General features: G+C 41.1%; 3 protein-coding genes across 7 annotated transcripts; 1 reads left to right on the plus strand and 2 right to left on the minus strand.

Annotated features, from left to right (window-relative positions):
* Nucleotides 1-24,983: 24,983 nt before the first annotated feature.
* On the plus strand, nt 24,984-67,098 carry LOC121329314 (E3 ubiquitin-protein ligase TRIM62-like). 2 transcript variants are annotated; one of them, XM_041274864.1, is made up of 6 exons: nt 24,984-25,007; nt 27,143-27,532; nt 56,197-56,292; nt 61,027-61,283; nt 63,579-63,694; nt 66,410-67,098. In XM_041274864.1, exons 1-6 carry the CDS (start codon nt 24,984-24,986, stop codon nt 66,958-66,960), a joined length of 1,434 nt encoding a protein of 477 aa, XP_041130798.1. In that variant the 3' UTR covers nt 66,961-67,098. The 2 variants fall into 2 exon arrangements, with proteins under 2 accessions (XP_041130798.1, XP_041130797.1); XM_041274863.1 differs by lacking the exon at nt 24,984-25,007 and having other exon boundaries at nt 26,294-27,532.
* A 10,255-nt stretch (nt 67,099-77,353) lies between these two features.
* LOC121328468 (small vasohibin-binding protein-like) lies at nt 77,354-82,338 on the minus strand. 2 transcript variants are annotated; one of them, XM_041273149.1, is made up of 4 exons: nt 82,237-82,338; nt 81,652-81,778; nt 78,830-78,952; nt 77,354-78,054 (listed from the first exon to the last, which is right to left on the minus strand). In XM_041273149.1, exons 2-3 carry the CDS (start codon nt 81,769-81,771, stop codon nt 78,866-78,868), a joined length of 207 nt encoding a protein of 68 aa, XP_041129083.1. In that variant the 5' UTR covers nt 81,772-81,778; nt 82,237-82,338; the 3' UTR covers nt 77,354-78,054; nt 78,830-78,865. The 2 variants fall into 2 exon arrangements, with proteins under 2 accessions (XP_041129083.1, XP_041129084.1); XM_041273150.1 differs by having other exon boundaries at nt 81,652-81,793; nt 82,237-82,322.
* Nucleotides 82,339-106,387: 24,049 nt separating this feature from the next.
* On the minus strand, nt 106,388-130,355 carry LOC121328232 (protein Wnt-4-like). Of its 3 annotated transcripts, none has more exons than XM_041272788.1 (6): nt 129,717-130,355; nt 122,664-122,751; nt 112,628-112,863; nt 111,123-111,254; nt 110,134-110,276; nt 106,388-109,320 (listed from the first exon to the last, which is right to left on the minus strand). In XM_041272788.1, the coding sequence occupies exons 1-6, from the start codon at nt 129,730-129,732 to the stop codon at nt 108,853-108,855; spliced, it is 1,083 nt and encodes a 360-aa protein (XP_041128722.1). In that variant the 5' UTR covers nt 129,733-130,355; the 3' UTR covers nt 106,388-108,852. The 3 variants fall into 3 exon arrangements, with proteins under 3 accessions (XP_041128722.1, XP_041128721.1, XP_041128723.1); XM_041272787.1 differs by having other exon boundaries at nt 111,123-111,269; XM_041272789.1 differs by lacking the exon at nt 122,664-122,751 and having other exon boundaries at nt 111,123-111,269.
* Between the last annotated feature and the right edge of the window lie 13,824 nt (nt 130,356-144,179).

The raw sequence follows: 144,179 nt of genomic DNA on the forward strand, positions 1-144,179 counted from the left end.
CAGCGTGGTCCCTTATCCCTGGAGAAGAACCCCCTCCCCCCCCTCCGAACCAGTAGAGGAAATGAAACCCCTGGGAATCCGTGACTAGCCCTTCCTCCAGGTGGCTAGCTAAAGGTCTTATTGTGGTCACAGAGAGTGTTATACAGTATTGTTCATGACAGCATCCAGTCTATTCTTGAAGGATCTGCTAGTCTCTGCAGCAGCAACAGGCAGCCTGTTCCAGTGGTTCAGCACCCTTTCTGTGAAGAAGCTCCTTCTCCCCTCGGTTCTGAATATGCCCTTCTTCAGCTTACCCGTGACCCCTGATTCTGTGAAAAATAATTACCAGCAGTTACTTTGTTAAACCCCTTGACAGTTTGAAATATCTCTGTTAAGTCACCTCTAGCTCTCCTTCTTTCTAGGCTATACAGATTCAGCTCTTTCATACCCTTCAATCCTGGAATTAATCATGTTGCTCTCCTCTGAACTCTCGCCAGTGCCTTGATGTCTTTTTTATCATACGGGGACCAGAACTGGTCACAGTATTCTAGGTGTGGTTGTTCCAGTGCATTGTATAATTTTAATATAACTCCTTTGGATTTGAATTCAACTGTCCTGGCTATATAACCTAACATTCTATTTGCTTTTTTTATAGCTTCTCTGCACTGTCTAGTTGGCTTAAGAGATTCATCCACTAGTAGCCCCAAGTGCTTGTCATACATAGCCTTCTCTATTTTGTTACTATCCACGTTGTACTTGCCTCTAATGTTTTTGTTCCCTATGTGCAAGACTTTACATTTATTCACATTGAATTTCATCTGCCATGTGTCAGCCCAAGCTTGAATCATGTCTAAATCTCTTTGTATTATTGAAATTGTTGATTGGGAGTTGGCTACTCCTCCCAGTTTTGTGTCTTCTGCAAATTTGCATAGTTTACTGGTTATGTCCTGCTCCAAGTCATTTATATAAATGAAGAATAGCAATGGTCCCAATACTGATCCCTGTGGTACCCCACTTGTTACGTTTGTTTGATGCCTGGCCTCTAATTATAACTCTCTGCTTCCTATCTTGTAACCAGTTCTGAATCCATTCTGCAACTTTACCGTTTATTCCTACTGATTTAATCTTTAGATATAGTCTTTCAGGCGGTACTTTGTCAAATGCTTCTTGTAAATCTAAGTAGATGATGTCATACACAGTATCCTTGTCCACTCTGGTAGTCACACCCTGAAAGAAATCTAGTAAATTAGTTAAACAAGATCTACCCTTGCTAAAGCCATGTTGGCTGTCTCCTATAATGTTGTTACTATATAAATATTCGTCAATTTTGGTCCTTATTATAGTTTCCATGATTTTACATGTACTTCTCAGGGTCACATTTGTCTCGCTTTTTAAATATAGGAACAACATTGCCAATTTTTCTGTCCAGTAGGATGGCTCCATTATTTATAGATTTGTTGAATATATAACATATTGGTTTAGAAATCTGTTCTCTAGTTTCCCTGAGGGCTCCAGGACAGATTCCACCAGGGCCTGAGGATTTGTTTATTTTAAGAGCTGCTAGCTCTCTTAGTGCTTAATTATCTTCTATAACAAACTCTGGTAATGATGTTTGTGTACATTATGTTAACTTTGGTATATTGCATAAATCTTCCTTTGTAAATACCTGTATGAAATATTGATTAAGCACATCTGCGATTGTGGTTGTCTTTTGTCACTAAATTACCACTGGTTTCGTGTAGACTACTGCCTTCCTCTTTTAGTTTCCTTTTAGCATTAACATATTGAAAAAACCCTTTTGGATTAAGTTTATTATCAACCGCTCTTTAATTCCCTTTTCACCCTCCTAGTCTGTTTGTTTAGGTCTCTACAGGCCTTTTTGTACTCTATTTGTGAGGCTGCTTCCTTTGATTTATGGAAGCGTAGCAGGGCAGGGGCCCTGCAAGTGTATATATATATATCTGTTTGGTGGCAGGGACAGCGTTGTCAGACTAAATTGTATTATTGTTTAATTGTATTATTAGTTAATGGTTTAATTAGTTGGTAATTGTTTAATTGTTTTATTGTTTTGGCAGTTGGCCTCATTGATGTAATTAGTCAGTTCCCTATATTAGTTTCTGTAGTGCACATAAACCCCAGAGTTAAGCTGTGTGGTCCAGTGTTTAAAAGAAACAGGCTTGTAACTAGCAGGTCCCCGGTTCAAATCCCAACTCAGCTATTGACTGTGTGACCCTGAGAAAGTCACTGAACCTCCTTGTTCTGTGTCTTTTGGGTGAGACGTTGTTGTAAGGGACTCTGCAGTTTTTGTGCATTTGTTTCAAACTGTATGTTTTGTATGTCAGGTAAACAGCTTAGCTGCCCTGCAGTTTAGTCAGAGACCTGCATCATAAATGTTTAGTAAGTGCTCGGAAGAGCTAGGTTTTGTTTTTTTAGTTTATTTTTGTATAATAAAAGCGTGCCTTGTGTGCTAAAAATTCAACTTTTAGTTTCTGGGTCATGTTTTTATAAGGGCATCAACCTGAAAATAAGGTTAACGGTGTTACAGAAGATATTCTTTTCTTTTGTTTTTAATACCCAGCTTAATGGATCGATTTACCCACCATGGGCTCTTTTTTATTAAGTTTACCTTTACTCATTTTTGGGATAAATGTATCCTGCATTTCTAACATTAAACCCCTACATGGAGTCCAATTGTTTTCAGCTTCATGATCTATTAGTACTCTATCCCAGTCTGTGTTTAAAAGCTCCTGTTGCATTCCTTTGTAATCTGCTCTCCTGAAATTGTAAACCATTCTCTTTGATTTATGTACTGCCCTTAGTTTATTTGCCACAAACTCTATCATTATGGTTACTTATTCCTAGTGGTTCTATTACCTGTAAGTTGTGTATCCTTGCTTCATTGTTTAATACCAAATCTAGACATGAATTGTATCTAGTCGGGGCATTCACCAGTTGTGATAAGAAACAATCTTGCACTAATCAATCCCATGTCTGAACTGTAGTCTGAGATCATGTGGTCCCACTTTGTTTGGGAAGTTGAAGTCTTATCTTTTGTATTATTTTTTTGATGCTTGCGTATAAGTTTTCATTTAACAATTCATCAACACTTGAGGGCTTGTAACAGACTCCCACTATTAAACCTTTGGATTTGTTTTAATTTGATTTAATCCATATTGATTCAGTGTTGTTGCCACATCTTTCCAATATTTCCCATTTGAAGTCATTTTTTATGTATATTGCGACCTCTTTTATTGTGTCTGTCTTTCCTAACTAACGTACAGTAGTAACTCCATCGTTTGGAGTTAACCAGGATTCTGTTATTCCTATAATATCAGGCCTGATAAACAGGCTGTTCATTTACTTAATAGAAGTCTTCGTTAGAAAAAGAATAATTTCAGATACATTGAAGTAATTTCAATGAATAGCCAAGTGAAGTAGTAGGATCTCAAACACGGGACCAATTAGATTGTGTCTTATTAAAAGGAACCCCCTCAGGAGAGTAAGTGGTGTGCTAAGGAGGGATAAGTTTCTGGATCCCAGTTCTTATATACTTTCAGTATTTTATAAGTAATTATATTAAGTATATCTTTAAATAGTTACAAGGTAACCTTAGTGTAGACCCTGTACACAAAGTCAAAGTAATTTGAATCTGTTGTGGACAGCACTGGAACCTGGGGTATCATTAGCAGTCCGTGGGTCTGCTCTCTGTTTGCTGCATGGATTTCCCATCGGAGTTATCAATCCAGCATGCATTGAGTGATAAGTGATTCATGGAAGCCAATAACAGAATGCAAGAATCAAGCAGGAGCGAACCACAGAAACCCAGGCAGAGGTTCATTTACAATAGCAAACAGAATCATTTCAGAAATCTTACCTGTCAGACACTTCCATTCACCACACAGGTCTTAAATATGTTTTAATAAAAAAAAAAAAGAAAGCTGATACTACACTAGGTTAAAGAAAGTTCTCAGTTTGCTTGCCTAGCCTTCCAGGAAGTCTGTTAGTGTTTCATTTCCTAGTTTATAGACAGCAAAGAAAGAGTGGAGACACTCTCTGTAGCTTTCCCTTTCTTTTTCTGTGTTTGTTATGTTACTGTCCCCTTACCTTTTTATGAAGTTTGCAATCAGCCTGAATGACTCTAATTGCAGTGACTCAAATATGGTGTTGCTTGTGTAGGTCTGTGAATTGTGTTGTCTGTGTAGGAGGTTTCCTTGAGTTCAGGAGCTGCTCTAGGTGCCTGTCATAGATAGAAGTAACAGAGTGAGCAAGTTTCCTTTTGTTTTCGGTGTTGATGCACTGCTGTGCGCTGGATTCACACAATGGTTTTGTTCGCGTCAGTTTCTGACTTAATAGCAGTGCTAATACCCTTCTTTAGCAAATGATCTAACCCCTAGAGGTCAGTCTGTGTGCTTGAATTCGTGCTGTTAACACGTTTTCTTAATAGCGCTTTGTGAACAATAAGGGTTGCATGCAGTTGACATACAACGTAGAGTTACATATTATAATCCTATGACATTCCCATCCAATGTATAAATATTAATTTAGGTTATACACACACACATAAAGAAGCTAAAGTGTGTGTTGTATTATGTAGCCTAAAGAAGTCTGGATACAGTAAATGCCATCAGCCACTGTCTGAGGACACAAAGCTGTATCTTTCCATGTTCATAGTTGATTTGATTTTTATTTCCAGAGGGGGGTAAAATAGTATCCACAGACAGGCCTCCACCCAATCAGATCTGTTTGCAAATGCACATTTTTCTGTAGTTCTTTGCTTTAAGCCAGTCCATCTTTTTATTTTTATTTTACTCACAGTTTTTTTTGTTTGACGTACATCATTTGTTTATTCTCAAATGGTGTGTCTCTCCTTGGTTGGCCACACACAACAATAAATGTTTTTATTGCACATGGCATTTAGCAAATAAATAAATATTATTACAAAACAACTTGGAGAATGAAGAATGAGCATGAAGAATTGTCAATAATCCGTGCCTCAGTATGAAGGCGCACACACACACACACACACACACACACACATATATATATATATACGCTTTACAAACACAGCTATATACTCTTTTCAATAAAAGCTGTTTTGCAGTGGTCAAAACATCTAAAAATGTGCAGTTCTGTTTGATAGTGCACACTCAGTTTGAATTTCAAGTCAGACATGCAATGTCCCCAACGCTGTGCTCTGCGCAGGCAAACCTTGCACCTGTTCTTCCATTTTCGATTCTGCCCTGTGTGACTGATCCAACTGCAGCCCATATTCCCCAAAGCTGCTCTGAAGGGAACTGTAAATGCAACACAGAAGCACATTGTAAGTATCTGAATCATCAATTACACAAAGTCACCTAAGCAAAATAAAACACATATGTTTTCAATATACCATGAAATAACAATAAGTAAAACACATTGCAGCTGTCAAATGCACAAAGGCAGATTGTATGTATATAAACAAAGCTAACATTTCAATAATCAAATACACAATGCAATGAGAACACTGTTCCATATCTTCCTGTGAAAAGCCCTGAGTGTCCTGTATCATTTGCTGACTAGAAGGATCAAATCATTTCCAAGGGGATTCAGTGTCTCTGATGGCTTTTTTGGAGTCCCATTCATCTCCTGTTCTCCCCAGACTTTCTTGGTGATGATGTAAGCATTCACAGCATCTATTAAATTAAATAAAACACAATTTTATAAAATGTACATCGCTGTCTTTTCCTCCTATGTCTCCTCGCTCCGCCTGCCTCTCAGCACTATTACTTTTGTCTGCCAGCACCAGCCCACGTTAGTACTGCTTGTTATTGCGGTATATGAAAGACACGTGATTTTCGCCACACATGGTAATATACCATGTGCACTTGGAAGAAGGATTACTCCCGTTTCCCTAATTGGACAAGGGCGTTTTTGGTATCGGAATAAAGGTAATGGATTAACGTTTAATCAGTATCCTGCAGTATCCTGCCATCTTCACAGTTATGAGATGTGCTGGCCACTGACAAAGGATTAACACAAAAACAGATCAAAACCTGAGCTGAAGTTCTTGCAGCAAGGGCATCAATCTGTTTCATGCTTGGTCTTTTGTAAACAACATCTAGGCTTCATACCTGTAGCTGAAATCGATCACCATCACCCAATGGCAACGGGCTGTCTGACAGGCAGGTGATGATGGACAGTTGAAGGGTCCCTAATCTTGAAGGACATTGAAGTTTGTGGCTCAGACTGATTCTTTAGATCACATTTGCCAAGCCTGGCAGATACTTCCTAGACACAGCTGCACACAGTGGTACTGTATTGTCTCATAGTAAATTCAGCGCTGCAATAGAATGAAAATGTCATCTGCACGGTTTTTGATGTGAGTACACAGATACTCTAGACAATTCCCTTTAAGATGTTTGAAGTTGTTAGGTATTAATTAAATGGGGGGGGGGGGGGGGGGGGGGGGGTGATGTGCTACTCAACACAAAACAAAGCCCTTGTTCTTTCTCAATTATTGAGTATAAATCCATACCAATCTGACAGTGCAATTAATGTAGAACCTAAAGCCACTCATATTTTATATGTGATATTTATCTTGCCTTTCTTTTACATTTTTGATAGGTTGCTCTATTCCTTAGAAATGTGTCGTCTCTGCAGTAAACTGTGGAACTGTAGTTCTGCACCAGATGTAATCTCTCCTTCAACTCAGCAAAGTAGTACATATGCCAATATGCAGAGCAGGAGCTCTGAGGGTAGGCCTAAGGGAATGTATGTGATGAATTGCAACATGTCTTCATTGTCAGTTTACAAGCTCTACGTGGCGGTATGGCAGAAACAATGCCAGCGAGTGAAAGGATAATTCACTTCCAAGCAGCTTCTAAATCACTCACTGCAGAAGTAATTGGTGTTGATCGCTACTCAGTTGTAAAGGTGAAAGGCAGCTTTTCTTGTTGTGACATTAACACATTAATTAATAATGAGTTTGAATTTAATAGCTGCTGACAAAAAAACAGCTTAAAGGGAATCACTCTGAAAACCCAAGTATCTGCAGAGCCCTAGTTTTTAAACGGTGTGCCTGCCTGCTTTTGATTTGTCATATTTTATATTGATTTCTCAGTTTTGAGTTTCACTTTGACTGTTTCTGTTTGTGCGTGTGGTAACTTGCACGATGTATCGTGATCTTTTAAATGAGACGACGGCCTCAGTGGTTATCCTGTTTAAATCTTCAACTCCGGCGGCCATCATTGTATTGAAAAACAGGAGCCAGTGCAAATAGAGAGCGGGGTTCCTCAAAACCACTTTTGCACAGTACCTACAAATATGTGTATAAAAATCAACAGCTTGTCAAAATGTAATCCGAAATGCCCATAGGACTGTATGGTAAATGTCTGGTGAATACTGATGCAAATTCAAGGTAGTTATTGTGTTCACCATGTACAGAGTGACAGACGCAACTGCAACAGGGCTGAGGCCCTGCATGTGGAAATGGGGATTTTCTTTTGGTTTGTAAATAAAATGTGCTTCATTTGGGAAATTAAGTTTGTGCTAGATATGGCAGAGCTGGGAGGTTAGAATTCCCTCCCTGTCTAATTGTAATTCATCTGCAGTATGTGGCCAGATGTTGACGAATTGATTATCAATGAACCCTGGCCACCTGCCTTTAAAAATGGTCTGAAAGCCAGCTCTGGGTTCTTCTCTGTTCTTTATAAGCCTGGAGGTGGATTGGTGGAGAACCCTCGTGACTGAGTGTTTGAACCAACGCATAGTCTCCGTGCATACACTGGGATCATCAGAACTAGGATCACTGTGGTTTAACCAGGATACTAGTGTATAGCATAGGGATTAGCTAGGGATTTTAATCCCCCCCTAGTCTAGAGAGGAAGGGTCAGGGAGACTGTTCCTGGAGCTGGACCTCCTTTTAGGGTAGTAGCACTTGATCACTGTGTGGTCAACTTTTAAAAAGTATTTTTGTTTTGCATTTGTGTTTTAAGTACACTTGTGTGTAAGTCTTCCTGCTCTAAAGCGATCGTATTCCTTTGAATTTAAGACACCCTCAAATTTTCCACCCTCTACTTGAGGGAAAAAATGAAATAAAGATACATCTACTCATATAAGGCAGTTTGCAGCCATCTGCTGTCACACAGAACATTACATTTTGCGCTGCTTCTGGTTTTCGGGTATGATTACTCACACGTTTCCCTTTTGGTGAACTGTGGTATTGCTTGGCAAGTAGAAAAATACGGGGGTCTGATTAGAACTGAGCCTCATAACGAAACGCTGCTGCTGTGGACTGATCGGGAGGTCTTAACCGAGCAGTTCGAGGCTACTGCACCATGGCCTTAGTTACACAGGCGAGGAGAAGAGCTACTACCAGGGAACCCTTCAAATGCCAGTCAGTCACGCTGCTGTTTGTGTACTCGGGAAAAGTCACATCTTTTGTTGGTGATTTTAATACATGCATCACTATACTGTACTTGAATTAAATTTGAAGGTACTATTGCTAGTACTCTAGTAGGTGCCACCTACCAATGTATCTGTCAGTATACCGATGAGTGGCGTTTCAATGTCAACCTCTGTGACTTTCTCGTCTCACACAGTAACAACACCCCCGTTACAACAACAAAGAAATATAACTTAGTTGCATACAGTGCCTTCTTTCTTCCAAATCAAAATATGTGTCCCTTCTATCAAGTCTGAGCCCTTTGCAGTGTGCATGTATTACTGTATGCATGTTCAATTCATATAGTCATCTCTCACCGAGCCTGTGAGTTGTTCTACTGAAATAACAATACAACGCACATTAGATATTCATTGATTTAACCTTGAAATCAATGGGACATAACTGAGAGTGCAAAGAGAGCCCTGCGGGTGTTTCTTAAAAACGAACAAAGAAGTATAATTTGAGTTTATGAATTCCACATTAAGAATGAATATTTCTAGGATTTCCATCAAACTAGATTTATTTTAAATATGCAGCAAAACACTTTCCCTCAAGGGATATTAATACAAATTTTTTCACAATGCATACTTTAATTGAAATGGCTGCTGGTGCGAGGACATAGAGAGACAATATGCAGAGAAGAACCATATATGTGCAAAAATGTAAGCATGACATACAGGTGAACAGACAGACACACACCTCCATATATCCCCAGAACGCTCTCAATAACCTGTGCTAGAGAATGTCGATACCAAGTTTCATGACAATTGGTTCTCCAGGTGTATTGAAAGCTGAGGGTGTGAGACACGTACGGCTGCCTTTACTATATGTGTTCTGCAGGGGGATCGGCAGCTATATATTTACAGTACAGCACAATGCAGGTACTTTGTGTCAGTGACCCGCTCCTCTGCTCCAGTTTCCATCTCAAAATGGTCCAGACTAGCAGCACATTTAAAGTGTTGGAGGAAGTTCCAGTATGTCACTTAACATCGTTCCTGGTAATGTCACCCTCAACTTATTATCATCACAGTGAAATGACCAGAATATAACAGGACTTGATGGAGACTGCTCCTGAATACGCTTGTGTGACTATCACTCCCTGCCTAATATCAAATAGCAGCCATGCAACTGATTTCCAACCAACGTATGTATCCTATGGAAAATGCAAGCTTCATATAAGAAGGTTTCCATTAAGGGAAGTTGCTGTACAGTATTTGAAAGTTGCAAAATATAGCCCACAGAAGCTGCAATGTGCCTGCTTGCAGCTTTCTTATGCTGTACTTGTGCAGTGCAAAAGACAGTATACTGAACACTATGACCACTATTAGAATCAATGCAATACCTGGTACTTCCACAGCTAAACAGGCACACTGAAGTGTATCAACACCTTTTCTGTTGTTTAATGGCAGGGTATAGATGAACTGAACTCTGCTTCTTCTCATCATTTGTGCTCAATTCCTTTTGAAGCTATATTAAAGGGTTTGACTGTAATTGCATATGCATGTCAGTTTTGAGCTACCCACTATTTGGTGTGCATATCCCCAGGGGGCTTGGCCACTTAAAATTACACAATTATTTAATGTTCTGGCAAGGACAGAGTTCAAATCCAACCCCATACACACAGCAGCCATTACAATAATAATGATACCTATAATAATCCAACACATACATGAATCCTCTGGTGGGCTTTAGAGACAAGCCAGCCATGCAGGAACCAGTCACACTGCCGCACTGCTTACTGTGCATACTGTATACTCTGCAATACAATGTGAATACTGGCTGATCTTCATCAGAAAGCCTGCTGATTTGAAGGGATTTACTATAATAAAGCATGAACTCCATACTAAACCCAGCGTGTGATCATACTATGGCTCATTAAGGACAATGGACAATAATTTAATACATTTTGTAGAGATCACAAGATCACCATAAACATTTAAATTTTTTACTAAAAGAAACCTGATAAGTTCAATGACAAACATAACGACTAGAAGTCTTTAGGTGGAAAGGTCTGCCATTTCTTGCAGTATTTCACTGTTGAGTGTATAATAGTGATAGATAATGTATCGACAGCATCCCCCGATCCACTCATTAAGAGAAGAAACAGCAGAGCCCTACCGAGCACACAGCACTTTCTTTTCTGTCTGCAATGATGAATATAAAGTTATTCCCCAAAGGCTAGAAGACATTGAATCCTTTTAAGGGATTAAAAACTTGTATGGGAAATGCAAGTTTACCCTTTTCCTGTATAGCCTCTTCCTATAGTGCTGAATTTAAAAATCCTAAAAGGTCTTCAGTATTGAGGCATTGCACATTATTGTTTAAGAACAGCCATTACATCCACCCAAATGACTCGCATTCCACTCATCTTCAGCAAATAGCCTGGCCCAGCATTCCAGTTGATGAGATTTGGGACCTGTGCAGTGGGGTTCTCAAAGAGGGGGCTGGAGACTCCATGGGGTCACAGAACGAGCTTGTGGCAATAACAAGATGTAATGGTTACAGTGCATTCTAACTGCTTTTGTATTCTGAAAACATGTGGCTTTCTGATTTATTGTCCACGATTGCAGTCAATGCAATACAAATCTATACTTTTTTTTTCAATAGGGGGGTTCAAAGGGTGACTTTAATAAGAAAAGGTCTGGGTTTCTAAGGTAGGAACTCGAGATTCAAATTCAGGTTTCTCCCTCCATTTACATGGCAGTGCTCCATACAGTTTCATTTTTATTTTAAACAGACCTCAATGCCATTAGGTAAGCAAATGTGACATACAGACAGGCACGCCCATATAACCCCAAAAGCTAATGCTTTCAGTGTGTTACATACTGTTCATAACATGGTTCATCATAGCTGAATACGTGGCATTGCAGATATATGGAAAACTGTCACTCTAGCAGAGTGCTGTTCTCGCCATCTGTTTGGCCATTCGATTGTGGCTGTGGAATAATCTGCATTAGCGCTGGGTAGGAACACGCTGAATCAGCAGTGTTCCCCCATCCATCAATTTGCAGACAAGTGACATTTATTGTATTGTTTTTTGTTTGCTTGTGAGTAATGTTAAGAAGCAGGTGTATATACAGCAGGTCTTAATGTTTGTTAAGGCTAAGTCCTGAGAAGACACCTGAAAGGTATTGTGATACTTTTATGTTTGGGTTACTGGTTACTGGTTACTGGTAAAACCAGTTTACAGCTAGCGCTCCATGACGGAGTTAGGTTTTGTTTGGTTTGTTTATTTTGGGTTATGTATGAAAATAAATACATAGGCACCACCCTGTTGGAAGCTATCTGTTTAGTTCATCTCATTTACACGAGAAGACAGTGATCAAGGTCCCCGGAAGGTGGCAAAACAGCCCCCAGTTTGCCGCAATATATATTTAAGTAGTTCAAGACAAACCCCACGAACCAAACTTTGAACAAACTTTATTGATGAGGTATGCGAAGCAAATGAACATAGAACAAACTATTTGGCATAACACCTACTTGTCCCTGGCGCTGGACAAGGCAGGAGACCCCATAGAACTCTACATAAAGTAGGAGATGGGGGCGAGGGGCGGGTGATGGGTTATGAAAAAAAAATGGGAAAAGAAGGGTGAGTAAACAGCTTATTTGCGCCAGCAATAATTATTCAATTTGGATTCATTAGATGGTAAGATTCAATTAGATGAAGTGATAATGCATGGAGGTTTGTCCACCCTCCCGAACCTAAGTTGTAAACTTCATTATATATACATTTATACATATACTGTATACACATGCATACATAAACAAACACAAACATATGTACTTCAAAATGCAGGCCTGGGGAAATTCATTCAATTTATTGTACTTATCCTGTAGCCTTGCTGTGTCTCTCAGTAGATGCATGATCAAGCATTTTATTTAACCCAAGGCAAGGTTGCCAACCGTCTATAAATTTACAGACAGTCAGCAAAAAAAGTCACAATACTGGTACAAAATTGTGCTCTGTCTATAGCAGAGAGCTACGCTTTTCTGAGCTTGCCAAGTTTCCTTTAATATGTTGGCTTTGCCACACACTGCTGCAGAATTAGTACGTTTTTTTCGCAGATGAACCCTGTAAAAAATTATGTAAGAAATCAGCTGTCTACAGACATTCTGGATTGAATTCTGACCATCAAGACTACTGTTAAAAACAGCACCAGCTTCAATCAACAAAGCATGATCCAGTCTGGAGATGTGTCTGTGTTTGACCATAAGCAGTAAATAACACCTATAGAAATGTAAATACAGCTATGGCCAAAAGTTTTGCACCACCTAGAATTTTAAGATTGAGACATCATTTAGAAAATATTTTCAACATAATTTAGATGTTTTATTTAACATCAAGTAATCAAAGAAAATAAAACATGGTACCACAAAAGACTATTTACAGTATATACAGTATTTCATGTTAGATTTCATAATGTAAAATTGTCAGTTTTTCATGAAGTACCTGTATATGGAAAACTACAAAGCAGTATGTAAGTCAATATGTTAAAGTAGCATTATTCAGCAGGTTTCACTCGACTTTATCATGCAAAATGAGTTAATTCTATAGGGTTATGAATTTTTTTTTAAATGTCATAAAAAAATATAGTGCCAGTAACATAAAGGCCACTGTAAGTCTATATGTCAGTAAAAACTAAATTGCAAGGTTGGCAACCCTGCCCTGGGGGATTGATGTATTAGTTCTGTCATTCCAGTTTTGTAAAATTACTTTTTTCACAGTTGTAAGAGATAGTAATAAAGCATTTGTTTTTCAAAGGAAGGTCAGAGCTTGAAAGGTTATCTAGTAAACATAGTGCAGGTGAAGCAGGGATGTACAGACAAGGATACAAAATAAAGTGCTCCGTACCACAGTGCATGGATACAGCTGCCTATCTCATCTCCTCAACAGTACTGGCATGTTTGAGTGTCTGAGAGGCAACCTTCTTTTTGCTGGAAAGGTGTGCTCTGTGAAGAGCCTTATACTGGATAAGGTTCACTTTAGCATTCCTACAGTATTGCTGCATCTTACTCCAGAAAACAGAATCAGGTGGCAATTTAAGATCCCTCACCCACTTATTAATGGGGGCAACAATCTCCCCTTCATTGGATCCCAAGTGGAGGGGACAGTATTAGTTTGGTGGATAGTTTAGCTTTTAGGGCTGTCTCATTTGAAAGCAGGTGTTTTTAAAATTTTTTCTTGCAGCATCTCAAAAGATAAAAACTTCCAGAGCTCAAAAAGAGGGTTTAGATGGCAAACACCCTTTTGCCTCCAGGAAATATACTCAAACGGTTTGCCTCTTATCAGAAAATCAGGACTGTGCATAATGGGAAAGCATCGAGAAGGGTGCAGCGTGAGCTTAAAAAGTAGTGGGGTTCCACGTTCCACGTGCTGCTACAACTGTTTAAACAACTTTTCATTGTTAACATGCTTACAACTTTTTACACTTAGAACTTTAAAGTCTGTTTCAAAGCTTTTTCAAAATGTCCGCTCTAGTGCACTGCTAGTGTAAGGATTATTGCCCACATTGTCAGACAGATAACACAGCAATAACAATCCATGATGCCGTATGGAACAGAAAAACCAGAGCACTGCTTGTTATTGTTAGGCAGGAGAGATCAAAGTCTAAAATCAGTCACAAAATTCAATTGGACATACAGGGGATTTACCATAAGGCATGTGAAACACAGCTTTTTGCAACTCTTCAATTGTAAGTGGGTTGTCTAGTTTTTTTTAGAGAGTTGTAAATAGAGTATAGGCATTTTAAGTTATCTAAAAAATGATTTATTTGGGTTATGTCAGGATAAGATTCAGGTGTATATAGATTAGAATAAAAGGACTTGAATGTTTCATTGATTTTTTTTTGTGATCTGTAATGTTTTTGTAATATTGATCTGTGATAGTGCGAATAGGTGATTTTTCTGTGTTATGTTTAAGCTGATTAACTAATAAACGACCTGATTTCTCTCCAAATTCAAACAGTATTTGTCTAATACTAGAGCATAACAATTCAGTTTTGGATGATATCAAGTAGTTAAGTCCCAGCTTAGTCTAAACACCTGTGAATGTCATTGGTAGGAGAAGAGGAAAAAATATTGTCAAAATACTTTGTTTTCTAGGGTTTCGTGTTTTTCATGTACCTTTTTTTCCCCTCTTGGAATAGTTTTATATTGCACGTTTGTTTTTAATTGAGGAGAACTGTGTTTGTGGAAAACGATATCAATAACAGGGTTATTAAAAAGAATGCAACATCTTGATAACGAATTTAAAAGCCCTTTTGCGCTGGGTGCGTTTCCCCTGAAATGCCGTACTCGAGTACAGTTCGGTACGTTTGCATTCAGTGTGAAAGCTTCAGACACTCCCGGGTACGATTAAACCGGACCGTGCCGAGACCCTGTGTGAAAGAAAAATGTACTCGGTTCAGTTGTGACCGTATGGAACTATCAAGCGTAACAAACATGGTCAAACTCCCAGAATCTGTTACTACATAACCCATGAGCAGTGAATCCATGAGCGGAAATATTCCAGGCTTGGAGCTGATGAAGCACAAAAATAAAGAAAATACATCATAATATTAAAACGTTTTCAGTATTCACACAAATATAAATATAGAGACCCCTTGATCTAAATCAACATCAACTAATCAAGTTTACATCCGAAATGATTTGCTTAAAAATATAATGAAACCAGTCCTATCCTGAGCTGCCGGGATTCGCGTTGGGTCAGCAACCGTGACCCCAGCACTTCCGGGTACTCGCTCCTCCGACGCACTTCTCTGGAGTGTCCCGTTAGTGCTCTAGGATATAAAAACAAAGGGGTTAGCAGGATCACAATAAAACCACCTGTTCGTTCGTCCGGGCTTTGTTTTGCTTTGTTTGTCTCTCTGCCTCTCTCTGTACCTTGTCAGAAGGAGCAGAACCATGGGCCACCCCCATTTGTACTCTCCGTCCCGTCCCGTCCCGTCCCGTCCCGTCCCGATTGGTCAGCGGGGGCAACCACCGTCAACAAATCCCTGATTGCCACCGCGCTTCCCGACCGGCTCAATGATATTGCGCACCGCGGCTCCGCCCCCTTTCCAGGTGGCCGACTTCCACCTCCCTTGGGGATGACTGCTCCTCCTCCCTGACGTCCTCACTGGTCGGAAAGGAGATCTAAAACAAGAATCCATTATCACTTTGTCACAAGGACAGATCAACTAAAGTGTCTAAGAGGGAACTGGATGGATTCAAATCTAGCAAAATTCCAGCACTAATTTTATAAACCAGCATGCAGATGATAAAATCCCTTTTTAAATGGCTAGTGGCTCACTCTGTGAAGGCACTACCGTGTGAATTACAGGGGAATCAGGAGCCTGCTTATTCAATTCTCGGTCATGCTGACTTGCTGATCTTGGCTGGGGTCTCACAGGAGCGCTGCATTGACCTTCATGCTTGCTTGCTTGAGTGGGGGGGGGGGGGGGGGGGGGGGGGCGCTGGAGCAGACAAGACGTTGTGACAGGTGAATCCAACCTGCTCGTCTCACTGTTTCCTTTCCTACCTGCTGTTACAAACTGTATTTCATCCAGCGCACTTTGAGGATGCCAAACACACTGTGCATCAGATTCCAGCACACCACTGTCTGCCAATTATGTGCTTGTCTTTGTTTGCCTCAGTGTATCCAACGTGCTGGTAAGTGTTTGGATTGTGGTGGCTGTACTGTTGTGTGAAGGGAGTCGTTGATATGTTATGAATCGAACAGCAACTGTTAATAGCACAACTAATAAAGTGATATTTGGAATTAACAAACCAATAGTCATTCTACCAGCAAAATATTTTCTTACTTAAGGAATCACAAAAAATTACAATTCTGCCCAAGCCTTTTTTCCCTCATGTTCTTAATTTAATTTCCTTGCATTTAGAGCAATTCTGACGTGTGCAAGGATATACTTTACCCCCTTGGTTATTTCATTGCAGCACTGTTTTCTGTGTCAAAGCATGTTACTGGCTGAAAGTATGTCAGTCAATAGGGGAAGCAGCTGGTTGGTTAATTACAGGAAGGAGTGGGGACAACTTCACACAACCTATTAGAGAATTATTTTAATTGCACCATTGAGAGCACTTTCACACTTTACCAGTTGGGTGTGGAGACAACATCACCCACTCACATAAGTGTATGATTCTCAGTTCAACAATGAAAAAAGACTAAACATTTGGCTTTGGTCCGTCAAAAAATATTTTCAGAATGTTGCAAAGTTAAGGAAACCAGTAAGAAATGAAGAGCGGAACTATATAATGACAAGGGAGGCAGTGTGTGTAGAAAATGGATTTCCAACATTACTATATTCTACAACACACCTGAACTCTGTGCATCAGCCTGGCCGCAGCTGGAAAACTGAATTAAAGCAGGACGCTGGCGATTAGATGCTGTATCGCAATTATGCTCTGCGGGGAGGCGAAATTCAAACAAATCAATCAAATTGAACTAAATAATTGGATTGCCTAGCAGGTGGAAGCTGCAGGCTTCAGCAGCCTGACACACAATGATACGGTGCATCAGGGTCTTAACTCCAAACCTGCTGCATTATTAGTGATTACATTCCATTAGTGTAGCAATCAAGGATACATGGGGGTTTCAGTAAATATATAATAATACTCAAGTGAGGGGCTCAATCTGCACAAGAATCATTTGTGAGCTGGGCAGGCGCTTCAGCAATGTAGCTGGAGGGTCTTCACGACCTCGCCGAGTCCAGCTCCATTCTTACAATGGGCTCTAATTCTAAAAAGAGACAGAGCATAGCTTCAAAATTACAATGTCCTATTCCATTCTCAAACACAGACAGGAGCATAGCTTCAAAATTACAATGTCCTATTCCATTCTCAAACGGAAAGGAATAGCTTCAAAATTACAGTCCTATTCCATTCTCAAACAGAGACAGGATAATAGCCTCGAAATTACAATGCCTACGGAAGAACTCTCCTACTACCACCACTTCTCTTTCCTGGTTCTCTTGTGTGTCAGTGCTCAGTTGTTGGCACTTCTCTCTCCTGGTTCTCTTGAGTGTCAGTGCTCGGTTATGGCCACTTCTCTCTCTTGGTTCTCTTGTGTGTCAGTGCTCAGTTGTTGCCACTTCTCTCTCCTGGTTCTCTTGAGTGTCAGTGCTAGGTTGTTGCCACTTCTCTCTCCTGGTTCTCTTGAGTGTCAGTGCTCAGTTGTTGCCACTTCTCTCTCCTGGTTCTCTTGTGTGTCAGTGCTAGGTTGTTGCCACTTCTCTCCCCTGGTTCTCTTGAGTGTCAGTGCTAGGTATCTGCGTTTGCTTGTGCTTGTCGGGTGTCCCTTCACTGTTCACCGTGGGGGATGCATTTCGTGTTGCGCTGTGTTGCATTTGTGTGCCCAGGTGTGCTGCCACTTCGCTTGTCACTCTAGATGGCGTACTCCGCTCTGCTATAAAGTGCTGTACAGTGCTTGAGGTGTCTGGGTTCCTGCAGGGGTGCGTACTTGTTGGGTTGGTTCTTCCTTTGCTTCTTCCTCGGCATACTTGAACAGTGGTGTATGTATCTCTTTGAGTGCTTGATTTGCCAATGCTCAACTTCCACTATGTTGGCAAGTTGTTCCTCCAAAGCAGTGGCCTGCCTCCTGAGTTGTAAAATATAGCAGCATTTGGTGCACATGTATTCTCTTTCTGGGGGCTCGTTCAGGAGGATAAACATTTGGAAACAATGCCATTGCATCTGTGTTGGTTATATGCTTTCTTTCTTTTTGTGTGGTGTGTTTCTCCTAGGATTCCCTTTAGTGTCACCCGAGAGAATATATTTCTGGAAAATATATTGGAATACTACATTGAGAATCAGGGGACCATGGAGTGAAGTGGAGAACTAAGTTCCTGTTCTTTAAAACCCACACCATGCATCCTTTTGCTGGTAGTGTCTACTCCCTTACACACCAACTCTCCTACACGCTCTCCTATTCAGACTGGGCTACTGCCTTCACTGAACCACCTCTCTAAACAAACATTTCCTTTGTTTTATAATTTTCTAATGAACTAATAAAGCAATTTATCAATTAAACATTGTAACATGTGGCTCTGTAAAAGCAGCCATCTTGACCCCCATTTTATTAGAATCATGTATTATTTAGTCACGTCTAATCTCCAAAGGAAATAAAGGTATTTATATAACAATAATGCATTGTATTTTGTAGAGAGTGGTTTATGATTCTGTTTTTTGCATTTAAAGAAAATATAGATTCATGCACGACTGTGGCAAAGTGGTTTGTAGTACTCCGGTGTATAGGTGATTTGAGGTGCTCCAACAAAGGACAAACACAAAGTTTACCGGTCAGGTTTCTTTTAATGCCCTTTAAATCGGGTTTCAAATAATAAAGCTGGCTCTACCCAGCAATGGGTATTGCCAGCAAAAACTGGACTCAAAATAATAAAGCTGGGATTACCAGCTACAAAACAAAGGGGTTGCAGTCCTGAAATAATAACCACAAAAAACACGTCTCCAAACTGGGTGCTCTGGTTGCAGGTGCGGTGCTCTGAGTGCTGGTGCTCGTGCACGTTCAGGTCCGGGCTTCTCGCTGCAGCTCCAGCTTCGTATCAGCCGTCTGGCAAAACAAACACAACACTTCTCAATGAACCCACACTTCATTCAAGGTTCCGTCCTTGTCTCCTCCCATTAACCACAACAAAGGAGACGATTACGGCGTCACGTCCCCCTAAAGTACCCTAAGCCCCACCCCCTCCGATAGCTAGTTCAATCACGTCTCCTCCAATTCATGACTGAAACTTCGCTCACCGTACTAGGGCGATGACTCCAGGTACCGTAACACCGCCCTCTTCCTGAATGGCCGGCTCCCGACTGTCCCTGGGATGAACTGCCCAACCATTCAGTAGGACGCCCACAGCTCCTGTTGTACAGTGCCCTCACCGGTCGAGAGGGAGATTGTTGATTCGGATTCATTCGCTCTCCATCACAACTACCCATAGTGAAGTTTACCACAGTATTTTTGCATGGTGATTATGCAGTTTTCCCATGCTTTCCTATGCATTTACCAAAGCTACCAAGGTTTGCAATATTTTAAGGAAAACACTTTACCTCTCTGTGCTTAACCATGATTCCACTGTGTTTTATTACACTTTGCTTTGTGTTTACTGTGGGAAACTTTAATAAGGGTAGTTTACCATGGTTTGATAATGCTTTTAATATGCTTTACCATTCCTCTCTGTGCTCTACAATGCTTCCCTATGCTTTACCATAGCTATCTGTGCTTTACAATTCTTCCCTCTGCTTTACCATACCTCTCTGTGCTTTACATTGCTTGCCTAAGTTGTACCATACCTTGCTGTGATTTACAATGCTTGCCTATGCTTTCACTGTGTTTTATTATTTATTACCAAGATTCACTTTTAAAAGGGTTCAGATGCTCAAGCCTACGAAGTGCCTTGAGAGACTGTACTGGTGTTTGACCCATGGAGGATCAGCATGACAGATACTAGTTTTTATTGTTATAATTGTAGTAATGTTTTTTGTACACATTCGGTTAGTGTTGCTGCAGGGAGAAACTGTCCCCAACCCTTCAATGCCTTCCTTCTGGTATGAACCAATTACCTGCTTTCCTTATTGACTAAGAAGTTTATTGAATGATACATTTCACAGTCCAGGACTTTGCCTGCAGGAGGGTTTCCCACTTTAAGATTTAAAAATTCAACACTACCCAAGTGTAACAGACTATCATCTTTTAATTACCTGCTGGGAATGTGTAGGGTAGCTCTCCAAGGAGACAGTGGAATGAGCTGCATTAGTCACCGTTAATGTTTCTACTGCAGTGTCAGCAAGTCTTTATCAGAGCCACTGAGACATTGCATCTAAACTGAAACCCTGAAATCAAATCACATTGCGAGCTGTGTCCTTGGAGGCTAAATGAAGGGCACCTGTATTCGTATACACCTGCACAGCCTCCATTTTAATACTGCAAGGCTAAATGAAGGGCGTCTGTATTTATTCTTATACACCTATACAGCCCCTTTTAATACAGATTTCCACTAGGAGTGCGAAGCCTTGCTGGAATTAAAAACAGCAAGCTGCTTCTTGTAGTTGAGCAACTGTCCTGTCTTTGCAACCTTGGCAATTTCTTAGAAACTGTACAATTGGCTAAAAAGTTAAAGGGTGTATTTGCAAAGCATTGTCCTCCTGAAAAAAACGTATGAAGACTATGTATACAAACAATAAGTGATCGAGGATCAAATTGCTTTATTGTATTCATTGATGTCGAGTGAATATTGCTTGTTACCGGATCTCATTTTTAATCTTTTTTACATTCGTTCAAATCCAACGGATGAGTGGCTGAATTACACTGTTCCAAATTACGCTCGATCTAAGGTGGCTGCTGGTGATGGATCGAGAATTTATGCACATATGCTGATATTATTATTCCACACAGTTCAATAATTCACCCCTAAACAATTCCTCTAGCTATGCCACTGAACAGGGGCGCAAATCATTTAGAAAATTGCTGCTAAACTTTTATTTATTTTTATTTTTATAAAAACTTTTTATGAAGTTTAGCACCAGAGAGCCTACTGGTGCAAAATGATCATATATTTGTAACAAAATGTACCCCATAATCGAATCACACCCATATTAGTAACCATGTTTACCTGCTTTATATTTAGTAAAATTCAAATTCTGCCTCAACACCCTCATCCATGGCAAGCCTCTTTCTTAGAGTTTAAGCTTCAAGCTTAACTTTCACTGTAAATTGATGAGGCTTTTGAATAGGAAACATTATTTTACGAATGTACTGTAACCTGTGAAGTCTACTATTGCCCACTGTAACAGGACAGTGTCAGGAATGAGACTCTTGGAAGCTGGAGTTTAAGCACTGGGTGCACACGTTTAATCACCAAATATACACCAACAGGAACAAGCAACCAGGCACGGTGGCCAAAACAAAAGGGTTACACAAAACACTACTGTAACAAAGACTGATGTCAGGCTGGGCATTGACCTTCACAGACCAGTACACAGTGTCCTAGGTTCAATACAGGTTACATTCACCTCCACACCAACCTGTAAACAGAGGATTTTCTCCTTCTTAAGTATCACGTGGCTGGAGCCTAATTAATCATTAATCATTCAATTAAGGCTCCAGCCACATTCTCACATTTTCTGGCAAGGAGGATTTTAACCCCCTCCCTGCCAACCCTATATTCCCAACACACACACAATGCACAATTTACATTTAGGGCTTTCCCCCCTGCCACACCCACATACCTTTTTAACTTGCTGAACAAAGATGGAATTGTGTAAAAGAATAAACTGTGTAAAAGTGCACGGCGATGTGTTTGCTACCACTTTCCCACACGGCACTAACCTTCTCTCCTGTGTACATGGATGAGAGTGGGTGGGTCATGTGAGTAGTCCAGACCCAATGAGAAACTATCATCATCTATGGTTGCTAACGAATAAAAAAAAGTAAACATTTAGACATTATTTGGCAGATTGTTAGTACCTATCTTGAGTTTTAACAAATGTTTGTCAACCGTGGGTCACCCATGAGGATGTTGTTAAGAGCTACATCATTGAACTGGGCATCGGAACACGGCTTGAATTCACTGTTAGAGAAGAGGACAGTGGTTTGGCTTTATTTGAAAAAAGTCAACATGTGAAAAGCAGACCAAAAAAATTGTGTGTGAGAAAGGAAGAATTACTAATTAGGGAGTCAATTTAGAAATACGAAAAGAAACTCAATGTTAATATGTTTAGGTGTGGAAGTTGGACAAAACAGAGCTTACCGTCTCTTGGTGTAATAGTCCTATACCTTTGATAATATGCATAGGTTTGTGTGCAAGGTGAAAGCCCTAAAATGTTAAGTGTGTGTGGGAATGTATGGTGGGAGGGATGGGGCCATTTCCCAATTAGATAATTGAGTGCTAATTGGGGAGTGGCTATCTGTATAAATAGAGCAAAATCTCTTGAAGGAGTCTGGGGGTGTTTTTTTTTTTTTTTTTGGTACTGTTTTGTAAGATTGTAGTGAAGGGTAATGCCCAGCCTACAAGCGAGTTGTTATTTTGTTTGAACCTTTTATTTTGGCCCTCATGCCATGTTTATTTTGTTCCAGTTTGTTTAATAAAGTGCGCAACAGCACTTTAAAACTGCAGCTTTCTGTCTCTGGGTCTCTTTCCTGCCGGTAACCAGCCTGGGCCATGACGCCACCCTGGCACAGTGTGGAAGTTTAACCCAATGACGACTACCTTCTCTTGGTTTAATATTCCTCTTACTTTGATTTCTATAGGTTTGTATAGGCAATTTTATTACAGAAATTACTGTTAGCATTTCTGCTCAGATATTTGAAACATAATATCCGTGTCAAACATGTCTGTGCATGTTTCTTACTACTTAGTGATCCGGTGGGCCTGCACAAACTCAGAGACCAGAGAGATTACCGACAGACAGGCTAAACATCCCTTCAGTCACGTAAAAGCCTTCTGCAGTGCCCTTGTCTAAAATAGCCATTATTCAAATACTAAACGTGTATATGATATTAATATAGTTGAACTTCTGTTTGATAAAAATACTTAATTTGAGCTGTTTGAATAAGGATTAACGTTTTAGCAACCCTGCCCAATATAAATCTGACTAACTTTAGCCCTTACCATCAGAGTGAAGTTGTCAGTACACGGGTTCTAGAGGCACATCATGTCACGATTAAAAGAAATTCCTGAAGACCTCTGGAAAAAAAGTTGCCGATACTTATCAGTCTGGAAAGGGTTACAAAGCCACTTCTAAGGGTCTGGGGCTCCACCAAACCAGTCAGAGCCACATTGTCCAAATGGAGAAAGTTTGGCACAGTAGTGAGTCTTCCCAGGAGTGGCTGTCTTGCCAAAATCTCTCAAAGAGCAAGGCGTAAAATCATCCAGGAAGTCACAAAGAACCCTAGAACAACATCCAGGGATCTGCAGGCCTCTCTCACCTCGGCTAAGTTCAGTGTTCATGACTTCACCATCAGAAAGACACTGGGCAAAAATGGAATTCATGGCAGAGTAGCCAGGCGGAAACTACTGCTCGCTAAGAAGAACATGAATGCTCGTCTCAAGTTTGCCAAAAAGCACCTGGATGATCCTCAAAAGTTCTGGAACAATGTTCTATGGACAGATGATATAGTCAAAAGTGGAACTTTTTTGGCTAACATGGGCCTCGTTACGTTTGAGACGTTATGTCTGAAACCAAACACTGCATTCCACAGTAAGAACCTCACACCAACGGTCAAGCCTGGTGGTGGTAGTGTCATGATTTGGGGATGCTTTGCTTCATCAGGACCTGGAACGACTTGCCATCATTGAAGGAACCATGAATTCTGCTTTGTATCAGAAAATTCTACAGGAGAATGTCAGGCCATCCGTCCGTGAGCTGAAGCTGAAGTGCAGCTGGGTCATGCAGCAAGACAATGATCCGAAACAAACAAGCAAGTCTACATCAGAATGAAGAACAAGAAATTTAAAGTTTTGGAATGGCCTAGTCAAAGTCCAGACCGAAACCCACTGAGATGTTGTGGCAGGACCTGAAACCCACAGTTTATGCTCGAAAACCCCAAAAATGTCACTGAGTTGAAGCAGTTCTGCATGAAGGAGTGGGCCAGAATTCCTCCACGGCGCTGTGAGAGACCAATCAATAACTACAGGAAGCGTTTGGTTGCAGCGTAACCAGTTATTGAGTCTAAGGGGGCGATTACTTTTTCACATGGGGGCATAACTTTCTTAAATAAATAAATAAGTATCAAAATGTTGTGTTATTTCTTCACTCAGGGTCCCTTTTATCTACAATTAGATTTTGGTTGAAATGTGATAACATTCAGTGTCAGAAATATGCAAAAATGCAGAAAATCAGACAGGGGGCAAATACTTTTTCACAGCTCTGTATTTCCTTTCCAACGTGTACAAAAGAGATTGAGGGACGAGACTGATCAGTAAATAAGAGCAGAGGGCCTCTCGTGCCAGTGCAAGTTGTCCTGGTATTTATTAGACCCAACGTCAGACAAGGAAGAAGTGTCCCCTTCCTGGTTTTGATGAAAATTATACTGTTTAAAGAGAACAAGGAAATTGCACGTAATGTACAGTTCGTTATAATCATAAAACAAATCGATAACAACAGTCCACAGAAAATGAAACTGTGTTTAACCCCGGGGGTTGGGGGTATAAACTTTCTGTGTAAAAAGTGCTTCCTGCCTTCTGTTATGAATGTTTACTCCGTATCCATTATATGCCCTTCTCTCGTCCTGCTCTCTGCATAATCTGAAGTGATGACTTGAGATACCTTTACAGTACCTAAACCAATGAAATCTGATCTTTTCCTTCTGAAGGCTGAAAAGTAGATCTTAAGACATAATAGCAAACAGACATTGATGCTTGGTTGGCAGGTCCTTCTGCTCATGGATTTTTTCCCTGGTGAATTAGAAGCTGTAATCAGTGAGGGATGGTAACATTTTCCTTCTGAACGATTTGAACACTGGGACTGGAACTCAGCGGTGGTTCTGCTAATATAGTTATACTGTCTGGATTGGTCTACTGCAATTTACTTGCAGGTGTTTTTCAAACAGGCCCTGGTGCATGGCAGCTCTTGGATGGCTGCCAGTAGGACAGTTCCAGTGCCTAGTGGGTTGATTTCTATAATTTGGCTGCACGCTTACCTTATTTAAACAGCACAGTGCACAGACAATACCTGCAAACAGGAAAGGATAGCAAAAAAACAGGAATAGCTTTAAAGAAAACTGGGTGTGCTGGCTGGAACGGAGTGATATTTGGCAGGCAGATAGCATGAGTTATTAAAAAACAGTCTTACGTTTAAGCACTATCTCTTCTTGATTAACTCGTTGAAGGCAGTTTAAACATTTACCTTATAAAAACTTCAATGTGGCCCACCAGTAGCTTGTGCATACTGTAAATGTCACATATAGGCTTGCACATTTTCAACATTTATTTTTCAGGGGTTCTGTAAGCCCAGTAATGCAGAATGAAAACTGCATGTGTTACCTGAGTGTCTCTCCACAGTGACAGTGTCTGTTTACACGACTGCTGTGTGCAATAGAGGGCTCATGTAATATTTACACCCTTTCTGTGGCGCAACTCTGATATGGTCAACGCCCTCTCATTAGTTCATTGTACCACTTCAGCCCCCTCATTGTTAATAGGGTTAATAGGTATTACTGGGAAGCGGAGAAACTGTAGCGGCGTGAAATTAATGGATTTAACTCTTTGCACAGGTGCGGTGTAAATAGCTTGTCGCGTGATGCCTATTATTACCGTTCCAAAGATTTATTTTTAGAACAAAGACCCAACATTCGGGTTATATCCACAAAACGGCGCAAATGCACACCAATGTTTCTTTCATGTACAAATAATGAACTGCAAGTTATGTAGAATACCACTGAAATACTGTATGCAACACGTGCAGTATGCACCAAAATCCTCGAATCTCAAGTAGCAATATGTCAAAATAATATACAACTATTTAAGGCAAAAGTGCCTTAACATCAGACTAAATTATAACTACCTGTTTCGGTCGCAGCACTGTCCTTACCACCGTGCCCCTCATCTAAAACTCAGATCCACCTGTTTTAAAGAGCTGCAAGAGCCATCGAACCTGCTCACAGAACAATGAAGAATCCACGCGAATTCACAGACACGGAGGGGTGCATTAAAACACTGCCGTTTTGAAAGGCAAATATCTCTTGATTTGAAACGGTTATGAAATACACGTACACAATAAACTCATCGTTTAGTATTACAAAACTTACCGTGCTTTAAAAAACAACAACATGTAAAATGAAATTGCATTTTTAATTGTGTATGTGTACGTATATCCCCCCGTCAGTTTACGCGCAGGTAAACATTTGGTTTATTCCATTGCTCTGTCCTGCTCCTTCCTGTATGGACAAAAGCAGCACAATAAAGCCGGAGAGCTCGTAAAGGGTCGGATAGTATATAGATCCGACATTGGAAACAGAAAAGCTTAACACTGAAAAGAAAGATCAAGGCGGAGGATAACGTGTTAGCACCAAGGACATAAACTAGGATATCTGTACAAAACGGCTTATTTTTAATTAGGGCAGCGGTGTAGTTTATAAAAAGCGCAGAGAAAGATCGATCATCCGCGGGAGTCTCTTTGTAATTAGATGCGATAGCAGATTAAGTTCAAGAAAATTAATGTTGTAATTCGAAACGCGTTGTTGTAGCGAGCGAGTGGGTATCATTCTCGGGAGCTTTGCTACAGATACATTTGTGTTCGGATTAGTTTCAGATTGTCACGTTGCTGATAGGGAATTGTTGCAAGTAGTAGTCAACGACAAAAGCATTCAATTATATCTGAACTATATGTAGTGTGGTAAGCGCAGGGCAGCTGTAACTGTAATTGAAAAGTGGTTTATGCAATTAAGCACAGAAACTAGTAAACCACAGTATTCCACGGAGTTTCGATTCATTCCACTTTCTGGGAATTCCAGCCGTTGTACCAGGTCAGTGTGTGCGTAATAGGAATCTGCTGTTCTAGTCAGTGAACCTGTGGATTAAGTCTGTTCATCTGATGAAAACCTGATTTGATAACAAGTCTGTAAACATATCTGAAAGTAAGCCGGGCACTTTGTTTTTTCAAGCGGTGTGTTCGCTTTTCTCCAATACGGCTTGTGGACTGTGAGTGTGTTTTAGCAGGAGTGGAAGACTCGGGTGTTAGGACCGCTGGATGTTTCGGGGCCCCCAGCATTTGCAAATGGCTTGTTGTCTGAAGGATGAGTTGCTGTGTTCCATCTGCTTGAGCATCTACCAGGACCCCGTGAGTTTCGGCTGTGAGCATTACTTCTGCAGGAAGTGCATCACTGAGCACTGGAGCCGACAACAGCAGCACAGCACCAGAGACTGTCCGGAGTGCCGCAGGACCTTTGCGGACCCGCAGCTCTCCCCAAGCCTCAAGCTCTCCAACATTGTGGAGAGGTATTCTGCCTTCCCACTGGACGCCATCCTCAACGCCCAGCGGAACTCGTACCCGTGTAAGGACCATGAGAAGGTCAAGCTCTTCTGCCTTAGCGACAAGAACCTTGTTTGCTTCTTCTGCGACGAGCCAGCTCTGCACGAACAGCACCACGTGACCAGCATCGACGAGGCGTTCGAGGAAATCCAGGTAAGAAACACAGCACTGTCTGGTGGAACAGTAACCCATCCGATGAGTTAATTGGATTACGTTTCAAAAGGAGAAAAACCTGTCAAAATTACAAAACTAATAATACACACAGCACGTATTTAATTTAACAGTTTGACTTTTTTATTACATTTTTTACACATTGGAGTTAAAAAAAAAAAAAAAAAAAAAAAAAGCTATGAGAATCAGACCCATGGTGTCCAAAAACAGCAATAATTTTTCAGTTACTCCAAAAACATTTTCATTTATCCAGTAGTCTGGCCCGGAATTATGAGTTTCTCTGGTTTTACTATTTATAGGTATGTGTTTGGGTAAAATGAACATTTTTGTTTTATTCTATAAACTACTGACAACATTTCTCCCAAATTCCAAATAAAAATATTGTAATTTAGAGCATTTATTTGCAGAAAATGACAACTGGTCAAAATAACAGAAAAGATGCAGTGTTGCCAGTGGGTTCAGGTCTGGAGATTGGGCTGGCCATGACAGGGTCTTGATTTGGTGGTCCTCCGTCCACACCTTGATTGACCTGGCTGTGTGGCATGGAGCACTGTCCTACTGGAAAAACCAATCCTCAGAGTTGGGGAACATTATCAGAGCAGAAGGAAGCAAGTTTTCTTCCAGGACAACCTTGTACTTGGCTTGATTCATGCGTCCTTCACAAAGACAAATCTGCCCGATTCCAGCCTTGCTGAAGCACCCCCAGAAGAGTCCAGTTTTCAGCTTTGCCCAACACCTGGTCATCTAGTGTTTAGACGGAGACCTGGAGAGGCCTACAGGCCACAGTGTCTCGCACCCACTGTGAAATGTGGTGGAGGATCGGTGATGATCTGGGGGTGCTTCAGCAAGGCTGGAATTGGGCAGCTTTGGCATGACACAGCCAGGTCAATCAAGGTGTGGATGGAGGACCACCAGATCAAGACCCTGTCATGGCCAGCCCAATCTCCAGACCTGAACCCCATTGAAAACCTCTGGAATGTGATCAAGAGGAAGATGGATGGTCACAAGCCATCAAACAAAGCAGAGCTGCTTGAATTTTTGCGCCAGGAGTGGCATAAAGTCACCCAACATCAATGTGAAAGACTGGTGGAGAGCATGCCAAGACGCATGAAAGCTGTGCTTGAAAATCAGGGTTATTCCACCAAATATTGATTTCTGAACTCTTCCTAAGTTAAAACATTAGTATTGTGTTGTTTAAAAATGAATCTGAACTTATTTTCTTTGCATTATTCGAGGTCTGGCAACACTGCATCTTTTCTGTTATTTTGGCCAGTTGTCATTTTCTGCAAATAAATGCTCTAAATAACAATATTTTTATTTGGAATTTGGGAGAAATGTTGTCAGTAGTTTATAGAATCAAACAAAAATGTTCATTTTACCCAAACACATACCTATAAATAGTAAAACCAGAGAAACTCATAATTTTGCAGTGGTCTCAATTTTTTCCAGAGCTATATATGAGAGAGAGAGAGAGAGAGAGAGAGAGAGAGAGAGAGAGAGAGAGAGAGAGAGAGAGAGAGAGAGAGAGAGAGAGAGAGAGAGAGAGAGAGAGAGACTTTCATGGCGGATCACCAACACAAAGCACTTTGCAAGAGAAGAGCCGAGAAGAGAGGGTGTGTGAACCATGCATCAGCTGCAGAGTCACGTACAACAACGTCTCACCCGAAAGACTGAGCACAAGGAGGTTAAGTGACTTGCTCGGGGTCACACAGCGAGTCAGTGGCTGAGTGGGGATTTAAACCAGGGACCTCCTAGTTACAAGCCTGTTTCTTTAACCACTGGACCACACAGCCTCCTTAATGTATGATTGTATGAATGATTGATTGATTGGCCCAGAGCTTATAATAGACGAATGGGCAAAACCCGTTTTTTCAACAGTTATCACTGGATTTTGGGGCTAGTCTGGGCGAGTCTAGTTTCTCCCATTGCTTCAACCTCGAGGCAGGGTGAATCTGGTTCCCCCATGCCATTGATTTGGATGAGTCCTTTTTTTCATTTCTACACTCTCCTCTGCCATCTCCCAAGTATGTGCCAGCATACTTCTCCTCCACTTCTGACAACAATGTAGCGACTGTGTGCTGGGTTTTCAGCAGCTGTGCAGAAAAGGCACAACTGGTTTTAATAGTGATTAAAACAACTCTTTATTAGCTCTCTCTCCCAAAAAGTTAAGTCAAAATGTCTCATTCCTCCATATGTGCAGGCAAACTCACCACACACAGGTGGGTAAAATGATCAATTACTCATTGCCCTATAAGGCATTACAAGGGACTGAGTGGAGAACATGCAGTAATCAAATCAAAATGTACAATTATGAAAATAAAGCATACAAGTAACACAAATTTGTGAAATATAACAGGGGCACAATTGACCCTGTTACAATCTTAACTGTCATTTAAGCAAGATGAAACTAAAGAAGATTTGAACACGAACAATTAAAATTTTATTTCTCTGTTGTGTGTGGTGAGTTTGCCTGCACTTTACAGTTTCTCTCTCTTTCTTTGTGTGTGTGAGTGGTGAGTTTACCTGTGCGTATGGAGGAGTGAGACTTTTTGACTTAACTTTTTGTGAGAGAGAGAGAGAAAGAAAGCTAATAGTCGTTTTGCTGTTAAAACTAGCCCTATTGTCCTGCCTTTTCTACACTGCCGCTGGAAACCCAGCACACAGTCGCTACATTGTTGTCAGAAGCAGGGGCGAGGCAGGTACCCCGACATGCACTTGGAAGCTGGCAGGGGAGAGTGTAGAAATGCAAAACTAGACTCGCCCAAGTAACTGGCATAGGCAAAACGAGATTGGCCCAGCATCGATGTTGAAGCATTGGGTGAAACTAGAGAGAGAAACCACAGAAAAGCATGGAGGCAAGTTACAACAGTGTACTGTTGAACAGGAAATATCTGCGGCAACTTCATTTTGCAGCATATTTACAACAACACATGTTTACACACGTAAAGTATATATACCCTGGAGTGGCGGCTGGTGGCCAAAATGCTTGGGTGTTCTCACCTCAGATGCAGGTGAGGGGGTGAGGTCCGGGGGGCCGAACCTTTGTGGTCGAATCACTGTCCTTGTTGGATCTCTTTCTTGTTGGAAACGATACAGAAAGTCATCTGTGATGTCTTTTATCATGGAAAATATTTTGATTACTTTAATAAAGTCAGGAATGTCAGCCGTCTAAAGCATTTCAATTATTCAGTTTTCATACATCAAAAAAATAAATAATATAAAAAGTGAGATGTTTAAATAAGACAGATATGTTAAACACACCCAGTGTACTCCAATTTAAATGTGTATTTATTAAAGTTTAAGTTGTCCCTGAATCTAAATCAATCCCAAGTTCAAAGACCAGGAACAGGAAAAATAAGACCTTAAGTGGAAGTAAAATTAAGGCCAGAAGAAGAACGCACATCACCCAGAGTGGAAGCACAATTCATTAATAGGAGACTGGGGGTTCGGCGAGCAAGCGAACACTTAACCAGCTGCCCCTGGTACCCTATATAAACTCAAGAGTCATTTTGCGGCACTGTTTCTGCGTCATAGTATTAATAAAACTCGGGGAACTTGAAGCTGCTTTTTCAGGAACTGTGGCTTGAAACCTGGATCAGGAGACCTAGTTTGAGGCAACTTTGCTGTATTGCCTAAACCAAGTTCTAAGCCACAAAGTGGCTCTGTATTCCCTCAGTTTAAGACTGTGTGTTTCATGTAAGTTCAGCATGCTGGAGAGTGGAGATGCAGTAGTGTTCATATGAAAGCACTGCTTCTCCTTTTAGCTGAAAGCGATCTACCCATCAGAGACTCCCACCCTCTCCCATTCTGTGATTCTAATACCTGCTGCACAGTTGGTTTAACACACAGGTCCCAATTGTTTGTAGATGGGCTGTGTCTATGAGGGTGCGTGCCTATGCTGTTTAAGTTGTTCCCCAGTCCTTGCTGACTAAAGAATGTGCACCAAAGGGAAAATGGTTCCTGCACTTGGCAGTCTTGCTGAATTGGTGCTGTAGCTCAGGCTGAGTATAATACCAGTGCATTTGTTAAATTAGTTTTAAAATCAGTTTCTTGCCTCACTATCTCTTGGCTGGTATCGCACACCTTGATCAGCACTGTTCTTTATTATTGGTAGCTGTAGTCTTTGGAGAATGGGGCTGTTCTTTGTCTAGAGTTGTGATGTAATAAGGTATTAAGGTGTACCCTGAGGTTCGAGCCTCCACTCAGATCTATATACAGAACCGGCTTGTTTAAGAGACCCTGGTTCTCACAACTCAAGCTGTAGGGAAGCTAGTCTAATCGGGTCTATGAGACCACTTAAGAGTTTGGTTCAAAGCATCACTTCAAGGGGCTCCTGAGTGACTCATCCGGTAAAGGTACCTCATGTGGCGTGCCTATAGCCTGGACGTTGTCAGTTTGGGTCCAGGCTATTCCACTGCCGACCGTGGACGGAAGCTACCAGGGGGTGGTGCACAATTGGCCAAGCGCTGCCCGGGGAGGGGGGTTGGGTGGGCTTAGGTCGGCCAGGGTGTCCTCAGCTCACTGTGCACCAGTAGTCTGGCCCGGCACCTGCAGGCTTGCCTGTAAACTACATATTTTAGCTAAAGGAGGCACTCCCAGTGAGTTTTCTACTGGAGACAGTCCGCTGTCATTGTCTCTTGTTGTCTCGCAGGTGTCCTGTGGATTTGTATACAGTGCAACCCTGGCGATGGGCATGTAGTGTGCTGTGCACACATTCACAATTTTGGTTGTACTGGGAATTGCTCACCCAATTGTTATGACACTTGGTGCAGACATTCATGGGGAGTGCAAATGTAGGCCAAGGTGACCTTCTATTGCACGAGTTCTGGCTTCTAATTGGTTGTACTAATTGGTACTTGGGCTTGATTTTCCGCTGTGGGCAATTTTGCCAGTGTAATACATTTACAATGAGGGGGAGAATGCATGTGATATATATATAATTTTTTTTTTTTTTTCCCCCCCAGGGAAAATTGTAGGCTTAGATCTTCAGAACCTTGCTGGGACCTTTCCACACACTGGCAGTGATTTCTAAAGTCTGTATGTACCAGTGACAGTTCAGGTGCTTTGAATGCGGGTTGTGTCACACCCACTTGCACAGTAAGGTTAGGGTGGCCAGCTCCTCTTGGAGAACCACATTTTGACTGATACATCACAAGAGCGAACGTATGTTAAGTCAAAACCTCCCTTCTCTTAATCTAGATGTTGGAACTAATTAGTACAGCACTCTGCCGCCTTTTGCTCAATTTGCATTGGCTTCTGTGCACGGACTCCCTGGGGCGTGTGTTGTGTGAAATTTAATTACTTTAAATTTAAAAGGAAGTTGATGTGGAGGTAAATAAGACAATTACTTCACAGAGTAATTTCAAAAGGTCCTTTATTATTTCACACACACACACACACACACAGTTACATACACAGATGCTATACTGCGAATAACAATATCCCTAACGGGACACAACCCAACAAGGTTACATACAGGTTATTTTAATCACAGATCAATACAATCCATGAGACGCAACTGAACTAATTCTTACCCTTCCAAGCAGATCGGGAGAGCCCTTCGGCCCTGGTAAGAGAAAGCAGCTGTCTCCAAAAAATACAGAGCAGGACTGTGCGCTAGTCCTCACGGCTGACTCTCATCAGAGCAGGGGAGAACCTACAGTACAGCAGCACGAGATGCTTGCTGTGCACCGGCAATTGTACTGTTCTGTAAACTAGCTCTATACTAATTGCAGAATGTATCACTTGGGCCATATTCACAATGTATTTAAGTAAACACTATTTTCTAAAGAGAAGCCCATGATGTTAAAACGCTTTAATAAAGAACTCTGACACACCAGTTGTTTTTGTAGCAGTTTGTCTGATCACAGTGGTGCAGGGAGTGCATTGTCAATATGGCCATTAAGCAGTTCCTTGTTTTGTGTTTTCCCCTTGCCCTAAGCCTTTATTGGTTTAACAAGATATTCATTAAAGTGGCTGTAGCTAACAAAAATAATTTAAACATCTTGCCTGTTTTGCATTTCCAAGTGTTTCTTTCAAAGCGGCACATTTCAGACGTGTAACGAATGGCAGTGCCCAACAGGTAAGATTTCTGGAAGTGTTTGGTTTGTACCAATCACTTTAAAACAGATTCAGAGAAGACCGCTTTCCACAACTTGTGCCAGATTAGAATACTAATCTGCAAATACAATGAAGACTGACAATGAGAGCAGTCTGAGTATCTAAGTTTCTATTTGTAGAAATGTATTGAATAAAGAGCCCTCAATGATGCGCAGTCCATGACCTGACTGCAAATCATTCTTCTGTTGTAGCACTAAAGTAAAACGTAATTGGGAGCAAAGCACCCTGGGCAAGTAAGCAGCTGTCGTGCAAAGTGTTTGTCTTTGCAGCAAAAAGAACAAAGCACTATTTTCAGTTCCATATACTTTATTTGCATGGTTTGACGCAGCAAAATAAGCAACTTGCGAGGTGGCAGAACATTTTGGATCTGACTTTGCTTTTAAGAGGAATGTATCCCATTTTCTAATGGTGCGGTTATAACTAAAACCATGGAATCCAAGGGGAACAGTAACCTCTTAAAGGGAAATCTAATATTTTCTCTCTCCTGAACCATTATTAACAGCACCAGTACTACTTGGCTGGCAGCATCATAGGATCATAAGTTCCAAAGTTTCTATGCATATTTCCATCGTTTCTAGCAGAAACAATCATTGTCCAGAAGTTTTAAATATCTGAACTATTCGTATTCCTTTGGCCTTCCAGAGTAATTCAGGAACCTAAGGTACACCAGGAGAACATTCCCCACACCAGGGCAATGCTCAGTCCAGTCTGGTGGTCATGTCTTAATAAAGTGGCCAGGTGCTGTTAAAAAAATCACTACTCGAGGGAGGTTATTAAATTGGCATGCTTTATGAAGAATGGAGACCAAGGTGAGGCATTCTCCATTGCAAAAGGGATACATTACCTAGATGGTTTTCCAGCACCATCCACACAATTCTCCGTGTATGGTCAGTCCAGCACTATATCCAGGACCCTGAATGTCATGGATGATGGTTCTTTTCCATGATACTGACGATGGCTCTGGTTTTGTATATTGGGTCATGGTGGGGGGCATGCATGTTACTGAAACTTCTTATTTAAGGGAAAAGTAAAGCTGGCTTCTGTTTGTGTTCGAGGCTAGCTGGGTGTCGCAGTGGATCTGTCAATGAGAAGCATCTCTGGAGTGGAGGTTTTAAACCCTGATGGCTGCTGCTCAGTGAATGTGGATGGGTCTGTTCTGGCAGACATGTAGCTTTCAAACTACTTTTGAAAGCATTTCGGGGTTGTTCACCTAAAGACAACCGTGTTGCTATTGTTTTGTGAACCTGGCATGCCTGTCCTGCTTCAACGAGTGGTGTCTTAACCTTAAAGTAGATGGCCTGCCTGTCCTTTATTAATGCAATGTTGTGATCTTCCCAGCCACAGCTGACCTGATGGCAGTGCAATGTGACACCAGGTAAGATGACTGGGCATGTTTGCACAAGGAATGTGACTGGATTCTCACTCCATGCTGAAACAGTCCACATGTCCCTTGCATTGAGTTGTCTGTGGACATCAGGAGTATTTCATTGTGCAGGTATCTGAAATAACTGTTTCCATGTTGACCGCACAGAAATGAAAATAACCTGGTGTTAAATCCAAGGAAATGATCCTTGGTCCTTCTTGGGTGTGGGTTTAGCTGGCTGGTCTCTGTAACATAACCAATTTGGTCCACTTTGCTCTTAGATTGCCACAGACACCTAATCTCAAAAGCAGGGAGCAGACATACAGTACCTGTCATAACTGAGTCTAACAAGACATGCTTTGCTATAAAAACTGTCAAAACACTCATCTTGACTCAGTGTTGGAATTCTTTCTGTAAAAGCAGTGATATTCATTGTGTCTGTTGGAATCCTTACTGTAAAAGCAGTGATATTCATTGTGTCTGTTGGAATCCTTACTGTAAAAGCAGTGATATTCATTGTGTCTGTTGGAATCCTTACTGTAAAAGCAGTGATATTCATTGTGTCTGTTGGAATTCTTACTGTAAAAGCAGTGATATTTATTTTCAGGAGCTCATCACACACTTTGCTGCATGGAGACGGTTCATATTAACATTTCTTAATTGTAATGTGGTAACATGACAAGACCTGACTCGTAGTTACTGTACAATAACATTGTGGTGCCATTTCTGAAATTAATGACTGTTTTTACACAAATTACCAAACCACATATAACGGACGCATTGAATGTTGGCTACAGTAGTGCCCCTTCTTGTGGGCCTTTACAGCAAAATGTGTTTTTTGTTTTTTTTTTATTCTTGTAGGGATAACTGAAACTTGAACAAATGGATCTCCAAAGGCAATGTGTATCTGCGGCTAATTCAAGCTGCTTTTCTCTTTTGCTTGCAGGTAGGAAGATGAGTGACCAGTTCAGGGGACTGTAAAGGTGTTGCTCTGCATGTTCACGTCTATACACAAGTTGTCTTTTTTTGGTGAACCCTTCTGGTGTAAGGGAGCACAGCCATTCCAGATTCTGTCTCCCGTTTGGTGAGATGAGGTTGAAAGCTATATAACTGGATGTAGACAAGCCCGGCTCTTTTGCACAGTGGTTAAAAGGCTGTCTTGCTTAGTGTGAGGTCACCGGTTAGTGCCCAGCCTCTGCCCTGTTACACAGTGATCATTTGTCTTGTGCTGTCCATCTCAGTCATGCTGCATGAGTCCATGCAGTTGGACTGTTGCCACACAAACTCTCAAGCTGCTAACAATAGATCCTTGATTTTAAAACCCAGTTTTGTTTGCAATGCAGTTATTTACATTCAGGAATTTTACTGTATTTCCGTGGTTTCTTGGCAACCAGTCATGACACAGAAATATTTATGAAGTTGCTCCTTTGAGGCTAAGGGAGAAGCCATCACAGCTGTTTCGCTGTCAACGTGATTTAAAACATCACATTTAAAGATTGTGATGCAACGTGTTCCGTATAAATCATATGAGTGCACCTTATAAAAAATAGAGATGTTTAGTAATTAGAAAATTGTAGTAGCTCATCATAGTGACACCTCTGAAATGGAGGGTTTTCAGAAGTCTGAAACATGTCTTACTCGGCTACTTTTAATTAAAGGAAGAATACGTGTTTGAAGATAGTTTCCTTCTGCCACTGGGACTGACTTGAAAGGGGTTTCAAATCTCATTCATTTCCATCTGCAGCTGCTCGACATCAAATCCAGTTGAGCTGGGACTCTCTCAGTCCCTGTGAGCATTGCGTGCTGATGGAGAAAGTTAATGAGCTTCCAATGCGAAGGATGCAAGTGGTGGGTTTTAAATCTCTGAATGCAGAAAACAATATGCAAAGTAGTGTATTCTACTGTCTGGGGAAATAATGGAGGTTGGTGAATTGGCAATTAAAAAAAATGCAATACATACAGGTAATCCTTGACTGTCTAGGACTAAAGCATCCAGGTGGTGCAGGTGGAGTGGTTGACAGAGTGTAAAACAGTATTTTAGAATGCAGAATAGGGTGCAGTAAAAAAAGGTTTTTCAACTGTCATTATTTATAAAAGCAGTTTATTGTGAAGTGCAAATCAATGGATTCCGGTCTGATTTTTAAATATTTAACTATAAATAATGGACCTCTCTCTTTCCACCCCGAGGCATCCCTTCTCCTATATCCCTCTTTTGATCCAAAAATGAACAGGCTTTCAAAGCATACGACCGTGTGGCAAAGTGGTTAGTAGTGCGCAGGTGTAGAGGTGAATCTGTGCTCTAATAGTAACACACAGACAGAATTCACAGTGCCAAGAGTTCTTTTATCATCTGTTTGGCACCGTTAATAGCACTGGCAACTACACACCAATGTGTGTTCAGTGATGTATCCTCCAATCCATGACTGACACATTGCATACCGCATTAAGGTGATGACTTCTGGCATTGCGACTCTGCCCCCTTTCTGGATTGCTGGCTTCTGACTGACCCTGGAATGAACTGCCAAACCATCCAGTACTGGGCACTGTTCCTGTTACACAGCGCCCTCAAAGGCCTGGAGGGAGATTGACTAGGAATCATTCACTCTCTGTCACAGACCCACAAGGGGATTTTGCTGTTGTTGCTTTTAATAAAACATGTAGCACCTGTGCCCCACTCTGTCCCAGAATCATTTCTGTTCTTTTCTCTGGTCTTGAAGGAATCGATCATCTCTGAAATGCAGAGCCCACCTTTGTCAGGGTTTCTAATTCTTTTCCCTAGTGGTTTGTGTTTTCGGAGAGGTTGCATGAAACTGTACCCTGTGGAAAGTGCTCGGAGAGATTCTTACTCCTGCTTTGACTGTGAAGGCCTGCCTGTGTTGAAGAGGTGTGTCCAGAGGGATTTGATCTATTAAAGAATTCACAAATTGGGGATTTGATTTAATATCCTGACCTGTTCCAGCCCAGGAAGGAACACCTGAAATGAACGTTCTGTTTCTTCTGCTCTGCCTAGTAACATTTTACAGGAGGTGCCTGTGGAGCTGATATTTCTAGTAGGGGTTTATTCCGAAAGATAATAACCTGCTTGATATATAAAGGTCATTTTAATTACAGAACCGAGGAGAACACAAAGAAATGGAATCCCTTAGTGCAGTTAGAGTGGATTTTCCAAGCATACTTCTAGAGCAGAGGTTCTCAAACTTCAGTGTTTTGGTGCACAGCCCCCTTTTTCAAATGGAAAAAGTCACAGATCCCCCCCCCCCCCCCCCCCCCAACTAAATGATGATAGTATATAATACTCATGATATAAGGATACTGCATATAGAGATGCTTTTAAGATGAAGGGTATTTACTTGCAGATATCCCTGACATGGATGTGCCTGCTTTTCACTGCAGTCAAGGTTTAGTCATGGTTTGTGTTTTTTGTTTTCTCTCTACTACAGGACTCTGCACTGTGCATGGCTTCAGTAAAATTACTAGCAGTACTAGTGTGAGGATGTTTCAAACACTTATCCATTTTCCTAACAGAATTTGCTCACACACCTGTAATAGAGGTGGCTTCTTAGGATAGGGAGTCTTAGATGCTGTGGCTGTTACTAGGAAGTGACATCAGCAGCGGGCATTCAGCCAGCCCCTCTACACATGCACAGTCAGGAATACCACACTGTGTAAACAGTGAGAGGGTAGATTTGCCTGTTTTACTATTTTTTTTCCACCCATAATATTTTGCAGACCCCTGGGCAGTCTGTACGGACACCTGTTTGAGAACCACTAGGCCAGAGAACAACTCCATTGTGATGAAGGTACTGTCATTGTGGCAGCAAAAGAGAATGTTGTAAAATAAATTGTGCTGCAGATACTGTATCCAAGTATAGTTTAAATGTACCTGCTTCTGAAAAAAGCCTTGTTGCTTGCCCTGTAAATTTGTAAATCATTGCAGAGAGCAACACATACTCTAGGGAGTGTTAGGAGACCAGCTATGCAAGCTGTGATTCAGTGAAGCGGGAAACATTATCCAGAGTAAACCTGAGCCATTGCAAGCTTCTGGGAGTTTGGAAATCGCCCCTATGGCTTCATTTCATATGCGGACATCATTTTTTTTCAATCCTAACGGCACCCTTCACTTTGTCCTGTAATCCAAGATGGCGGGCACAATGATTTTCGAACCATCGTAAGACTTAAATGGTGAGCTAGTAGGATTAGCCAGTCAGTTTCCTCAAGTCAGTCATAAACCAAAACTCTGCTTAAGTTTAAGTTTGCACTTTTGTTAAATAAGTTTACATCTTGTTGGATGAGGTTGCGGTACAGTAAAAAAAAAAAAGTGGATAATAACTGTATCCAGAGGTTTTGGGTTTGTTAGGACCATTGTTAGCATTACAGTACTGTTTGACTGGCTTTGTTCTGATGATAGTTGTCTGGCTGCCTGGAGTATAGCCATATATTGGATTGATTTGACATTGTTAATTTGGTATGGTCCTATTGTCTTTGTTGTCTCCGTTTTGGATTTTGGTACCCAAGACAGTAATTTGACAACCATAGTGTCTCAGCCTCATAGTTGCATTTTTTTCCCTACTGGGAATGTGCTGCACGGGCCTGTGTCGGTGGAAACCTGTGTATTTGAATCCAGGTTAGTCTGGATACAGCTTATTGTACAGCTGCTTGGGCTCCTTCTCATGCGGGGATGGAGATCATATGAAAGAGGGAGCAGCCTCTTGATGTTATGGAAGTTGCCACATGTCCACTTGGAACACGCTCATTTGTAATTGAAGTAGAATGCCCTGTTCTTGCAGTAGACTTGGGTTAGTGCTTATTTCTGCTTGATGTTAGATCGCAGCAGAAAGTGACAGGGGAGAAGCTTCACCAAGGGGTCTAGAGGAAGCAGTGCTGAACCTACACTAATTTATGTTGGCTTTCTCCGCGGGATGCGGTGGGATATGAAAGGAAAGTGAAATCAGATGAAGGAAGAATGAGAATCAGTAACCTGTGAACTAGCTGAGCTTTGAAATTGCTCTTGCCTGATCTCTTTACCTGATTTTTTTTATTTTCTTCCTCTACATGATTCTCTCTCTCTCTCTCTCTCTCTCTCTCTCTCTCTCTCTCTCTCTCTCTCTCTCTCTCTCTCTCTCGTGTTCTCTTTCTTGATCATTTCCACATTGGGTTGTGAAGGAGAAAGAGATCTGTTCATCTTTCAGCCAGACTAATAATTAATAGGTAACGGAGGGATAGTCCTGGTAATTGGCTGCTCTCTGAGGCTCTTGATCAGGAAGGATATGACTAAATTCTTCAAATTGCTACCAGAGGTTTGAACACATTCAGAGCTGTGTTCCAAACTTCTGGAGGTCAGTTTACCTTTTCTTATTATGGTCTGCCGTTGTATCCCCAGCAACAGAGATATAGTGGAGACGTACATAATTGTCTGGATCTGGATAACTGCTTATCGCATTGAGATGAAACTGATGGTCTAGGTTGTATTTTAGCATGTTATTGAGAGGACCAGAGTCTTGTGATATAAGAAAGTTATGGTGATCTGCCCTTTCATTTTGCTGACACTCATTTTGTATTGGGGGCGTTTGTTGGCGTTTTTGTAGGTTCTCAAGGAGAACTCTTCACGGGTGAAAGTTGGCATGGGCATGCAGACTCAAGTACTGGACTCGAGGGCATGGTGAGGTATTCATGAGGCTTGATGTGCAGCTGTGGCCAAAAGTGTTTTGCATCACCTAGAATTTTAGAAATGTAATTTAGATCTTTTATTTAACATGTAATCAGACTAATAAATGATATTGCAGAAGCAAGCCATAATTTCACATTAGAGTTCAGATTGACACATTCTTTTTTTTTTTTTCCTTCTGTTCAGTATATGGGGAAAACTACAAAACGGTATGCAATTCCGGGCTTATTCATACAGAAGCCCCTAAATTATGGAATGCCCTCCCTTTCGTCGGGGGAAGCTGGAACTGTTACAGTTAGTCAAAACTCAAAATATACTTTTAAAATGGCTTTCTTATCTTTAGTTGGTTTTAATGTAACTTTTAAATTTTAACATTTATTTTTTATATACGGTGTAAATATGCTTTAATAAGGAGAAGTTTTGTGTGTGACATGCCTGGGGACCTTAATACAAATGTGTTGTTGTGTAAATGCTTTTTTGAATGTACTGTGTAGTGCTTTGCTATACTTTTGAATGACGTGCTATATAACTGCTATAAATAAATAGTGCTGGGACAAATCTTCTAATCTTCAAACAAGCGCTGCTTGAAATGTATTTCGGTGGGAAAATGACCCTGTTCTTCGTTCATATATTTGTAAAGGACTGTATCAAAAAGATGCACAGGAAAGCAATGCCTGAGTAAGGTTCAATAACAAGCATTCTGTACAGAAGTGTTTCTCTCCTTTCTTTAATAGTTCAGTTGATGGGGTTCTGGGTTTTATTTTACTCCTGAAAGATTTTTCCCCAGCTAATTCAAAAAGAAAGAATTACAATTGGTAAAGGATATTGTAACATGAAACCCTCTTGTTAGCCCCGGTTCTAGTTGTATGCATTTGGGAAGTAAAGCCAGCAGGACCTTGCTGTGTGTGTTTTTCCTTTGTGTCAACACTGTTGAGGGCAGGTGCACCTCTGCCATGCCAGAGAGGAGTTCATACAGGGCATCAGCTGCAGGAAAGCACCACTAAATCCAGCCTGGGTTTGAAATGCTGTTTACAGTTCAACACGGATTAAGAGGCATTAACATGACAATCCATCTATTTGAAGGTAAAACGTTCATTGAGAGAACAGTGCAACAGGGCAGTTACACCCTGCAGTGATGATGAACAGTAACTGTAGGATTAGCAATCTCCCTGAGGACTGGGGGCAACTTGACTAAATGTCCCGGCTCTAACTACAAAGGAACGGCCACACAAAGCGGAGATGCATGTCTGTGTCTCTGTGTGAATGAGAGTGTTCTCTGGATAAGGTCTTCTCCAATCCCATCTGGAATGATGGTAGAGCTGGAGTTTAATACAGTGGGAAGCAAATGTGTTTGCTGAAGTCAAATAAAAAGTGACTAGTTTAACCTGAAGCATGGGAAGTGAATTGCAAATTAGTGCTGGGATGAACACTGATGCAAGGTATTTTTTGTCATTTTCTAGCAAATACGAACATCTGATTTTTGTAGCCGAATACATGTCAAATAATCGTTCGGACATTTGTCCCAGCACTAATGCAAATACAGTCTGTGGAAACATAAATGCATGTGTCAAGCTATAGTTTCATACCCGATTTCTAACAAAGCCTGTCCCAGTTTCAGTACTGATCTAGGCAGGAGTAACAAGAGGATTCAGCTGTCATGGGTACGTTCCTTACACTACATCTGTTTCCTATTGTACTATGCTTTTACTCTACTACAGAAAGTTTATTAACTGTTTGTTTGGAACAAGTTATTTGGATTTTCAATTGCAACTGCCTTTGCCTGTCTGGTGGTGGGTTGCTAGCACTGATCTGCTTTCAAGAGCAGTAAACCTCAGGATTAGCATTTTTGTTCTGCATTCTACATTGTTGCAAGACGAAAATGGAACTGCAGTCATTTATTTTAAGGAAGAGCTATATTTAGCTACAGCATAATCCTGATAAGCAATCTGACGTGAGATCTTTTGTGATGAATCATTTTAGAAATGACTGCAAAGGACAAGGTAATTGAGATGGTAGCTACTGTAGCTTGACAGATGGGTGGGAATTGAAATGGAAGTGGCGTACCCAGGATCGCGCAGGAGGTGAGGGTCTGAGGTGGGGTGAGATGTTGTACCAGTATGGGGGCACATGTCTCAATGGACAGTGCACAGTACCGTCTGTTTAAGAACTACACTGTCCCGCAAGCATAAATGTAATGGCTGTCAGTTAAATTCTGCCATAGCCTTGTATGCACTGCACTGTCCTCATTAACAGAGCAGATCAGCTTTACAGCGCTATTTTAAGGCATTGTAGTGTTGCTGTATTCTAGCTGCACTAGAAATGATCTATTCAAGCCTAAGTTTGCTTCCAAGACTGGATGTACTCTAAGTTAAATGTGCTAGCGTGTCATTCCATGAAAATGTTACATTTGTTAGATTACTGTAAAGCCACAAATATTTGCGACCAAAATATTTGGCGAACCGCATCAATAAAACCTATTTTGCTCCACAAATGTTGGCGACCTGTTGCAATATACGAAGTATGTATTGTTAGTGGAATTTGATATTCTTGCCAAAAATTCATATGTGAAAAATGCAGAATTTAAAAACTTGCAAATATTTATGGCTTGTTAATGTCCAACATTTGCAAGCTCAGGACTTGTTGATGTAGGACAGACCTAATGCCACACACATCCTGAACTTGCCATTGGTCTGACATGGAGGAGTTATCAGTGAAACTGGAATTACCCCACAGTTAAGTTTAACGTTTTCCTCAGTTGTGGGAGCCTTTTCCCTTTCTCTGATGTGTTGCTTTAGTCTCTTGGCTGCAGTTTGAACAAGTTTCTATCTAGTATCTTCAGAGTTAACAGATCTCCAGCTCACAGCACCACTGAGAGGATAACTTCTGGGCTGGGCTGGGCTGTGATGTGCTGGGGATACCTGTGGGGTCTGCTATCTGGCCTGGCTGTGCTGGGTATCCTTTGGGCTATCCGGCCTGGCTGTGCTGGGGATAACTGTGGGCTGTCCGATCTGGTCTGGCTGTGCTGGGGATCCTGTGGGCTATCCAGTCTGGCTGTGCTGGGGACCCTGTGGGCTACCCGATCTGGCCAGGCTGTGCTGGGGACCCTGTGGGCTATCCGATCTGGTTGGGCTGTGTCTACAGTTTATGAACAGCCAAAACGTAAGACAGGCTTGTGATTTTTAGTTTGAAGATGATGACTTGCTTTAATAACCTCCTGCTCTTGCAGACAGAGCTATATCTCAATCACTACCTCTGCCAGCAGATTGAGGGGCTTTTTCTGATGCCCTGTTGTAGCCAATTATTCCCTGTTGGTAATATAGAAAAGCTGCCAACACAGCCAGACAAAGTACAGTGCAAGAACCACTGTGACGAGAGCCCTGTTTACAGTCTACCAAGACAGTCGGTGAGTCAGAGGACTAATCCCCTCTTATGCAGTCTGGCCCCCTGCCTGGTACACTAGTAAAATAAATCCTATTAGGGGACTGAATTAGCTGCTTCCCTGCCCTGGCAGTAGGGTCACAGCAGGAGAGAGATTTCTGCTGAGCCATTGTGCTGCTCAGTGGTGTGGGAACAGAGACCATTTCAAGCACAGCCTCCCACCCACAGACTGCTCTGCTGCTCCCTTTGAATTTGAAGCGTTAGCCGCTACATGCTCTAGGTGGTGGTGGAGTTAATGTTTAATCCTAACTCTGGACACCTATCAATATAAAAGCCAGGGCAATGGTTGAGTTGTAAATGCAGATTGTGATGCTGATTCTCAGGTAAACATCACGTCACTCTACATGGTGAACACCAGAACTGCTATTTTCACCAGACTTTTATTATTCACTCCAACCCTTCTGGAGACTAATTGCATTTGGCCACAATCCGATAAGTGATTTTTTTTTTTTTTTTTTTTTTTTTTTTTTTTAAATATATTTAACCTTTTCAGATACTGTGTGATTATTGTGCGGACGCGCTGTATATGGGGGCACTGGTTTAAGTTCTAAAATATATTGGTTTCATGCATTCAGAATATGGCCGTGACCCAGCTGTGAGGACAGTTTTAATGGGTGTCCTCCATCTCTTTGCACTTTGAAAACTGCACACTTCCCCAAGCACTCTCTCTCTCTTTCTTTCTGTTCAGTTTGAGTGGTTGATCTCACTTTTTAAAACCATTTATAATTCAACTGATACTCGCTCAAAGTGTGATTTCCGACATCTAGTCACACACATGCTTTCCAGTACTTTCGGTCAGTAAGAAGTGTCATAAAAAAATACTGTGCTTGGCTTCAAAGAGATTTCAGAGAGGAAAATAAGCAATTTATGCGTTTTCTTTGCACGATTCTCTGTTTTCTGACTGGAATCTCGTTTTTAGTTAGGTTCTCATTAGCAGCAATAACACTTTGCTGAGTGTAGGTACAGGTTTTATACTAACAGGTGAAGTATGTTAATATTGGGGTATCCTCTCCTTTTTTTATTTTAGGTTTAATGATTCATATGTTTCTAAGTGTACGTTGGAGACCTCTAATCAAGCTGAGTGTACTTTCTCTTTACTTGCAGGCCTGACACAGAGCGTGTGAGAAACACTCAACTTGATTAGAGAGCCACCAATCACATTAGAAACATAGATTAGAAAATGAGTCAATTAAAATGTCTGTGCATGATGTAGTATCATTTATTCATCTGGGTTAAGGAGTTGGTTGTGTGGACTAATTAATTTGACTTGGTACAGGAACATGATTTGAGAAGTAGTCGAGAAATTTGTGCACCTCTGTCAATCCTTTTTGTCTTGTTTGAAATTTGTTCATATTTCGAAGGTTCCATGTTGGCACACAGTGCTGCTCTAAGTGGATTGTTGGCTTAACGCCCTGCTCTACAGCTACAGAGAGAGGGGCTGGGGAGGTTGTCAACATTCATTATTGTGTGTTGCTGCCATCCCTTGCGGCTTTGAGAAGGGGAGTTTGAATTGCGGTAAAAGGTTGATTTGCAGGACATCTTAAACCTGTTCTACAGGTCCGTTCCTTTCCAAGCAGCCTCATTGACAGACAGGTTGAAAGAGGGCCTCCATGGGCTTGCATTTCCCCTGCCCCAGGGATATAGCTGGGGTGTGCGTCAGGGTTTGCCCACATCTTGAGGATGAAAGTAACCAGCAGGTTTATAGTGGGGATCGCTGGAAAACCATTTTGAAATTCAGACTCTGCCATTGTTGAAACTGCCAACAGGGATGTTCGTGTATTGTCCATAATAGAAACACAATTATTGTCCATAATAGAAACACAATTCTTATCCTGTGTATAGATGTCATAAGGTGCATAGAACCTACAGAACAATTCTGTTTAATGTTAGTTCCCAGAGTTTCTGCTAGGAGCCGCTTCACTTTGTGGGCCTCTCTTCTGGCTGTGTGAGATGGCATTTCCAGTAAGAGGCTCCAGACAGATCTTCCACCTATTGCACCTGTTCAGAGAAGGTCCACGATTGGATTTTAACTTTGTTTTTCCATTCTGGCCTTGATTTTCATTGTGATGAAGCTTTGTATGGGTTCCCATGATGTATGTTTTTGAGCGCCCTGATTGGTCAATTAAGCTACTGACGTGAACCGCAGCCATAGCTGGCTATCGGGAAAACTGTAACATGCAGGAGTGAGTTCTGCTCTGCTGGAAGTGCTGTGGAAATGAGTCAGCCCCTCCAATTCACTGTCTACTGCAATCTGCGTCTTGCATTTCTGCTCAGTTCTTTTTCAGTTCAATGGAGTTATTACACTGCTAGGAATAAAGCCGCATGTGCATTTGAAAACTTGAGAAAAATTAAAATAAAGGTAGAGTACATTATGTTTTCCACGTAGTTGGTGTGTGTTCCTTCAGTGAAGATAACATTAATCTCTGAGCGGCCAGGCACCCTGCCAGTTTTTCTTTCAAAGCAATGCAGAATATGTATTGTGCCGTTATTTTAATACAGCCCGTTACTTCCTTATGCAGGCGGCACCCTAATCATGTTTTTTACTGTATAAGGCTGCATATTTTTTTATAGTTTTGTCAAAGTGAGGATAGATTCAGATTTTTCTACTGTTCAGAGCCCATCTGGAAGCTTACCTTCACAACATGGGGTATGGCTTCAAAATAATACAAAGTGATTGATTGTAGCTGACAATATTACCTATTGGGCACTTTCATTCATTATACAGGTATAGGTCTCAATTGCACAGTTTTGCTCTTTTGGTCTCTCTCCAGGGCCACCATATCCCTTTTAGGCTGTGGTGACCCAGATTGGACACAGTATTCCGTGTGCGCTTTCACCACTGCATTATACAGCCTCATCAGAACACATTTAGTCCTCCCGGGTTTTATCATTGAACAAGGAGTTAATAAAGACCAGGCAGGCTGTAGACCTTGAGGGCTGGAATTATGAGTCAGTGTTCCATTATAGAGTGTCTTTAACCTTAATGTACATAGAGATTCCAAATGAAAATGAGTTGATTACATCCAAGCATGCACAGATTTTAGTTGCACACTTTTCTGATGATCTACAAGCTGCTAGTCTCAAACAATAAAAGTGTTGTTCACTGTTATGATATACAGAAAGCCTTCGGATGTAGAGATTAATCTGATTATGGATCCAGGAATCGGGAATACTTTGAATAAAAAACTTCAAGGCGTTAGTGAATGAATTCTAATGTATGTGCTCCTTCAAAAGACTACAGTATGGTCTTTGTTCTGTACTGTGCGTGGCATATTAGCATTTTAATAAAGTGCTTCAGTTGTAAGTATGGTGGTATTTGATTTATCATGTAATCCACTTATAGCAAGAAAGAGTCCTGGTCCTCTATTCATTCATTGAGAAGTTCAAAAGCAGTGTATCTACATGCTGTGAGTCTTCAGCAGAGCAGATGACGTTGGCAGGGCTGGGTTAAGACAGTACTGCTTTGTTTAAAAGTTGCCAAGCTGGATTTCCCCTCTTACTGATTGGCTATATAAGTTTAGGTGAGTTTAATGTTGCGCTCACTGTAAAATCTGGAATGGCTCAAACTGTTTTGTAATGCAAGTGCCACCTATTGGGTGAAATGTATAGTGCTGCTGTATGTGAAATCTTGAAGGTGAACCAGCCCCTTTAAGGAACGCTTCAGCAGTTAGGTGCTGCAGAGTGCTAGAGATTTGAAGCACAGTGCAGCGTGGAAAGTTTTGAACATGGGGCTTGCCTGCGAGCTCTGAAAGGACACCTGCTCTGAATACACGGCAGTGCAAGTCCGTCAGGTGTGACTGGGGCCACACTGCACAAACAGCAGCTCTCTGCTGCACGGGCTCCCCATCTGTCGAAATGGGCTGAAAAGGGATTCCTCATTCGAACAGCTAGCAGGTATTCCGAACCCAAGACCTGACTCTCGCTTCATGTGCATGCAGGACAAAAAGCACATTATGAAAGCTTGTCATCGGCAACACTGGCATGTGAAAGAGGACAGCTCTTCACAATGTGCTGCTACTGTTACAATATACACAATGCATTATTTATATGTGCTGTACTTAGATTCTCTATGCTTTCTGCTCTGAGGCTGCTTAAAAGGTATTCGGTGACAAAAATGAAGTGTTTTTGTTTTATATAACCTGAATTTAAAATGATTATCAGAAGTATATGTGTATAGTATGCAAGGGAAGCCAATGCATAAATGTTGTCCGAAATAATACTGTCTACTGTACAGAGGAATGTTTCTTGGCTTTGTTTAATATGGAGTTAGTGACCGTGCTTACTAGCTTGGCTCTTCAACCGCTGCAGTGAGTTGGCTCGAAAGTGACCGGGATATGCAGCAACAGCTGTATCTTCTGTCCCCTCCAAGGGTGTGTGTGAGGTGGTGGTTTTTTTTTTTTTTTTTTTTTAAATATTGAAATTCAGCATTTAGACCCCACGTTTGAAAAAGGACATTGGTTAGTAAACCTGGTGAATAATCGAAGCATAAATGGCAATGGAGAATTAACGAACACATAATAGGATTTTAAATGTGTAAGAAATGCAGGAAAATCTAGACTGTTTAAACCACTCAAGGTAACGGCACTTCCACAAGGCTCATGAAGAAGCAACTAGAGTTTAAGATTTAAAGACTCTTGATTAGCCAAGACCACTGCAGATGCCTTAATCTCTTCGCCTCCTTATTGGGATTCTGCACTGTGCCGGGTGTTGCCAGGCAGCTTGAGTGGTCACTGGGCTTGTACGGTAATGCTAGGTCATTGGTAGGGCTGGGTATCAGCAGTGTCTTCGCAGTACAATCCGTATTACAATACAGTAAATGAAACATAATCACACGATTGTCTCATTTGCTTGTGCAGTTGTTTGCAGTAACACTGGTAAAGCACTTTTGGTCAAATTAGCTGCACAGCCTGTTATGCTTTTGTTTGATGTTTTATTCTTTTTAAATACATTTATTTAAAACAAAATTACAAATCAGGGCTCCTGATAACTTTTTAGTTTGACACGCTTTTAAAGGGAGGGGCAACATTTTTGTGTTACAGGCACCTAACCATTTTAGTCCCAGTCTGGAGCCCTGCAAATTCCAGCGTTACACATTTTACACATGGTGTGACTTATAGAACATGAGGCGAGTCTACACTGGATTTTAAACTAGCCAGATCAGGTAAAATTTTGCCATCACGTTTCACCGTGTGAATTGGCACATCCCTAGTCATTGGGCTTGGACAGGAATGCGGGGTCGCCCCTAATGTGGAACCCCTTGTAAATCAATGCCGAGCTATATAAGCCAGGATTCTCCTAATGGCAACAGGACATGCAGGGGGTGTCGCTGCGCAGATGTGTCTCTTGGGATTCTTGCATTTCCAGTGCAGGGTCTGTTCGGTATAGAGAAGGGGCTTGTAGTGTTGTGTGAGAGCAGCCCATCTGTCAAGCTGCAGAGGCAGTTGTGGGTTAACGCCACAGCACTGGCTCTATTGTGTTGAGAGATTTCTGTTAGGGGGCAGATTACTGGGCCTCTAGGGCGTGAGGAAAGAGCTTTGCCAGGGGTCTGATCCAGACAGTCAGATTGCTTTGAGACGTGCACAGTTTAAACCTGCACAATCTCTCTTCAGGTTGCTATTAATTAGGGGGCTCTGCAGAGCTGCCTGGTGCATGCGGAGCTGCACAGCACAAGAGGCTGTCCTGACGTTCCCCAAGCAGACATGCCATTCATTGGAAATCAACATCTGTTCACAGTTTAAAAATAGTTATAGGTTATAGTTTCAGAGTAATCCCATAAATCTTGCCTGTCATACACTTCCATTAGCTGCAGTGTGTAGGTCTTGAAAGAAATGTGCAGTTTTTCTCAAAAGCGTGATCTATATAAAAAATAGATTAGTCACCTGGACAGTGATGCTGTTGTCCCCACCAGTCCAACCCCTATTTCCTGTCATAACCAGCCTGCTGCTATTGAGTGACATGTTTTGTAGCAGCTCACTGGTTACAAAGCAAGCCTTTTTACCAAATGAAAATACATGTCTGCTATAACACACATGTCCTTCAAAACTGCATATGAGAGACCTGTATAGCAAATGCATGAAAGAGAAGATGTATGGGATTGTTTCATCAACTAAAACCACTTTAAGAAGCCCCTTGGACACACAGGATATAAAAGAAAAAGCTCCCTGCTTCTCCTGGCACACAACCTAGTATCCAGTCAAAAGGCTTGTGGGACTGTCTGAATGGTTCTTTATTGAATTTGTTGGAGTTCGGAGGTATTCTTTAATACAAGTTTGACTCTTTCGTTGTAATGCCCCTTGCCTCTCTTATATTTCTGTGTTGGTCTTGGTGTTGCACCTTCTGAACACAGTGGCTATGCCTTCGCTATTCCACGGTCGCTAACAAGAGGTTGAACGCAATTCTAATCCCTCGATTTGTAAGGCACAGACCTCTTGGCTTCCAAACGTGTCGCTCTTAATAAAGTAGAGCCTACCCTGCTTCCTTCTGTCAAAAAATCATGTGCTCCTGTTTTAACAATGCCGGAGTGTTGTGCTAGAAATCACAGGCCTTGTGTGGAATAAACAAGGGAATCTGTTTCCCTAGCAACAAATTGCTGGGTTTGCAAAAAAAAAATTCAAAGCACGCAAAACTAAAGTACAGCTAGTCATACTGGCTTACTTTAACAGTTAAGATGAGTATTCGGAGTAATTTAGTTTGTCAGCAAATTACTCAAGGTAACTCGCTCATTCCTCCAAGACCTCCTAAGGTAGCAACTCAAGTGACATTACAGACTGTATCGACTCATGTTTAGAGATTCTGAGCCATCACCAGTAAGAGCCTGGTAGATAAAGTAGTTCTTGTGCAGTGCTGAGCTGTTTCCAGACCAGCAGGAGCCTGGTAGATACCGTAGTTCTTGTGCAGTGCTGAGCCGTTTCCACACCAGCAGGATCCTGGTAAATGCAGTAGTTCTTGTGCAGTGCTGAGCTGGTTGAGTGGGGCTAATGGTTTGGCCCCCAGAGAGATTCTCTAACTGCAGTCGTGCTCTCAACCAAGAATGTGAAAACTGTTTTAACAAATGCGGGGGAACCTGAATTTTCTGTGTTTGGAGTAAACTCTTTGTTCAAACCATGCTTACATGGAATGTATATATGAGTATTCCCTACCACAACATTGAGAGCTAGTGATTTTACAAGGACCCACCGTATACACAGACCCCCCCCCCCCCCCCCCCCCCCCCTGCTTTATGGGACATTTGCCATTTTTTACCTCAGTTTATCTATGTTAGATATGCAGTGCACAGCTACTCAGAAGGAAGTGCTTTCCTTGCACACTGCCAGACTAAAGCTCTTCCATTATGAATGTTTTGTGGGGAGATCTTTGACTAATAGTACATCTAATGCATTCATTATTACTTCACTGATATTCAATTAGGATGTTGCTTGCTGATTGCAGCTCTAATGTTGGTTCAGATAAGTTGTTTCTGCAGTCACATGCCAAGCCATCTCACAAGAACAGTTGGAACCCCAAAATGTTTTCTAGATGGGGGTACAGCACACTGCATACTTTGTTTTTAGTCTTTGTTGCTCAAACCCCTGCTTATGTGCAAACTGGTACAGGGATTGTGAATAGCAGTGCAGGGAATGCTCCTTGCATGGAAGCACGGTGAGTGGTCGGTTTAGATGCCTTGCTTCTACCTGCAGCTACCATGAAATTGGTGCAGCCGTTGGTTTTAATTCCAGGCTCATCCATCCAAGAAAAACTGCTTCAGTTTGACTAATGGAGGCGTTCAGGAGTTAGAGTACAAAAGCAACATAATGGTGGACATGACTGTATCCGAGCAGAAGATGTGAGATTTAAAGCTGATCCAAAAGGCTTTAAAGAGCGAGAAACCAGTTTATCTGGAAATGATCGCTAATGAGCGTGGGCAGAGGAATCCCTGTATCTAGGCCTCTCTGAGCTCTGTATGCACAGAACACACGGCAGGGGAGCTGGAAGGGAACATGCCCCCAGGCACTGCGACACTGTGAATCATTACAACAGCATCTTGCCCAAGTGAAATGCGTCATTTTGCTTAAGTGATTAACCGATAAAGCGATGTGTTGGAGAGGGGCAGATGCATTTCCTGTTGATACAGTAACAAGGTGAGGGATTGTACAGTGCATGTGCTCTCTCTCTAGGAGAGGCAGTGATGGAAGTTCTGTTCCCCATCTGGGCGTTAGACGAGGAGGCTGCTTCGATTTATTTGTAATATATAACTTGGTGGTTTTAATGTTTTACCTCTTTCATAAAATAGCAGTTAGAGACTGAAGAAAACGCTGCATTTCTACCTTCCTGTTCTGGAATCTGGTCTCCATTGACTAGTTCCTCTGCAAAACTGCACATTTGAGATCTGAGAGTCAGTGGAATGCTGCACATGTCAACGGTTTCTAAAAGGTTACGATTTCTCTTCATTGTGGCTCAATAAGAGCTCCTGTGCTCATAGTAAGGTCCTGTCTTAACAGCATGTTGAGTGGAGGTGTAACTCCTTTGCGGAAGGTTTATTAATATAACGAATAGGAATTTCAGTTTTGTGAAGCAAACCAATTAAATAATGTGGCTGTGCACATCAATTGTGTACAGTTATAATATGATAAATAGCATGCTTCAAGTCCTGATCTGACAGCATGCAGCACAGACTGCTCTTATGTGTTACCGTTTGTTTTCAGTTCAAACAAGTCTAAATTGCAGTGAGGTTTGTTCTGCTGTTTACAGTATTATGCAAACAGTCTTGTAAGCTGCAGTACATTTCATTGAATTCCCTAAATGTTTTTTTTTTCTTTTCAGCAGTATACTTCATAATTACAGTCCCACGTATTTCTATGCATTCTGCTTTCATCTTCCATAAAATAGCCAGTTTGATCAATAAACTTTGTCTTCGCTGCAACAGCTGACCCTGCTTTCGTACAAGACTCCTACGTTACTGTCTTTCATTATGGTAACGTCTTAAATTACCGTGCCTGCTTCTGTGGCTCGAGATATTATCAGCTCATTTAACGTAGGGAATCTGCTTCACAATTAAAACATCCTTAAACTCTACAGTAAGCAATGTAACCAAATCTATTACATCTGTGATAGTTGTGGCTGCTGACTCGACTTTATGTACCCTGTGATTTGACTGGCTAAAGGTAATGTTGCTTTTATTAGAATTCATAACTTTTTTCAGCTTGGTAACCTTTTCACTTCCTTTTTTGTTTAATGTAGTTTTTTGCTGCGTTATATCCCTTTGTTAAAATAATTCCGGGCATATTGTTAATGGAATGTGTGCAACGCACAAACCTCAAGTGTGGTTTTATTTTTCGCTGTTCAAAATTTTCTTGAATGCAGCGGTCAGCTGTTTATTAAGCTCCATTTTTACACAACAGTACTCGCACATGTTTGGTCACCATCACAACTACTGCATGAAACAGGGGTTACCGTATTTTGCTTGTTTTAGTACAGCACCCCTCTGCACTTAGTCATTACCGTCCTTCTTGCACTTCAGTTTATTAAAACATGTGATGTGTGTGTTTTTAAAAAAATGTTATACAGACAGACCATCATAGCGTGTTCATAAATATTGACACATGCTTTTAAAGGTGCTGTTTGACAAGTTTTGTTTTGGTTTTTTTCCCGCATTTGCAACCCAGTAGCTACAGTCAGTAGTGCTTTTTGTCAAGTATAATGGTACAACCCTCTGTTGTGATTTCATGTATGGGAGGATGCACAATGAATCGTTCCACCCCTTCTAGCTGGGGGAGTAATGGATTGAAGTTCCGAATGCTTTCAATACAATTGCCAAGGATTCATTTACAGTTAGTTCTGATTTATTGTTCTACAGAGTCCTGACTTTCACCCCTCGGTGAAAGCTCAGGAAATGTTGCTTCAGGTCAGAAATGTAAGAGCTGGGAACTCGATACAGCCTCAACTAAAACCAGTTTGAATGTGTTGGGGCCTGTTTTTCAACAAGCTTAATTAGTGCCGACACTGGAGAGATGTGCATCGTGAAAAAAGGAATGCATTCGTTTAAGTAACAAATGGGCTTTTTGAATGCACTTTTGATGCACATGTTTACCTTGGAAATGAATAGTGAAAGCAATGTAATACTACTGTCAGTTCCCTTGCTGTCATATTTTATTGCTCTTAGAAGCTCTCGCCGTCTTTCAACACGATATGTAAAGATCACAATGACACTGTGGAGCCCAGCTGCAGTATGTGGGAGTAGGTTATCTTACTCGTTCTTCTGCTCCAAGCTGTGTCAGTGCAATGGCTGTGTCAGTGTCATAATACTGAGACACCACTGATATTGTGATTTGCCTGTTTACTCCAAAACACACGATAACTGTACCAGTCTTCACCAAACCTTTATCATACACTCCAGCCTCCTGTAGAGCATTTAGCTAGAAGGGTGATAAACCAGTTTGAGTGTGCTGGGACTTGATCACATTTATGTTTTCCAGGTAATTTGCTCTTTTGATTACTTGCCCATTTAATTTTACTACATCACATTAGGTGGCCTTTAAAAAGCAGTCCACACGCATACAGGGGGTCCTCATAATCGTGTAATAATTGCACTGTCCCTGATGGGTCTCTGTTCTGAATGAGGACCTAATTAAGCCTCTCTGTTCTATAAGAACAGGTAAAGTGTTCCCAGCTGAGCAGGTATCCACCAGCAGGTTATTAACCATTCTAATTAAAATCTAACTGGCTGAGATCATATATAACGCTAAATAAACCCCTTTCCAGCCAGGCAAACGGTGCATAATTCATCCGTCTTGTCTCTCTGGATTAATAACGGCTCTGTGCTCCTTTTAAAGCTTGAGAGCAAATGTCGAGACAGATCGATAGTGTTTTGAAGAGTATGTGTTAGTGCTGCGGCTGCCAGGATTCAAAATTTACTGCTGCCCTCACCTAGGAATACTGGCTGAATCACTTGAGTAACTTAAAGAAATGTTTATTTCAGAAACATGGAGCCCTACTATACAGCAAAGGAAACATTATAAATAACTCAGGTTGAAAAAGGTTGTGACTAGAGCCTACAGTGTACTTTTTATCTTGACTTGGATTGTTAATTTTACTTTTGGAACTGCAACTGACTTTCTGTCCAGTGCAGTTACTAAGGCTTGAGCTGATCACTAAGGGCTAATGGATAATGATGTGCTAGTCACCATTAATGCACACACAACACGTTACAATTATTCAAACAAACACAGCTTGTTTTCCGAGGCGATGGTTCCCATCGCAGAATGTATAATTATATAAAATTATATATTTGCCTGAATGACATGTGAAATAACACATATTTACATTTTATTTCACTCCTATTTCTTTTAAAATTTTATTTATTTTTGTTCCCAAGCCTTCAAAATGAAAGTGTTTTGAATTTTAAAAGAATATGCATCCAGCACTTCTTGCAGCATGTAATGTAATTGTAATAATTGAGGTCTAATTTATCATTGTCCAAAATCCCCCCCTCCCACTAATCCACAGCATGTAGTCTGGACCAGCAGTCCGGTTGATGGAACTTGGGACCCATGCTTTGACTCGCGACACCAAAGTGCCTCTGCAGTCTGTTATTTACATGAAGATGTTGTGGTGTGATGCACGTTCATGTTTACTGCTGTATATACCTTTAAACAAGCAGCACACATTTCTACTGGCTATACATTACAGACTGCACTCAGTAACCCTTTATGTACCTAAAGGAATCGCTGACACACAAGGAATCGTTTCACCCCTAACCCTCAACTTCCCTTTGTACTGTATGGCATGTGTCTGTCTGAAATGAGAACCTGAGCTTGCCTTCGTCTGTACCTTTTGTAGGAATGAAAACCCTGCAACGAAGAGATTGTTTTCCAGTGTTCCTCCTCTTGTGATCTTCCCTTATGCAGTGTGGTCACAGGGGCTGGTTTTAAAGCAGTGTATATCTTGGCTTCCCTACGTTGGTTTTCCACATTATTTTAAATTGCCTGTTCACATTCTGTGATTGTCTCTCTTACTCCAATAGAGTCTCATTCATTCTGTACTTCAAGCTTTACCCTGACTGTCTGCATGCCTGTGTCCTTGCAGAGGGAGATGAAGGAGCAGCTAGTGGCCCTGCAGGACAGTGAGGGGGGACACATGGAGGCCCTGCAGCTGCTGCAGAGACAGCTCACTGAGACCAAGGTAAGTGGACACTAGCATGCAGGTCCGGTGAAACAAGCATGCAAATGAAACTGATCTGTGTGGTGGACATGATGTATATGAAGAGTGTGTATAGAATGAGCAACGAAAAAGGCAACTATTTAAGGAAAATTGCATAAGATGTTCATCCCTGCCCAAGAGCGAAGAGCTTTGTACATACTAAGAGGAGCACCGAAAAGTGACAGGCAAACCCAGAAACTGGTAGTCAACTAATCGCACATCACAGGGTTATGAAGAGTGCGGTTTCAGAGGGATGGATGCACAGTTTAACTAATCGAGCCTACAGGAAACTGAAAGAGATCCCTTTGTGCTTGCAGGCTCGCCTGTAATACAAGTCTGCACAGTACTTTATCTAACGCAATCAGGTTACTTGACCTCTGCTGTACATCACAGCCAGAGCAGGGCTTCTATATGCAGTGCAGCCCACAAGTATTGACACTCTGTTTCAGATACTCAATCATTTAGCTCTCTGAATGATTGATACTTGTTAAATACTGCATTCATCTTCACTGACCATACATATTGTTTTCCCATCACCTTAAAATAGAATAAACAGAGGCACACATGCAGTGCATCCTTGTTTGTTTTTTGTCGCTGGTGTGACACCCTGGCTGACCTAAGCCCTCGCCTCCCCTGGGAGTTTCCGTCCACGGTCGGCAGTGTAATAGCCTGGACTTGAACCGGCAACCTCCAGGCTTATGGGGCTTATCCTGCACTCCACGTGTGTGCCTTTAATGGATGTGCTGCTCAGGAGCCCCTACCCCATCGATTTTAAACATTAAATCAAAATCAGCAGATGAATTCCCCCTGACATTCATAAAGGGCATTCCTGTACTGAGTGCCATCCATGTTGCTTGGAATCCCCTGGGTGTACCTGTGATGTTTTCTTTGTGTTTGCAGAACCCTTGTAGTTGTGCACAAGGTTTTGATAGAATTGCTGCAGTTTTGCTTTCTGGGCTGTGACACAGGGTTTTGGCCAATTTCTCTACCAAATAATTTGTTGAAGTGGCTGTTTCCACCTTTCTACACTCCTGCCTAGAAACTGATTAATGACAATGTCAGGAATGCAAATTGGTGTATTGAGCAAGTGTTAAATTTGGACACCGCCTGTAATGGAGGGGAGGCAGGGGTGTCATTACAACAGCAGCTGCAATGCTGTGAGGCGGCAGCATGTTGTTGACTTTTGTTTTTGTTTTGACAGTGAATAATTAAGATACAGGGATGTTTTGAGACAATGGGGGCTACTGTGATCAGGGCCATTGATCATTTCCACAGAATTATTTTTAATTGCAAAGGCTGCAAGAGTCAAGCCAGCCTCTTGAGTACAAATATCAGGGGCTTCTGCACTGCCTGTCAGAGCCGCTGGAGCTGCCGTTGCAGGTTGGTTTATATTACTTGGAAAGCCCTTTTGGTGATATCAGAAAGGTTTAACCACATAATTTCTCCTCATCCTTGCACATTGCAAGGAAAATCTCATTCAGAGGTCACCTCTCGTTTCAGCAGTGCCCTTGGAGATCAGACTGCCCAGAGCAAACCTCCACTCACATGCTGTACAAACCAACTCTGTACAGCATCCCAACACCCTGTCCTGCTCACTCGAGGGGAGTCCCATACAAACACACTCTGAACATCCCAACACCCCATCCTGCCCACTTGAGGGGAGTCCCATCTCCATTAAGGATGCAAGCCTGTTATGATCATATTGTTTTGTATTCTCTTTCAGCTGTTTTTGACAGTCAGTTTTCGGTAAAACCGAAGTGAAAGTTTAAATGAAAAACTGAACTGCATTTGTGCAGCCAAGGAAATAGGACATACCATTTAAAACACACATGTTGTTTTTAACTGTGACAAATAAGCTCAGTACAGTGTTGTTGCATAATAATTTCCCTAGTACCCCTGTTCTTGCTGTGGTTGGGTGTAATCACATCCTGAGTAGAGCTGCAGCTCATGTGATACATACAGTACACATACAAGGCTCTTACACTTGAATTCAATGTTGATTTTTAAAATGTGCAACAAAATGATCAAACAAAACTCAATACATACACAGTAAAGGAAGATCCCTTAATATTAAACTGACCTGTGCATGAAGCATTTCATTTCATTTCATTTCATTTAAAACTGGCCCGCGGTATCCCACGCTTGTTTTTCAGCTTCATCCAGTTTACTGCTTATTCCAGTTTCACAATGGTTTGGGACCACTAACATTTTCTTTTCTTTTAAATGTATTTTGCATTTGGCTGTTTAGTCAGTTTAGCATCATCATTACATTTTTTATTTCGTCTACCAGAGTAATTTAACAGATGAGACAGACTATTGAGGGCAATCAGTTAAGTCTTGTCATAACTTTTGACTTATTTTACCATATTAAAATGTATTGTATTTGTAGCTCTGTCGATACTGTATTTAACTCTAGCACAACACCCTTGACTTGCTGTGTTACTGTGAAGACTCCTGCAATAAACACTGTCGGGGGCAGGGGGAAGTGTGCGCTCAATCGCATGCAGATTCAGTGAGTCACACCTGAGAGGAGCAGAGAAGAGCTGCGCTTAATGCAAAAAAGAATTGCAGGATACAAATTTTAGTAAAAAATAAATTTTCCTTTGCTTAAACCCTTTACACAAAAATCAATGCATCGCCTCAGCCTTCAATGGTACAGCCCTGTTGGAAGTTTGACAAACCTACTATAAAAATAATAAATACATTTCCCAGTGCTGCTGGGCAATGTCCCGCATTCCTGACTTGCATCTATCATTAATTTGTTGTGAATACTTTAAATCCGCCCCAACTACTGAGTGACAGCACGTTCCTACATTTCTATTGGAGACTCCTCTTGCGAGATTTAAAATGAGATTACAATTAGGAATGGAGACTTGTTAGCGGGATTTAAAACTGTCTTACAGTTAAGATATGGAGGGTTTAAAACAGAATTGTGGCGAAATGTACAAAAATGCCTACACAGAAAAACCCCAGAAGAATGTGTCCTTGACCATAGAGATTTCGTTGTGGAAGAGCAAAGGAAAGCAGGTACAACTTAAGTGTGCAAGTGCTGTCGAGTTACTACTGTACATATTTTGACAAAAAAAAAAGCTCAAGCATTTTGGGGAAAAAAACACTAATTTCATATAGTATATCAAAAACGAAAATAGCTAAAAGTAAGCACCAAAAAATACAATTTAATAAAAAACAAAAAACAGAAGCCCTAAATATAATATATGACAAGGATAGTGCCTGTAACTGCATGTTGGCTTAGTCTTACTGGACGTTTTTCGTACAGAACCGTGCACTTCGAACAGTCTCTAAAATATAGTGCAAGGTTCTTTTGAAACTGCTTTAAACCCAGGTAAATGGGCTGCTTGGGGTTCTGAGACATTTTCACACATCCCACTTCACTCTTGTGGTTTGTGTTGCAGAACCCCTTGATGTTGTTGGGTTTATGTGTGTGTGTGTTTTTTTTTTTTTTGTGTTTTTAAATCAATTATCCCAATTTTATAACTCCAGTTCCTGGGAATAAAATAGCACAGCCAGTCAGTAAAATGTAACCACTTTTTCAATTTAATCTCAGCACCTTGGGTTACAGGACTCCAGCATACAGAAAGAAAACACAAGCAGTTTAATTTAGCAGTTACATAGACTGTAAAAGCACCCGCAATCTAGCACAGAGAAAACGGCGATAAGCCACCTTCCTCTGGGAGGACACTGGAAGAGATGGATCAGCTACCGGTGCTCACTAACCTATCCTGAGCTCACGGCTTGTACACCCTCGCGCTACGTGACTTTGTGACCTGAACTTGTTTTACAGCTTCTTTTACAGTTCTCCTCCACCCTATTTCATCGGGACACTGACCGTTTCATAACCATGTGTTTTTCCTGAGGCGTTGTGCAGTTGTTTCACATCCCCCTCCAGCCATCTTAAATGCCTTTTTAGGGAGCTGGTTAGAAAGCCTGCTATAGTGTCTAATGTAATGCCTTCATCACCATTTTCTTTTTTAAACACTTTGGATTTTTGTTAAAGCTTCATACTATTAGTTGCTGTTGTGATTATCCTTGGCAGAGCTTCCTTAGTGAGTGTATTTACCTCATGAGGAGACTGTGGGGCTTTTAAAAGGTGCGCACCTGTAGGGCATGGACTGCCTCGCAACTGCAGGGCCACTGTGTGTGTGTGTGTGAGGTGTGTGCATGAGTGTGTGTGCATGTGTCTTTGTGATGGTGAAGCATTAAAGGCCTCTCTCCTGAACCTGCCCTTTTAATGGGACAGTCTGAAGATTAATAGCTGAGATTTTGTAACTTGCTCAAATTGTGAAACTAACACTCCAGTTTGATTTTAGCTGAAAAAATAGTTGCAAATTAATTAGCTTGATCCCTCAGCCTGCTTACCTGCAGGCCACATATAAAATAAATCAAACAAAGCACTTTTACCAGGTGCTGTACAGAGTACACATCTGGTGCAATATAACTAGTCCTAGTCCTGGGTTTCAGACCCAAAATCATGTATATTTACGAATGCAGGAGTTTGAGCAATAAGACCCTTTTTAAATAAGTAGTTCCTTCCCTGTATACTCCTTCATGCTGCTCAGAGAAGAGCAGATTTAGCAGGGGCCCAATTGCTGAAATGCCTTTAATATACAGAGTAGGAACTCCCATTAGCCCTGCCCCTGTGAAATTTAATAACCCTGTATATGTGTAGAGTATAAGAATGCCTTTGCTCTCCCCCAGTCGTCTGCAAACAGCCTGCGTGCCACACTGGCCGATGCGTTTGAGCGACTGCACCGGTTCCTGCGCGAGCGGCAGAAGTCCATGCTGGAGGAGCTGGAGACAGACACGGCACGCACGCTCAGCGACATCGAGGACAAGATTCAGCGCTACAGCCAGCAGCTGCACGACGTCAAGGAGGGGATCCAGATCCTGCAGGAACGCCTGAACGAGAGCGACCAGCACGGCTTCCTGCAGGGGGTAGCCCTGACCTCTGAGAGGTAGGACCGCTGCCATGGAGAGCTTCCACAGGACCAGGCAAACTGTACTGCACGCAATCCGATTTAGAAAAACAAGTGCCTTCGTTATTTCTAGAGCAGCTTTTTAAGCTGATGGATGGATAAGATTTAATCACATGCATTCAGAGATTTCAACTCTATCATAGCTCACCTTTTTTTAGGTAACCCTAATAAGCATTAGTCTTATGTAATACTTGCGTGACGTTTTTGTTATATAGTCAGCATCTTCCAGGTAAAGCAAGGACTTAAAGTAGCAGGACTGGGTTCCTCCGAGGAGCAATTTGAAGGCCGTGGTGCAACAAGAACAGCTTGGAAGGCATTTTGAAGACTCATTTTAGTGGCTAAAGCTCCTGTTTGTTTTTTGTTTGTTTTTTTTTTTTTTTTTGTTTTTTTTTGTTTTGTGTTTTTTTATTTATTTTTTTTTTGAACAAATTTGGCTACAGTTTCTGATTGGCTAGTTCAGCTGTTCTCAACCAGGGGGCGTGTGAGAAACTTTCTAGGGTGTGTGGTGAGCATTCTAATGGAGTAATGGTATTGCAAATTAAAAAAAAGATATGATTTTACACAATTCAGATTTATTATTACACTATGTAACACAATTTTTGTTCCTGGGTAGTAAGTGTTATTTCCTAATTGCTTATGCCTCAAAAGTATAGAAAATGGCAATTATTCCCCACAAACTTTGCTTTTGTGACCAGGACAGGTAACTTTCAAAATATCACTATTTCCAATGAGAAAACAGGCGAATTTGTGTCTTTTCGTTCACATAAAGTCAGAAAAAAACAACATATGAATCCAAATTAACATGTATTTATACTAAAGTAATACAAAAATGACTACAAAAGATTTAGAAGTGAGTAGTTTTTCGAGATTTACGATTACACTGTGTACAGTATAGTTACCCTTTACCTGTGACCTAAGATGGCACAGCGGGGTAGGTGAATTAGGTTTAATGATAAAGATTTAGCGCTTTTGAGAACCTACACACAACTGAATTGGGGGATTCTCAAAGTCAAATCTTTAGCCCTTTCGTACCAGCTCTGTAGAATTCAGGGATGTCCTTGAAAAACCTGCTAACCTATGAACTCTGAGAACTGAAGTGTTTGTGTGGTGGTGTTGAGTTTTTCTCCCACATTTATTTTTTGTTTCTTTCTTATTTCCTGTACTAATTTGTTTTTTATGAATTGACTGCTGTTTTACAGTTTGGTTGAAGTTTCAAATGAGCCTTCCTTATAGCCAAGTCCTACTGCACAGGTTTGTCATGTCGGCTGTCCTGTGCACTTCATACTTTTATTAACAGATGCATTGTACGATTTTAGTCTAGTAAGATACTGCTCCCAACAACAAAGTACCTGTTCTACCAACACAGCTGGGAACCATGAGTTTGTGTATGTTAGCAGAGCTATTGAAACACCTGTGCATCAAGAATGAACACATTGAAAGGGGTTCACAAACTTGGCTTGGCTTGCGGCACCCCATGATGATGTATAGAAATTAGATTCTTCTTCGTCTACTCCTTTTGTTGCATAATAAATAAAAGCTAACACCGGTGGACGTTCAGGTAAGTCCAACAGCAGTGCTCATGAATATTCTTGTGTCCTGGCTCCCCAGGGGCTTCATAACCACGATTAAGGCTGCCACACACCAGACGAGATGCAAATTAATTTTTTCTTCCCCACCCATTGAGCGACGAGATACTTTCGCAGCGACATGACCATACCTACCAGAAGCGACACAGATGCGATGCGCCAGATTGGAAAACTGCCAGATTGATAAAAATATGATCAAGACTGGTACATATTCATCAACATGATGTAGTAATTCTGTGTGTCTTCTCTGATGGTATTTCAACATATGTGGCAATAAATCATACGTACCAGGGTTATCCATGGCCTTTGAAACGGACACCTTTTGTATTTTTTCACAGCAAGTATTTTCTGTCATTTTGGATACCAATTCACCCTGGTGGATACTGTGCATTGACGCTGTTCTCTGATTGGTCGATTCTGTATTATCGCACGACAAATCGTAAAAAATAGGATTCCATTCTGTTTATTTCATGTTGCTCCACTGTTGCCCTCGTGTCACCCTCGCATTACTTGTCTTGACCTCTGTGGTGTGAAAGATACTTAACAAAAGTATAGCTTCTCTTCATTTTGTAGCATCGCTGAACAGTTTTGCTTGTCGCATCGCGTCTGGTGTGTAGCAGCCTATACACACAATGTTAGCAGAGGCTTGGAAACCTGCTGGGCTCATTTTAACTCTGGTCTTTTTCAGAATTAAAGGGAAGATCCATGAAACTAACCTGACATATGAAGATTTCCCCACATCCAAATACATGGGACCCCTGCAGTACACAATCTGGAAATCCCTCTTCCAGGACATCTCGCCAGGTAAATGCTATGAATCTCCTGCTGCAAGCCTCTCAGCCAATTCCCACGTTCTCCCTTTCCTAGAGCAGTGGTATTTTGTTGCAATGCAGCGGCATACCTTATTACAATGGAAACGGAAACACTCTTTTCCAACCCTGTTGAATGTGAGCAAAACAGCTGTGGAAATGAGCCAAAGCACCTAACTGAAATGCCCATGGAGTACCTCAATAATTGAGTAGCTAGCCTTTCTCGCAAACTATGGACCAGCTACAGTACATGATTTAAAATGCAGGTCCTCGTTTTTACCCTGGCAGTATGATACAGTACTGTTTTTTCTCATTTTGGATTCTGATATGCCCAGAACCTCAGGCTTGTGCTCTTCAGGTGGTGGTAATGGTATTTGCTCAGCATTGTGAGACTCTTGACAAACAGATCAGCATCCACAGAGTAAATGTTGAGCATTCACCTGCATGATGTCACGAACCGGACTGGTTGCTGCACTTTCCCAGAAAGTCTTTTTCGTGTTCAGAAACAGACTTTTTATTACAATTTGAGTCTGCAGAATGGAATGCAACAGAAGTGCAACTGGACGGCTGATTGCTCCTGATGCAGCGATCTTCACACAGCTAGCAGCATTGCAATGAAAGGCATCTGTGAAATCTGCATTCTGTAGGTGCACCGAATTTAATAGGGGTGTGGGTGTGTGCGTGTGTATAGTATTGTTAAAAATGAAGCCCTCAAACATGCTACCCTGATTTACATATTAGCTTCACCTTGATGTAGTTCCCATTGTTCTGTTGGTGGCCAGTGCTGTTTGCTGGTGATTTTACTTTAATGTTTAATACTCCAGTATTCTAAACGTATATTAGGGGCTTTCAGAGCGTGGTACACCAAGGTGCTCCTATGCAGGTCATGGTGTAAAGGTTGTGTGGCCATTTATTCAAGAGCCCTCGTAAACCACCAGCAAATAATTCTGAGAAAAGAAGTAGAGGACTAGAAAGCAGAGTCAAGGCTGTTACATTTCTGTTATATATATATATATATATATATATATATATATATATATATATATATAATATACAAAGAAATCCCGACCGTGGACGGGAGTTCCCAGGAGGTGGCGCTCAATTGGCTGGGCTGAGCATCGTGGGGGGGGGGGGGGGGGGGGGGGGGGGTATAGGTCGGCCTGGGTGTCCTCTGCTCACCGCGCACCAGCGACCCCTGTAGTCTGGCCGGGCGCCTGCGGGCTTGTCTGTTAGCTGCCTGGGAGCTGCGTTGTCCTCCGACGCTGTAGCTCCTGGGTGGCTGCATGGTGAATCCGCAGTGTGTAAAGAAGCGGGCGGCTGACTGCACACGTTTCGGAGGACAGTGTGTTCTTCTTCGCCGCTCCCGAGTCAGTGCAGGGGTGGTAGCGGTGAGCTGAGCCTAAAATAATAATTGGCCATTTCAAATTGGGAGAAAATAAAAAAAATAATTGGCAACGACTAAATAAATAAATAAATAAATAAATCAATCCTAGTTTTTGTAGCTGTACAAAACAAAGCCAATGAAATTCAGACACACTCCTGTGAAATGTTCCATTTGTACCTGAGATTTTAAACAAGCTGCTGGAAGTGACAGCGCTGTTAATGATAACATTATTAAGAAACAAGCAAATACAGCTGAGATTCATAGGGTTATAAATTTCAGAGCAGTTACCGATTTTTAAATGATTTAATCAGCATACAGACGCATTTTTTTCTTCTCCTAGTGCGTCTGGGAATATTTATATATTTTCTATATTCATAGCAACTTCTGTATGCAAAATCATCTATGGCCATGGGAATGGTTAATTCCAGGAGATGGCAATGTGGTGTGCATTGTTAAATCTGATATCGACAGATCATGAAGAGATTTCTGATGAGTGTCGGTGCCTGTGCTTATCTTGCAACCGCTGAAGCTGCAGTTTGATGGATTTACATGAAACTGTGTAATTTTTTTTCTGAATGCAACAAAATAGTGGAGGTTAAAAAAAAAAAAAAAAAAAATCAGTGGGGATACAACGTAATGGAAGTACAGAATTTGCTTAAATCAGTGTGTTGGACCAAAAAAATATACCCGACAGCCACAAGCCTGTAAAGGGGGCATCCGTCCACCATCAGCCCATAAAATCCACCACTGTTTCTTTTGAAGAGTGTAATCTGTGCTGTCGTAGATAAGGAACCGTGTGCCAACCCAGCGCTTAACTGTCAAAGTATCTCGGATCTGCTAGAATTAACATGCAACAGGGGGAAGCAGCCTTTATATATTACAGAACCTGTTGAGGGATGCTGTTTGTAGAACTGGCAAGTGGAGGGCAGCCTCACAAAAATGTTACAAATTGCAGCCATTTAGAAATAATCAAAAACCAGTTTTTGTGAAGCTGACACATGTATTTATTTTTTTGTTGTTGTTTTTAATCAATCTGACAGTATGTGAGCATTGATCACCAAGTTCTGTTTGATTCTGAAGTCTGTACAGGAATAGCCTAAACCAAAACATTCAGTAAAATAAATAAGATCTTCAAAACAGGCCGTACATCACTATTTCATGCCTTCATCGTTTTGAATGGATTTAAGGTGTTTTTAATGGACTTTTTTTGTATCTACTGTAGCTTTCTATTTATTTTAACTCCTGATTCGGTTAACCAAATTCTAATTTGAACTTAACCTGATAGGACGTGCAAACCCTGACCGTCCCGCTCTGTTCTCTTGCCAGTGCCGGCGGGGCTGACGCTGGACCCCATCACGGCTCACCAGCGCCTCATCCTGTCTGACGACTGCACCATCGTGGCGTACGGGAACCTGCACCCTCAGCCGCTGCAGGACTCCCCGCGCCGCTTCGATGTGGAGGTGTCCGTGCTAGGCTCCCAGGGCTTCGACTCTGGTGTGCACTACTGGGAGGTGACAGTGTGTGAGAAGACGCAGTGGATGATCGGCCTGGCCCACGAGGCGGTGAGCCACAAGGGCAGCATCCAGATCCAGCCGGCACGCGGCTTCTACTGCATCGTCATGCATGATGGGAACCAGTACAGCGCCTGCACGGAGCCCTGGACCCGCCTCAACGTCAAGACCAAGCTGGAGAAGGTGGGCGTCTACCTGGACCACCCCAAGGGTCTGCTGGTCTTCTACAATGCTGACGACATGTCCTGGCTCTACACCTACCGGGAGAAGTTCAGTGGCAAGCTTTACCCTTACTTCAGTCCCGGGCAGAGCCACGCCAACGGCAAGAACGTCCAGCCCCTGCGTATCAACACCGTCAGACTATAGGCGGGATGTGGGGTAGGGTAGGGTGGGGCTGGGGGGGCGGGCAGTGTGTACAGACTTGAGATCAATTATAAGTATATAATTAACAGGCTCTGCTTTTACGGGTTACCAGATTGAGGTAAATACCAGTGCTGCTCTCCTCTTTTTTTTTTTTTTTTTTTTTTATAACTTCTGTAGTTGCTGCAGTTGCCCTGTGTTGCCTGATGAAGTGGCTTGGGTTTTCCAGGCTCTTCAGTATTTATCACACAGATGTCTTGTTTACTGAGGCTTCCTAAAGCATTGTGTTCCACAGTGTGTTGTGAGGATCAGTGGATTGAAGAGGGAGGGGACTGTGGGTCCCTCCACAGTCAACACAGCAGCAGGGGTAAGAAGAGGACAGAGGCTGACCTTGGCGGTCAACCAAAATGATCATCAATTACAGCAAGCGTACATAGCGTGCTCTTTTTCAAGAACCCCCCCCTCCCCAAAAGGCATAGATAAAAATGCTGACATCATACTGAAAGTGAAAATAGGCTCTCTATTAGTTTGCTGTATCCTATATTGTACACAAACATGTAGGAATTGCAGAAACTTAATTGGCTCATGGATTTTCTATATTGATCACCTGTATGTGTGCAGAAAGCAGGTAGTACGTGACTTTGCATATTTGTCCTAGCTTTCCATCAACCGAGAGAGGCAGCTCAAGTAATTAAGGTAAATGATATTTTATTTGAAGTCCCCCCAGCACATACGTGTGTTTACTGTTTATATTGAAAAGTGCATATTCATGTCAAATGGGATTGCATTCTTGTAGGTTGTTAGTTCAAGAGGTTGTATTTTAGCAACTTCAAATGCATTGCAAGAAATGGGTTGTGTTTTCGAATCCGTGACAGGCTGGCAGGATTTTTCAATCTAGCTGCATTTATTTGTTTATTTGCTTAAAAGAAGCTTTTTTTGTATGGTACGCTGTATTGTATGAGACAGATTTTAGAGATATTATTGTATGTATTTGAACGAATTGTGCACGTATTTGCAAACCTGGGGGAATATAGTAAGAAATAAAAACCTATTTTTCTGCCATTTAGCAATGAATTGTATTTCACTTTAATTGTGCATCTTGAGCTGTCTTTCTGTACCATTTGTCATTCACACTCAAGTTTTGCTGACGCTCTGATGCCTTCCATACTCTCTCACGCGCTGACATACAGGATCCTTTTTCTCAACCAAAAGTAAAATATCATGAACTGTGACCCAAAGGACATCTCTGGTGGCTACAGTTCTTTTTCAGGAAGGCATGTGAATATTTAAAGCTATCAAAAAGGATAAGCTGCCCTCCGCTCCCCCCTCGGCGCACGCTTGGTATGCTTTTAGAAAATAACGGTAACTATGGACAGTCCCTTAAGCTATGCTGTTAGATTTGGGGAGTGCTGAATGCATTCCAGACCTGCCCTGTGCTGTACAGCACATTCTGTTTGGGGAGGGGCCAGTACAGTTTTTTTTTTTTTAAATGCAACACTTTGAGAGCAAGAAAGTACTGATTGATTCCTGTTAAGGGACCACGTTAACAGAATTCTGAAGTTTAATTCAGTAATGAAAGCACACTCTGGGAAGCCAGCCTGGCATTGCATGTTTAAAGTGAGTTTTAACCTCTGAAGGATCAGTGGTCTGGTTCTCTTTGGGTGTAATGTAATAAACCTGGATCCTGCACTTCGTGGTTGTGGTCGTGGTGGAGGGGGAATGCTCTAGTTTGCACATCGTAAGTTTCTTTCTGGTCTCTCTTGACTTGTTCCTGTGAAATTATTGTTATGAGTGTCTGTAAACAGTAGGGGGAGTATTTCCCACTGCTGCTGACAGTAATCTGTAAAAGCAACTCTACTCTCTTATACTTTGTTTAACTTTTATAGACTTTCTGGGTGGGGAAACATTGTCATGTAAAAATAAAGGAGAATTTTAAAGAGGCATGTTTAATGTATTTGATGCACCATTAAACTGAATATAACAAGATCCATTTTGAGTGGAGTCCTGTAAAAGTTCTGCTGGTGGTTTGGTCTCTGACAGTGGCAGTGTCCTGCAGTGGATATATAGTAAAGATGAATGTTTACCACATTGCTCCAGAGTTAAGGTTTCTGTGCATGGCTTTCTCAGAAACCAGATGTTGGTGTTCCACTTTGCAGTAACTACAGTACCTTTGGTAAAGAAACATACCTCTTGGAAAGAAACAACCATTCTCCTGCTTCATGTCAGCTGTGCCTTGGGGCGCTGGCACCATTGACAGGAATCGCCTAGGAGCTAACCTTTCCAAAATGGGCTAGGACCAAGATCACAAGCGTGGCTTGCCACAGATCAAACTGGTAAAGTTACAAAAGTAGTCTGACAAGCTTTATATAATGTGCTTGAATTTTTTGCATAATTCTAATTTTTTTCAGAACATTTCATTTATGCAACACACCACCGTTGGATAAATGAAAAAGATCATCAGGTGGTTTGGTTGGGCTGCACTAGCCTGATGGGTCAGTGTTTCACAGCCTGCTACTCATCGGAGATGCAGCAAGCCAGCCTTCCTTAAAATTTAAGACATCCAGGGCTTTATTCGTAACACCCAATTAATTTCTCAATCACTGTGCCAAGCACTGCCTTGAAAATCCATGTTATTCCTTGTTCCTTTTTTTGTTCCTAGAATCTTCTTGCTCTTTACTGGTTTTATTAGGGGCAGGGGAAATATTACTATGGCTGTTAAGAGAAAATGCATTGATTTTAAAGCTTTGGTTTGCACCCCTGTGCTCCACACTGCTGTAAAGCTGTTCCCTTACATTCTGTTTTTTTTCTTCAGAAAGATCCTGGGATTCAGATCTGCAGTAAGCGTGGGTTGGCCTCCATTTCCCACAGCCTCAATACAGTTCATCAGACTGTAGATTGCCACACACATGCCCTTCTTTATACTTCTATATAAAAAGAGACCCACAGCTTCCTCCCCTCTGCTCAGAGCCAGCAGCATCAACAAGCACCCTCTACCCACGGCTGATTCTTTAAAAGGAATCTTGCTGCTTAATGAATAGCTGGAGAGCTGCTGGCAATGCAGTGTGCTTTGTTTTGTGCTGCTGAATGCTGTTCGGATAATGAATTGCACTTTGTGATATGAGCCAGTCCAACACACACAGCTGCAAAGAGAGATGTGTGTGTGAGACTAGGCAAGCACTCCTCAGTTAATTTGCGGTTGAATGGTGGAGACAGAGATCTAGGGTACAATTGCATGCAGTGGGTGCCAGCTGCAGGGGTTACATCTTACTTTCCCAGAGAAATACATTTACAAAAGGTACAGCCGGTTCAATTCCCCTTGGATTGTTGGGGGAGGTCTGGGTGTGAATGTAGATGACATATTAATTGACTTTGATGTTCTCGACATCCAGCATGAAAAGGGAGTCGTAGTTTTATTAGGAGGTCATTGAGGTTAAGTGTGCAATTGTATACATACTGTGAAATAAGAACGGCCAAGAATTTGAGAGTAACCGAAAACCGCAATTTCATACAGTATATAAAAAGCGAAAGCCCCAAAACACTCAACAATAACATTTTGGAGTATCTACATAAAACTCAAAAAATGAATGAATAAAATCCCTACAGCAAATAAGGTGCGTGTATTAAATGACTACAGTATTGGCTGTGTGCATGGGGCTGTAAGAAAGTGAGATTTATCAGTTACTGGCATGGATGTCTCCAGCTGTTCTCTATTGCTATATGGGTATTCTGTTAACAGCATTGCACAGAGTCATGAGCACACTGAAAAGTTAGAAGTATAAAACCGTAGAAATGCAATATTGTAATACTTCTCATAGCTGTACTTTTTATGCAGGGTAGTCTCTGGGGGAAGTTGTGCCTTGCCTCAGTTTGGTGAACACAATGATGCCTTTAAAATTTAATTACATCTTTACAGTTATTCAGTCATGAACTGCGTTGAACAACAAACAAGTAATCCAAGTATTTCAATACTATATCTTGCCTTCTGATGCATGACATTCAAACATCAAGAAAAATCCAATTAAACTATGAAAACTGGACAAGATTACTTTTTCTTTGGATAGCAAAACTGTCTTTAAATAATGACATTATTACTTCTCTCTGACCTTGATCACAGCTTGTCTGCCGTAGCAGTGGGACAGTATGGGTTTGGGTATTGCCTCCGTCCAGTTCAGGGATTGCTATCTAGCAGCCCCCAACCCAGAACATATCACACTAAAACAAGGTAATTGAACTTGACTGAAGTAATCATAGAACACAGCTATATACCAAATATTAAGACTATCGCTAGTCTTGGACTGCCTAATGTCACTGTAGTCCAAGATAGTCCAAGATTAGTTCTAATCAGGGTCTGTGGAACCAGTGGAATCTCTCTACCCTGGTATATAGTCTAGGTGGCTAACTTATAAAGTCACATGAACTCCAGTGATGGCTGTGCCACTACAGAGCTAGCAGCCAGGCTGTGATGGTTGTGCCTCTGGAGCTAGCTGTAAGAGGTTCAATTTCCAATTTAAAATAATTAATCATCTTCAGGTAAAGTTAACCAAAAATAATTTATTCAGAAATCAAAATGTAAATAGAAACAAAGCAAATCAAAGGCGATGGATCAGTGATCTCACACACAAGTCTCAGCTGATGGTGTTCTGAGCCAGCATCAGTGTAGATGTTTCTGGGCTGAGCTGACCCGACCAAAGAAATTACTTTGTACAGCACAGATGTACAGTTAGCTTACGTAATTTCCTTGACCAAATTTGGTCTTACTTCCCTGGCATGAGACAAAGCACGTTAAAAGTTACATTGCCATTTCTTCTTCAATGTACCAATGTCAGCAGAAACCCAGATAACAAGAAGTTACTTTTAAGAACAATGCTATGAGTTTTGCTCCGTTCTCACAGGCTTCAAAGCGCTATACCCACACATCACAAGGTCGAACGACAGGGCTGGTGATTGCAAACTGCTAATGTGCACCAGCTATGTACAGATTAATTTTAAGGCTTCATTAAGACTTCACTGTGTTGATTCAGAACTTACATTAAATAGCTGATAAAACAATAAGAGCCTGTGCCATTTAACTGGAACGTGTACACTGCCCCACACAAGCTGCGTGTTTATCAGAAAAAGAATACATGTTCCAATAGTATGTTATTATGCGTTCTGTGACACTTACCTAAAGTTACAGCATGTCACTTTTAACAAAAGGCAATGGTTTTAGAACCACTTTCAGTTGGCTTGATTATGGTTTGTATATGGGCTCAAAACAGCTTATTAAGCAGAAAGAATTGATGTGAAAACAAGTGTTATCTGTCCCGAGACCACAGCTGACGGAAAAGCCAGTTTAATTTCAGGATAGATTTTAAGGTGTTGCTTTTAACTTATAATGCTTTTGCATGATCATATTTAAATGATATTTTAATACCATATATTCCTAGATGCTCACTCAGATCACAGAATGCCAGGTTGCTTACTGTCCCATAAATTAAAAAAAAAAAAAAAAACCTTTAATCAAAACTTTGAGCATTGCTACAGGTCCACCTTAATTTTTTTACGTTATTCAGGATATTTAGATAATTCACATTTAACATTGCTATGCTTCAGAATATATGTACTGTACACCAGAATATATGTGCTGTAGTGTACTTGCTGAATTATCTATCTATATATGTACTATTCCTACCCTTCTACCCCTGCTAGCAAGGGGAAGCTTGCATCTTTACAGCTGAAACTATGGGAACTTTGAGATTGTGGGAGGACTCCAGTATAATAAACAGAAACCCTGGTGTAATATTTAATTTCAATATTGTAAATGATAACATTGTGGAGACAGCAACTTTCAGTTCTTTTTGCAATGAAAAAGGCCTCCTGTTCGTGAAGCCCAGAGCTATCTAGCTGGCCTGCAGATTGCAGCAAACAGAAAGAGCCACAAGAAACAGCAATCTCTCAGGGAACATTTCAGGCTGTTTTAGCTAACGAGAGCAAAGGGCTACAGCAAGTTCTCTGAAAGGAATGAAACAGCTTTAATGGTATAAAACTAGAAACAATACAGTTGTCTTTAGAAGCAGGTAATGTTATGATGTGCAACGTTGCAGGCAAGAAACTCTAAACACACCTAAAATATCATCAATCTATTGCCAGGAAAATCTTTTGAACTATCACCAAACGCCAGGCAGACAGACAGCAGGTATCTCAACCTTCAGTCAGAGGCAGTTCACAGCAGTAAGAATGTAACCCTACCTCTCTTCAGTCTGTGGCAGCTCACAGCAGTAAGAATGTAACCATACCTCTCTTCAGTCTGTGGTGTGCTTTGAGTTCACCTTGTCTTGCCCCACCTCCTCCTCATGTTTGCCCTCAGCAGGGAGGGTGGCAGTTGAACTGTACCCCCAAAGTGCTGTGAGAAAGGCTCATGTAAACGGTTTTTATTCCCAATTAAAAATGTTGTTTCAAATCACAAGTTGTCCTGTCTGAAAATATTGTTCTGAACAATTTCTTTCTAGTTTCGTACTGTACTTTTATATTATACATTCAATGAGTGTACTCCTTTCTGAAAATGTCACTTTGCTTTTGTTACTTACTTTAAAAATATCTCTTGTTAGTTATTACTTGGTTATTCTATGACTGTTTTTAACACTGGGTGAATTGAGTGGAGAGCTTTCATTTGAAGTGTTGCTTGTCTTGTTGGCCATACTGCACCACTTTTAGAGAGGAAAACATTCCAGCAGGCCTTGCTTTACAAAACTACGTGCAAGTCTTTCTCACCATGATATGCAGGAGAGTGAACATCAACATCTAGTTATTCTGTACCATGCCTGCAAAATATTTATCCTTAGGCAAATGCAACAGAACCTCTCCACATAAATTCAGTAAGTAACTTAACTCAAAGGGATGCAAGGAACAAACAGAAAGAACTGCTTTAGGAGTGAGACCTTCAAAGATGCGCATTTGGTTAACTTTAGCACATATTTCTGTTGCCCCTGGCGTTTTGCTTGTACAGATGGCATCCAAATCATGCATGCACAGAATTATAAGGATGGCCTGCTGCATAATTAGAAAGCTGGGTCTTTCATCTTAAATAGCTACATTTATGGCTGAAGTTTTTTTGTTTTTGACAATTGTGTGTGAATAATATTCTCATTTTCCAAAAAACTGCTAAATGAAGTCCCGCCTCTTCAATTGATTTTCAAAAAATATTATGTTACCTTTTAGCTTTGTACAGTTTGAGTTTCTTGTATATTTTTCCCATCAGTGTTACAAAAACATCTTTCGGTCATAATAGAGACTCCCTTTTTCCTTTGTTTAAATGTTTTTTTTGTTTTTCTGAGCTACTGTCCTTGTGTGCCTAGAGCAAAATCTGTATGGGATATAAACAAAATGCACACGGCCAGGGTGTGGTTTCGAATGACATACAGAGTACGGGTAAGCCATGGGGGAATGCAGTGCAGTCACCATCACATTTTAGTAAAATATTAGCTTGTGACTTGCAAACTTTTGATGAGTGTGTCTGTACTTTACAACACAACAGGGTTTTCTCAAATGGGAATTTCAGAGGGCTTGGTAGCTCAGTGTGGTGAAAAAGACAGGAATCAAATCTACAGCCCCAGGAGGCAATGACCACAGGACACCTGATACGGGAAAGCAATGCAGCCATGTTTTAAAAACAGCCCGCTGAGATGTGGGTAGGGAATGACCTCAGATGACTGTGTCTTCAGTTCTTGTGTTTCTCCTTTGCAATTAGAACAATACTGTAAACCGGGCCTGACCTTGCTCTCCGCAGTAAACTAAAATTAAGCTTTTCTGTCTTTTTCACACTCAGCGGCTCACTGCAGGTCACTGTCACACAGGTAGACTAAGTCACATACATGGACTGTAGTAACCTTTGATCCTTGAATTCCAGATCAGAGTCATTAAATACCAAGTTGTTTTTTTTTAGTTTAAGATGTTCTAATGGTCCTATTGCTTTGCATTCAATCAATGCATCTCATCCCTGTGTACGTCGTTCTCGAAGCAGGAGTGAAAACGATGATCCATTTTGGAACAATACCCCGTTCAGCAAGACCTTGGTTCTTATTACTTTTCAAGGAATTCTGACAAACACAAGTATGTCAAACTCACCTCCTTTTCCATACAGTGCAATACTCTTCACATGAGAATTTAGGCCACTTAAAACTATTGCCTCCCACATTCAGATAAGGATTCCTAGGTGAGTCTTAACAAGATTCTTCTGTGCTCCAAGCAGGACCACAGCTATGGGAACCCAGCGTTAAAATGATCCTTCTGTGGTGCTACAGCCAAACAGGATAAACTTGCCAGTCTCCCTGCCAGTTCTTGACTCAACTCAAACTAGAGCCTTGATTTTAACCATACGTTTACATTTATAAAAGAACTGTGAAATGTAAGACAATGCAGAAATAACCTTTTACTCTATTTACTGTAGCATGTATATAGAGTAACAACCTTCCTACATATGTAAAAACTACTGTAAAACGACCTACTGGGTCAGTTTATCATTACATTAAACACACACACTGTTGAGTCAGAGCTCCATCTGGTGTCAATACAGACTACCGCAGTTTGCATGGGAAAATATTAAAGTATAACTTAATTTGGACTGCCAATTCTTACAAGAATGTACATTAATGTCAAATACTTTTGAAAAGTCTGTAGAATCTAAAAGGACCAAATGATACTTGGGAAGGGACTATTATTTTAATTGTTAGGGGTAGAACTTTTTGTAGTATTAAACATATATAATGACTGATATTAAATAAATGCCCCTACTGCATACTTTCCATAATCAAGAGATAGAGTGAACTGTAGAATTAGAATTCAGATGTGAACTTAATTGTAAACCAATATTTGGGGAGTGTGGTGTTTTATCTTTTAGTGATGGAAAATTCACATTCCATCCCATTACAGAAGGCAAGAAGCCAGCGAGGGCATGCTTACATTTTGCCATAACAATAAAAATCTAATCTGAAATGATTTATGGCAAATAGTGTGAAAAAGTGATGATGTGGTAGATTTACAAAAACAAACTCCTTTTATGTCTGGAAAAACTACCAGGTGTATAGGAACTAAAATATTTCAATAAAGTTAATTTATTAAACAGGTTCATCAAAATAAATACAAAAAGCAAGAAATCAGTACTGTAACAAGAAAAACAACAATATTATTAAAAGCAATATAATGTTCACCCATCAAGGGCTTATAAACACCAGGATATTTCCGTCGCTTGTTATACTGGTTTTTCACTGGCTATATATCCAGACTTTTGATCAAAAGACATATCACGCAACACTGTAGGGTCCCTAAGTTGTGAACACATAGGGATGGAGGGAGTTCATATTACTGAAATGTCAGTCACTCTGAAACAAACACCTCTGGTGCAGGAGTGCTGTTTTAACAGTTATACCAGGTCTGATTATCACCTCCTGTGCAGGAGCCAGGAATCTGATCTTCACCTCCTGTGCAGGAGCCAGGAGTCTGATCTTCACCTCCTGTGCAGGAGCCCAGAGTCTGATCTTCACCTCCTGTGCAGGAGCCAGGAGTCTGATCTTTACCTCCTGTGCAGGAGTCCAGAGTCTGATCTTTACCTCCTGTGCAGGAGTCCAGAGTCTGATCTTTACCTCCTGTGCAGGAGCCCAGAGTCTGATCTTCACCTCCTGTGCAGGAGCCCGGAGTCTGATCATCACCTCCTGTGCAGGAGCCAGGAGTCTGATCTTCACCTCCTGTGCAGGAGCCAGGAGTCTGATCATCACCTCCTGTGCAGGAGCCAGGAGTCTGATCTTCACCTCCTGTGCAGGAGCCAGGAGTCTGATCATCACCTCCTGTGTAGGAGCCAGGAGTCTGATCTTCACCTCCTGTGCAAGAGCCCAGAGTCTGATCTTCACCTCCTGTGCAGGAGCCCGGAGTCTGAACATCACCTCCCATGCAGGAGCTAGCAGTCCTATTTCCAGTGCCAGGTGGTGTGGTTGGCTGGTTTGTGCTGCTCACAGCTTCGAGTTTCTACTGTGCACTGTGCACTGTTTTAAAGACACAACCATGTTGATTGAATCACTGCCAGTCTTGGCATGGAGGCAGGAAAGGGCTGAATATTCTCCATGCCCAGTGCATGATGCCATCAGTCTTTGGGGTAGTATCTTCTAATTTTTTACCAGACAGACTTCCACATGACTAAGTCAAGGGCCAGTTGCAAAGGTCCATGTCTTTGGTATTAAACCTGACCTCTTGGGCCACTTCACTGGTTTTATAAGACTACAAGACCCACTTATTTTAGACCCATTTTAAACCCATAGTGGACACAAGGGAACATTAATGCGTACACTTCAAGATAGTTCTATTGTTAAACTTTTATATATATATATATATATATATATATATATATATTATAGATATATATATATATATATAATATATATTATATACATACACATACAACAACTGAGCACAAAAGTCTCCAACAACTAACCTCATTATTGAGCAAAACAATGTTCCTTGTGGAGTGCAACAAGATCCATTTGAATAGCATTTAAAAGGACAATTCAAATCAAAGTTCATTTGTAACAAACGCTACAGTTTTAGATGTTAACCTTTAAACAAATGAAAATACAAACCTAAACCTCAATTACATAAAAATAAAATAAAAAAACAACTAAAACCTCAGATTTGTATCATTCAAATATCTGAAAAATTGTTTGAAATACAAAGCGCAGTAAAACCTCACAAGGCATGGTCTATGTTAACTTGAAATGAGACTGAATGAAACCACTGCTGGTACGCTGAAGTTCTGACTCTTATCTCAATTGATATGTAGATGGTGAGCACACATGCCTATTTTCCAGCTACACCTCAGTTTAATTGGAATGTTGCAACTGACCCTATGGGCCTGACAATGCCAAGCACCCCCCATTCTGAATGCAAAATAAAACACATATTATAAATGTATTCAAGAAACAGCTAACCTGTTTATATCCATGGGCAGCAGAGCAGAACCAACACAATTTGAACTGGGACTGACACTACCAGTTTGAAAGCTTATAATGCTCAAAATCTTTTCAGGGCAAACTTCAAACCCGCTTCAAAATAGCCCCTTCTGTTTCCATCCAGGTACTGTAAAGACAAACATGTTGTTTATAGTGGTTATGAGGGCTTTGCATGGACTCTCATATAGTGTAGATCTACTGTTCTAAAACTGCAGAGGGCCATGGATTGCCACAATAATGAAAGTTGGGGCTAAAGTAAATACCTGATGTTTATTTTTTAGTTTATTTTAATCTAAATACAATCAGCACTCGGATATGCGAGTGCTGACTGTACACGTTTAGCCATTAGTGAATTTGGTTTTGTCACATGTTTCTAGCTCATGGGGGCTTATTTTTTTTGTTTTGAAAGCATTATAACAGATCCCATACAAACACACACACTGACCTGTACAAAAATAAATGCAAAAGAAACACTTACTCAATGCTAATGGTAGCAATCAATCATAACATGCTTCATCCACTAATATTTCAGATCAATGTCAAAACAGAAAAAACAGACTTGGAATTTAGTTTTTACACTGTTCCTCATGCAAGTGCAGCATTCCTCCTCGCACCATTTTATCAAAAACAATAACATGACCTAATACTGTGATGTTAAAGCAGCAAGTATGGGACCCATTCTTAGTCAAGGTGAATGAAAGCATCAACCTGACATTTCCAAGTCAAGCCCAGGACGTTGTAAACGTCCTGCGGTGATGTGAAGCTACTCTAGAGGGGGGTGTTCTCGGTTGAAACGTGTTGGTGATGATCAGCGTGTTTCCAGCACTGCGTCCTCTGCTTTGCTTGTCATTCCAGCTGCCTGGTCTCTCGCAGTAAAGAAGGTGATGTTGTGCAGAGCATACCTGGAAGGATCCCCGCTGAAGCCCAGGAGCGCCACATCACTCCCCCTGTGACTGCATCTGCTTACAGAACGCCTCAAACTGCTGCTGCTCCAGTTCAGTCATCACTTTGTTCAGGGCGTAAATCTGAAGGGCACAGGCACACAAGCAACACAGACATAAACAGTTAACAGTCTTCTATAAAGCAACCGTTCACAGACCAAAAAGCAGGTTACCATGACTTAAGAGTGCACCCTCCTTGGGAGCCTGAGCTACACAATGTCCATGTGATGCTTCTTCAGAACAGGACTAGGTTATCCAGATATAGTGATTTGTTTACCCAGCTAGATCAGTGAGGCCAGGCTCATGGGAGGGTTACTCATACCTTTACACCATGTCATTTTTTTGTTGGAAAGTCCTTGAAACATTCTTTAAAATGATAACGTTATTTGTCTAGATCAGGGGTTTTCAACTGGGGGTACATGTACCACTGGGAATTCTTCTAAGGGTCATAGTGGGTAAGCAGGGTGACTCAGAAATGCATAAATAAAAATTCAAGTAAAAGACAGTAATGATCTTGAATTTTTTTTTTTTTTTTTAAAACAGGATTATATATTATCTATAAACCACTAAGAATAAATACTTCATTTTTGTTGAGCAGGTCAAAGTGAATCACAGATGAAAAGAAAGCCAAAAGAAACCACAGAATCCATCACATCTGCACTTTCCACCTGTACGCATGTGTGATTTTGATCGAGTGGATTTCCACTCTGATATATATTATTAGAGTGGGTGAAGCAGGCGTCTGGTGATTCTGCCGAAGGAGAGCACTCTGTGCTGCTCATGAACTTCGTTGTTTTCAACTTGTCATACAATTGAATAATAATCAGCAAAGCACAATCTTTCTGCATCTTTTTTTTAGAAGTGTAAATGCTCCGGTAAACAAACAGTAAAACTCAATACTCATACTTTGACGGTTTTTGTTTGATTTTTTAGGCGCAGCTGCATTTTAGTAACAGCAATAGCAGATGGTTGAATTTGTTTTCAGTGTTTGAATGGATACATTTCTTACTTACTAAATCTACAGAAAGTGCAAAGTGACAGAAAGTTACACAGAATCCCTTTGGGTAATTTTTATGTTGGTTTTAATAATTTTTATCATTGTTAGTTATTATAGTTTCATCTTGAGGTTAATGTTTTTGTAAACATTTTAAATGGCACACAATTATGCTAAGATGGTAAATAAATTGTAACGTGCTAAACATTTACAGTTTGGACTATTCTGTACTATTTATAATAACTTTGCCAAATAGAAAGCAAACACCAGGGTTTCCAACTCTTAATTGTGGGCATCCAAAGACATGTAATTAAATGTTTTAAGAATTAAGCCTACTGTTTGGTATTCTGTCCTAAACCAGCCATTTGGTTCACTTGAGCTAAAACAATCCAATAGGTAAAGAACCGCTATCTAGTATTATGACCCTTGAGTTATCCCTTGCAGGTGAGACAGCGGCAGCACTCTAATCCAGGTACAGGGGTTCAGGTTATGGTGGACCTTGAACTGCACCTGCCTGCCTTGCCAGTTTGTGGATAATGATTTAAAACATTTTTGATATACTAAATTAAACAACTCCTTGTATTAAATATGTTTTTACTGTAAAGGCACTTCTATAGAACATGGTTTGTTTGTAGAAATCGGGGAAATGCCTTTAAATAGCGAGTCGCAAATTAGAAATCTGTGACGATATACTTGCAGTATATCACCAATAATATTAATAATAAAAAAAAATGTAAAAAAGGATTCGATACCATCAGCTTCCATCTTTAGTGGGCTACTATCAGACAGTAGAAGCCGCTGGAACGTCACAGCATCAACTGTGAATCAAACTTAAAACCAATCCATGCAAGTGCCGGGTTCAGCATTTTGACTTGCTGTATTGAAAATTAAATTCACATCTATTGGACAGCAAATACTAAACAAAGACATTTATTTGGTCCAAATTTATTTTATTATCCACCAAAACCAGCCCATCAATACTATGCACCGATGAAAGCAACCAATCCTGTACCCGCAACTGAAGAGTCAGCCAATCACAGCCTGTTAGCTTGACTGGAACTCAGACAGCATCTTTCAATAACAAACTGACAGAGAGATAATTCAGTAATGTTGCTCCATTCTTATCTGCCACGCTCCAGCCTAAGTAACTCAATAAAAAGCTATCTGTAAAATAGTTATTTTTACATTTTTACTTTCATCTCATTATGTCTGTGACCCTTTAAAACTTCTCAGTGGAAGGGTATCCAACAGATCTTTACAAGTTCAATCTGAGCCTAGGTCTTAAAAGTTTTGTTTTACAAAAATAATGACAAAAATTGTCTTCTAGCCTTCGGCTCAGTACGTATAACTCCAGTCGTGGTCAACTACCATACAGTAGACTGAGTAGAGCCTTCATCAACTGGCATTATTGCTTAGAGCTGCACAAACTGATTACTTGGACTGAGCTCTTCACAGAATTCCGGTGCTGACAATCAGCAGAGGGTCACTGGTGTTGATTGGACACATTCACCATTCAAAATGAAACAACTGTAGTAACAGCTGCTTGGATTTGTGTGGATTGCTGTTCTCCACAGTCTGAAAAGCAGCAATCACCACAAACCCAAGCTGCTGCTGCTGCCAGCACTGGATTCCTGTGGAGAGCTCCAGCGGTCTGTGCAGCACTAAAACAAAAGCTGATGTCTGCTAGACTGTTTGCCTCCTCCCCCCCACCCTTTTTGAAAAAAAAGATGTTAAGTCATGGAGAGTAAAACATGAAATGGTATCAATACTGTGCATGAAAGGCTTCTACCTCTGCCCTCTGTCTCTGCTTCAGTTCCTGCTGCGCGGATTTCTGCTTGGCCTTGCCGTTATCCCCTTTGTTCGGAGTCTCCTTCTGCTTCTGCTTGTCTTTGCGGCACGCTGGCTCCATGACGACTCTTTAAAAGAACACTCTGCATGAACTCGGAAAAATGCAACCTCTTGTAAGTTTACATGCAAAAAAGTTTTCACTATTTTAGTCACACGCCGAGTATAGTTTGAACAATGCTTTACAATCCGTAGACCTTCGTTCACAAGAAAACAAAAGGGTTGAAGGGGTTAGCACTGTGTCGTTTCAAACAACACGACTGCCGCTTTTCATGGGGCCAGTGTTGTCTTCAAATTTACAAAACGGGTGCATGTGCGTCTGGATCTGCTATTTACAGCAAACAGATTAGGAATTAAATGAGCACACTGTACCACGACTAGTCTACACATTCCACTCAGCCAGTTAAACTGACGTATTGAAACACGCAATTACAAGGTTACAATGATACGTAAAACATTTAATAAAGAGTTTTTTTTTTCATAAGTAAATGTACAGAACTGACATTAGTACTTCACAAGGAACACTTACAATCTGATACTTGCAACGGTATTCAATATAGAAACAGCTGTTTTCTGTTTGGCAGTTTTCTCCGGTTTCCTGGTGCGCCTTTGTAATGGTTCCCCGTGCAACAAGCAACTACAATCAGAGGGGAATCTCTGCTAGAAGTAAGAAGGTTGTGTGTTATTGTTGCTTTAAAAAATAAAAAAAATAAAAAAATTATAAATACTTATAACAAGATACAAATGCATACAGCATGCTGTATACACATTGCAGTAGTCTGTATGTCGTCACCGGGAACGTCAAAATAGTTCTTTTGCGTTTGCAGATAACAATGCAATACCATTGTAATGTTTTTTTGCAGCGTGTCAGATTTATTCCACTTGATGTGTATAACTAGTGGATTAAGCAGGTTTAGTACACCTTCAAATCCCCATTGCAGTATACCAGAAGTTAATCATCACAGGTGGATCACCTGGTGGTGCTAAATCAGACTAAATTTGCAGCGCACCAAATCAGATTCGTGATGATCCTGATCAAGTGAATATAACTCAGTACTGTGAAGGAGAAGACTAGTTTAGTACGCTTGCTCGTCAATAATTTACTGCTTATATTTTTTGCAGACAGCTGTTTTTTCCCTCTGAAATGACAAGTACATCTGTAAACTTTATTCGGTACATTTCATATGTCCGTCACGTTCCGGCAGCCAGATCTGTAAGAATAAAGCCTCGCACAATATATAATACAGGCCCTACATTTAAAATACATTTTTAACTGATGTACCTTTGATACCGTTTTCAGTTTAACGCAATACAAGTTCAGTTAATATGCTGTAACTAATGGTCAATTATAACGCAATAGCACTTTTCCGTGCCTCTACTTAATTGCAAGCATGATATGCCAGTCTGAAAAAAACTAAACAAAACAAATAAAAACAAACCATGACATTTATTTGTACTTCAATATGTTTGATGTAATAAAATGTGTTTTTCTTTTTGTACATGGACCCCTTTGTATATTTATCTGACACGGAATTGCACATGTCAGATCAGTAAAGAAAGGAATACAGCTACGGCCAAAAGTTTTGCATCACTAGAATTGTAGGATTGAGACATAATTAAAATAATAAATAAATAAATAAAAGTACAGCATTTCATGTTAGATTTCGAAATGTTATATTTTTAAATTTGGCAGTTTGTTTTTTAGGTATATCAATCAAATCATCAATCTTTATATTTTATATAGCGCCTTTCACGATAGATATCTAAAGGCGCTTAAGGATACAAACATTAATCAATATAATAGTAATAGTTATATATATATATATATATATCTATATATATATATATATATATAAGCAGTAAAAATGAACAACAGAATAAAAACTAAACACTACAACAGTAAAACAAGAAGGGTACGAACATTTTAAGCTAGATTAAAAAAATGTGTTTGTAATCTAGTTTTAAAGGCAGCAACAGTGGGAGCTTTCCTTACAGGGCTGGGCAGGTCATTCCATAAAATTATAGTTGAATGCTCTACCACCTGTGTTATCGAAAACTAGTAGGAGGCAGATCATTTTCAGCTGTAATGTGTTGCTTTGCCCAGCAGATGGCACTATTGACTTGTATTTTCAACCAAAAACGTTTGATAAAAAATATTCCACTCTGGGCAAATTGCCTGTGTAAACTGCCTGGAATTTCCCCATAGGGCAAAATATAGGCTGAAGTATCTAACAGAAGGAGAACAAATTACTTATTAAGCTGTAAACCATGTTCAAAGAAAAGACTAGGCATGCAGAGATTTCCCTGTTCTTTCATATTTCTGTATTCAATAAACTGCTGCTATTAATTACACTTTCCTGGTGTCTGGCGTGGGTGTTCATAGCAAGTCCTTGATTGTTCCGAACTTATATGGTATTTCGGATTGCAAACTATTCAATTGTTCCTACAGCATACTGGCAATGTGTGTCAAGTGGAGTATTGACCCACTAGGTTTCACTGTTAAAGGAGGGTTGTTCATAACAGACAGAAACTTGAAATGCATTTCAATAGAGGACTTAAAAACTCACTCTCTTTGATGCACAGGCCTTGGGTAAAATGGTAGACCCCTTGGCATTAGCATGCTTTGGTTAGCAATGTGTGGATTCAGAATTGGTTCACACAGATGCATATGCACTGTATTAGTGTCTGCTGTTGACAGAGTGCTGCATGAAAGATGAATCCTTGAGCTCAGTGGGGATCCATTGCAGCACGTGCACCTGGATTAAGAACTGGTTAAAGCACTAGTGGTAAGAGTAGCACCTTCTACATGGGCAATGCACTCAGTGTAATGATTCACTGGCACTTTCTTTACGTGATATACCATGTCATATCGCTTGTCGTTTGTTGTTTGTATCGTAAGTCAAGACCAAAAGTACATTGTAGTTCACCAAGTGGATCCTGAATGAAGAATAAGGTTTTTTATGTAGTTGATATGAATACATACACGATAACTCATTTAATTTTGTATTTTAACAAAACTGTCCATCATTAAATGATCATCTGATCTTAAAAGTAGGCCATAAGGACCCTCACATGTATCATGATACACATTGTATGGAGACCTGCATATTGAAGGCTACCAAGCTGTGCCTGTAGGTTGAGTTAATACAGCCTGGCACTTGCATGAAGACTATTTTGAAAGAACGTTGTAGAGCGAAAAACCAGGTGGGAACAACAGACTGTTTACCCCCAAATACCAGAGAAACCTCAAGTGTGCCGAGCTGTAAGAGAGCCTCGCACAGTGTGCTGCTATGAGATAGCCTCACCGTATGCTGAGCTATGAGTGCCTAGCATAGTGTGCTGCTATAAGAGAGCCTTGCACTGTGTGCTGCTATGAGAGAGCATTGCAGTATGCTGAGCTATAAGAGTGGCTCGCATTGTGCTGCTATGAGAGAGCCTTGCACAGTGTGCTACTATAAGAGCCTCGCAGTATGCCGAGCTATGAGTGCCTCGCACAGTGTGCTGCTATGAGAGCCTCGCAGTATGCCGAGCTATAAGAGAGCATCGCACAGTGTGCTGCTGAGAGCCTCGCAGTATGCCGAGCTATGAGTGCCTCGCAGTGTGCTGCTATAAGAGAGCCTTGCAGTATGCCGAGCTATAAGAGAGCCTCGCACAGTGTGCTGCTATGAGAGCCTTGCAGTATGCTGAGCTATAAGAGAGCCTCGCACAGTGTGCTGCTATAAGAGAGCCTCGCACAGTGTGCTGCTATAGAGAGCCTCACACAGTTCAACTGACTAGTTTTAACATGCTACTCCTCATAAGCAAATCGCTTTTTTTTCATTTATTTTTTATAAATGACACTTTCCTGAGGGCATTTATTTCAGTAAGGTGTGTTTATGCAGTATATTGTTTTGAAGCACAGACATGTGGGATACCCCTATAGCCAGTGTATCACTGTATAAACAGTTGTTGTTACAGGGTATTTGACACTACCGTGGCGTTCTGACACTGTTTTTGCTGTCTGTAAAGTAAGTAGGCTTTCTGAAGGCAGATCAGCTATTTCTAATGAAGATTAAAGAGCATAATTATTAAAGAGTCATGTCAGGTTTTCAGGTTGTGTCACATCATAGAAGTCCTGGTTTTTGTTTTATACAAGCAGAAAAAACTGCTGAAAGCTATTGAACTGCTTGAGAGTACCACAACTATTAAATGTTAAATAGTGCGACATTTAGAAATACTAAAACAATGATTTCAGTATTATTTCTATATATTTAAACCCTTTGTTTACCCATGTGAAAAAAACATGCAGTTTCTATGGAATATTGTATAGGGTGCTGGTATGATACAAGCTGATATCCACTCCACTAGTGGACTTACTGGAAAATTAGCTTGAATTTTACAGAGCACTCTGTACCATCTCACTATGAGTATCTGATACAAAGACATTTCAGATGGCTACAACACACCAGAATCAGGGTCTCCTACATAGGCCCTTTATTCTTTATTCCATTTTTGCAAAAGCTACACAAACATAGCCCCCTCGAGCCTGTGAAAATACTGATTCACACAAAGAAAATCTATGACTTTAAATTCGGTAGATACATTTACAGAAATAAAAACAGGAATATAGTGTAACATGGGTCTGTCTGTTTAACTCGCTGAACTTCAGCACTGATACAGGGTAACTGCACCAGCTTCACAAGGTCAGGGAGCTGCTTTTCTGACCTTCCTGGTATTATTTTGTTACCACTTTAATAGCCCTGGTGACACCACATGGGCTTGGCTATGGTTATAGTTTTGTTGTAATCAAGGTAAACGCCTATCAACCAGAATCCTACGTTCTATTTAAAGTGTGTTAGCACTGCCCAATGTACAGTGAACTCCGCTCATCTCCGTTCTTCATTTGCAGTGGACAGGGGCTCACTCCCCACCCTGATAATGCTCTGTGTGTTTGGCTTCCCCAGTGCACTGAGCCGCAGAGCTGGGATTCGACACATTCTTCTCTCTCGAGCAGCGGCTGTCAGCAGGTACTTGTGCTAAATATCTGCTGAAAGCTATTAATTATGGCAAGCTGAAAAATTGCTGAGATTCTTTTATTTTTTCATTAAGCCACCTGGAAAAGTGGTTCAGTTTCTCAGCCGTGCTGTCACAACACAGACTGATATGCTGACAGCTTCATACCTAATGGAGCACGGAAATACAAGAAGAATGCAAGCGCTTGGTATTCGACTGGAGGCTCAGCTTCTCTCTGCTTTAATATACACATGCAGATTTAAAGAGCACTTTCTTTTAGTACATTTGTAAACCGCTCTCACCCTCCGATACTCAGCAGTAATTCTTCCTCTGCATCTTTGATGGAGTTTGTTCTCTTTGGGGTATTTCGTTTTTTCATATTGTAGGCATTTTGCTTATTTGAGTTCTGAAAACTGTGTTTCTTCTATTGCTCGCACGCAAGTTCGGAGATTTGAAATCCACTGGCACTCACTCCTTGGTGCCAGCCAGCTGCAGGCTTTCAGATTTGAATTTCATTGGCTGGTTCTCAGAGGTCAGGAGTGTTATGAGCTCTGGAGCGAGTGGCTTTTTTTTTTTTGTCATCATGATAACATTTGACAGAAGTCCCTGATATTTTCTCCATTGGCTCACATTGAAGACCTTCTCTTTATGCAGTATAGTATTCAGTAAGGACCCAGGGACCAATAGCGGTGTGGACCACTCACACATAGTTATCAATTCTACTGAGCAATGCAACCCACAGAAGCCCATCAAAGCCATAGATGTGTCATACTCTAACTCATGTTTCTTTCAAAACTGCCCATTTGAGTCCTAAATAATGACTGGCAGTGCAGCCTTATGATAATTTTGTTCACTGTAGATATTTGAATAGAGTGAAGATGTATACCCCATGATGCATGAAGTGCTGTGTTATTGACCCTTGTAATGACTGTGGAAGTGCTGTAATCACAGTAGGGTTGTAAGTGTCAGTGAGACAGAGATATACTGTATGCTTGAGTGTTTCTAGGATTCAGTGGTCTAAGGCAAACTTCGGCATATCTGATTTCAAGTAATTCCTATCCTTGACAAAAGCATTTCCTTATCACCCTTTTTCAGCTCATCTTCGCATGTTTGTGTTGCAACAAAATATTCACAGGATTTAACACCTTAATATGATTGAAGTGTCACACATACATCTACAAAGAACCATTAGCAAACCAGAGACTCATACATTCACCTGAGTGACGAAGTAAGTTGATAACACAATGGATGGGAAGTAATAGTGCATTAGCACCATGGTACTGCAATGGTTTTACTTGTGTGCACAATCCATGCCATTGCAATACCACTAATGTTCCTGTGCTACCCTGAGCAAGTCACTTAACCTCCTTGTGCTCCATCCTGCGGATGAGATGTTAAATCAATGTCCTATTGCAAGTGACTCTGCATATAATGCAGTTCACAGCCTACCTCTGTAAAGCTCTTTGTGATGGTGATCCACTATGAAAGGATCTATATAAATATAAAGATATATTATTATTATTATTATTATTATTATTATTATTATTATTATTACCACTGTAGCAGCCTTTGTGCTGCAGTGCCCCCTAGTGCAGAATTATTGCATTACAATTATAGCTCACATATTTTCTTAAAAATACAAAAGTTTCTACTCAGGAAACACAACCCCGACTGTATAAGAAGACAGATCGAACTGACCAGGGGTCTAGTCATTGCCCTATACACAGATGGCCAGAGTAAATTGGCAATCAATTATCCAATTCTACCTGGCCACCTTTTTACAGGGCTGGCTTGCCTGCTTGCTGGAAGGGAAGTGAACAGTGTGACACTGATCATGAGGCTATGGCAAATCATATTATTATAACAGCGCCAACCATTAATATATTAATGCTTGCCTCCTAACATTCATTTTCAAGCTGTAATGTGATAATGATGGCTTGTTTCCTCCAATTGAAAATATGTTATGAAACAATCTGAAGACAGTTTCTTGGTGTCTGCATTGCCTTGCGCATATATATATATTTTTTACATCACCACCTGCAATGATCAAGGCCAGGCAGCAGCCAGCAACACTCCCCACAGCAAACAGTGTCATATTTAGCATCAAGATCTGCCTATTGGTCTTTTGTTTGAAAGCACTGTGAAATGTGACTTTGCATTTTGTTTTTCAATGTCCTGCAATGCACTGAATACATTTCTCATCATTGTCTATTCCAGAGGTTGTTTATCAAGGGGCCTCTTTTAAAAACTCTTTTTGAATAGGGGCTCCCAAGTGAGAAGTGAGGAAAGGCTAAGAAAGAAAAGACTGTGCTGAAGTGAAAGCGGGCGTTTTATATGTGTTGTCTGGAAGTGTCACAAGGCATGCATCTGTACTTCTGTAAATAGTCTGCAGAATTTACTGGTATCCCCTTGGCAATCCCAGAGCACAATACTGATGGCCTTTGCTGCCTCTGCATCTCTGCACTGCGTCATGCTTTCCAGTGTTCTGATTGTACAAGTCTAAAGAAAACACTCTCACTGACACTTGCTGTAGTGCTTGGCCTGTGTTCCTCACTAGTGAGATTTCAAAATAAATATTCCCCGGAACAGAGGGCTCTAATGAATGCCCTGGATGCAAGTTCAGCAAGGGGAGTCTCAGTTAGGGCTTAACAATGAATAATTGGGGAGGTTAAATGGGTTGCCTGTGTAACATCTCCACCTCCCTGGCCAGTTGCTCCAGATCCAGATGTATTGTTTCTCAGAATAGGCCCATGTTAGAAAGCAGAGTGTAGTGGGGGGAGGGCTCGTTAAAGAAGGATGGGGGGAACTACTATTGATCCTTACAGGGCAATTACACCAATGTTTATTTTGTAACTGGAAGGCTGTCTAATTGGACAGCAGTCTCCCTGTTTATTGAGACTAATGTCGGAGCAGGAGCTCCTCAAGGGTTGGTTTCTCTGGATGAACTCCTGCTGCCTCGCCAGCTGGCGTCTTGTAATGAAGCAGGAACTCAATCTTCATCCTGTCACACACCGGATCAATGCCACTTGTTGTGGGGCGACACAGCCCTTTCCCTGCTTCATGATCTTGCACATCAGACACTGATGGGATATCATATGTAACTAATAGATTTGATGAACTGTATCTTATATACAGCCATTGCCATATTTCCATTGGGTCTAAATTGCTCTGTAGATTACAAAAATTCATTATGTGGAACACTATTTTTTTCACTAAGAAACAACTAGACATATAGAAAATAAGAAACCAAAAAATGATACAAAAACTTTCAGGATAGTGTTTCCTATCCAAAGAATCATCCTTGGTACAAACATTTCCCACTACCATTTGCAAATATGAATTACCAACCAGTATCACACTAGGCCTAGTACATACATTTGAACTGATATCTGCAAATTTCACACTCTACTTATATTCTGTTCCTTAGCTCTATCGGTGGCAGCTTGGCACAGCCTACACGAGAATTTTAAAATAAACACACATTTTTTTGTATTTATTAATATGTAATATGCAACAATAAATAGCTTATGCTGAGGCAGTCGTCTTATCCCAGTTCTCCACTCAGTCAATGCAATACGTTCGGAGGAGGCAGACACATTTTTGTCTCCTCTGTTGTTATGATTAGTATGTCTATTAGCCAATCATATTCTTCCATTTCTTCAGCAGGCTTTCATGGAACGCTGAGTAAAACCGTCTAAAAACCAGCCAAATGTGCCCCGCCCCCACACTGCTTGTTTTAGCCAATAACCGGACGAGTGCCCTCCCACATTGAGGACCTCTGATGCTAATGCTGACGAGTGAAAGGAATGAAGCGTGGTTTAGAAAGACGTACTAAATGCCTATAGAGTGATTCATTTACATTTTTATACATTTTTAAATGATAATAAAGATTCTGTTTGTTTCTTCAAATTACTTGTGGGAGATTTTCCATTAGCCATCCTTTGTGGTGACAGATTATTACAATGAATGTGACTATTTGCTGGATAAGTCAGCTAGAAGTTAAAAGAAATAGCTGTTGTAGTAACATAGGCCCTAAATAAGACATATTAACACTGCTGTATGAAACTAACCTGTCAGTAATACAAACTGACCCACAATATGTTATACTGTGTCTGACACTGGAATCTGAGAACTCTAGGGAGTTAGTGTCCTGAGGGTGGGTGGTCTTGAGGTTACAAAGGTTCTCAGGATAGCATGGTACAAAGTAGCAACTCTTCTGTGAAAATAACAATTTACTGGACATGTGAGGAGTTAAGATCTATGGGGTAATGCCTGGTGAGCTGGGGTATTAATGTAATGTTTTTGTGGGAAAATAGTGGGAAGTACGAGAATGTTCTGGTCACTTCTAAAAAGGTATAAAACCCCCTTTTCATATGCGAGATGCTCCTTTAGCCATCGTCTGTCTTTTTCTAGCAGCCTTCATCTGGAAGCTGCGGTGCTGCCGACGCCTGTTTGCTCCTGATAAGCACTCTGTCTCTGCTGCTTGTTTTGTTCAGGCACTGGATCTCATAGAGGTTACCAGCCTGTTTCTAACTGGGCACAGGCACAAAGGGGGGAAATGATCCTACCTGTTACAGATAAGGAATCTTTGAGCAAGTCTTTGAATGATTAGATCCTATCAGAAGATTTGGTGACAGCCCTTGCATTGTAAAAGAGACTGTGAGTATTAGAAACATCTCTGCACACTTCAAGAAGGATACAGTGACTGTGCTGCTTTCACTTGTAGGATTACTATTTACTTATAAGATTACCTTCTGCCTATAAAGGAAGAAAAGGATCTACAGGAGAGTGTGGACTTTCTGTAAAACACATTTTCCTTTTTATTTTTATTTTCTGTTTTATTCATCTATTCCTGCTGTATTATTTTTGCTTCTAATAAAAACACATACAAGACTTTCTTAGTCTGAGTCATATTTGGTGTTGGTGCATTTCAACATATACTATGTTCGAGCTTGTATATTTGTGATTGCAATAGTAGGCAATCACACCTTAACTGGGATTTGGATTTTCAGCAATGGTTCCCACAGCTGCCCTCTGCTGGCTAGTGGAGAAAACGCATTTAACAGCCTTGAGTAGGGGTAAACGTAAAGAGGCTATGAAAAGTGTTGTCAGCCAGAATACTGTAAGATTCTACTGTGGCTGGAGCCTTTTATTATTGGCTGTAGCTGCCACAATCATGTGATATTCAATTTAATCTTTTTGTAACAATCCTAGAACAAAAGATGTGATAAAAATCCTTTCATTTGAATATAGGTCAGGGTACTTTTTAAATAAAAGGAGGAATTGTGATTCAATTCTATATTTTTTGCATTGCTCCAGTGTTACTACAGATGTTAAAAGGTTCTTATCAAAAGTATAGGCTCTACTACAGCTACTGCATCGCAGTACGTATTCGCTTGTTGCATTCAAGCCGTGTCTGGCAGCCTTTTTTTTCTGAGTATCCTGGAGAAATTATATAGATTAGCGGTTCTCAAACGATTTCTAACTGAGACCCATTTGTAAGTGATTTCTCCATATTTCATATAATATTGTAAAGCTAATTTTATATATATATATATATATATATATATATATATATATATATATATATATATATATATATATATATATATATATATATATATATATTTCTATTATATTTTCTAATATATTTTTACAAAACCAAAAAGGTATTTAGGAAAATATATTTACAGTAAATATATTCTTGAATATGTGTTATACAATTGCGGATATTTTGCAGTGCCTGTATTTTTCAATATACTGAAAAAATCTGCAAAGACTTAAATGGAGACATTTCTAATGTCTTTCTTTCTTTTAGTTAACCACATTTACTTTAAACATTGAAATATATGCCTCAGTGCAAGTTAAACAAACAGAAGTGTGTGGAATGCAAACGCAGTGGTCACAGCCCTGCTCTTTATCCTACACTGTGAGAGAGACGGAGAATCTTTAAAAGGTTATGGGTTCTTAACAACGAGCCTGAGGGACAATCTGGAGAATGCAGACAATGAATCACAGGCTTCTTCTCCCATTCTTCCTCGGGCCTTGCTACCTGTGGCCTCGCTAAATCAGTTTCCATGACAACCACAGCTGCTGACTGCTAAATCTCTGAGACATGACAGTACCCAAAACACTGAACCTGGTTATGTCTACAAAGCCTAAAGGCACTTCACAATCAAAAAGAAACTGTAACAGCGTTAGGTTATGTTGGTGCGTTATGCTGGTCGGCAACCACCTGCTATGAGAAGGTATGGAGTGCAATCAAATACATGGGAGTTCAAGGAATGCTCTTATACCATGGTAAATATGCACTGTAACTTTGCAGCTTCTAGTGCTTATTATGTGTAATGTACTGTGCTTTACCACCGTTTCCAGTGGTTTATTCAACACTCTAATACCCTGTTTCCACTGCCAGCCGTGGCTCACCATAGCCGTCCAAAGACCTAAAAATGGGTGTTTCCACAGTTGGCCATATCGGCTTTTTGTAGCCTGGTTTGCTGTCATACCCGATGTGGCCAGACCTGGCCCTAAAGAAACTCTGGGGAACAGAGCAACACATTTCAATCTTTTTTAACTACTCCAATGGCTGTCAAGTTTTTTTTTAATACAAAGCAAACAACCTTCACTTCTCCTGAGTTGTTGTGGGGAATTGCAGGGGTTGAGGGAGCGTAATTGGACAGTAAATCCGGGTAGAATACTGTAGTTGGACACTCTGAATTGAACTGTTTTTACAGTAAGGCACGAGACCTTATAGCATTGCTGCCAAAAACTGGGACACTATTGCCATGCCCCGAGACTCTTTCCTGCTGGATTCAATGAGCTAGACTGCCTGTGAGTCTTTTAACTCAGCTGGAGAGACTCTGCTGGCAGATCACAATCGAAACAATCTGCATTTCAGCAACTTGGAGAAACCTGCTTGAAAATGTCTCTGACAAGCAGCTGCTTATACACTTGCCAGAAAAAAAGTTACCTCCTGTTTGATGGCTTGATAGGGCTAAAAGGTGAGTGTGCTGGAATATTAGAAGATAGGATTCATACATCTTGTTTCACGCCAGTCATAATTAGATGCTGAGTTTTCCAGGTAGAACTGACAGGCTATTGCTCACAGGCAGGTAGCTCTCAATCAAGTATTTGTGGTGCCCTGAAGTGTCGGAACCTCATCCCTCCTCTCAATCACTTAGCTTAATCCATTTGGTAGTTAAGCAACAGAACCCAATGAAGAGGGCTTTTCCGTCTGGTAAAATGTCCCAAGCTGAAGGCGTGTTTGCTGGTAATTCTCTTGTGTTCTCTAAATAAGGGAAGGATGTTCTTTAAAATGGACAAAGTCAGTACTTTATGGGCTAGTGTTTCAGCAGTGCAGATGGAGTGTACTGTATGGGGCAGCGTTTCAGCAGTGGAGATGGAGTGTACCTTATAGGGCAGTGTTTCAGCAGTGTTGATGGAGTGCACTGTATAGGGCTGTGGCGATGGAGTGTACTGTATATGGCAGTGTTTCAGCAATGGAGATGGAGTGTACTGTAAAGGGCAGTGTTTCAGCAGTAGAGATGGAGTGTACTGTCTAGGGCTAGTGTTTCAGCAGTAGAGATGGAGTGTACTGTATAGGGCAGTGTTGATGGAGTGTACTGTATAGGACAGTGTTGATGGAGTGTACCTTATAGGGCAGTGTTTCAGCTGTAGAGATGGAGTGTACTGTATAGGGCAGTGTTTCAGCAGTAGCGATGGAGTGTACTGTATAGGGAAGTGTTTCAGCAGTGGAGATGGAGTGTACTGTATAGGGCAGTGTTTCAGCAGTGGCGATGGAGTGTACTGTATAGGGCAGTGTTTCAGCAGTGGGGATGAAGTGTACTATATAGGGCAGTGTTTCAGCAGTGGAGATGGAGTGTACTGTATAGGGCAGTGTTGATGGAGTGTACTGTATAGGACAGTGTTGATGGAGTGTACCTTATAGGGCAGTGTTTCAGCTGTAGAGATGGAGTGTACTGTATAGGGCAGTGTTTCAGCAGTAGCGATGGAGTGTACTGTATAGGGAAGTGTTTCAGCAGTGGAGATGGAGTGTACTGTATAGGGCAGTGTTTCAGCAGTAGAGATGGAGTGTACTGTATAGGGCAGTGTTTCAGCAGTGGCAATGGAGTGTACTGTTTAGGGCAGTGTTTCAGCAGTGGGGATGAAGTGTACTATATAGGGCAGTGTTTCAGCAGTGGAGATGGAGTGTACTGTATAGGGCAGTGTTTCATCAGTAGAGATGGAGTGTAATGTATAGGGCAGTATTTCAGCAGTAGAGATGGAGTGTACTGTATAGGGCAGTGTTTCAGCAGTGGCAATGGAGTGTACTGTATAGGGCAGTGCTGATGGAGTGTACTGTATAGGGCAGTGTTTCAGCAGTAGAGATGGAGTGTACTGTATAGGGCAGTGTTGATGGAGTGTACTATATAGGGCAGTGTTTCAGCAGTAGAGATGGAGTGTACTGTATAGGGCAGTGTTGATGGAGTGTACTATATAGGGCAGTGTTTCAGCAGTAGAGATGGAGTGTACTGTATAGGGCAGTGTTTCAGCAGTGGCAATGGAGTGTACTGTATAGGGCAGTGTTTCAGCAGTGGGGATGAAGTGTACTATATAGGGCAGTGTTTCAGCAGTGGAGATGGAGTGTACTGTATAGGGCAGTGTTGATGGAGTGTACTGTATAGGGCAGTGCTGATGGAGTGTACTGTATAGGGCAGTGTTTCAGCAGTAGAGATGGAGTGTACTGTATAGGGCAGTGTTGATGGAGTGTACTATATAGGGCAGTGTTTCAGCAGTAGAGATGGAGTGTACTGTATAGGGCAGTGTTTCAGCAGTGGAGATGGAGTGTACTATATAGGGCAGTGTTTCAGCAGTAGAGATGGAGTGTACTGTATAGGGCAGTGTTTCAGCAGTGGAGATGGAGTGTACTGTATAGGGCAGTGTTTCAGCAGTAGAGATGGAGTGTACTGTATAGGGCAGTGTTTCAGCAGTGGAGATGGAGTGTACTGTATAGGGCAGTGTTTCAGCAGTGGAGATGGAGTGTACTGTATAGGGCAGTGTTTCAGCAGTGGAGATGGAGTGTACTGTATAGGGCAGTGTTTCAGCAGTGGCAATGGAGTGTACTGTATAGGGCAGTGCTGATGGAGTGTACTGTATAGGGCAGTGTTTCAGCAGTAGAGATGGAGTGTACTGTATAGGGCAGTGTTGATGGAGTGTACTATATAGGGCAGTGTTTCAGCAGTAGAGATGGAGTGTACTGTATAGGGCAGTGTTTCAGCAGTGGATATGGAGTGTACTATATAGGGCAGTGTTTCAGCAGTAGAGATGGAGTGTACTGTATAGGGCAGTGTTTCAGCAGTGGAGATGGAGTGTACTGTATAGGGCAGTGTTTCAGCAGTGGAGATGGAGTGTACTGTATAGGGCAGTGTTTCAGCAGTGCAGATGGAGTGTACTGTATAGGGTAGTGTTTCAGCAGTGGAGATGGAGTGTACTGTATAGGGTTGTGTTTCAGCTCCACTAGGCTCCTGTGAGGGAGATGGGGGCTGTATGACAGCTCTGTGGGAGACATCTTCATTGATGCAATGACACCCCATCAGCTCACTGTTATGACATGGATACATGTATCTCATACACGGCCTGCTGCACGCAGTGACACTGTGGTGAGAAGCACTGCAGGCCCCAGCACAGGTGTGGGCATCACTCACTGCCTGCGTGCAGTCACTTACTGTGCACAGGGGAATATTAGAGCATTCCACTCGGGGGTTATTGAGTCTCCTCACAGAACCCTGGCACATCTAACACAAAATGACACGTTTAGATGTGTTTTTGTCTGCGATGCTAGTTGGGGTAAACTAATAAGGATACAAATCACTCGCATTTGTTCTTCGTTTGTTTTTTAATTTGCGTCGTTCACTTCCTGTCATTCAGATGCCTGTGCTCCTAAACTCACATTAGCATATCAATATAACAATTTTTAAATTTAATTTTCAGAAATGTTGTAAACTGCAATGTGTTCCTTCACTGCAGTAATCACCACAACAGCTCAGGAGAACTGAAGGTCAACTGTCTCTTTACACTCAAGAGCTGAGTTACTGGCACACAAGGGGAAGCCTTACTGAGTTCAGCAAACGGAGCTGAGTTCAGCACACTGCTAGTATGTAGATGTTTGGGTTTTACTCTCCGGAGCTGAGTTCAGCACTATGCTTGTATGTAGATGTTTGGGCTTGACTCTCCGGAGCTGAGTTCAGCACTATACTTGTATGTAGATGTTTGGGTTTGACTCTGGAGCTGAGTTCACCACACTGCTTGTATGAAGATATTTGGGTTTGACTCCTCAGCCAAGAGCTGAGTATGAAGATGTTTTGGGAGTTTCCCTTTCATTACAGCTAATTTTGTTGACCGGTTTCAAAATATCCAGGACTTCATCACAGGGGCTTAATCCTTGGTTAAATTTAAAAAAAAAAAGATTCATATGAAATTGAAATCTTTTCTCTAGTATACTGTATAATCTCTATGTGAAATTGTGACACCATACAATTGGCACGTCTTGTTTTCAACAAGATTGTTACCCACAGTACTCTCCTTTGCCACGACAAACACCTTAGCCTGGCATGACCTCCTTCAAAGACTGTGTTTCCATGTGCAGGGAGGCTGCATGCATCTACCTTTTTTGATGGATTACATGTTGATGAAGAATTCCTCTGCTGTTTAGAAAAGTTCACTAAAACAATATACTGCATTGATAGCCTGCTGAATTCCAAACGCATGACACACTGTGCCTCTCACAATGGAGAATCTTTGTGTTAGGAGTCACAGTAACACTCGCTGCTCAGACCTGCACACCCCTTCTCCTGCTCACTGGGCCAGCGTCTCGTACCTCGGCTTGGTTACAGCTTACATGGCTGCCTGCAGCCTCCAGTTCATTATCAGGACAGACTACTGTACAATCAGGCAGGAATCGTAGCTAACAAGATAACTCCATTAGCTACCTAATGTGAAGTTTTAAAAGTGACATTTTGTAGCACACACGTATTTTCATTTTAAAACATGATATCTGGTTCTACTTTAGGTTAAAGGAAGTTCTCAGTTTCTACACCTTTTTTCTTTGGTTATCAGTTTGACCTTTACTCCCTGGATCAAAGCATGTGACTGGCTGAAAGCATGTCAGTCAAACAATTTCACTCACAGTATAAAAACATGGCTTGTACAGTTTTCTTTAACCCAGTGTCTTACCAGATGTCATGTTTTTGTAATTAAAATAAATGTGTTTCTTTCAAAACTGCACACTTGAGACCGCTAAAATGAACAGATGTGCATATAATAGCGGAGACATTTTGTGGAACTATTTTGTTAGCTACAGTTACTTTAAGTGAGGGTTCAGGGTTCAGGGAGCAATCTGTATTTGTCAGACTCATAAAACTCTCTGGGGCTTCTGGCCTGAGATTACGCTCCTGGTATTTCACAATGAGTTTCCATAAAGAAAAACAATGCGAATGTCATCACAAACAAGAAACATCTGTCTGGTTTGTGCAACTTGTTTTCTTTTAATATGACAAGTATGCTCCTGAAGATGTGTGATCTGAAACTGCAGCAGATTACAGTGCACTGAGAAGGGCTTCTTCACATTCCAGGGAGGAGAGCTGAACCCTAACAGGAAGCTGACAGCTCCACAATCTGGCAGCTTTGCAGGTTTTCAAGCCAGCTGTTAGATCTGTTGCTGTGTCTATGATCGCCTGCTTGCTGTTTTGTGTGTCACAATTACTTAAAAGGCAGACTTGGTGTTTCATGGCAGCACATTGACATGTTTTGTAAATGAAATGTGTCCAGGTATGAAACACAGATTATTACTAGAAACCGCATTGCAACCCGGACCCTTACACAAGTCTTCAGTGTTTTCCCTTTTCCCTTTTTCTAAACTTAAAAGCAATTTGTGTTTTCTCTTTCTTGATGTCAACCAGTAAAACCCTTGCAAAGTAGCTGCTTAATCTTATATTTCTAATGTATACATGTTTGGAAATATTAAAAACACCGTGTCCAGGGAACCAGGGTCTGGTCTGTGTTTCATATAGATCCATGCTCTTGTATAGTAGCCTATCATCGAATAACCTCTGTCATGTGTTTTCATCAAGACACTAAGTTTAATAAATTAATTTTCATTCTTAAAATAAAATATTCTAAATATGATTGATGCGTATTAAGAAGATAAAGCACTGTCAAAACAAGAATATCAAAGTCACTTGTCACTATTTAATACTCAGTGCGTATCAGAAAGTGAAATGGATGAGAATGCTCCTGGCTACTACTGTGATTGGCAGGTTTACGGTTTTGTCAAGTTTCAACAATTATCAGACCTTCCTGATTGATAAAACTGTTCATATATTTTTGCAGTGTAAATGTTACAGATTAAAATGTTTCTGTATTTCCCTTAACAGACCAATCAACCAGCAGGCATGGAGAAAATACATTTGTTGAATCTAGATCAATCATCTGTTACGTGTGTAGAATGCAGCCTTGTTAGCATTTTGTGGTGGTTTATTTCAGTTTATATGTAAATATTGCTATTGGAAACAGTCTTGTTTATCTTAATCTGGTTTAGTGTTCGTTTGTTGAACCAGAAACAGCTGAATAATTGAGAATTCCAAACATCCGAGCAACACATCTGAATGAGTATTGTGCTGTATCCAGCCATGCGATATATATACAGTGGCTCTCAAAAGTATTTTTCCTAACAAACACTACATCATGAAGACGAAGGAACATTCAAAGCAAATCCGGAATAATGTTCTTCAAAAGCAACAATCAGGGGTAGGATGTATGAATATTTCCAAGGCACGGACTATCCCCCGGAGCACAGTAAAGTCCATTATTAAGAAATGGAGAGAATACGGCACAACTGGGAATCTATCTAGAACAGGCCGTCCTCTAAAACTGAGTATCCGGGCGAGAAGGGCACTAGTCAGGGAGGCAACCAACAGGCCTATGGCAACTCTAAAGGAGTTTCAGTCTTCCACGGCTGAGCTGGGAGACACTGTGCATACGGCAACAATAGCCTGGGTGCTTCACAAAACTGGCCTTTATGGGAGAGTGGCAAAAAGAAAGCCAGTGTTGAAAAAAACTCACATCAAATCTCGACTAGAGTTTGCCAGAAGGAATGTGGGAGACTCTAAGACCAAGTGGAAGAAGATTATATTGTCTGATGAGACCAAAATAGAGCTTTTTGGCCTCAACACTAAGTGCTATGTTTGGCGCAAGCCTAACACCGCACATAATCCTGAGAACACCATCCCTACCGTGAAGCATGGTGGTGGCAGCATCATGCTATGGGGATGCTTCTTTGCGTCAGGGCCTGGAAAGCTCATGTGGAGGGCAAAATGGATGCATCAAAGTACAGAGAAATCCTGGAGGAAAACCTGCTGAAGTCTACAAGAGACCTGGGACTTGGGAGAAGATTCATCTTCCAGCAGGACAATAACCCCAAACATACAACCAAAGCCACACTGGAGTGGCTTAAAAACAAAAAGGTCAATGACCTGGAGTGACCCAGTCAAAGCCCGGACCTCAATCCAATTGAGAATAAGTGGAAAGAGTTGAAAAATGCTGTTCACCAAAGGTCCCCATCCAACTTGCAAAGAAGAAGAATGGGCAAAAATTGCAGTATCCAGATGTGCAAAGCTGGTAGAGACTTATCCAAATAAACTCATGGCTGTAATTGCTGCCAAAGGTGCCTCTACCAAATATTGACTCAATGGGTGAATACGTATGCAATCAATTATTTTCTGTTTTGTATTTGTAATTAATTTGTATTTCACACAGCACCCACTACAGTGTATATTCCTCTTGATATCAGTGACCAGGACACATTATCTATTACATGGGTGTAAAACAGCAACCTCACAGATTCAGATATTAATTGTCCTTGAATGAAATAGGAGTTTCACAGACCCTGGTGAGCACTAATCTAAAGAAAGGTAGTCGAGAATAGTGTGACTCAGTGTCTGTGAAACCACCCCTTCGTTTGAATCTTTAATTCTGGCATCAGATTGCTTGACTTCCTTTTATGTATTTAAACTGTGGCACAGTGTTTTGGATAATTCTGCGCTTTCCTTTGATTGCACCGTGTAACAATTTTTTTTTTTTTTTTTTTTTTTGGTTCCTGGGTAGTAAGTGTTATTTCCTAATTGCTTATGCCTCAAAAGTATAGAAAATGGCTATTATTCCCCACAAACTGTGCTTTTGTGACCAGGACAGTGATATTTTGAAATTTACCTAATTTTCCAGAACATTCCAGATAGATTCAGTGCTGAGTAAACTTGGAGTAACTTCTAGAACTTTCCAGTAATATAAATAGTAGTATAAATACAGGGGCCTTAAGCCCACCAGTTCAGTTTAGTTCCAGCTGCCTAAGTGGATACATATCTGCATTTTTCTGAGATGGCATCAAGAGGCTGCAATGGTAGCATTCCTGATGGGTCTCCAAGGCGGTTTTACCAAGTTTCCCTGCTATCTTTGCCTTTGGGACAGCAGGGACACCAAGGCGCACTACCACAGGCGGGACTGGCCACAGCGGACCGAGTTCTCTGTGGGGAGGAACAACGTCAAGTGGGAGCCACTGATGGACCCCTGGAAGGTGCTGATGCCACCACTGCACATCAAATTGGGCCTTATGAAACCATTTGTCAGAGATCTAGATAAGGAGTCAGCAGCCTTCAAGTACCATCAAGACTTCTTTCCTAAGCTGTCTGTGGCAAAGGTCAAAGCCGGTGTCTTTGTCGGACCACAGATAAAGAAGATCCTGGAGTGCAATGAATGCAAGCTCACTAGTAAGGAGAAAGCGGCTTGGAACAGCTTTGTCGCAGTGGTTCGGGGCTTCCTAGGCAATCACAAGGCCGAAAACTATGTGGAGCTGGTTGAGACTCTGGTGAAGAACTACGGCACAATGGGCTGTAGGATGTCCCTCAAAGTTCATATCCTTGATGCTGATAAATTCAAGGAGAACATGGGAGTGTACTTGGAGGAGCAAGGCGAGCACTTCCACCAGGATATACTGGACTTTGAACGCTGCTACCAAGGACAGTATAATGAGAACATGATGGGCGACTACATTTGGGGGCTGATTCGTGAAAGTGATTTATAGTATAATCGTAAATCTTGAAAAACTACTCACTTCTAAATCTTTTGTAGTCATTTTTGTGTTACTTTAGTATAAATACATGTTAATTTGGATTCATGTGTTGTTTTTTTCTGACTTTATGTGAACGAAAAGACCGTTTTCTCATTGGAAATAGGTAAATTTCAAAATATCACTGTCCTGGTCACAATAGCAAAGTCTGTGGGGAATAATAGCCATTTTCTATACTTTTGAGGCATAAGCAATTAGGAAATAACACTTACTACCCAGGAACAAAAATTGTGTTACATAGTGTTGTCAATGTTTTTCATTACAGCATTTCATTTGTGATGGACTGAACAAAAGCCAGAAGTTTGTTGTTAAGAAATGGAGGAATGGGTTTGCCTATCTCTGCTGTGAACACCCTGCATTAGTAAAGACAGAGGAATTGGTTTTCTTATCTCTGATCTGAACACCCTGCATTAGTAAAGACAGAGTATGAGAAAACACAGACGCACTGCAGGCAATGCATGTGAAAGAATAGCCAGCAGATGGCGCTGATAGGAATCACACTATTAAGCAAATACAGCAAAGACTAGATTGATTGTTTCAGTGACCCTAAAACACCAATATATTGAACATTAGCCTTCTATTACAATGGGGACTCACTGTGTCTGCTGGTTTTCATTCTAACTGAGCTCTCAATTACTTAACTAGACCCTTAATTGAACTGATAATTTGCTTAGACCTTTTTAATTGTTTTCAGCTCTTAAACAGTTGCAGAGTTCAAGTTACTTATAAAATGTTATAGCTAACTTGATTTTAAAATCTCTTCTACCTAAAATCAGTGTAAATCTGACAGTACGTCACAGGGTGATGTCATTTTTCTTTTCTAAGTTTAAAAAGAGTATAAAAAACAAAAAACAAAAGCAAGACGTTGCGTACATACTCACACGTCCCGCCGGCGCCATTCTGAATTGCGCAGTTTGTTGAACAGCCTGTCTAAACGTCCGCACAATGAGCTATTTCTTAAAAAAAAAAAAAAAAAAAAAAAAAAAACGCGCGCTTATCAAAAAAGCTGAACGTTTACTAAAGCCAACACAAAAGAGCGAAGTGAAAAATTCAAAATCGCAAGGCAAACCGTTTCAGGCATTCTGAAAAGACACGTACTGAAAAGCAATACAGAGAAAACCCGAATGCTCTTAAACCCCGCGTGCAGGTACAGGACGAATTTCTGTGGGCGTGTTTAAACAGGCTCGCTGATAACAGGCAAAGACAGTGTGGAGGCATTGATGTGTTTAAAGACAGCTGATGTATTGTTGTGTTTATTATACTGTTTATGTACAGTAATAAAGTGGTTTTTTTTAAGTGTTCAAATAGTTCTGTCATTTTACCTTATTTTAGGTACAGTATTAGATTTTTACAGTAACTCTGTAATCTAGCACACTGTCTAATCCAGCACAGTTTTCCTGTCCCAAGCGATGCCAGATTGTACAGGTTTTACTGTGCCATGGTTTGCCACGTTTTGCCATGCTTTTGTTGCATATACTTTCCTATGCCTCTAGAGCTTTACATGCTTTTTCACTACGCTTTATTCAATTTGGCTATACAATAATACTTTTATAATGACTGCTTTTATCTTGGCCATTTCCACTCTCACTGAAACAGACCCAGCCTCATTTAACGCGGCATGAGTTTGAAACTGCACTAGCAGTGAATGTTGCTTTTCAGCAGAGTTAAAAAAGCGTGTATACTGCTGTATACTGCCACCTGGATATGTGTGCTGTGTTTAACTTTCATTTAGCTTGGAAAAAGAGGAGAGGGAGAGTCAGGACTGCTGAGGCTGCACAGAATGATGTAAAGTGAGCCACTGGACCTTGTGGTAATGACTGGGCCGCTCAGCCTGTTGAATTGAATGCAAAGGCAAGGACTGGATGTGAACTGCTAACCTCACTGTTTAAAGAGGAATGCTTTACCAATTAACTAAACAGCAAGCTCTGTAGTGGAGAGGTACATGCGGGTTTGATGCTGATGTCAGTGTTATGAACTCATCAGCCGTTAGGAGGCGTTCAGTGGAAATGGATTTCTTTTAAACGAATATATCTTTAATTAGATAGATGTTTATAAAGGGCCTGGATACGTTGACTATGGCCCTTTAATACCTTGGACATTCCCCAGAACAGTTCCCTGTGACTTTTGCACCCAGTTCTGGTTTTTGGCTGATGTGAAAAATAACAATCCATTTTAGGGAAAAAAATAACACAGATTGACAGAACGTTAGAAAAAATCTAAACAATCTTGAGCTAAAACAATTTCCTGAAAGCAACAGTTCAGAGTCACTAACATTACTTGCCTTTGGACTGCTCTCTTATGTACAGAATAATCAGTATTTTAGAAAAATAAATCTTCAGATTCAGTTCTTTACAATTTTCTACACTCCTGTTCACAATATATATATATATATATATATATATATATATATATATTCACAACAATGTTGCAATACATTCCATTGGTCTCCCAAACGTGCATAATTCATCTCACTCCTTGGGCTTATGTATTTGGCCTTTTATAAAAACAAAAAAGAAACTGATTTATTACAACAGCAAGTTCCATCCTGCAACTTCTCGGTTTAGAATTTGTAACCTAATTATCCCCATTCAACCACTTGCCTCAAACATCGTGCTTAAAACAGCTCCTGTACCCAGGACAATGTTGTGCAATTTTAATGTTGTTTTTTTTGTTTTTTTCATCTTGTCATGAAGTGTCATACTTGAATGATGAATTTGACAGTTACATGGACCTATGTTTTTTTTTTTTTTTTATTAGTGTTTTAAGACACTAGCATGTACTGTTTGTAAATGTCCCAGACTGGTCCTCATTGACATAGAACAGCAGAAAACCCCTCCCAGTTCAGTTGGCTTTGTCCATTCCTTACCAGCATGGTTTTAGCGATCTGTTCCAACAAGCTGTGGGTGGTACTTATTAAAGTGTGTGTGTTTTGGCTCGTGCCTTTATCATTACACTGACCAAGGCACTAGCCTGAAGTTAGGGATAATATCTATCTATCTATCTATCTATCTATCTATCTATCTATCTATCTATCTATCTATCTATATATATCTATCTATCTATCTATATATATATATATATATATATATATATATATATATATATGTGTGTGTGTGTGTGTGTGTGTGTGTGTGTGTATGTTAATGTGACAGGGCATCCGTCTGAGATGTGGCTGGAGTGATGATTGATGATTAATTAAGCTTCAGCCACAGCTGTATATAAGGAGCCAGTAAGCCTTTGTTTGGGAGAGGGAGTTGGGGGGTGAATGTGATTGTGTGAGAGTGTATGTGTGAGTGTGTGTGCGAGTGTGAGTGTGTGCTGTGTGGTAGTGAAGGCAAATGCCTACCAGTGTGGTTTTGTTGTGTTTAAACCTTTTGTTTTGGCCCTTGTGCTTGTTGCTTTCTACTATGTCAAATAGACGTGTGCAGCAGCACCAAAACTGCTGCTTCTGTCTGCTTCTTGACATTTCACCAGCCTTGGCTGGGGTGCAATCCTTTCACAGTTAGCAAAGCATGTTTAAAAAAAATAGCAAGTTGTAAAATAATTTCTGTAACCCGTGAAAGTTTTTAAACAAACACTAACATTTATGAATACAGCCCCCAGCGTTGGGTTTAGTTGCTTAACTGGACAAGAGAAAGAGTCCATTGTGTTTGAGTGCTGGTGTAAAGGGTGCTTCATGGTTTAAGGCGTTCTTGTTACTAATCTGTCTGACACGCTTCACAGCACGCAATGGGTTCTGTATAAATATTATTGTATTCTCTGCTGTGCTCATTCTCTTTCGCTTTGGGTAGCAGTAAGGAATGGAATCTCAAGTTCTACCTCTTCGTTCTCAGGACGTGTTCAGAAAGTCCAGCAGCAAGTCGGAAAGCTGATGGAATGGAGTGCACCTCGCATTCCTCTAGTACCTGTCTGCTGCTGAGGACCTCAAAGAGCTTTACAAGTCCCACACCACACATTAGCTGCTCTTATTGTCAATAAAGGGGAAGAGCTGCCTGTTCATCCACAAGGAGGTAAACTACACTGTGTCTGTTCTAGTAAGCATATCCAAAACATACAGTATGGACAGTATTCAACACAAAGAACAAAACCCACTCCCACACTAACAATGACATGTAAACTAAATCATTAACAATAAATAAGATGACTTTTGCAGCAGTGTTAACCTTTTTAAACAGTGTATAATGTGCTGATCATTTCTCAAGAGATTCTTTTGCTGGTTCTACAGCAAGGTTATGGAATTGCAATAAATACACTGGCATCCTTTTATCAACTGCTCTGTACAGTCTTCAAATTGTTTGCCCTTTTGCAAAAGCTAAGTAGAGAAGGTAAAAACGCATTTTTTTTAATGTATTCAGAATTGTTTATTTGGGAGTGGTTTTCTGTAATTGCTAATCGCATTGGATACCACAGGCTGAATTCATTTAAAGTTGTGAGGTGCAACTTGTTTTTTAACATCAGTAATTCAGAATGGAAAGGAAAGAGCGGCACGCTTGTTAATCACTGATGAGTCCCCGTCCCCCCCATCAGTTTTATTCTCCCTGATGCGAGTGTTCTAATCACCCACTACATCACCCACTACCTGCCTGAACCACCGAGTTCAGCAGCACACAAGGAGAGAGGGGCACAAGGGAGCAGCACACCAAGGAGAGAGTGGCACAAGCATAGCAGCACACCAAGGAGAGAGGGACACAAGGAAAGAAGGACAGAAGGTGTCCAGCAGTAGCCCTTCGTGAGTTTTTCTTCCTTAAAGGTCGACCCTACAGCTGACCCAAAGCAACTCGCCTGGTGTATTCTCATTGTGAGTTTATAGCAGTTTGGAAAACATTTTTTTTTATCTGTGGTACATTTTCTATTCCTTGAGTCCCCCAAGTGTGCTTTGAATATTAAATCATCAGGCAAAAAAGCATTTCTTCAGGGTAACGCTTCCTCAGGTTCCGTGATAAGGGCTGATAAACAAAACAGCTTCAAGTTATTTTATTCAATAACTTAAATGAATAAGTTCTCATGGTAATTTCCAATTCCCACTTGGGTACCTAGCTTACAGACCAATTTAAATGTTTTAAAAAAACAAAACAAAAAACGAATTTACGATAAAATGTTTTGCAGCTACAACACTCTCCCAGAAACATCACAACTCTGTTTTTTTCCCCATTCTAGGCAAACTCTTAGAGAGAATGAAGGTTAACTTTCAAACTTACAGTCCTCCCACATTCCACTACAACCCTGCAGGTGTCCCGTTAGGACCAGAAGCGAAGGGCTGTAATGTGTGGAGACTCAATGACAGGACACACACAGAGGACTGGAAGGGGAGAATTCAGGACACACACAGACAGCACAGACGGTTGGAAGGAGAGAATTCAGGACAGATAAAGAGGACTGGAAGGAGAGGATTCAGGAAACAGACAGCGCACTGGAGGGTTGAGAAGTGAGGATTCAGGACACACACAGAGCACTGGAAGGGGAGGATTTAGACCCTGAAAGGTAGTTCTTGTTTATTCACTCTGACACTAGAACAACACAAGCAGCAGGATCTGCACCATCCTTTCTACTTTTCTGTGCATGTGTGGCAGAGGGACACAGGTGCAACTTCCACATCATCCTGCACTGTGTTGAGCCCCTTGCAAAGTGGTTTACACAAATGAACATCATCTTCACAGTACACACATACTGGAATACACCTCTCTTTATCTAATCATGTCAATCAGTCATTGTTTAGCTTGCTTAAGATTCTAGGGGTCATTCGATGAATTTGTTCTTAAGAGGGTTCTGCTGTATCATTTAAATAAAATAAAAACTGTAGCAAAAGTCTGAGGATGTCTGTAGAACAACCATTTAACAAACATTTTTATTTCAAGTGGTAGACCAGCACACTGATGTGGATGGATGCTGTGGATAAATATTGTGGAACTGGCCACAAATATCTTTGACTGGCAACTTAGCTAACATATAGACAGGGTGACATTATTCTAGAACGTGTGCATTGATTCCAGTTAGCTAAGGCACTGGCCAGCACGCTTTCCAGGGCTTGTATAAGTCCACACATTCATCTCTCTGTGTTCCCGTCTGCCATTACTGTCTACTTGTAAACCTGAAATGAAATGAAAAGTTCTGTAATAATGTATGAATCACCCTGTATCATCTCCATCTATGTTACCAAGAACAAGCAAGAATGAACCCATCAGGAAATCAGATTTACAGACATACAGTATTCTTTACAGAGGACCACAGCCAGTTTCTCTGCTATTACAGTTTCTGGCTTGGGAGCAGTGTTTACATGGGATAGGATCAGTCGTGGAGTATTGTAGGGTTCCTCATCTCTCAGTCCAGAGATGAAAGGAGACATTTCCATTGGTTCTTTTGTGTTTGAGTGGCCAATGACACTAATATGGCAACAGCATAATCCCAAAGCACGGCTCCTGCCTTTCAAAATTATTGCTAGGGTAAACTACAAAGCCCTTTACACAGGTGAATCTCCTCAATGAAACAAGAGGGAGTTCCCATCACACGTCAGAGACTAAACAGATGGGGCAGTCTGACGCATTGTTTCATACTAACTTGACTGTCCTTTTTATTAAATGTACACCTGGACTGAGTCATATTTATTAGTTTATTTATTTATATATTTGCTTATTTGTTAATTAGTCTCAAAGTCTCTTCATTGCTCGTTTTCAGTTCCCCTCAAAGCCGTCCTCCAAATCGGTCCCAAAAGCAGCATGAGCTGAAGATGAGTTCCTTTACCCTGGAGTGTCAGGGCCTCGGTGTTATCACCACCACCTCAGTCAGGAGTCCCCAATAAATTAAACAATCACAACCACGAAACAAAACAAGAAGACACATACAACTCCTTTGGGGTTTTTAAATTAGAAAACAACGGAATCTCTGGAACTTTTTTCTTTGTTCCTTTTTTTTTTGTCCAGTTTTCTTGTTTTTTTTTTTTTTTACGGTGAGGCTGTAGCGTCCGTGGGTTTGCGCCGATCACCGACACGTGTGCATCTCCACCACTTTCCGACACTGCTTACACTTGACGTAGCAGCACCAGTGGAACTTGCAGCTGCACCTGTCCACCACCTCCACCTCCTCCGTGTGGAAGCCCCGGCCACAGCACATCAGCTCACAGCCGTCAATGGCCTTGGAGGTCTTGTTGCACTGCCTCCCGGCCGTGCCCAGCACCCCGCTCTTCAGGTCGTGATCGCAGAAGTCTGGGCTGGGATCCAGGTAGACGAGGTCGTCATCGGTGTGCGGCTTGAACTGCGAGTTCTTGGGCACCAGGACCTTGGTGGAGCCGATCTTCTTCTGCTCCACCTCGGTGGCCCCGTCGAACTTCTCCTTCAGGACGTTCCCCACCTTCCTGAACGGGGGCATGGCCTTCCAGCAGGTCTTCACCTCGCAGGACCCTGACACGCCATGGCACTTGCACTCCACGCGCATGTTACTTAAGATGGCCTGAAACATAGAGCAGGAAGAGAGGCGGTTAGGAGAATACCAGGAGCTTAATTTTGTTGTGATCTGTGCTTCAATATTCATGTAGCTCTGTGCTTGAAGCTATGCGATGTTCAACACAACACCAATTCGTGAAAGAACTGAAACTAGCCCTCTGGTAAAATTCAACATTAAAATAAATAAAAACACTGATGTAAAGTATGCAGCACAGCAAAAAATGACCCTAGTCTAACTGTAAACATCACTGTTCATCTTCTCTTAATGGACCTGGCCCTCAACCATGTCTCTGTGTTCTGTTTTGTAACCATGAGGCAGAGGCACTGCTCCTCACACAAAATCACTCAGCAACTTCCAAGAGTGTTGAAGCAGATTAATGACTTGTCAGTGGCCAGGCTAATTAGAGGAAGATACCTGAAGGACCTGATCTATGCAAATCCCAGGCTAACAAAAGCATGGCATCTCTTGCATGTTTCTTAAGTCAGATTTAGTTAATCTTTTTTTTTTTCAGAGTACATTAACCTAAAGCAACAATGTACCACAGTTCACTAATGTTTTAAAGTGCAGTATGTAATTCTAACAAAGAACTGTAACAATCGATGCTCTCCTGTTTTTAAACACAATTTTACATTGCAATGCATGCTTTACCATCATTGCTTCATGCTTTATCTGCAGGCTAGATAATACGCTGGAGTCAATGCAATATCCTCACAGACAGTAAGTGAGTGTGTGTATAAGTATGTGTCAGTGTGAGTGTGTGTGTGTGTGTGTATACGTGTGTGTGTATGCCTGTGCGTGTGGGCGTGTGTTCTTGGGTACCTTCCTCCCGGCCTCGTTGTTGTGAAGGTTCATCAGCGCCCGGCTGGAAGACGATCCTTTGCTCCTCTCCCTGACGTCCACGAAGGACTGAGAGAACGCCACTCCGTAGGCGATGTTATCAGAGCAGCCTGACCACTGGAAACCTGCAGGTGTACAGCACAGAGACGTTATCCTGTGAGCTGGGCAGGGCACTGTACAGAAGAGGATCAACCAGCAAGAGGCTACAGGAACACTGATTGAGATGTGAGATATACCCTTAGCAAATTATCTCCAATTACAGTGGAGTGGTAGCACAGCTACATGGTAGAGCTCACTGGTACAATAGCACCACAGTGGTAACATTTTTATATTTTGACAGACCAATGGTATTACAATACATGAACTCATACACACTGGTAATCCATTGTGTATCTTATCAGGACAACTGTGCTATACTGACATTCTACTGGTATCCTAAAATGTTCTACATTATTTGCGTACCGATTTATAAAATAGCAGAATATCAAAACAGTATGGGAGAGTCGGTAATGCAGGAAACAACCTCACATTTCCTGCTTCACTCTTTTGTCCCACTCTGCTCTCTGCTCTCCTCCCTCCCTACTCTTCCCTCTCTGCTCTCTCCTCTCCTCCCTCCCTGATCTCTCCTCTCCTCCCTCTCTCCTCTCCTCCCTCCTTGCTTTCCCCTCTCTGCTCTCCTGTCCTCCCTCCCTACTCTCCCCTCTCTGCTCTCTCCTCTCCTCCCTCCTTGCTCTCCCCTCTCTAATCTCTCCTCTCCTCCCTCCATGTTCTCTTCTCTGCTCTCTCCTCTTCTCCCTCCCTGCTCTCCCCTCTGCTCTCTCTCCTCCCTCCCTGCTTTCTCCTCCCTGCTCTCTCCTCTCCTCTCCCCCTGCTCTCTCCTCTCCTCCCTGCTCTCCCCTCTCTGGTGTCTCATCCCTGCTCCCTGTTCTCCTCACTCTGCTGTCCCCACACCTCCAGCTCTCGATGCTTACCCTCAGGGCTAACTCCGTGCACAGTCCGGTCACAGCCGCACTTCTCCAGCTCTCCGCTGCTGCAGGCCCTGGTCACAGCAAACGCCACACCTGCCGAGGAGATGGCGTACACGAAGGCAGCCTCCCGCGTGCCTGTAACAGACAGTCCTGTCAGAGGGACAGCAGATCCAATCATGCACAAGCACGGCAAACACACTCCAGGCTGGGGCAGGCTCTCAACGCCCGGACTGCTGGCTTAGGCTGGCTTAGGCTTTCAGGACAACTAGTGACACCAGCAATGTTAATTATGGTTTCTTATTATTATAGCAAATCATTACAATTCTACCATGCATTATCTATAATTGAATGTTTTAGTAAGATTTCTTTTTAAACCAGCCTGATCAGTTAAAACTGAAAAGAAAAAAAGGTTTGTCTGGTAATACTTTGACGAATTAAGTTCTTTTTTACTCAAACCTCACAGGAAACAGAAACAACTCTTAGAGAAGTGCTGCCACAGTTGAATTCAATACCAGGACCCTCCTGCACTGGCACTCAGACAACGAATTATAGACTTGTAGTTCTCAAATATACCACCAGGTGATGTCCAAGCCTTTCAAATCAAGTTGAACAAGAGCCTCCTGCCCAGACATAACTTTGCCCTGCTCCTGGTGTTCTTAATTTGAAGTCTGATAGACAGAGGATTTGGGGTGAGCTCTGGAAGCTAGACTAGCCTGCGGGAGAACTGATAACCCAGATCCTAAACATTGGCTCACAAGCTATTTTACAACAGCCTTGATCGAGCTATGTGTTTAGCTGCCTATCTGTCTCTCTCTGTGTCTTATCTATGTAAATTTATTTGAGATGGAGAGGTTGCTGAAGTGCGAGCGAACACTGCTTTGTTTTAGAATAAAACATGACTGTGAGGCAACGTTACTATAACAAACACAACTTATTAATGTATCTTTATTAAGCACAAATCAAAAATCAGTTCAAAAACACAACTTGCAGTAAATAAATCCCATATCAAGTCTAATATCTATATTTGACAACGGTTAAATTATTAGGAACAATAATACACCCTTAGTGACAGTGATTTAAAGTACAGTATTAATATTAGACTGATTTCAGGGGTGTTCACATTTCTGTACAATTATAGTTTATGACTTCTGCTCTACAGTAGTACAACACAAACACAGCTGTGGCAAAGGGTGTTGTCTGAGATCCAAGCTGAGCTTCACACACTCTAGGTCAGGGCAGCCGGTAAGCAGCTCTGTCCTCTCAATCGTGGGGTGGAGATCAACTTGTATTGTCCAGCTCCCTATTCTATATATAACATTCCACTGTGGCAGACACACAGTATGGAGGCTGTATAGTCACTACCTTTATTATGCATGCCTTGCACGAAGATACAGACTGAGCAAGGGGAGGTAACTTTTTCGAAATGGTTTTATTAGGAAACAGTGTGGTGCACCAAGCTGGGGCAGGGATAGTTCATGAATTGGTATCAGAGATGAAGCGCCTCTCACCCTGCGTGACAACCTTCCCGAAGACGGGCAGCGTGTCCAGGGTGGAGCAGTTCCAGCGCCGGTTGCGGAACTGGTATTGGCACTCGTCGATAGCGAGCTGGGCGCCGCGCCGCACCGAGTCCATCACCTCCACGTTGCGCTTGCAGATCTGAACCTGCCGCTGGATCAGACCCTTCAGCTTCTCACAGGTCTCCTCCTCCGAGATGCTGCCCACCGATGACAGCTTGGCCAGGTACCTGCGCACAGAAACAGCACAGTGTCAGCAGAGAGATACCCTGGAGCACAGCACAATACAACACAACAGAAACAGAGGAGAGATGCACCCTGGAGCACAGCACAATACAACACAACAGAAACAGAGGAGAGATACACCCTGGAGCACAGCACAATACAACACAACAGAAACAGACAGAACCACAAGACATAAGAACATAAGAACATAAGAAAGTTTACAAACGAGAGGAAGCTATTCGGCCCATCTTGCTCGTTTGGTTGTTAGTAGCTTATTGATCCCAAAATCTCATCAAGCAGCTTCTTGAAGGATCCCAGGGTGTCAGCTTCAACAACATTAGTGGGGAGTTGATTCCAGACCCTCACAATTCTCTGTGTAAAAAAGTGCCTCCTACTTTCTGTTCTGAATGCCCCTTTGTCTAATCTCCATTTGTGACCCCTGGTCCTTGTTTCATTTTTCAGGCTGAAAAAGTCCCTTGGGTCGACACTGTCAATACCTTTTAGAATTGTGAATGCTTGAATTAGGTCACCACGTAGTCTTCTTTGTTCAAGACTGAACAGATTCAATTCTTTTAGCCTGTCTGCATATGACATGCCTTTTAAGCCCGGAATAATTCTGGTTGCTCTTCTTTGCACTCTTTCTAGAGCAGCGATATCTTTTTTATAGCAAGGTGACCAGAACTGCACACAATATTCAAGATGAGGTCTTACTAGTGCATTGTACAGTTTTAACATTACTTCCCTTGATTTAAATTCAACACTTTTCACAATGTATCCGAGCATCTTGTTAGCCTTTTTTATAGCTTCCCCACATTGTCTAGATGAAGACATTTCTGAGTACAAAAACTCCTAGGTCTTTTTCATAGATTCCTTCTCCAATTTCAGTATCTCCCATATGATATTTATAATGTACATTTTTATTTCCTGCGTGCAGTACCTTACACTTTTCTCTATTAAATGTCATTTGCCATGTGTCTGCCCAGTTCTGAATCTTGTCTAGATCATTTTGAATGACCTTTGCTGCTGCAACAGTGTTTGCCACTCCTCCTACTTTTATGTCGTCTGCAAATTTAACAAGTTTGCTTACTATACCAGAATCTAAATCATTAATGTAGATTAGGAATAGCAGAGGACCTAAGACAGACATGCCAGGAACACAAATCACTCCCACTGTTACAAAAAAGAACCGGACCCAGTCAAGTGCATAGCTTGAAAGTTATTGTGCCTCCTGGACGAACCCTCCAAAGGAGAATCCGTGCCCACCAAATGCTGCTATACTGCACACCTTAAGAGTAGGGTCACTGATTTGGAGATACAACTAGCCAACATAACAGAGGGGTCAAACAATTGGCAAATCAGCCACTCAGAGGTGTATGTATGTCACTAAGAGAGCTCACGAAGCCGCTGTGTGTAAATACACAGAACCAACCCCACAGAGCTAGCAAGAGCTGTAATCTCCCTACAGGAAGACACCTCTGCAGAACCAACCCCACAGAGCTAGCAAGAGCTGCAAAGAAGACAACCCTACAGAACCAACACCACACAGCTAGCAAGAGCTGCAATCCCCTACAGGAAGACACCCCTGAACCAACCCCACACAGCTAGCAAGAGCTGCAATCTCCCTACAGGAAGACACCCCTGAACCAACCCCACAGAGCCAGCAAGAGCTGCAATCTCCCTACAGGAAGACATTTCTGCAAAACCAACCCCACACAGCTAGCAAGAGCTGCAATCTCCCTAATCCAGGCACTGTCTGGGAAGGTGTTTCACAGTGGCCCGCTTGACCTTCTCTTATTCCTAATTATTCTCATGTCCTGGTTGGTCACAGCAGGTTAGCAGTCAAACACATAATAATCAGATCTACAAAGTCATGTCACAATTAAACACAAACGATACAATGAGCAAAACCTTCTGTGAGAAAACACTGTTAGAACCCTTTTAAAAGCTTTACTGATCAAAACGTATGTTGTTTGATTTTGTACATTCAAATATATGATATATCTGAACTATAATATCAAAATGCACTGTAAAATGTAATGGTATAGCAAAGGAATGATAGCTGTCTAACTGGAATTTGTATATTGCATGATAAAACTGTTTTCTAAAGTCAAGATTTCCTGCAAAGTCCTACAGTAGCATAGTAGATCATTGTAGTCCCTAATTGCTGGCCACTAGTAAACCTACACCTTTTCCATACTTGGTTACAATATATTACAGCTCTTACGAGAACTCTGCAGTTAAGTGATTGCTGGTGCCACAGGAAGCAGAGAGACACAGCTTGCATGGAGTACCCCGGTTTCAATCACAGGAGTTTGCGCTTCTCAGTATAATCTGTGGGCACTAGTTCAAATGACAATATCTCCACACAATTCAGCACAATCACCAATCTCTGCTTGAGAGACAGAGGCCCAGGGCTGAATGGCAGGCAGGCTGGGGGTGTCAGGACTCAGTTGAAAAGGAGGCTCAAACAGCAGATAGCAGTATCGCCTGGATATGGCCTTATTGAAGAGGTCTCACCTTGAGGTCAGAGGACAGGGCCGAGTAAAGCCAGCAGATATCCTGGCCTCCCCCTGCCCATCTCTCAGCTCAGCACTGAGACACACGGCAGGGAAAGCTGTGCTGTGCTGTGCTGTGTGCTGCCCCGGAGAATTGGTTAGTCTTGTTTGTTTGTTTACTCCTTTCCAAACATAATACTGCCTTCTTTGTTGTATTGTTTAAATACAATTCCAATAAAAATTGAAAGAGACCACCTCTGTAGAAGGACATCCTGTCTATTGAACACATGCAGGATAAACGTCTCCTGAGGACACTGCGACACTGCTGACTTGACTGACAGGAGTCAAGCTCATACAGACACCAGCATTCAGAAAGCTAGATCCTTTTCCCATGCTTAATGTAAACCTGCCACATGTCTCACAAATGGAAAGTTATTATTTAGTAATATGTAAATGTACATTCCATAAACCCTATTATTTGTGCAATACAAAATAGTCTGCATCGTTTACATGTTACCATTTAGTTTCCAGCATATCTCAGCATAATTCTGTGTGCCATTTTAAATGTTTACAACATCAAACACAGTAACCGCACTGTAACAGGGAGAGATCTGTGCTGACTCTGCTGGCGTGTTCACGGGCTGCAGGAAGAGGGCGGCAGTCGCCCAACAACCGCCTGTGAGTCATGGCAGTGACACGGGGAGGTGGGAAAGTGTGAGTGTGGACTTTCCCCCTCTCTGAATGGCCGAGAGGCGGGTCTTGGGTGATTGTCGGTCCTATAAAATAACGCTCTGTTGTTTCCTCAGGTCTGCCCACTTAGACGCGCTAAGGGTGCGGACACTTTGATTCGGGACCGGGAATCAGCGAGACAGAGAGAGAGAGCGGGGAACCCTTGGGCAGACCCCAACGTATTGTGAAAGAGCAGGCGAGATAGCCGAGAGAGTAGGACGGTGATCCGGGTCGTGTGGGTAGCGGCGACCGGGATAACGCTGCCGAGTGCAGCACCTTTTATTTGTAGTTTTATTACTGTTTTATTTTCCCTTGTTCTTTTCGCCTTCTGTTTTCATTATTATTTCTTTGAGCACCTGCGAGTGCATTTGCAGTTCGTGTACCAGCTGTGGTATTTCCGTGGTGCTGTCTATCATCGTTGATAGGCAGCCCACGGTCAACAGTGCCCTCTACCGGAGAGAAAAATACAAGAAAAAAAAAAGAGCCGGTCTAAAATAAAACTGGGCACCTGTGTGGTGTTTCCCAAATACACCTGTCTGTCTCCTTGTCAGTGAATTACCCACACCCCTTCCACACGCACAATAAAACTATACATCCAAAGGGCTTCAGTAGAACTTTCTGTCGCTTTGCACACGCTTTGAACTTTCTGTCGCTTTGTAGACTTGTGTTTTCTTCCTTCATTTTTATTTTGCAAGTAAGAAATGCATCCCTTACAAACATGGAAAACAAATTCAACCAGCCTCTATTGCTGTTACCGTGGTAATAAATAAAACAAAAACCATCAAAGTATCAGTATTGTGATTATTATTTATGTTTACCGCAGTATTTATTCTTCTAAAAAATGTAAAAACATTGTGCTTCACTGATTAATATTCAATTAAACGACAAGTTGAAAACAGCAAAGTTTGTGAGCTGCACAGAGCACTCTCCATAGGCAGAATCACCAGACGCCTGCCTCACCCACCCCAATCAGAGTGGGAATCCGCTCAATTGAAGTCACGCATGCACACAGGTAGAAAGTACGTATGAGATAGAGTTTGTGGGTTTTTTTTTCATCTGTGGTTCAGGGCTTCTGTAAACCTTGAGCTGCTGAACAAAAATGAAATATTTATACACCGTAGTTTAGAGGTAAAACCAAAGAGCAGAGCGAAAAACCAAAGGTACACTAACATGTACAAAACCAATGTAACAATGTGAAGGAAACATTAAACTGAGTGAAGCTGTAGTGCTGCTCTGAAACAAGCGCAGCTGCTACTGAGCTGTATTCATATTCCACAAGGCTTGTGTCATTGCGAACATTTCTTGGGTTTTGCTTTAATAAAGGTTTACCACAGTAAATTTGCAGTTTTCCACATGTTTTTCCTATGCTTTAACTAGGCATTAACCATAGTATACCATGCATTGCCATGTGCTTTACCTCTCTGTGCTTTACAATGCATTATTACACTTTGCTATGCTGTTACTGTACTATAGCAAACTACTATGGTAGCTATATAGCTCTATGAGCCTTCACTGCAGTCCAGTGCTGACAGGAGTCATCTATCACAGCCCAGCAGGAAGCCTAATACCCCCCCCAGTCTATCTGTCTCACAGCACAGCCGCGACGCTCAGTAGATAGCACTCTCACCCCCAGGGCAGGGGTCGCAGGTTCAAACCCTGCAGAGGATAACCTTGACCTGCTCCATCCACCAACACCACACACACACACACATGCAAACATGCACACACATGCATACGCAGACGCACACACACACACACACACACACACACACACACACGCATCTTTGAACCGTATGGTTTGCGTTTCGTGTCCAGCCCTTACCTTTCCATTCAATTCAATGGGCTGAGCCAATTCAAAGGGGGTCTGGCCCTGGTGTCAGGGTCCATTTCTCTCTCTGGAGACACTATAGAACTGGTTTTGGAGCACAGATAATACATGCGCTCAGTCTATCTCTACTGCTGCCTCAAAGGCTGTTTAGTCACACTTGAATGTTTTTAGATGTGCTTTGCTCCTCTAGGAATATGTAGGCGACATCAACCAGACTAACAGACACCTCCAATCCATATAGTCCTATATTCATTCAAAACTAGATAAGCGGTTCTCTACCTGTACAAATATAAGTGTGACATACAAACTGGACAGTCAGCCTCCACATCCCCCCAGATTAGTAGCTCAGTAACGTAGCCAGTTTCACCTCAATTGGATAAGATATTCTCTAGATAGATGCAAAACTCTAAAGTGTGCCATGTATCTTTTGCAAAGACATTGAACAGTTAAGCCAGCTGATCTGGAAGTCAGTCAGTGCTCAAGCACTGCACAGGCACAAGCTGCTAGCTGACATTTGGAAAAATGAGGCAAACCCAAGACTGGCAGAAAATTGTCCCAATGACTAATTTCAGCTGAACAACCTGCGGCAAGGAGTTTGGCAGCCATTTAAATTGGATCCAATTAGCAGATATTTAATAATAATCATAACACAATAAACCATGCTCACTCCAGTCATACAAAACATTCATAGCTCTCAGGAAATCCACCTTGACACAAATTAGAAGAGTGCTCTAAGAACTGTTTATTAACATTCTTTTAGATTGAACGGTGCAAACCTTCTTATAACAGTGTAATACAGGTCTTGTGATCTGCAAACTTGATTTAATGATTTGAAATGGGCTTTATAAACACAGTCCTTTGAAAAACATCCCTAAAACACTCCTGAAAGTGAGTGAATAGAGCCTAGTATTACCAGTTTTTAATATTTTTCTATGTCACCAGTTTTCAAATACATTTATTTGAAAACTTTTAATAAGCCTACGTACTGTACCCCTCACTACATCTATCTGTGTTGAAACGGGCTGGTGAGTAATTTGAGTAATGCTTGTGTATATGTTGTACATGGTCTTTCAATTCATTTCATATATACATATACACACACACACACACACACCATATACATATATATATATATATATATATATATATATATATATATATATATATATATATATATATATTTCAAATGTGCACATAATTAACCACGGAGAGTTGTTGGAACCGGCTGAGGTGGGAACCCACCTCAACACAGCAGAGCAAGTGACCAGCTGAAGCCAACACTGCTATCTTGTTCAATCTTGATGCTGGTCTAGCCTTTATATTTGCTCTAGATCAAGTTTAAAGGTTGTATGTCACAGTAGGCAATGGAACTCACTGTTAACCACTCTAATACACAGTGCAAACAGAGCTGGGAAGAGATAAACCTGCCCCCCCCCCCTCCTCCCCAAGACCCTAACCCTAACCCTAATCAACTCCGCAGTGTGTGTGTGGAGAGCAACACTGTGCCTAGCTGTGAATCAGCCTCACAGTCTGTGTGTGTGTGGAGAGCAACACTGTGCCTGCTGTGAATCAGCCCCACAGTGTGTGTGTGTGGAGAGCAACACTGTGCCTGCTGTGAATCAGCCTCACAGTCTGTGTGTGTGGAGAGCAACACTGTGCCTGCTGTGAATCAGCCCCACAGTGTGTGGTGTGTGTGTGTGTGGAGAGCAACACTGTGCCTGCTGTGAATCAGCCTCACAGTGTGTGTGTGGAGAGCAACACTGTGCCTCTGTGAATCAGCCTCACAGTCTGTGTGTGTGTGGAGAGCAACACTGTGCCTCTGTGACAGTGTGTGTGTGTGTGGAGAGCATCACTGTGCCTCTGTGAATCAGCCTCACAGTCTGTGTGTGTGTGGAGAGCAACACTGTGCCTCTGTGACAGTGTGTGTGTGTGTGGAGAGCATCACTGTGCCTGTGTGTGTGTGAGAGCAACACTGTGCCTCTGTGAATCAGCCTCACTGTGTGTGTGTGGAGAGCAACACTGTGCCTCTGTGAATCAGCCCCGCAGTCTGTGTGTGTGGAGAGCAACACTGTGCCTCTGTGAATCAGCTCTGTAGTGTGTGTGTGTGTGGAGAGCAACACTGGGTTTGAGGGCAACATTATGGAATGCTCTAGAAGACCCTGCTTGGAACACTGTGTCCAGTTCTGATAGCCTCACTACTTGAAAAGGGAAACTGAGAGCAATCCCATGGACATTTTCTTTTTAACACACGCAAAAAAAAAAAAAAAAAAACTTTTCTATTTAGAAAAAAAGTTATTTAAAAAATCCTTAAATTAGAGGACTAGACGACTGTATATTCAAAATCAGAGCTCTCAGTAACTTATACTAAATAATGTTCATACCAAGTTTAATTGAACAAGCAGTGGAAATATGTCATGTGTGACATGCGCCTCCACTATCCCTGCAGGGATAATAAAAGCAAGCTCATGATCTAAGGTAGACTACACTTTCTATTTTACTTAGAGAGAAGGTTACCAGGTGAAGTAGTTTAAAACACAAGAGTCTCCGGGTTAACCTTACTTTGTTCATGTCTTGTAGTGTTCTTATAAACATCCAGCAGTGTTGTCTTTTCACTACAGAGACTATTTAATTTAAAAAGCACAAAACAATGTAGTACAACTGCCTCCCACTGCTGAATAAATCCTGGATTAAGTAGGCCTACGTTGGTAGTGGAGGATTCAGGGGTGCCGGCAATGCACAGAGAATCAGTGCCAAGCAAGCACCAGCTTCATGTGCGCTGGTCGTATTCACTAAATAGAGCCTGATAGAAGATGTGCGCTGGTCATATTCACTAAAGAGAGCCTGATAGAAGATGGACGCTGGTCATATTCACATATTTGGGTCATTTAAGATTGTGGGGTTCTTCCTAAGCAAATATTGTAGTACTTTAGCTCTGGCTCCCATTCTGTGCTCGAACCCACTGCTTTCCACACTGCTACTCACTTCGCTAACCCCAAGCCCCACAGAGTAGATCATATAAACTGCAGAAGAGATAGCTGACATTAGCTACTCTAACCAACTATGACACTACTATGCTTCCTATACTTTTTAGCTACAGCATCCGGTGTAGGAGAGAGGGGGATGTTTTGAGTGGATCATATACAGAAGCTTTTGCTGGGCTGCTTAGTTGGAGGGATGATATCAGTGTTGGAGACTTTGGGTTGGTGTGAGAGGGTGACACAGGTATTCAATTTATTAATACATTTTTTTTAAACTTTAGTTTGGTCATTTCTGGGGTGAAAATCACTATATGTGCACTATTCTGCTGTGCTAGTTTGTAGCTTTTCCCTTTGGAAACTCCCCTGCAGAAACTCAAGCAGTTCAGAGAGTGTTTATAAAGAGGGAATCTCTCCCCACCACAAGTTAAAGGGATGTACTGTACGGTTTCCTAAGGATCCGGAAACGTGAAAGAGAACAGCTCAGAAGAAGGATCTGGAAACATGATGGAGAACAGAGCAGAAGAAGGATGCTTTGGGTTCTGGATCTCTACAGCCTGGAGTCAGGTCTATGGAAGGGTGTGTCAATATGCTGCAGTAATACCAGAACATTAACTAATACAAAACATTTCCCTGAATTTGATAACAGGACATTTAGTTGCCAGAATGGAGTTGCAGGTGTTAAATGCCCCCTAAAGAATTCAAACTGCCTTCTTCCTGGCGCAATGATGCTGTAGGGTGAGCAATATGTCATTACAAGTAGATTTTTATTATCCAAACATTCCTCAGATTTTTACTGTAATTCATCACTAATATATATTGAGGGATTTAATCAGTGTTTGTCCTCCAGGAATATCTAGGGAACCTGTAACTCAATCACTTCCTAGTGAACTCCCTGTCCCTTTAAGGTGCTACTGTTCACCTTTGATTTTAATACTATTAAAGAAATGAAACTTGGGGGGCAGATACAGTAGGCCCTGCCCTTTTATTCAAATTGAGGGAGTGTTCCCCTGACATTCTCCTTCATTATCGACTCACATTGTAATAGCAACGTTCTAAGTTCCCTGTTCCTCTCTGCTTCAGTGTCTCCAGGACTCAATAGGAAGCACTGTACGCTTGGGCATGGGGTCGGAAGTTCAAACCCCATCTTGCCTAGGCAGCCTCGGCCTGCTTTATCCAAGGGGTGCCACTTTGGGAAAGCATGGCAACACTGAGGAGAGGGGTGCTACTATGAGAAAGCATGCCAGTACTGAGTTGTGGGGTGCAGCTATGAGAAAGCATGCCAGCACTGAGGAGATGAGTGCTGCTATGGGAAAGTAACACAGCTACAAATATTCAGATAATTCATTCATAGAAATTACTTTTTAACATTTTAAAAAATAATTTTAATGTTAGTTTTAACAACAAATATTCACTTGAAAAATCCATGATCTTCCCTCCACTTTAAGAACATGCCTGTGTGTAGGGTGTCTCTTGTTTTCTGCATTACATGCAGTTGTGTCTGCGAAAGTGAGCAAAATGATTCCTGCTATAATAGGAGACACCCTACACAAGGCATAATCATTTATTATAACTCACAAAAATCAAGACTGGACTCTGGAATTGCTCTTAAACACAAACAGTTGCTTTATGTCACAAGTTCTCTGCACAGGATGACATTGACACGCAAGACAAATGAACTGTGATGCTGACTAACCTTATCAATGAATGTTTGATACATGAATTATAATAGTAGCAAGAAAGTGAGAAGAGGGAGCTCAGGTAAGGAAATGCTGTACCAGTGTGGCTGAAGGAGGGGCTCCTCCAACAGGCTCCTCGTGGCGTGCTGTGTATGTTTCCTTCTTGCTATGGATGGCCTCACTGCAGCTACAGAAAATACAACAGGATACAACAAACAGAAAAGGGATCCAAACCAAGATTAGGAAACCATACAGTACATCCCTTTAACTTGTGTTAGGGAGTGATGCCCTCTTTATAAACGCTCTCTGAACTACTTGAGTTTCTGCAGGGGAGTTTCCAAAGGGAAAAGCTACAAACTAGCACAGCAGAATAGCGCATATATAGTGATTTTCACCTCAGAAATGACCTAGAGCAAAGTTTAACCTGCCCTAGCTAGTGATTTACCAAGAGCTCAGAGCCTTGCTCAAGCTGCAGTTTGTTTTTCTGTCACGGGAATGAACGCTATATATTTCACTTGATCAGCTTCCTTCTTGTTTCTTAATAAATGGTGCAAACTCTAATTTCAAACTATGTGAAGCGATTGAATTAGGATTTTGTAAAGGTGCAATGAAACGTACAGGTGGCTTCCAAATTGTTTTATGAAGAATTATTGACTAGGAGCCATTGAAACGTTCTTGCTTTATGGTTGGGTTTACTATGAAAGTTATAGCAAGTTACTAAAGCATTTTATGCAGTTTAAAAAAAAAAAAAAATCTAAAACCCACTCTAAGGTTTAAGAATGTGGCCAGCTGTGCATTTGCATGCATATTGAGAGAAAAGTTTCAGCCAATTACTTCTTCAGTGGAAAGAACATATTCAACTTTTAGAGACTTTGTTACATTTATGAATGAGTTTGGACAGTTTACTGTATGTATTATATTTAGGGCTCCTGATTTTCTGTTTTTACCGATAAACATGGATCAGTCATCCGATACAAAATAATGAAATTGGTAGATATCCAATAAACACATGAAAAACACTGGAAATTGTTATTCAATTCACGTTGACTTCACCCCTTTCCCAGTGCAGTTAGTTATGCAATGTCCCTCCTTCCTGAATCCCAGACAAATATACCCGTCCATAAGGATTTCACTGTGGAAGACAGCAAAAGAAAGAAGGTACGAGTACTATCGAACTACTATACATATAGTGCCAAGAAAAACCGGCAAAGGATTTTGGAAAATAATATAAAAAAATAATCTCATACAGTATGTAAAAAGTGAAATCCCCCTAAAAAAAAAAGATTTCAGGGCATCTATATAAAACTCGACAATACAGAAGAAAAACAGAAGCCCTAATTATATTTAAAAACCCATCAACATGAATTTTAAGATTTCTGGGGTCACTCAAAAAGACACCCCATCCACTTTAGCTTAACTGAGCTAGCACTGCCCCAGCTGTAAAGGGTGGCGATGCCAGCTTGGTTAGTGGTTACAATATGAGTGCTGCTCTTGAGGTTATTGAGGTCTGGGGTCCAGCAGGAACCTGTATAAAACTCTACATGGTAGAAATGGAGAGCCGTCCACATGCCTTACTAATCAGCATGAGAATCACCATGACGGTTGAATACACACGGGGATGGGGTCATGCAAGTCCATGCTGCAATCTTTGCACTGCTGGCTATTACAATGTGCTATGTCTGCAGGCTATTTACCATGAAGGTTTAAAGAGTCAGAGTCTCAATAGCCAACACGACTTCTTACACAGACAAATTAGGGAAGTACCACAGATCCCATTCTAACCTCACTGGACCACCCTGAAGAATCCCCAGCAAAATCATTAGTAGACTAAAGCATTGCTTTCAACGGAAATGGATTAGAACAAATAAAGTAGGTGTCCTAATAAAGTGGCACAATGGGACTTCTATATGTACTATAGTATTGCCACTGATTACCACTGTGAATTGGTTCATACTGTACCATTTTTATACTACTGGTCTGTCTGTGGTTCCATTCTACCAATGGCAGCCACATACATTGGTAGCAGCCCTTGGGCTCGTATTGCCACTTGCAGAGTGCAGTACCACTGCCCTGCCACTGGAGAGCATTAAGTAGGGACTGTGCATCTCTCTCTATAGGTACACTGTGTCCTATAAATAAGGCATCATAGGTGTGACTCTTATCTGTTTCTTTAAGCAAAGAGGAACAGATCATTTTGGTGTGTGGTGCGAAAGTCAACAGGGTGTGGCCCCCTGATTTAAGAAGGAACACCCTAATCAGCATTATCTGTATTATCCTGCCTGTGATGCCTCTTGCAGGACACCCTGTATATTGATTTATTTAGCTGAAAAGAAGATCCGCTCAGATCTCCAGTGGTAGTAAATGGATAATATCTGAGGTGACACTAGGGTTGTGAGGTGGATAGCTCATTCAAATATTTGTTAGAAAATTAAAACATTGTTAGAAAATTGATAACAATTTGGTGTACTGCTGCTCTTGGGAGATGACTTGCTCATTAAAATGCTGAGAATGTATTTGAAAAAGAGACAAGGGTTAAAACAAGCAACACATGTAATATCCAGTTCTGTCCTAAAACTTGTTGCAAGGCAGTGCATAAATATGATAGATAGATAGATAGACAGACAGACAGACTTATTTTTGAAAAGGTCAGCAATGGCCAAACACTCTGCTGGCACCACAGTGCAGAACTAAAGCCAGCAATAAAACACTATAAAACACTCCTGCTAGTATTTTAATCATATACCAAGTTAGCCAAGACAGTAATAGCAGGGGATGCTATTCAAATCTAATGTGCAGAATAAGCTTGTTACTGTAGCTGAACTATGTGGAGAGCTGAATATAGTAAGGACCATATTGAGGCCAGTCAGTTAGCATGTCCTGCTGCTCTAGTGACCCCTGTTGGTTAAGCCCGGCATAGTCAGTGAAATAGAAGAGAACCCAGGACTCTGTAAACAGATTTCAAACAATCTGGTCTCAAACTGAACAACTTCAGGCTGTTGGGAATATCTTGTTGATTTGATTACTTCTCTGGTTCCTGATGGAATAGTCTGTCTGGAAAGTACACATTTGTCGCCTGGTTGTTTTAAATGGTACGGTGCTGTAGTGTACAGTAGGTGTGTGTGTGTTTTACACTGCAAAGTGCTTTGCTTGAACGCAAGGCAAAAATGATATCATGTATAAATATTAAACAAAATAAACTATAATGTAAAGGGCCAGGTGCCAATGGTTGTTTATTTATTTTTCTGATATAAACTTTTTCATACTGCTAATTAATGCTCTGCATTTGTAGCTTTAGACTCATTACAGCAGTGAAGCTCCACAGTGTCTCGTACTGTAGATATCCTTTGACTCACAGATCCAAAGGTTTTTCAATTGAAACAGCGCGTAGTTCCAACATAAAAGAGTCTATAAGTTTCAGTTATAAGTTATAAGTCTCAGAGCCGCTCAGTGAAAGAGCACACCTACCAGCATGCTTAGTCCCACTCCCCCTGAGCAGCTCAGAGCTGCAGAGAAGATTCCATTGTTGATCTGAGAAAGCGGAAACATTCTCGCTCTGGGCTGCTCACTTACATAACGCACAAACTGTTACTATTTAAACGGTGTGCTGTCTCACTTCCTTTTTCACAACTACATCATTTGGAAGGCAGTCCCCTTTCTGTTTTGTTTCAAGTACTCACAGTGTTACAGAGGAACAAGTGGAGCACAGAAGCAGCCAAAACTGCCTTAGGGGGATGTAAACAAACTGGACAGCAAAGTCTGTACTCAAAATTACAAATGGCAACAAACAAAAACACTGACTGCTTTCTGAAAACGTCGAATACACAGAAAGAAGACTAAACTGTAGCAATATCTAGTATCCAAGAGCAGTATCTAGTTCTGTTTGGTTTAAAATAAACATTATTGCAGAATATTGAAGTTTATAGAGTATAATTCCATATTATCACGCTCCAATCACACAATGAACACCTAATAACCACCATTATTATTTATTCAGTTCAGGCTGAATTGATCATGTTGCCACAAATTATGTTAGGCTTAATAGCTCTAACCTTTGCCAAACTTATCATATAAAATATTACCTGATCCATTTAAACACAAACTCACATTAAAACAAAAGGATTTTCTCAAAGCAGTTGCCAACACCTCATGTCCAGGAGGCACAAGCAATGGACAAACACTAGTCAGTTTCCTTAAGATCTTTATGCTAATGTGCATCTTTTTGGGTTAGAAAAATCAAAATGTAACAAAACTCATGATAAATGACACTGTTAGAGTCCTGAGCTGTGACAGCTTTATTTTACTTTCACAAACACATTGGCGCATATTGCATTTTGGAGTAGAGGCCTTGATAAATGTGCCCTGGTGTTTGTTATCACTGACTTCTCTTGCACACAAACCTGACTACTTTCACTCATATCAATTCATCTGCAAAACAGAGAATCAACTGCAGATCTCAAGAGCATTCCATACCTGGAGAGAAGATGGAAGATGAAGAAGGAACTGGGCAGCTCTTTCACAAGCAGGGCTGAACAAGAAGGTTCTGGGGTAAAGAACCCGGAGAAGGGGGCCATGCCCCAGTTGGTTTACAATAGAACAGCTGGTGTTCCAATGATATTCTTTCTGATCTGCTTCCACTAACAGTTTTTAGGACATTGAACACAGGGGCAGCTTTCTGCTTCTGTTCTATAATAAGTAGAACATAGCGCAGAGCATGTGTGCAGGGGACTGTCCTCATCCTTCTTACTGCACTGAGCTGCTCTTCAACATTGTACATCTCATCAGGAAACATGTTTATAGTTCAGTAGTCCACTTACAGTACTTTTCTATGTTCATTTTCCAAGGGGGCTATGCCTGGCAGATTATGGTGGTGCAATGTTTTGCTAACCATGAACTAAAGGTCATTTCTGTTGGACAATCAGTTGTAAAACACATACGTGTTGACGGGCACACAAAGGCATTCACATGATTCATTTACAGGTTCTATCGAAATAAAGTTAATAGCGAACATTTTTCTATGTCCTTTCGAGTCTCCCGTATCCATCAACATGATAACGGTGATGACTCTGGATTGAAATGGTGCAAAGCTTACTCTTTGTGATAGTACACTCCTAATTCAAAACTGAAAAGAAATGTTCAAAATCAGCATTTCAGACATTTCATACATTGGATTTCAGGCTATCAAGGTGTCTTTACGTCAGCCCTGTTTAAAACTCACGCCGGATTATAACATTTTGCGCTAGCGCCCTGGCTGAGAACAAGAAGACCAAAAACAGGTTAACAACGTCCACGAGAAAAATGAAGGAATTAAAATGCAATAATTCACTTTTCTTCTATGAACCCAGCTGGTGTGCGTGCCACTTTTCCAAAGCGGAATTTACTGAGCAACCCATAACAGCGCCCGTTCTGTTCAGGTAAAAAAAAAAGAAAAAAAGAAAACACAAAATCGACCAGCTTCACCGCAAGCCTGGTATTGCTTATAGAAAATGACACCGCAGCCCAGCAGATAGGCGAGGAAACAAGCAGCGTACTATCCAGCAACTGAGCCGAGCTAAACCGTTAATGAAAGTCTGCACAATGACCCTAATTTGACAGTTTAGGGCTGCGGTCAGCGTGTTGCTTTTGCTTGTTCATAGACAACGGCATATCAGTTGACACTGACAGGATTGTAGTCTAGCTGGTCTTTAAAAGCGTGTCAGGAGTTTTTATATATATATATATATATATATAGATATTATATATATATATAATATATATATGAGACGAGCACGTGCATATATCATATTCATATGTTAAATCATATTTCATATTTTAATCTTACAAATAAGTACCCACAACACCCCACTTTTCAGAAAAAAAGACATTCTCAAATGATACTCCGGCTAATGCTCCCAAAGTCAAAAGTAACGAAATGAATAAGTTGGCTATATGCCCTGAGTTCTCGTGTTGGGTATACAGCCCATGCACAGTACAGTGCGCGCCCGCTTGCCTCGCGCGGAGTGGGTATAAACATATTTTGAAAGCTACTTTAGTTCAGATGTTTTTCTTAAGTGTGCAGCAGGTCTCTACACGTCCCCCTTCTATTACCACACCTTAATAATCATGCAAATTGGACGGAATAATAATTACAAAAAAGCACTCTGCAGCTTTTGGATTTTAAAATGACATCATGAGAAATACTTCTAACATAGTTTGCGTTAAGCTTACAACAATACATGGTTTCTGATAAAGGCAAGGTAAGGCACGAAAGACCAGAGACATTTGAGAATTTGTGATAAGAAATGTTTTTATATATATATATATATATATATATATATATATATATATATATATATTAGGATATAGTATTATATATCTATATATATATATATATATATATCAATCAATTGACCATAATCGATGGACAGTGTTTTAGCTAATGGCGTTCGGTACGGTTACATAAAGTCGGCTGAAACGTATGTGAAGTGTCGTTCGAATAAGTTCACAGCAGCATATATATATATAGAGATATATATATATATATATATATATATATATATATATATATATATATATATATATATATATATATATATATATGCACACACACACACACACACACACACACACTAGAGAGAGACAACACTGAACACTATGAAAAGTTGGCCATGCAGAACATAAACATAGACGTTGTGCAATAATTTAAAAATGTGCAGCCCAATACCACTGCACGTTTGTGCGCCGTATTGGAGCAGAGACAGCAAGAGAGGCAATGAATGTAAAGGAATAACCGGCAGTCAGTTTAAAAAACATGGGCTGCTTTAAAACACTGTCGAGGGCAACTGTATCAAAATCTGCGCGGCTTTATACAATCCTACACTTTTTAAGGAAAATGCTTCAACTGCATGTAACTTGTTTCAGTTTAAAGATATAGCTTAACAAATGTAATAATAATAATAATAATAATAATAATAATAATAATAATAATAATAATAATAATAATAATACACACCTTAGCAAATCATTCTGTTTTAGGGTCATGCAGGAAGACCCTAGCTTACAAGTGCAGTCTTTACAGCGTTGCATATCGTGTGTTAACTGTAATTTCTTTTATAAACAAAATACGTACTGCAATAAAATAATAACTTAAAAAAAAAAAAAAAAACAACAACTTACAACCAGTTGCTGGCATTAGCGGAGAACAGCGCTAGAATGAGAAGCAGAAGTGACCTGAGCAAGTACTCCGATGTCATCTTGCACATGTAAAACTCCCAGAGTTATGAGATGTGCAATCCGCACAGCCGGCTTGCAGTGTCAGCCTGTTTCCTAAGAGAACCCTTGGGAACTGGACACGGTCAGTGCATCCTCCTTTCGAGGATCATTTCGTGCCACATCCACTGCAGAATGCTAAAAAACAGCTTTTTAAGAATGAATTGTAATAAACGAGGTGGTTTTCCAAGCCACTCACGACTGTAACTGGCGTTTTAATATGTGCGTATTCCTTTATCTTCGGGTGCAGCCGAATGTCATTCGTGGTGCTGTTCACAGATTATCAGATCTACACACAGTGGTATTGGGTGCAACTCTGGCTTCATTGGTGTAAATCTTTTTTTTTTGGTCTTCTGGTCGTTTCTCTCCTTTTTTGTGTTATCTCTGCTTGCCTTCTATTTTTCTCTTTAGTTGTTTTTATTAGTATTTTTTAATATGAATATATACATATGCATATATACACATTTTATGTTTATTTTACTGAGAGAGCTTTCAATTTTAAGCAGAGGGTCTGTGAAGCGCTCCCCGGGCGACGCGCCTCCTCAGTCGGCGTGAATCGGAATGCCAGCTGCCTGGATCTAGGGCTAAAAAACTCCTGTTGGGTTCGTGTGGGTGGGGAAAAGCGAATGGGCCGGGCTTCGGGCAAGTATGGTGATGTGGGTGTGGTTTGTCTCAGACCCTCACTCTGAGGTGGGTGTGTCACCTACTGAAGTGGGTGTGGTCAGGGTGAAAGCCCAGCGAGTGCTCGGCTGTTTTAAAACTCCCCTGAGAGGATACGATAGTCCAGCAGTTTACCCTGAGGTAGTAAAATCGCAGAATCTATTTGGCAGCGCCACTTATTTTTTTAATAAAGCAACTACTTTGCTGGCTTTTGGAAACAAAGGTCTTTTAAAATTATTATTGTCGACCACACTGAAAAATACATATATATACACACACACACACACACTAGTCTGCGACTCAGATGTCTTGCCATTGTCCTGCAGGTCCGCCTATAGTACATGGAACTACCGATATAAAACTTTCCCACAGTAAATTTGCACATTCATTTCGCAATTATGTGTTTACCATACTAGTTTACCATGCCTTGCCTTGCTTTATTTTAAATATGCTTCACCGTGTTTTCATTATGTTTTATGACACGTTGCTGTGCTTTCACTATGCAAAACTTTTAGAAGGGTACTTAGTCTTTTTTAAATTCAAAGAAACATGAGAATGACTCCTCCCCTTATCACACGTTACTCTATATAACTGTTCTGACCAGGCTTGACAGTCTACACCTCTCAATGAAACAAGCAGCACTGCAGCCCTTGCCTCCTCTGACGTCTCCCTTTAGCTCAGCATCTCACCTTGATTTCAGAGCTGGGCAACAGTTCTGTACTTTAAATACCACCTGTCTCCCCACTACAAAGACTGTGAAATCACTGTGGAGAGATCGCTGGGACAGATGGGTGTCATGCAGAGACAGGCTAGGATTTCATTCTTACTGAGCACGCATCCCTGGGAAGGTTTGGCTGCAGTGCACATCTTGCACCATGCTTTCATATTAATAATAATGCAGAACAGTTCAGTTAAAAAGTAGAAATATTGTTAGTTTAAAAGCCCTGAGAATACGTCACTTGCTCAATCCTACATACACTCTTTACCAAGTGAACTAACGTGGTGTGCTGTCATCTTCCTCTCCTGTATAACTCAAGCATGGTACAGCACAAGTAGTTTGGACAATACAGTACAATACAGTAATGACTGCTTGACATTCTCTTACCCAGGTCCACTGAATAAATCTGCCGCTGGAAAGCAGGGGGTACTGGCGGAAGGTAAGGTCGAGCTTCAAAATGCTTCAAAACCTCTTGGCTTTTCTGTTAAGACTTTTTTGTAAAAATTTTGTAGCACAGGCAAGGGCATATTTTGTCAGTGGAATAAAACCATGTTAATAGTATAACACAGCTTAGCAGCAGCATATTTTTTATTGAAGAGAAGCATATTTATAGAGAACGCATGGGAAATAAAGATAAGCCAGTGTTTAAAATAGAGCAGACCCAGAGGACTTGATGAAGAGACTTGCTAATACAGGGCAGGACATCTTATTGGAAGCCCAAGCTCAGCTCGACACCCAGAACACCAGGAATTCAGAAGCATGCTTTCACCCTTCCCTTACTGCTCTATGGTGTTTGCAACCATTTTGAACATGAACCATTTGTCTTGCTGTCAAAATCCACCTGGCTATTACTGTGCCTGTAGAATCCTAGTTTCCAGCTCCTTTTGTGTACATCCTAATTCCAAAGAAAGTCACATGATGTGGTGACCTTTCATCTCTGCTCAGGGGTCGGCAACATGTTACAGGCACAGATAATACCAGGTGGACTTTCCCATTGTAAATTTGCATGGTAATATTGTGGTGTTCCCATGCTTTACCCTGTGCATTTATCAATTTACCTCTCTGGGCTTTACAATACTTAACTATGCTTTGCTGTGCTGTCACTATACTTTATTTCACTTGCTGTGCTTTTACTATGGGGAATTGTTATAAGGGCTGATACAAAGAACATGCTAAAATTCCATATTAGAACAGAGTGAAAACTAGTCAGACTGTAAACCTTATGAAGCAATAAGAAAAATGTGGAAAAGACATTGAAGCTACTTATCCTTTAAGACCGGGGGTTCAAAACCGGGGGATGGAGTGAGATGGGTTGAGCGGGGGTTCTCACTCAGGAGGTCTGATGTCATGGAGGCCGCGGGCCAAGGACGTTTGGGAGCCCCTGCTTTAAAGAATACATGTGTGGCGTGTCGCTGTAAAAGCTCAATCAGGTCACACCAGTTTAAGAGTCACTTGTGAAATTAAGTCATAAAGTAGGACAGTACCAGATGGTCTGAATCCCCTATTCTTGTGCTCTTCTATTACACAAGAGACTGATTGAGATGTACCACTGTGTGAGTCTGAACTTAACTAGGGGCTCATATTAAGTCTTGATTGTAAAGAATGTTTATTAACACTCTTAAAAATCATATTGAATTAAATACTGTCAAATTAAAATGTTTTTAAGGATAGTTAGCATGTTTTTTTAATAAAAAAAAAACTCCAAACCCATTTCAGAAATCTCAATGTTGCATTATGAATCATTGTTTTCTAGTTTACCCTGGTGCCCTGGTTTATTTTGCTATTGTAAGTAACAGGTCAATAGACATGCCCAGGGCTCCACTTTGGGAGGCATTCTAATTTCTTGAGCCTGGGGACAGAGGGCTTTACCTTCAAATGTATTATGTGTCCACTTAAGAGCCACATGCACAAGCTCCAGATTCTCAAAGCTATTTACTCTGAAACCGCATTAACTTTCTGAAACAGTGCACCCCAGAAATAATCAGAATAGAGGGCTTGTGAGAAGTCTGTTTCTTCATCATTTTAAAATTATACTTGGTGCTGTTTTCTTTTAGACAAACATTGCACTAATGATGATAAAAAAAAAAAAGCTTTCAGAATTTAACCCAACATCTCTCAAACTCTGAGAAATGTCAACTGATTTGAAAAGATATATATTTTTATTTGAAGTGTAATTGATAACAGCTTGAAATCACACAGTATGCAACTGTTTTTATTTATAATCCTGTTAAAGTCACATAATCACCTCCCTGAAAAGGATCTCAATGACAATGACAAAAAGGGCTTTCCTCAACTCATACCAAAACACATGACACATTTTATTTCATCATCTGTGCTACACCCGAGGATGTGTAAAATCTAGAATTCATTGTACATTCCCAAAAGATCACCATCAATCCAACACTGGTGTACCGCTTCTTTTAAGGATGCTATCCTTCTATGATTTTCTATTGTTATTGGACCCAAAGAAAACCGAGGGGCCAGTAATACCTTACTGTTTCAGCATTAGAATACTGTTTCTGCAGGGAAACAATGGACTTTACATTTAAAAAGGCTTTCTGCTAAGCCTTGGGTAGTCTATAAGACAAGTGCTCCTCATTAGTCTTAAGTTTTCTCCGGAAGTCATGCAAGAGTTCTCTCTCACAAAGAAAGGTCTCTCAGCCCTGAGAAAGAGAGAGACACAAGGACACACAGACACACAGACACACACACACACACACACACACACACACACACACACACACACACACACACACACACACACACACACAAATCTTTCAAACTCTCATTGCTGTACTTTCCATGTGTACGTTTTCATACCCGCCTGGTAGAATATGATCCTATAAATAGTATACTATAAAAATGCCGTGTACAGGAGGTATAATTATGGTACAGATGTTATATTTTCACCTTTAAAAAATGCACTAGCAAGTTCTAGTATATATCTCATTGCTGTTTTTAAGGATTTTATTGGGTAGTTAATTCTGTGATTTAAGTGTGGAGGTGCCACATATTTAAAATTTGGTCAGCACGTTATTATTTGTGATAAATCGTAAACTGTTCAAGAACAGGGGCTTTGCCATCGCACCCAGTGAAGCACAACATTGTTAATGCTTAACTAAGTAGCTGGATGCTCCTACTACCCTAACCCAACCCACCCTGAAGCTGGCTGCCATCTTTAGTGCAGGAAAGACTCAATGATATAAACCTCACTGCTAGTTGGGGCCAAGACATCATCCAGGTATCATCTGTCACCTGTTATGTCGTTCAGTTCTACAGGATACATAAAACATATGTTGCATTCAGCTTGGACCTCCTGATGTTGCATTGCCGCTGTCATTTGGTGTATCTGCCTGGGTGTTAGTCCAGTACAGTTCTCTATGCTTACCTGTACTGTGCAGAAAAGCAGTCGCCCAAGTGACAAAAAACTATCCTCTTCAAAGTGATTTCATAAGATGCTAGTGCCTTCAGCACCCAGGCTTGCTGTGGAGAGCTGTCAGAATCATATTTGTATTACGTAGTTTTTTGCTTTGACTCCACACTGTAGTTTACATGTAATTGATACTGAGAGAGGATTTATTAAAAGCGAAGGTAGGGAGATCAGCTTTATGCACTCTCCATGTCATCAATTATACTACTTAGCATCATAAACATATAGTTATGCTTATAAATAATGCCCTTTAAGTAAGCATTGTTAGTCAGATGTAACCAGCGGTAATACATATATGTTTAATTGGGGTTAATATAAGCTTGCTTTCTCACACTTTCAGTATACATTAGCAATCAAGGCCTATAGCTGGCCTGCCATTTACAACATAGATTTGTATACAATGACAGCTAGATATTGTAGGTGTGGTATATCTCGTATTGTACTGTACTATTGTACAGCTGTGAGTAGATCTGGACTTGGACTGAATAAAATACAATCCCATATTGAACTATCTAGTAATATTTAATGAATATCATTAACAAGAGCACCATATTGCTTATAATACGGGTGTTTCCATAATTATTTCCAGTACTGTAAGTATAAACGTATAGTTCAATGCTATCGGCTATACAGCCAGCATTTAGAGTGGATAGCATTTAGAGATGGGACACAGAAAAGAGCTGTATCATGGAAATAATTCCATTGACCAACAGAGGGGGGTAGTGAGCAATGATTTCAAGATCGTGAACATATTTTAAACAGCAGAAACTCTGGTCAAGTCAGTTTAGCCCATTCTACAGACTACCCTGGGTCTACCCCGCCATCACCTTTCTGTATGTGACATACAAATCGTAGCCTGGGATACAAATGTTTAGACTGTGGTGTATTTCTTAATGTCATGTAATTTCAGAAGAGTAAGTATTTAAAATATTGCAAATTATTTTGCCTCTATCTATCCATACACGAAGTGGACAAATCAGAGACACTTGCAGTAACATTGTCAGTATCGTGGGCAGAACAGCACTGATTCAATGAGGCTGAAAGTTGTTGAAGTTATGAAGGGACACGTGGTCTTTCCTGCATGATTCAGGGAAGCTGCAGCACAAGAGGAGGAACTGTCTGCAGCATCGTCTCCTCCCAGGAAAGGTCTGTAGACTCATCACAGGTGAAATAACACTGATCTGATATGGATTGATAAGGAAGCACCTGCCAGCTGAGCCATGCTGTTACCTGTCTCACAGCAGGGAGATGCAACTTTTATATCCTACGCAGTTCATTGATAGAATTCATGCAGGAGAAATTAACCTAACAGCTCATTCTGTAAATCTTACTTCCATTCTTCATTACAGACAACAGGTATTTTTTATTTTGAAATATCTGGTACTACACTAGGTTAAAAAAAGCTCTGTTTGCAATTCCTTGAGAATATTTTGGACAATGATTAATATGACCTGAATTATCAAAATTACATTTCGATTCGATAAAAGAAAAAGGAAACAACAACATTGGTTCATTTAAAATGATATAATTTGCTTGGAGGGTGATGCTGGGTGGTGGTGAGGGCTCACAAGCAGACACTCTGAGCTTGAATGCAGCCCGAACATGTTGTCAGGGGGTATTTATAAAAGTAATCCTAGATTTCTTTCCCTCTTCATTTTATTGCCAGGAAATAACTGATTGATTGTTGTATTCAGTAATAGTCTCCATAGCAGCAGTGTTATGTGTTTCTTTCTGTACTGTATTGCACTGCTGCATACAGTATTTCATTTAGTGTCTTTGGAAGAGACATGAAACAGAAACCTTGTCCACTCTAGGAGATAGCAGAAGGGGTGTTAACCCTGGTGAAACATTATAAAAGTTTACCACAGGAATCTTGTGCAGGAATTATGCAGTTTTCCCACGTTTTTCCATAGTTAACCATACACTGGGCTTTCCAATAGTGCTATCATGCTTTCACTGTGCTTTATTACACTTTGCTCTACTAAGATAAGGGACAGTAGGTACATCCGAATACAGATCAATTAAACTGTGGTCTGCTGTCTGTATACAGGTGCTCTGTAAATGGTATGTTGCATTTCAGTGCATCAGCTTAGATATCTTCTTCCCATACTGATTCTACACAGCAAACTACATTACATTTTGTGTTGAAATATTGTCAGCTTTTCAACGCATTACCAGGTGTTTGTAATGATCCCTTTTACTTATTTTACTATCCCATGATACCTGTGCGTGATTTCCCCATATGTGTTTGGCAATGCTTTGTTAAAAGATGGTACCTTTACAAAGACAACATTTTTGGTAACACTTTAGTTTAGAGCTCTGTTATAAGGATTATAAACAATCTATAAACAAGTGAGAGACATATAAAGACAGACAGGTATAGAAAGACAAACAGACAGACAGACTATATCCGTTATAAGCGATTATAAACTAGGAACAGGAAAAGTGTATAATAGTCATTATTTCTAATCATATTCTATAATTGTTAATAGCATAATTAATAACATGTTTATATGTTGTTTATAATCACTTATAATGGATCCCTAAACTAAAGTGTTATCACATTTTGTTGTAATACAAACATGATGAGTCTTTTTCAATGTCTTATAGTCGAAACGCTTATCATTGAACTCATTAATGTGCTTTTAATATTTGTAATTTTAGCACGATTGAATGTTTAATAGTTATGGCTGAAGATGTCTGGCTAGACTACTATATAATATCCTTTATGGCACATATACGATGACACCTTATTATATTTCAGTCTATGTAGCTTGCAGAGTATTTGAATGGCTAGGAGATTCCCAGTCACATCCTTGCTGGCTTTAGTCCTCCAGTCCAGGCAGATGGTTTCCTTCGCTTTTACCCATGACAGTGGGGACTCAACCAGAGGGACATGCCCAAGCATGTTTTCAAAAAGAGAAAAAAAACTGTTTGAATAAAGCTGGGGGGTAATGCTCCTGAGCAAGGTCAGTAGCTGATGAGTCAACAATGTGTCTTTATTTTTGCTCTGGTCTCGGTTTTCAGGGATTGAAGTTGTGAAAGGTTTCACAATGCCTAGTCTCCTTTGAAGAACCCCTGTTTCCATCTTTACAGGTAAGACCCCTACAGCTGTTCATAAGCACTGCTGTGAGAACCCTGACATGACCCAGTAGAGCTATAAAGACACACAGCTTTATCACACTGGCACAGTCTTAAACCTGATCTTCTATCCCTAGGTTCAGGTTAGGGTTGCGTCCCAGTGGGGTGGGTGGAAGGGTGTTTTTGCCTGGTACTTCTGAACAGCTTGAATATTTATGTAATGTAGAATTACAGCTGTGTGCCGCTCAGCGCTAAACTAACTCAGCACCATATGGCACCCTTGTTGTAAAAGTTCTCCCCCCTCCTGCTGGGTGTAGCCTTGCCCCAACTGGGAGCTCACGTTCTGGTGTGCCACCATGCCAGCAAAGGAGAGCCCCTAACTGAATCACCTTGGGTGGTCGAGCTGGTGCTGTTTAGGGTTAGTGCTTTTGGTACAATGTTGAATTTAACATCCCCCATTATAGGTAGAGTACACAGAGTTAATAGGGTACAGTGTCAGGGATGTGGCTTCCCATTCCAAACGACTTTTAAATTGAATCACTAGAATAAAAAACATGTTGTATGCTGTATCAGAGGCTTTACCTTTGAGTATTTTAGTACTGTACAGTAATGCCTTAGGTACTTTGTGTTCCTTACTGCAGTGTGTTTAGTTTAGTTGCCTGCTTACTTCTGTATAGCTGTTGATCATTTGTGTTTTAGCATTTGGCCTGATACAGTATATAGCATACATACGTCAGTACAGAGTACATTTAAACTCATACTGCGGTAGTTTGGTGACATTCCTCTGTGACTTGATATATAGTGTTCTCAGTATATAGTGTAGGAAACCAAGTGTATGAATTTTTAATAGCACTGTCCTGAGACCCTGCTCGTGGACCTATTTACCTATTTATCGTTATTATATTTTATGATGTCAATATACACTGCCTGGCCAAGTTTATTAGGGCCTGTCTACCCAATTGGATTTGACATCGCCCTGGTAGGCATCTTCCACGGCCATGGTCATGGTCCTCTGCCTACCACTCTGCACACATTGTGTGGAATATTAACCTTCCTCAGGACATGTCTCCCTGTGGAATCTGTGCCACATTGTGTAAAGCCTGTGACCAGCCTCAGATTAGGTAGAGCGCTTCATAAAGGGGCAGTAAACAGCCAGCATTAATAAAATAGACGTGATGACCTTTACAGGATTATTATCGCTTTGATTTGTTAATATTTTTATTAGCATGTCATTCTCCAAAGGGGGTGTTGCTCCTAGAGTCATTTTACTACTTCCCACATTTCCTGAATAATTTTGTAAAAGTTACGCTTTACATTAAAAAGTCATGAAAGAAAAAGCCCTCTGTATCATTGTGTAGCAACCCAAATAATTTCCAAACAAACAAACAAAAACGCAGGCCTAACCTCTGCCTAACCTTTAACAGTTAAGCAACCAACGTGCTTGTAGTGCTTTATAAAAAAAAAATTTTTATAAAAAAAAACAGGATTATTTGTGATCCACGGCCAAAGTCTGCTATGGAAGATCATGAGCTGCCAGCTTAAATACCTCAGTCATATCCAGAGTGAAGATGTACATTCAAGTCATGTGATGCCCAACTAGATCACACAGGCGAGTATGTGCATCTGTGCACTGTGTGTCATTGTCCTGTGGAATAGACAACAACTTTGTGTCTGCTTTACAAACTGAGCCTCAGATTCCATTTGCTGTTTTGTTAATGATTTTTTGTTGGCATTTGGATATCATTTATTTATTTTTTATTTAAAGCTTTAGAAAATCAAATTTGACTTCTAGCACTAGAAGAATTTGAATGCTATTTTCTGTTTGAAATGTGTGGGCCAGTGTTCTGTGTGACAAGACCTGTTTATTTTGAAACACAGCCCAGTCGTAACACGTTAATTAAAGAGTGCCAATCAAGGTTTTATAATCGGCTTTCTTACATCTTATGCACATGCAATATTAGAAGTTAACCCTTTTTTTTCTTAGGTTGGAGATATACAGTATATATACTGTTGCGGGTTGTGTTGAAGGGGTTGGTTAGTTTAATGAAAGGACTGGGAGCAGCAGGTTGTGTGGGGGGGGTTGGTTAGTTTATTGAAAGGACTGGGAGCAGCAGGTTGTGTTGGGGGGGTTGGTTAGTTTAGTGAAAGGACCTGGAGCAGCAGGTTGTGTTGAGGGGTTGGTTAGTTTAGTGAAAGGACAGGGAGCAGCAGGTTGTGTTGGGGGGGTTGGTTAGTTTAGTGAAAGGACTGGGAGCAGCAGGTTGTGTTGGGGGGTTGGTTAGTTTAGTGAAAGGACTGGGAGCAGCAGGTTGTGTTGGGGGGGTTGGTTAGTTTAGTGAAAGGACTGGGAGCAGCAGGTTGTGTTGGGGGGGTTGGTTAGTTTAGTGAAAGGACTGGGAGCAGGAGGTTGTGTTGAGGGGGTTGGTTAGTTTAGTGAAAGGACTGGGAGCAGCAGGTTGTGTTGGGGGGGTTGGTTAGTTTAGTGAAAGGACCGGGAGCAGCAGGTTGTGTTGGGGGGGTTGGTTAGTTTATTGAAAGGACCGGGAGCAGCAGGTTGTGTTGAGGGGGGGGGTTGGTTAGTTTAGTGAAAGGACTGGGAGCAGCAGGTTGTGTTGGGGGGGGGTTGGTTAGTTTAGTGAAAGGACTGGGAGCAGCAGGTTGTGTTGGGGGGGTTGGTTAGTTTAGTGAAAGGACTGGGAGCAGCAGGTTGTGTTGGGGGGTTGGTTAGTTTAGTGAAAGGACTGGGAGCAGCAGGTTGTGTTGGGGGGGTTGGTTAGTTTAGTGAAAGGACTGGGAGCAGCAGATTGGTTGTGTTGGGGGTTGGTTAGTTTAGTGAAAGGACTGGGAGCAGCAGGTTGTGTTGGGGGGGTTGGTTAGTTTAGTGAAATGACTGGGAGCAGCAGGTTGTGTTGGGGGGGTTGGTTAGTTTAGTGAAAGGACTGGGAGCAGGAGGTTGTGTTGGGGGGTTGGTTAGTTTAGTGAAAGGACTGGGAGCAGCAGGTTGTGTTGGGGGGTTAGTTTAGTGAAAGGACTGGGAGCAGCAGGTTGTGTTGGGGGGGTTGGTTAGTTTAGTGAAAGGACTGGGAGCAGCAGGTTGTGTTGGGGGTTGGTTAGTTTAGTGAAAGGACTGGGAGCAGGAGGTTGTGCTCCCTCCCTCTGCACTAGTTGGGTGTGGTTTTCATTTATATTTTTATGTATTTGTTAGTTTATTTAGTTGGTTAAAAAAAGTGTGTAAAAGCGCTGAACTGCAATCTTCTGCCTCCGAATCTGCTATTCCTACCGCTAGCCAGCTGTAACAGCAACACTACCCTTCTACACATACTAGTGTTAGATTGCTTTTCAAACTCTGAGCTATCCTGGGAAAAAATATAGGCTCTACCACTTTATTAGAAAGCTGCAGAAAATGAAGCAGGACAATTCCAAAGCAGAGTCAAGGGTGTCACGTGCGTTACATGGAAAACTGTGACAAAGCAAGCAAAGGAATGACGTCTGTGAGTGTTGTGCAGTGATAACAGTTATTGACATACATTACATACCTCGTCAAGTTCATTAGACAGGGATACCTGTCTGTGGCAGTTACAGAGGGCAAACTGGGTTTGCAACGAGGCAAACATGCAGGAGAAGAAAGCTTGAGCTCGATTAAGGGGAATTTTAACTTAAAATATGTTTAGTCTTTACAAATGTGAATATTCTCGTTTATGTTAAACAAATTGATGGCCACGGTGTACGAATGAGGTCAAACACTCAGTGCTTAGTTAGTGCTAATTTACTCTCAGAAAAAGTGATGGACTGATAAACGAAACCTTGGAGCAGTTCAGCTCACATACATTATCTGCTGCATATGCAGCAAGTCAATGAGTTTGGGGTTAGCATTAAAGTAACCACTGAGACACGGCACGCGCTTCGGCTTCAGACAGGAAATGCCTCTGAACATGTGATCTCAAAATGAAAAGTTTGAGTAGTCCCAGAGGACGGTATAAGTATAGTTGAACATGCCACTCCAGCACCTGCCGCAGGCTTTTTCACACGTGACTGGAACAGTCCCAGCTTCCGCTTCATGGAACCTGGTTTGCTTTCTGGTTTTTAACTTGAATTCCCTTTTGAGCAAAACTTTCTCAGTTTTAGTTTATTTTTTTTGGCTGATGAAACTCAGTGTTGAAGAAACTGAAATATGTATATTTCGTTGGCATTCAGTTTAGAGAAAGGGAAACAGGTTGTTTAAATGCTTAAAAACATAATCTAAATAAAATGCTCACACTGACGATGATGCAGTTGTTTTACCATTGAATTATGGTACAGTGGTGGGAGTTTGATAACTTACAAAGCTCCTTGTCATGTTTCATTATAATTCTTACTTCGTTGTATAATATCTATGTCTTGTACAATTCACAAGTAGATTTTGAATCTTGAAACAATTGCTCTACATAATAGTACATATATTTTGCAATTTTATTATCGTACCTCATATCGCAACAGACATAAGGTCAAGTTTGTTTTCCACTTTTCCTTCAAACAAAGCAGCTGATGCTTAGTCAATAATGTGCAAATATTGACCAGGCTTCAGGTAAATACAGCAGTGACGTTCCCTCGTGGAAATTCCCTTAACCCCAAAACCCAACAAGATAACTAGAAGACAAACCTATCACTAAAGCATCGTTACATTCTGCCAGAAAATACCTCAATCAAATCTTCTCTGTAAAATAGATTGACCTGGAACTCACCTCATAACACATATATCGCCAAAATCAGACATGAATCAAACATGTACAGTTATACTAAGTGTTGAGCGATTCTAAACCATTTACGAATACTTAACACATTACTAACAGGTTAAAGGGCATCAATAGTTAACAATATGCTTATTAGTTAAAACAATGCTTATTAATTACCTTTAAACTCATGTCAGGCTATGTTTCAATGCTGTCCATTGTTATTTAATATTATGTATTATAAATCAAGTAAGAGAAAAACAATCATGTTTAGGATTTGTCATCTTTTCATGTGTACAGTTCATGTGCCATTGTGCACAATTCTAAATGTGTACAGTGATGTCATTGTGCACAATTCTAAAGTTAACAAAACTATAGTTTATGTTTAATTAAGCAAAGTGGTGGTTCTGGCAGGGAACTCTCTTTAACCTTAGATCAAATCACATAAATATCAAGCACATTTTAGGCACTTCCAATATCAAATGAAATTGTCAGTCGAAAAATTAGCATCTTATTTGTCCTTCGATAAACAAGATGCCTAATGGTTGTCAAGGGATGGATTAATATCTTACTTCAATCCATTAGATCTCTGCTGTGCACCAGAGTTTGCTTTTTGGCTTTGTTTAATGGAGAGGGCAACTATTCTGCCCCTCTGCCCATGGCTTCTCTATGGTCAGCTTCTCCTCTGACCTGCAAGGTAATTTATGAGCAGGGTTACCTCGAAAGGCGAGGCCAAAGAATGTAGTTTAAGCAGGGCCAGGATTACAATGGAGCCAGTGGCCCCGCGGCGCCGGGCCCATACTCGGAAGGGGCCCATAATGACCTAAATATGTTTATGTGTACACATCGCAGTATATTTCAATAGAAAATGTGTGTTTATATTGTAATGACCTTGGGAGGGCTGTCAGCCCCTTTAAGATCCTTGGAGGATCTCTGTGATGGACAGGTGGCGGGAGCACTGATTGGGTGAGAGATGAATGCTACTGAGAAGGTCTCCACCAACCGGATTCTCAGAAGCGAGAGGTTGTGAAGCTACAGGCTCGCTATGAGGGGGAGAAGAAGACGACAACCATTATAACTGGTACCAAAATGTTTTATCCACTGTTGTGCTCACACTCTGGAGCCTCCGTTGAGGGAAGTGAGAGAGAGAGGACAGAAAACCATCTGGATAAAAGGAGCAACTGAAGTTGATAACACTGTAGAGTATAATGAGCATACGTTCAAAAATATCCACACATGTTTAACAGGGAGGGCAGCTATCCTGCCCCCTGAATACCAGAAGAATATCCAGGCAATGCTCAGGAATGTAGAGGAATTTTATTTTAAAGAAAACAAACCCTGAAGCGATGTGGGCTGCTGTGTCTGTAGAAATGATATACATGTAAATGGTTAGGCAGACTGCTGCAGTGCAACTGAACAAAATGCTGTCTCACAGGATCTCCTTGAAAACACGATTCACATCTTAAGAGGTATTGTGTTGTGAGTTTGCGTGGATACCTGATAAATAACTACAGTAAGTGTCCTGTTAGCGTTCATTCTCCAGTGGAGGGGAGGTGGGGGTGCGTGTGCTCTAGATTAATAATACTCCCTGTATTGTGCTGTGAGCTTGCGTGGATACCTAATAAATAACTAAATGTCCTGTTAGTGTTAATGCTCCCCCTCCACAGCCTGGCTCAGTCCAGGATTTGAATTTGAAAATATTTGCCAGCTTTTGAACTTTGTGCTGAGATGCAGAAACATCTGAACCCTGACCTGTCGAGGGGGGAGGGCAG

The sequence above is a fragment of the Polyodon spathula genome, chromosome 16, assembly GCF_017654505.1.
Source record: "Polyodon spathula isolate WHYD16114869_AA chromosome 16, ASM1765450v1, whole genome shotgun sequence".
NCBI classification, from domain to species: Eukaryota; Metazoa; Chordata; class Actinopteri; order Acipenseriformes; family Polyodontidae; genus Polyodon; species Polyodon spathula.

What these genes read in the sequence shown, in the direction of transcription:
- LOC121329314 (XM_041274863.1), top strand. Translation starts at nt 27,098, where the DNA reads ATGTTTCGGGGCCCCCAGCATTTGCAAATGGCTTGTTGTCTGAAGGAT. An exon ending in GTAGCCCTGACCTCTGAGAG is followed by an intron (nt 61,284 to 63,578) that starts GTAGGACCGCTG and finishes GGTCTTTTTCAG; the next exon opens with AATTAAAGGGAAGATCCATG. An exon ending in CTTCCAGGACATCTCGCCAG is followed by an intron (nt 63,695 to 66,409) that starts GTAAATGCTATG and finishes TTCTCTTGCCAG; the next exon opens with TGCCGGCGGGGCTGACGCTG.
- LOC121328468 (XM_041273149.1), bottom strand. Translation starts at nt 81,771, where the DNA reads ATGGAGCCAGCGTGCCGCAAAGACAAGCAGAAGCAGAAGGAGACTCCG. An exon ending in AGCAGAGACAGAGGGCAGAG is followed by an intron (nt 78,953 to 81,651) that starts GTAGAAGCCTTT and finishes TGTGCCCTTCAG; the next exon opens with ATTTACGCCCTGAACAAAGT.
- LOC121328232 (XM_041272787.1), bottom strand. An exon ending in CCCCTCCTTCAGCCACACTG is followed by an intron (nt 112,864 to 122,663) that starts GTACAGCATTTC and finishes TTCTGTGCGCAG; the next exon opens with GTACCTGGCCAAGCTGTCAT. An exon ending in GCACGGAGTTAGCCCTGAGG is followed by an intron (nt 110,277 to 111,122) that starts GTAAGCATCGAG and finishes GTACACCTGCAG; the next exon opens with GTTTCCAGTGGTCAGGCTGC.